Genomic DNA, 108981 nt, shown 5'->3' with positions numbered 1-108981 from the left:
AATAGTCCCTATATCAGAGTGGAAAAGGAAGGCTTAGGGAAAGGAAGGCTTCTGGCATTGTTTTCAGTTGGTTGAACCTAAAGCCAAAGAGGATTGATTTGGTGTTTCTTGTTGTCATTGTTGCTTTTAAGCTGTAAGAGACTAGAACACCTTTAGGTGCTAATGGGAAAGAACAATAGGAAGTGAGAAAATTAGCAATATTCAGCCCCAAAGTAAATTGCTTATTGGGTGTTGCTGTTATTTCCTACCAAATATTCTTGCTACAGAATTTTCTGGTCACCCTGATCCTTTCTCACCCTGATGCCTTTCCACACAGGTATAAGTCCTTCTTTGCCACCTCTTCAGCAGACATCCTTTGTTTTACAAAGACAAAATCCGTGTGTCACTTCCCAGCGTCTAGCATAGTTCATGTTTTCAGAACTAGAACGGAGAGCACATCCCTGGAAAGTAATGTTCATGCACCCTGAGCATAACAAAGTGCTCATTTCCAAAATCTGGTAAACAATTACGCGAATCATAGCAATAAAGAAAAAACAAGAAAATTATTTTATTTTCTTCTAAGAATTATGAAGTTAATTTGAAGTGAATGTTTGTCTTTTTTCAGTTTGTGACTTTCTCCTTAATTAGTCGTACTAGATATACAATTTTATATCTTTGTTTTTATGGGGAGAGCATGAAGTGAGACAAACTTGGGTTTGGATCCCCACCAGCTTTGTGACTTGAGCAAGTTACTTAATCTCTCTGAGACTATAGGAAGTTAATAACAACCTTGAGGAACTGTCATGAGACTTTGGATACTGCATGAAACACACCCAGTAGTTGTCAGATGCATTTGGTTTCTTGTATAATTTCCAAATATAATATAGGTATAGAATATATTAGTAAGAGTTTCCGGAAAAGCAGAAGCAGTACTAGAAGCACAGCTGTGGGTATAGCATAATAATAGTAAATTTTAGACCTATGTTTGATTATGAGTATTATAAACACTCAATGTTTAGCCCAGAGGGCTTATCTCAAGAAGTAAGTAGTAGCTGTGGTGAAACATGATTGCTATGAATATGCTATGCAGTGTAGCTAGAGGAAGGATTTAATGTCCAGATCTTCTATAGGTGCAATACAAAGATAGGTATCAATATAAATAGAAAGATCAACACTTTTTTATTAAGCGGCTGTAGGACTTAAGTAGGTCTGTCATGTAGATATAATTTTCATTAGAGTCTGTCTTCATCTTCAAGAAGAATATAATAATGGAAACAACCTAAGTGTCCATCAACAGAGGAATGGATAAAGAAGATGTGCTGTATATATATACAATGGAATACTACTCAGCTATAAAAAAGAATGAAATTTTGCCATTTGCAGCAACATGGATGGACTTGGAGGGCATTATGCTAAATGAAATAAGTCAGAGAACGACAAATACACTATGATATCACTTATATGTGGAATACAAAAAATACAACAAACTAGTGCATATAACAAAAAAGAAGCAGACTCACAGCTATAGAGAACAAACTACTGGTTACCAACAGTGGACGGGGGTGGAATATAGGGGTGGGGGAGTGGGAGGTACAAACTATTGGGTGTAAGAGAGGCTCAAGGATGTACTGTACAACATGGAGAATATAGCCAATATTTTGTAATAACTGTAACTAGAAAGTAACCTTTAAAATTGTATACAAATTAAAAAAATAATAACATAATAATGTTGTACTGAGCAGGCCAGCAATTGCATGAAAAGAGAGAGAGACAGATTCCACTGTAGCATATGAACAGTAATTTATGTCCAGCACAAATGGTGGTTGTTTTTTATTTGTTTCTAAATCTCTAAACTTTTGTTTTTCAGGTCATAGGTTATAAAATATGAAATATATATGGAAAGCATTGCAGATATTCTTTAAAATTTTTAGATATTTTCTACACAGAGTATTACCAAGTCCCTCTCTACAGGAAATTAATCATCCCATAAGCATCTCATTTGAGGATGACATTAGATAGTGCTGAGCCCTATTAGTTTATAAGTTAAAATCCAAATTAAAGGCCACATTCTAGGTGAGAAGAGGAACAGACTGTTTATAGGAAGTAATATTTAACTTGCAGTTGTTAGAATACATTTGAACCACTATTTAAGTTGAATATATTTGATGAAATGTATTAATTTTTACATACTAATTTAAAAACTGGACATTATTTTGACATTTATGAAAGAAATTTAACTGTTTAATTCGGTTATATACATATAAAATAATAATGAACCAAAGATGAGCATTATTTCAGCTTAAATATTTCCTTCAAACCTGCCTTCTGCTTGTTTTAATGAGCGCTTGTATTTTATTGTACACACATAGGATGAATGGATTGTTGGGTTGTTAGTTCTTTCATTCTGAATCTCTTAACAAGCATGGAAATGATCTTAATTCACTAAGATGTAAGGATTTTTATAACGCTAAAATGACCCGAACAAATGATTTAGTGTTATCTTGGACAGGGTTGCCCACCTGAGATTAATATCAATTCAGTACCACACCAAGGTTTCTACTACTAAATTTAGCCCTAAATTTGACCCAGATTTATAATTTAATGACTTGACTTTGCACAATTCATGCTAAATAACCTGTTGAGTTCAAAATTGCAGCTTAATATAACTTTCAAAGCATTTATTACATTTGACAAATAAATCCCAAATCTTTCTCTGAAACATTGATGTTTCTTGTGTTTAATTAGACTAAATATTTTTTTCTATTGAAAGCCACTAACTTCATGGGAAAAGATCAGTTAAGGTTCTCCAAATTTTGTAATAAACAACTTAGTTTAGCGTTTTATTTTTATCACTCATTTGTTTTGAGATAAAAGGCAGAACTCGAATAACTGCAAGAAACAAATAAAAATAATGTTTCATTCCATTTAAAATGGTGTCTTCCAAGCACGAGAGGAAAAAGAAGAGAAAATGAAGGTAAAAAGGGAATAGAAACTAAATGAAGAAAAAAATAGAAACAGAAGCAAAGAGGCTAAATAGACACCCACGTTAAAACATGTAGACAAAGAAATGAGAAAGTAAGAAGGAAACATGAATTTACTGAGGGATATGTATAGTTTTAATAAATGGCCAATTATTTCTTTATGTACTCATCAAATATTTTTTTAACATCTTTATTTCATCAAATATTTTTAAGTCCTGCTATTTGTAAGGTACTGTATTTTAGGCACAGAGAACAGTTAGTAAAATAAGGATCTTGCCCACAAGATCTTTTACCCAATAGTAAGGATCTTTTACTCCATAATGAGTAGAATAAGAATTTTGCTTTTAAGATTCACTTGTAGAGATTAGCCATGTTCATAAATATCAATAATATATGAAAGACAGTGATTCAGTGCCATAAAAGAAGGGAAAGAGAGGTTATTTCCAACAAGGATGGAAGATAGAAGATTGCATTGGATTGTGGAGTGTCCAGGAGATTTCTCAAAGTCCTTTTGGGGGTTATCCTATCTTGGGGAGTGTGTGTCGAGGATGGATAGTATAGCGACAAGAAAAAAGAACATGTAACAATTTAGAAAAGAGAATTTTACCAGCAAATATGGTTAGATAACCTCCCATTAGAAAAGGAAAAGTTGTTCTAACTATGTTTAGAATAAAATATTTTTGATTTAAAACGTATAATAACTTTCAGATAGTTTTGTAGATCACATAACATTTAATTTAAAAACATCGTTTTATCTACCTAAGTAATTATAAAATAGTATTAAAAAGATTCAACTCCTCTGTAACGGTTTGAAAAAGGACTAAACTGATGAAAGAAGATGCCAACTTTTGATGTAACAGTCATGGGGAGAGGTCAGGACTTCTCTGAATGAAGCTAGACACAGCAGGAAAATTGTAAGATGCCTGTGCTCTGATCATATCCATCCTGTTCAAAAGATGCCTTGAGACACAATCCTACTTTTCCAACATTCTCCAAGACAAAGGCCTTAGCAACTGGCCCAGCAGAGTCATCTTCTGGCCCAGGTAAGGTCATTACCTCATAAGCAGTGTGAGGAAAAGAATGCCTAGACAATCATAGTTTTCTCTGGAACCAAGGTGGTGGATGGAGGGATGGATAGTTGATGCCATGTACATCTTTAATCACCATATCCAATGATTAGGATACTTAAAAAATGTTCTTTAAAAAGCTTTGTAATGAGTGCTCAATTTGACTGCACTATGTGTTTGGGCTAAGGAAAATTGACCTATACCAAGTGAGCTTGGTAGATATTCTTCAACAAAGAGTGAATTTGGGGAGGTGAAGAAATGGATGTAAATAGATGATCTTTAAATGGGAATTGTAAAAAAATAAAAGAAGGAAAGAGATGAGGGAAAAATTTTGAAAGGGAATCCAAAGTTTCAAGTCTGTGTACAGGCAAAGGAGTTAGAGTCAAGAAAAAAGGAGAGGGCTTCGCTGGTGGCGCAGTGGTTGAGAGTCTGCCTGCCAATGCAGGGGACACGGGTTCGAGCCCTGGTCTGGGAAGATCCCACATGCCGCGGAGCAACTGGACCCGTGAGCCACAACTACTGAGCCTGCGCGTCTGGAGCCTGTGCTCCGCAACAAGAGAGGCCGCGATAGTGAGAGGCCCGCGCACCGCGATGAAGAGTGGCCCCCACTTGCCACAACTAGAGAAAGCCCTCGCACAGAAACGAAGACCCAACACAGCCATAAATAAATAAATAAATAAATTTAAAAGTAGTATTATAAAAAAAAAAAGAAAGAAGGAGAGAGTCAAGATTCAAGAGGGAGAGATGAGGGCATAATTGTTGAAACAAAATGTGTGGGAAGAAGGAATAGGATGAAACCATGAGCACAGAAAAGACTAAGTTTGGTGGAAGGATAGTTGCTGCTGCTTCTGAAGCAGGAGAAACATAAATATGAATAAAAGATACAGCTTAGAGTAAAGGTACAGAAGTAGGAGGCTGATGGAATTATTCTCCTGGCATCAATCACTAGGCTATCTGCTGAGTTGGGTTTGGGATTTGAGGATGGACATTGGGGACATAAAGAAAGTAGTGAAGATTTTTAAACATGCTTTGATGAAGGCAAACTGACTAATTAGAAACAGAAGAAGATTGCCACACAGTATCAGGACTAACCTAATGGGAAATAATAAATGTAGAAATAATAATTTAATAAATATTTATGTGCAGTATATTAGACTAAGTTTTGTTATGTTTATTCTTGGTGTGTAAAAGGAAAAACATCTGAATGTTTAAAAATCTGATGGACTCACAAAGCTTTAAAATGTTATGCTCAGTGTGACCCAAATATAGCTGGTTCTGTTTATAGCTTTTCTCAGCATGAAATTGTATTACAAGAAACCTAACATCAACAGCCAGACTAATGAAAAATTAATTTAAATATTTTTTCTGGCATGCAAAAAAGAAATCCAAATGGAAATTGCATATTATAAAAATATCTTCAAATCTTTTAAACTCTGTTTCCCAAAGAAACACATTATACATGAGAACATTCTACATTATATGTGAGAACAAAAACATTATACATGAGAACTACTTCACCAACTCTTTTTCTCTTTTCAAAACTCCTCAAAATTATCTGCCTATATCATCCTGTACTACTTTTTATCTTCCCTACTCCTTCTCCCAGTCTCTTCCTTTTAATGTAAATCAGTATTGTTTTACTGTGTTCATTTCTTTTTCTCCCTTCATTATGCTAGACTTGATGGATGCCTGAACCACAAATGGTTTTTCCACCTTGGAAGTGTGCATTGGGAGGTGGGGTATTTTTGTGAATATCCATACTAACATTTTTAGTCCCTGGAATATCAGAAAATAACAGTGACAATTATCAATTTATTGCCTTTTAGCTCCAAATTCAACCTTTTTATCTGCTCCCTAAAGATGCATCTGGGCCCTTTCAACATTTTTGCTTTGCCTGTTGGCATGACATTAAAGTTTGCCTGTAGAGGGTGCTAGAGAGGCAGTGCAGAAAGAAACGGTTTTGTTTCCTGGTCCAGGCTTTGGCAGCCTGAGTGGCTTCTCCAGCATCCAGTTCCTGCAGTACACGTGGCTTTCTCCAGCACCAGGGTCTTGCATGGCAGCCCACAGCACTCAGTGACCAGCAACCGCGTATTCCCAGGCAGTTTTGTGTAGAGCACCTCCAGTAAGATACCTCCCCTTGAACAGCTTTCCCTGGTCCCCAGAGAGCACATTTCCAGCATGCTCCAAAAGGTAGACAGACTTCTGGCAAGTTCTGGTGGCACCATGGCAACTTCCTTGCTTTCAGTAACCTGCAATTGCCCTATCCGATAAGGTCTGAATCAGCCTTGGGTGCCCTGTCTCAGCCCCAAGGGAAGTGGCTGCTTCATATGTCTGCTATTTCAATATTCTTTAGGGTTCTTTTTACTTCTTCTTAGCTAATGCTCTGTTACTCCAATCCCATCGTAGTTAATAATTATTTATATTAAAATTTGCCTGTTCAAATTACTCTGTGGTTTCTCCAACTAGATTGAACTCAGACTCATACTGTAATATCTAAAGGAATATGAGAATTAGTCATAAGAAGTTATAATTTTCAAATATCCAACTATGTTCTCTTATATAAAAGCATTGAGTTTCACATAGGAAATGATTCAAATGCATCTGACCAATTCTCTAACCAAAAAATTTAGAAACAGGACAGAATGTATTTTATCACTAAATAATTTCATTTTCGGAATCCAAACAGTCAGCTTTATAATACCAATAACTGAACCCCAAATTCCTATCTTACATGAAAGACCATGAAATGAGTTGTTGAGAGGATGAAACGAGAAAATGTGTGTATGATATATTTTTTTAAATAACTAAAACTCGCAGAATAACTCTGAGAGAACTACCTTGGTTTTAGAACGCCCCCGCTAATGTGTGTGCTTATTTTTGAAGATGAGACCTTCTTACAGCATTGGTAATGAGTCAAAGAAATAGCTTAAATGTTTTGCATAAAACAGAATCGTTTTGAAGGAGCTAAAGAGGAAGGGAGAAAATGTTGAAGAGAGAGGGAATCCCAGAAGCAAGGCAGGAGGCTGCAGCCCAAGTAGAAATTACCGGTGGAAATTCTACCGTCGTTGTCCCAGAACACCAGTAAATCTGCTTCTTACTTGAGTCGGTGTTATTTGGCGTCAGGCACTGGGGCAGTCTGGCAGGGAAATACGGAAACAGTGAAGGGAAAACACACATACAAGGAAAAGTGGATACAGAGAAATTGCAGATAACAAATCTTGAACACATTTTACAGTGACTGACACAAAGAAGGTGTTCAATAAATATTAATTTCCTTTCCTGATTTGAAGTGTAAGGAGTAATCTCTGACCTTGGGGAGTTAACAAATAGGTTGAGAGTTCAAAGATTATAGGCACAAAATTATCAGGAAAAATATGAGTATACAACAATTGTGTGGTATACAAATTATAGGTATTGTAGAGTTCTGAAAAGCCAGGGATTGAGAAAAGCTTCTGAATTAGAGCAAATAAGGAATTTGAATAATGCCTTGTGTATAATAGATGTTCATAGTTCTTTAAAATAATTTTAAAAGGGAAGGAGTAGGAAATACATTACAAATGGAGGTAATGAGGAAGAAGGAAGAAGAGAAATGAATGTGTTTTGCACATCTATTGGAATGCCAGACTGAGCTTGGGTTTGACTGGGTGACCAATACAAATGAAGTCATTCTAGTTTTTTGCGCAGTGGAGTGACGTGTTTTAGAAAAGATGGTCTACAAGGAGTTAACAGGCTAAATCATACTGAAGAGAGAAAATTTGGAAGGAGAAAGATTAAGGAAGGAGCTGGTTGCAGTCATTCGGGCTGAGGTGATGAAAATCTGGACTCGGTCTTTGGCAGTGAGAGGGAGAGAAATGAATGGTTCTGGATGATGTTGAAATAAAATCACGAGCTGGGGAAAACACGGCTGGCACAGAATTGATGGCAATCAACAAGATCAGTACAAAAGGGCTGCACAGTTGGTGACAGAAACAAATACAAGTCACTTCTTTACATTACCTTATTTTTGCTCCCGGTGTGACTCAGTTCTGTTTGGTCGTCATCTAGTGCCACATGTGGTCGTGTTCCTGGCATATGGAGTAATTGCTTCACTACATCCAGGAGCTTGCTCACTGGGCTCCAGCTGTTCCCTGGTCCACCCAAACTGGTCACTGAGCTGTGGTAGATACACTTCCTTTGTCCTGAGGAAAAGGTTTGAAATGAGTCAGAATCTGTTGGTTTGTGAATAAAGCAAAACCTTTTACTTGCCAGAGGCTCTGGTTCCGGCACAATGAATCTTGCTTACTTCCTCCATCCATTCCCACTCTACAAGTGAGGCCCAACGGGTGATATGACCCAGGTGCTATCTTGGTCTCTCAAGAGCTAAATAAGGCGCTTTGGGGTTCCCGTTTTAGTAAGGCCAGGGAAATGAATTTCTTTTATTTGTTTATTTATTTAATCTATTTATTTATTTACTTTTTAACATCTTTATCGGAGTATAATTGCTTTACAATGGTGTGTTAGTTTCTGCTGTATAACACAGTGAATCAGCTATACATATACATATATCCCCATATCCCCTCCCTCTTGCGTCTCCCTCCCACCCTCCCTATCCCACCCCTCTAGGTGGTCACGAAGCACCGAGCTCATCTCCCTGTGCTATGCGGCTGTGGGAAATGAATTTCTGATAACGGGGGAAGATGGTTTCTGCACTCCCCATTCTGTGGCCCTTTCCAGTGCTTCTCTGTCTTAGGCTGTGACTTTGAGATCATGACACTTTGTCAGGATTTCAGGTTATTCTGGACCAGCTCTGTCCAATACACAGATGATACACATAATTAATTTAAAATTTGCCAATAGCTGCATTGAAAAGTTAAACAGGTGAGATTAATTTTAATAACATTTTATTTAACTCACTACAGTAAAAATATTATATTGATGTTATCAATGTAAAAATTATTAATAAGATATTTCACATTATTTTTTTCCTACTAAGTCTCCAAAATGTTGTGTGTATTTTACACTTCTAGTACATCTCGATTTGGACTTGCCATATTTCAAGGGCTCAATCGACACATGTGGCTAGTTGTCACTATAGTGGATAGTGTCATTTTAGACATTTTATTTTTTAAGAAGGACATAGATAAAATTCAGTTTAAACGTGAAGTTCCGATCTTCTCCTTGCAAGTTACTATCCAACTTTGAATTCTCTTATTTTCTCTTAATTCTCCAAAGTCTTATCTTCCTGGTTTTGCATATTTTTATATCTGGTAAAACAATTACTTGTGAGAGAACATAATGGACACCATAGTTCTCTGCTCAGATCCCCTCTTCAGGGCAGGGATACCCCCAAGCCCAGCCCTGGGAATATGGCTCCCGAGAGCCCACGGCTGCCTCCCTCACTTGGTACTACCCTAGGCCCTGGGAACATTCTCCCCTAAGGTTATGCCCTTTTGGGGTGGCCTGAACCCAGTGACTGATGAATGAGGGAACACAAGTCTCTCCTCCCTTACTTCATTTGGGACCACTGTGAAGGGCCATCCAAGCTCCTGAGGTCCCCATATAATGAGGCTTCCTTTGCAATTGCACTTCTGGCCAGCCTCTCCCACTGCCCCATCCTGCCCTCTTCACTTGCCTACTGGTGGATCTGCTGAGAGATCTTTCTGCTCTCGATCTCACCCCTAAAACAAACCCTGCTTGCATCTCTCCATCTCAGAATCTGTTTCCAGGGAACACAGGTGAAGAGAGAAGATAAAGTAATCTTTATTCTACAAAAGCAAGATTATAGGCACTGTTTGAAGTGAAGGGAGGAAAAAGCAGGAGGCACGCTTTGATTGACATCCGTGTACTAAACTAGACTTACCTTCAGGTGAACAAGGCCAGAGCCCTCTCTGACCCTTCCTCTCTATATGTCTATTCACTTCCATTATCTTTATTTTTTTTTCCTGTATCTTTTGTCTCGCAAAGGCCAAAGTGACAACTGAGTAAAGGGTATGGTCAAAACTGGGATGAATCAGCACTGGGTCAAAGCATGAGAAAGGGGAAATCAATCCTGTTGAAGGGGGAAATCAAGATCCCCCTTGTCTTAAAACGTGGGCTTGTCTGCCACACGGAGATCTGTGACTCGCAAACATCTGATTTTATTCTCCTGGAGATTGTTGGCTGTTACTATTCCTCCTTTAGCCTTCTTGGATGACTTCATATCTCTGTCTTACACACACATGCACACACACACTCATCCAGGTTAATGACAGTTTGTTCTGCACAGCACTTCGGATGGCTTTCTTCCAGATCTCACCAAGTCATAATCAACAGATTATCGTTACAGCGAAGACCATTATGATCTAGGGAAGTGGAAGAAGGAAGGCATCATTCCCATCATTTTCCCCTCCTCGCCCCTCTACCTCAAGTCCTCTAAATAGGATGAGGTACTTAGTTCTTGATTCTCCATCTGATTTTTTTCTCTTACCAAAGTTTTTGTGACTGGTTTAATGTCTGGAGTATTCTATTACCTAATTGTTAAATAGAGTGTAGCAAAATAATGATTAAAAGTGTTTTGTGTCCTGCAAATCTTTTCTAGCCCCCAAATTCAAGATTGGATAAACTCTTACACAAGGTCGACAATGTGTCTTTTCCTCAAAAACCTTGCTGCCTCTTTGGTCCTGGAAACATTCAGAGGGGTAGTAGAAAAGAATTTTAGAGCAAGTGGATATTTTCCTGAAGTATTATGAAAAAATATTTTTTTCTGGGTATTTTTATCTTGTCTATAACTAAGATATGACCATGTTAGAAATACTGAAACCATAGAAGTCTCTGTGCTTCTATGAAATATTAGGCTTACCACTAGGCTGATACTGTAATGGCACCCAGAGGTCAGTGACTATGGATTTTTCAAAGGAGGGACCCTACATTTAGCGAGGGACAAATTGTGTGAATCATAGGGATAAGGAGATTCTGGCATAAATAGTACTTCGGGCTGTAAGAATACATTTGAAAATATCTAGTAACGCACATTGGATATTTTATTTGAATAAAAGCAAACTAGAGCAAGTCCTCATGCAGTCAAGCATGGCCCCTCCTGTTTTCAGCAAAGGGGATTTTCTTCTTTTACCTTCCATCAGGAAATGGGAGTTTATATGGGAGAAGGCAATGTTGTTGTTCCTTTTTCCTATTACAGTAGGAACAGGGTAACAACAGAATAAAAGGCCATGCCTCCGTATCACAACAAAAGTAATTTCTCTGACCTTCAGTGTTCGCCAAGAGAGAAACTGTGGCTTCGCGCTCATGCCTCAGTGTAACCAGTTGTGGCATCACATTATAGGACAGCAAATTCATGCCTGACCAGACTGAGTGTTTCCACAGAGTCCACCATCTGCTTTTCCTCTCTCCTGCCTGCTGTTTCCTTCATCCTTCTTCACAACTTCCTCCCCTGTGACAGTTCATCAGTATGAGCTCTGAGGAGGCAGCAAGAAAGGGAGAACTTGCTGCACCAGAGTTTGTGCCAATTAGAGGAAAAGCACAATCCCGTAGCCACCAGATGGTCCAGAGAGCCCACAGTCTTTTTGGATCCCACAGGCTCCCATACAACTCCTTGACCACATCAGCTAAGCCTTGCCATTCAAATTGATTGTTACACCAAATCATCCACCATGAGCATGGAACAGCACAGGGAATGTAGCCAATATTTTATGATAACTATAAGTGGAGCATAACCTTTAAAAATTGTGAATCACTGTGTTGTACACCTGAAACTTATATAATATTGTACATCAACTATACCTCAATAAAAAAAAGTTTTTAAAGTCCCACAAATGTGGCACATGAACCCCACAGACTTTTTTCTCTATCTCTAGAATTTGATCAAATGATTGCTCTTATAATTAATTATAATATTCTGATACTATTATATGTATATATTTTAAACTACAAGTTGCTGATGTAAAAAAAGTAATAAACAGAAACCTCAATTAAGTACAGTTGGGGAACCACAAGGGGGAGCTCTCATGCCCTGGAGGATAGCAGAGCCCAACTGGAAGAAGAAAGCCTTCTCTTCTTTCCTGACAAGGGCTCGGCCAATGAAAAGCCACGGACTCTTTGTTTACTAGAGCCCTCCCAACTTCCTTTTCCCCTCTGTAAAAGAGTTCTTCTTTTGCTGTGCGGGGACTTGCATGTGGCTTACATTGTTGCAGATCCTGAATTACAGTTGTCTACTGATCCTGAATGAACCTATCTTTGGTTCATTCAGGTAGCTGGAGATATTTTATTTGGTTCATTTGGTAGCTGGAAATATTTTATTTGGAGATAAATAGACTGCCAGATAGAAATATCTGGCAGTCTATTTATCTCCAAATAAAATATTTCCAGCTACCAAAATGTTGACCTGTACTGGGACAAGAGAAGACCTCCAATAGCTCTGGGGTTGGTTAGCAAACAGGTGCAGTACCCACAATAGAGGCCATTGTCACTCACTGCTGTCTTGCCAACCCTGGAGTTTGAAAGCACTTCTTTCTCCTGGATCAGAACTCACATCCTCTTTGCATTTGAAGCTCTCCAGGATTTATTTGAGATCTATTTTAAGGTCTTGTCTTTCTGGTTAAAGCCTTGTTCTGTATATGAGTACCTTTTTGGCACTTTGGTTTGATTTTGAGATCAGTCTGTTTCAACTGAAGCTGGCTAAAAAAGCCTTCGGCCAATTCCTTTGGGAACAGGGTCTGCTTCTCTGAAACTGCTGGTTTTCAGCCTTTGGCCTATTCATTTGGAAGGGGCTATTCTCTGGAAACTGGCTGAAAAAGCCTTTGGCCTCACTCTTCTGGGACCAAGCTGTTTCCTTAGAATTGGCTGGTACTGCTTGCAAGCTGTTTGAATTGAGCTGTTTGTACTATAAGCTGTTTAAGCTGTTTGAAAATTGTTCTCTACTCGAGAGAAAAACTTCTGAGAATAGGATCCCAGTTATCTAAATATTTTGAGGGTGTCCCCCTACCAGGTCTCTGGTCAATTTTATGTTTAAAAAGTGTGCTTTTTCCTCATGTTCATTTCTAAGAAAATAGACCAACCTGACCAAAGGGAATTTAGAATATCAATGGCCATTATGAAGAACTTTTGGAATCTCTAAATTTAATATCCTTAAAACTGAATTGGACTGCAATAGCTCAAAAATTTCCAGAGCTTAGTGGAATGCTTATTTCAATTGGTATTTTAAGGCTTCTCAACATTATCAGGAGTCTAAAATTGCTTCTCTGCAAAATAAGATTTTTAAGATTAACTGAGGCACCAGTCACCAGCACCATCTTCCTCCTTTCCTTCTACACCACCCACGTCTCCTCTATACCCTCAGTTCCCTTATACTCATTCTCTTGCCAGACTTCCCCTTTTCTGAAACTCTTCCCACTCCCTTTTCCTCTGAACTTGTCAGAAATTGTCCTTTTTAAATTAAGCCTTCTGTGGGTTCAGAGGCTAAACCTTTAATTTCTTATATCCCCTGAATCAAAGCTGAACTGCGAGCCATAGCCAGAGATTTTTCCAAAGTAACTGAAGATCCTCACAGATTTGCTGAGGAATTTAATATAGTCATTCAAACTTGTTGACCTGGTTTTTCTGACTTTATCAGCTAGTTCATAAGTTTGTCAGTGAAGGTCAAGCCCAGCATTGGATGAAAACCACTAATTGGGGAAATCCTGAAAGATCTCTAAAATTACAAATGGGAGACCAACCCCCTAACTTATTATTTGATCAGGCTCAAGCAATCAGCAGACAACTTCATGGAGTCATTCTTAGGGCTTTTCCAAAGCCTGTTGGTTGGAACAAATTTCAAGTTTGCACACAGAATCTGATGAATCTGTTCATGATTCTTACAATCGACTTCAGATTATTTTTAAAGAAAATTCTGGCTTTTTTTTCAGATGATGATTCTACCCAGGTAGCTTTTAACTTTATGCTTATTAATGAGCTGAACTGTGACCTTTCCCTTCTAGTGAAAAGGACCAGAATGGAATGGGAAACTACGCCTATTCCAGATTTAGTTAATCTGGCAAACCAGCTCTCTCAAACTCCAGATGAGTCACCTCAAAAAAATATGGCCAAAATTCTTCAACTGCAGCAAATGAAGGGTCCTAAACAAAACAAAACCTTCCTAGTTTCTTCTACTGTTATAAAGAGCCAGGACATTGAAAAAGAGATTATTACAAATTTAAGCACTTTAGGCACCTTCAGCCTTCTAACCAGCCTTTCCAATGTCCTCCTGATTCTCAATGACATGGCTCTGAGGAACTACAGGGGCTCTTCTCAATCTTCTTCACTGGCTTGGAGAAACATTTGTCTAGACTGAGGATGACTCTCTTCCAGTCCTAAATGACATCGGAACCACACTCTTGGTGCTCAGCCCCACTACAACAAAGCAGCCCCTGTCTTGGAGTACTAAAACAGTACAAATAGTGGGGATCTCTAATGAATCTTAAGAGGTTCCTGTCTCTGAACTTATTCCCTTTTGTTTAGACCCTTTGAGAGATACACCCCCTTTCCTCCTTATTCATTTATTAGGCTAAGACTTCTTAGAGAAGTATCATGCTGGAATTTCTTTCTCCCAAAAGTGGAAAATAATTCTGAGATTTGATAGTAGTCATCAAAATAATCAACCAGGTGAATTAAATCACCCTTTGACATTATTTATTTGTCCAGTCCCTGAAGGTACTAGAGCTGTTTCTGAAAACACTGATCTTTTGTCCCTATTGAATCAGCTACCACTTTCCTTATGAGCAAAATCTCCAACTGAAGTTGGCAAAATTCACAGTGCACCTCCCATCAAGTTTCAAATAGAATCCTCAAGACCTCTTCCCCAAATTATCAATACCCTATAAGTAAAGAAATCCTATAAGGCAGAAAGCCCATAACAAAAGATTACAAGGCTCAAGGCCTCATTAACCCTCATACTAGCCCCATTTTCTTACCTGTGAGAAAAATTAAGGGCCAAAGGTGGAGGTTTGTCCAGGACCTCCAAGCAATAAACAACAGTGCTATCCCTTGACACCCTGTTTTTCTAACTCTCATACATTACTAACATCCATTCCCACCAGAAGTAAATTCTTTACTGTAACTGATTATGCAGCGCATTCTCTAGTATTACAGTTGGTGAAGCTAACCAATACATTTTTGCCTTCACTTGAGAAGAAAAATTATTCACCTGCACAGTAATGCCTTGGGCTTTTACTGAGAGGCCTAATTCCTCACAAATCCTGAAGTCTGATCTGGAAATCTTTCCGTGCTTACTACCCCCAATCCTCTGGTTTAGCTGAATGCATTAACGACATTATTAAAAAAACTCAATTGGCAGAATTGGTCAAAGCCCTCCAAATACCTTGGCCAAAAGCATTGCCATTGGTCCTTCTAAATCTCAGTTCCACCCCTTTTGGAACTCACAAATTCTCACTCTTTGATACAGTCATGGGATGCCCAGTGAACTTGGCTCCTGCTTTTTTTGACACACGACTGTTAAAAGGAGATATATTCTAATATTGCAAAGGCCTAGTTGCTTTTAATAAAAATAATCATGCTTTGGTAGAGCAAAAATTTCACAGTGTGCCCTTGGGAGATGAAGACCTTAAGCATCATACCTTGCAACCTGGAGATTCATCTACTGGAAAAGGCACTTCCAGAATACCTCTCTTCAACCTTTCTCAAAAGGCCCCTATCAGGTACTACTAACCAACCCTTGTGCTGTCAAACTCCAAGGAATAGACTTTTGGATTCACAAGACACACCTAAAGAAAGAACCAAACACTGACTAGATCATCATCTGGTGACCTAAAAGTAAAGATTTCAGAGAATTGAAGTAGATGACATCTGATAAGACAGCTTTCCTAAAATATCCAGACTAGGCATGTTGGAAGTTTGTTGCCAAAACTTTGATGATGACATAATGCTTCAGATGATCTCCAGTGTCTATGATCTTGATAGCATATGGACTTGAGATAAAAAATGCCTGGGAATTCTCCTTCCTACTCCTCCTTGTTTCTCTAATGTGACCTTAATAGTTTTCTAATCTGGACACTAGGTATGATATATAAGATATTATACCTAGGAAATGTCCTTCCTGACAGTAAAAGATAAAAGGTCACTGAAACCAGAAAACCTAACTGTTGATAAGCAATGCATTCAGAGAAAGATTTTTTTTTGGCTGTGCCATGCGATATATCCCTGACTAGGAACAGAACCTGTGCCCCCTGCAGTGGAAGCTCGAAGTCCTAACCACTGGACTGCTAGGGGAGTCCCTCAGAGAAAGATCTTGATCAAAAGGGGGAGATGTAAAATATGAATAAACAGAAACCTCAATACAATTGGGAGACCAGAAGAGGGAGCTCTCACGCCCTTCAAGGATAGCAGAGCCCAACAGGAAGAAGAAAAAGTACTCTTCTTTCCTGGCGAGGACTCAGCCAATGAAAAGCTATGGACTCTTTGTTTACTACAGCCCTCTCAACTTCCTTTTCCTCCCTATAAAGCATTCTCCTTCGCTTGCTATGCAGGGGAACTTGCACTTGGCTCATCATGGTCACAGACCCCAAATAGCAATTCTCTGCTGATCCCGAATAAACCCCTCTTTGCTGGAGAAATATCTGGCAGTCTATTTATTTCAGGTCAACATTAGAAAAATTATCAGAGTGGAACACAGAATTGATTAGATTACGTATTAATTGAAATTTCACTAATTAGAATGTCAAAAGGAAGTAGACATGAAGTTCAACTAATTCTCACTTTACTAATCCATAAAACAGATACTTCTCATACATAGTTGGTAATCTTTCCTCAGTTCTCAGGAAAAAATAACTGAATACCTGCAGTAAAATCTCCTATTACTAATTCTCCATGTTATAATGAACTAAACTGCAATTCATGTTGAAAGGCACCCTGAAATAGTAACACAGGATTAAGCGATAATTGTTAAGATAACAGTTGTTAATATCTGATTGTTTAATAATCATGAGCTTGGCCCTTTACTGGTCACACCTGGAGGTGCTCTCTTTGAGCCATATCTAGCTTGGGCCCACAGTGAGCAGCCAGTGAGCACCAAATCCTCTATATTCTTCTTCATGCATTCATTCAGATAACAATATTTATTAAGCACTTACTTTACACCAAGAATTGTTCCTATGTCCTTGGGCTATATGAGTGAAACAAGCCAAAAATGGAGATAGTATGTGTGGTAAAGAGGAATAAGCAGTAAAAATAATACATACATACATATTCCAGGATATTGGGAAGTGGCAGAATCTATGGAAAAAAAGAAGAGTAAGCTAAGAAAAACTGGAGGTGGAGGGGGGTCAATTTTAAGGGAGTGATTCAGCCTCATTGAGAAGGTGACACAAGCAAAAACTTGAGCCCATGTTGGTAATGCCTTTCCTATTTTCTCATCCATAAATCTTACTTTGCTATCATAATCTTTCCCTACACCTTCTGCCAGACACATTTGCTCCATAGCACAATAGAAAAAAATAGGTAAATGGTAGAAACAGGCAGTTTACCCAGGCAAATCCACAAATGTCACCTACTGTATGAGACTACTTAGTGAAGAAGACCTGCTAATTCATCATATGAATTTTCAGATTTATCTTTTAAACTTTCTGAAACAATATGAAAAATCAGGTGGTTCTATATTTCTACTAAGGTAAATATTCCCTTCCTACACTGTGCCCTCAATACCATTTGGAGATGACATGGCAGGGACAGTTATGTGTACTTCCAATTCTTATTCTGTTCATCATGGATGAGATCTCTTGACTGCCTGCTTTGGGAGATGAGGGCATGTGTTTTCCTGTCCATCTATCCGTGTTTCTTTACCCCCCTTCCACTTTCCGACTTTGTTAGCTATACATTTAATTTTATTAACATATAAATAATAAATAAATCATTTTGATCAATAATTTCTGACTACAAAATAGTCTTTTGTGATTTGTCCACATGAATTGTAAAAATGTAAAACCAATAAACACTCAAACTATTGTGACTAGGTAAGTATTGCTTTTGAGCTAAGTAGTTTAGCAGGATTACGTTTCTTTCTCTGTGGGTCTAACAGAACTTCTCATGCTGCTTAGTTGAGAATGTTTCTAAGATCCTACTTTTACATACCATCAATTACTTCCATCAGTTGTGTGACTATTGGGACTCCTATTTACAAGTGGCATGAAAAACAATTCAAACTTAGAAAAAATTAGTTATGCAAAGGAATAGATCTGTCTTAAGAAAAGACTGGAGACAGGGGTTCACACAATGCTAGCATCGGGTTTTCAAAGACCAGATTCTTTCTTTCTTGGCTCAGCTTTTCTCTCCCCTGAATGATGACTTCAGTACTTTAATGCCTCATTTTGCTGAAATACACCCTCAAGTTCCTTCCTAAGAAAGGATATCTGGGGTGTAAGTTTTCTGAGTTTTCATACATCTGAAACTATCTTTATTTTGTCCTCATATTTGACTCCTATCTTGACTAAGTAGATTCTAGCATGACAAGCATTTTCTCTCAGAACTTTAAAAACATTATACCTTTGTTCTGCAGCATCTAGTTGGCAGATGGTAAATTTGTTGTCAGTCTGTATCTTGCTTCTTTTGCAGGCAATTTTTTCTCTCTGGAAGAATTTAGAATTTTCTTTTTGTAATTAATATTTTAGAAGTTCACAGTTATATGTCTTTGTATGAGTTTTTTCTCATATTTTGCCCTGGGCATTTTGTAGGCCCAGAAGATGTATTTTCTTCTTCATCTTTGGGAAATTCTCTTGCCTTCATTCTATAATAATACTTTTCCCTCTGCTTTCTTTGACATTTCTTTCTCAAACTCCTACTAATTGGATGTTGGACTTTCTGAGTTTATATTCTATGTGTCTTACCTTTTTCATCATATTATCCATCTTCGTCTTTCTGTTCTGAGAGATTTCTTCAATTTCATTTCCCAAAACCTATATCGATTTTTAAAAATTTGGCAGTCGTATTTTCAATATGTAAGAGTTTTTTTTAATATTACTTTATCATAACCTGTTGTCTAAATTGTGGCAATATCTTATTGAATCACAGTGAGGATACTAATTCAAGCTTTTTAATTTTTTTTAAATTTTACCTTTATCGGGGGTATAATTGACAAGTAAAATTGCAAGATATTTAAGGTATAAATCGTGGTGATATACATATACATTATGAAAGGAACCCCCCCTTGAGTTAATTAATACATTCATCACCTCACATTTTTTGTAAGAATATTTAAGTTCTTCTCTCTTAGCAACTTTTGTTTGTACAATACAGTGTTATCACCTGTAATCACCATGCTTTACATTAGATCCTCAGACCTTATTCAGCTTATAGCTGAAAGTTTGTACCCTTTACCAAGCTCCCCCTATTTCCCCCAGCAACCACTTTTCTACTCTGTGTTTATGAGTTTGACATTTTTTTTAAGATTTTGTATGTAAATGTTAACATGACATATTTGTCTTTCTTTGTCTAGTTTATTTCACCTCGCATAATGCCTCCCAGATCCATCCATGTTGTTACAAATGGCAGGATCCCTTCTTTCTCATGGTTGAATAATATTCCATTGTATATGTATACCAGAATTCCTTATCCACTCATCTATTGATGGACACTTAGGTTGTTTCCATATTTTGGCTATTGTGAATAATGCTGCAATGAACATGGGAGTGCAGATATCTCTTTGATATCTTGTCTTCACTTCCTTTGGATATGAGCCAGAAATGGGATCGCTGAATTCAAGCTTTTTTAAAGGTTGTCCTCTGTTCTCATAATTATCTTCCTGGTCATTTTTTTCTATTTTTCTTGAGTGTCTTTTTTTTTTTTTCCTACTTGTCCTTCTTAGTGTCTTTACTTTTCTTTCATGTTTTAAGGTTTGGATTCTTCTTTTTTTAAAAAAAAATATTATCCTTGTTTACTGATTCTTGGTTTTTGTAGCAGACATAAGAATGAGGGAAGAATGGAGAGACCCTGGTATGCAGGTGGGGCTTGTCAGCTGGTGGGTTTTGTTTAAGGATAAGAGGTCAGGAAGCCCTTGAGCTGGAGGACTGAATTTACTTTGTTGCACTGACTCCCAGCTGGCTCCTCTGGTACTCCACAACAGTAGTTTAATATCTCTTAAAATTTAATCTTTTGTTTTTTGCCTGGGGTAAATGCTCAGCTGCAGATTGTTTTGCATCCAGAGATGAAGAGTCCGTATATGGATATCTAACTAGCCTCCTTTTGTCCAGCACCATTTCTCTCTCCTACCCTCAGTGGTAAATGCCATTTCAATTCTGGAACTGTTCCATGCAAGTTTCTTTCTAGATGTGTCCCAGGGAGTTGCTATTTCTGCTCTGCTTTATCCACTGGTGATACTCTCTCCATCTCTCCATTGTTACATGCCTTATCCTTTTCTTCCTTTTGCAATCAGTTTAATGGTGTTTCAGAAGGCAAAGAAATTGATGTACATGTTCATTCTACCAGTTTGATCTGGGAATCTCTCCAACTCTTTTATAAAGAGTTTAGAATGTGAGTCAGTGTATTTCTTCCCCCTCCACAAGTATTGCCATAATTTGAGGTAAATTAAGTTCCCAGATATACATCTCAAATGACTCCCTTGCCTCTCACTGTTTTGACAACTATTTATATCTCTAGGTACCTTCACTTCTTTCCTCCTCCTCAGTCACTACTTCTGTATCCACACCCTAGACCTTGTCAGCACTTTGAACTGAAATCTTAAACTGAAACCTGCTCCTTTCTGGGAACAACTTCTTTACTTCCTATTCTATCACTGGCCTCATCAAGATATCCAGCTTATTAGCCCATCTAATATCTTCCTCCTGCTTTACCTCCTCCTAGATCCAGTCTCGATTACACATCCCATCACTATACCTATATATACCCTCCTGGCAGAAACTTAAACATGGACCAATCAAATCGTGTTATAGAATAAGATTGTTTGGGTTCATGTGCCATTGCTACTGCCCACATCGCTCATGAACACATAGTCGTAAGCTATATGACTGTGAGGGAGTTACTTAAATTTTCTGTGCGTCCATGTCCTTATGTTTCAAATGAAGATCATAGTGGTACTAATGTTCTGAAGATGAAATGAGAGAGTACAGGTACCGTGCTTAGAAAAAGGTCAGGATTAATAAAAGTGTTCAATAAACATTAGCTATTAGTAGTAATATTCTCTACTCTAAAATACTAGTGAAATAGCAGTGTCTTTAATAAGTTTTATCAAAGTATATAAAACGCTTACACATTCCATTTAAACTATTTAATATGATCAAGCCTATTGATTAACTACTTCTAAGGAAATGTAATATTTGCATTTTTATTTTTTATTTTTTTATATTTATTTATTTTATTTTATTTATTTTTGGCTGTGTTGGGTCTTCATTGCTGCGTGCAGGCTTTCTCTAGTTGCGGTGAAGGGGGGCTACTCTTCGTTGTGGTGCGCAGGCTTCTTATTGTGGTGGCTTCTCTTGTTGCAAAGCACAGGCTCTAGGCACGCAGGCTTCAGTAGTTGCAGCACACGGACTCAGTAGTTGCAGCTTGCGGGCTCTAGAGCGCAGGCTCAGTAGTTGTGGCACACGGGCTTAGTTGCTCCACTGCTTATGGGATCTTCCTGGACCAGGTCTCGAGCCCATGTCCCCTGCATTGGCAGGCGGATTCTTAACAAGTGTGCCACCAGGGAAGTCCACTATTTGCATTTTTAAACTGCATCAAAACACCCAAAGAAACAGGTTGTTTCCCTGCTATTTCTTTTCTAATCCAACTTGACTGTTAACTCTCTGGGCCACTAAGGAGAACTTGCGCTAATTATTAGAGGATAATAAACCACTGGCATCTAATTATAACATCTATTAAGAAAGTAGGTATCAATTACAAACTAGGAGGCATGTTGCTTCATATTCTCCCTCTTTTAACAACTGGGGTTTTAGAAAACAGATCAGATTCAAAAGTAATTTAAGCTGTATCGTTTTTCATTGATGCTGTTATGTCACGTCTTCCAGATCTACAACTATGCGATAGTTACTATGAGCTTTGACAATCTTAGCTCTTCTTTTTATTATTATTATTATTAGTTATTTTATTTATTTATTTAGGTTGTGCCAGGTCTTAGTTGCGGGTCGTGCGGTCCTCAGTTGTGGCATGCGAACTCTTAGTTGCAGCATGCATGTGGGATCTAGTTCCCTGACCAGGGATTGAACCAGCATCCCCTGCATTGGAAGGCAGATTCTTAACCACTGTGCCACCAGGGAAGTCCCAATCTTAGCTTTTCTTAGCTTAGGTCTCAAATATCTTTGATGTTGGGTATTCTGATGAATCCCTTAATTTAAACAAGTCCCTGAAGGAAGACCTTCTAACCCCAGGTACTATATAACTACTGCTCTGATTATTAGACCTCAATTCTAACAAAACTCTAACCAAGTTAACATTTTGGACACTGTCCCTGCAGAGTAAGACTGTGGTCTTTTGAGTCATGTGTAACAATGTCCTCTGAAGATGTGAGGATTATGCATATTTTAGCTGTAATTATTTTACCATCACCCCCTTAAGATGTCTTTCAAAAGAAAATCAATGAGATGTTAATTAAAATTTTTATTTATTTATTTTTAAAAACATATTTATTACTTTGGAATCAGCTTCAGGAATTATCACAAAGAAGCAATATAACATAGTAACATTGGTTCCTGTTGGAATCTTGGGCAAGTTACCTAATTTTTCAGGGCTCCATTTCGTAATCATTAAAATGAGTTTTGGTATGAGTTAAATGAAATGTATTAAAGCACTTTGTATAAAACAGTTGACAGGAAATTTTTACCAAATCTGAGGAATCAAATGGGCAGGCATGGCCTTCTTTGGAGCAAATTTTTATTTTAGAGTATCACTCAACCTTAAATAATCTATTTTAGCTTTTGGTTAATGAATGCATGTCTCTTTCTTTATCTCCCTACCCCCAATTAAAAACACAACATCCTTATTTATGCTTTCAGCATCATCTTAACCTTCACACTGTAGGAATATATAGCTGAACGTATTTTCTGGGAAAACATCTAAATCAAAATCATTTTTGGCAGACACACAGTGGCTATTACTAAATAGTTCTAGAAAGCTCTCTTAGCAAGCTAAGGAATTATGTTATAGTTAACTTATCCAGTGGGCTTACTAAAATGCAATCATATTCTAAATTAAGCCTTATAAGGTCCATCTCTGGAAAAAGCTCACTTGAGCCACTACTATCCTAATTCTTGCTCTTAATTGTTTACAGGCCAAAGTCATACTTTCTATTTTTGCAGCAATGAATAGATCCAGAGTTGCTTTCTGAGAAAAGTCCCAGTCTTGGCAAAAATAGGACTTGAATTAAGAATCACAAACATGAGCCATGTTTACTTTCTGTCTCTCCTCTGAGTCCGTGCAGCAGTCAACAAACCCAGAAAAGTAAGTTATTTTCTACTAAGCACAAACTTAGCTTCAGGCTCATTCTCAGCAAGAGCTCCAGAGAGGGAAAAGAATCAGATATGTAAGGACTTACTTGCCAAGCTTGTAGAAGAATGTAAGCTTCCTGAAGATGCAGACTGTGGCTTATTCATATTTGTTTTCCCAACAAAAATGTTGACTAGATATTAACTAACTGTATAAAATAAGAATAGTAGTCAGTTTCCTCAATGTTTAAAAAATGTTAGTATAAGCATTTTCATTTTGACTCTAAAGGGAGAAAAAGTCATCGAAGATGTTATAATATTAAAAGAATCTAAATTTTTTTGTGGGAGTACTTGTTTGGATGAAAATTAGAGCACTTACACATTATCTCAAAGGGATGGACATTTGCAGTTCTGTTATAAGCAATGTATCCCTAACTCATGGAATCAGATGGAAAAAATCTTGACATCTTTATTTCTGCAGTCAGTCTCATTTTTCTTGAAACCATTCAAACCAGTCAGAATTTTCCAGAAGTTGCAGTTTGAATCACCCAACCATCCAAGGAAAAAACAAACAAAACTAAAGAAATGTGTTTTAGACTATAATTTTCCTTCTCACTAACAGTTTCAATTTAAATTTCTCCCTCTTAAAGCACCCTGATTTCTCCTTAGATCCTGTCAAAATGATTTTCTTGTAGACACCTACACTTGACTGCAGTCCTAAGTGGTACTCAAACCAGTCGCACGTCAGTGCATTTTTAATTGCTAAAGCCAAGAGCAACCATTTTAATCACACCCTAATCATGTATTATAGTCAGTTTCTCTTCAGGATGTAAAGTCGTGGGAATAACTCACTAAAAAGTACTTGTGGACTTTGGGGCTTTGGCAGGCTGGGACAGAACTTCTGAGAACACGTTGTATGAATTTTCCAAAGAAGGCAATCAATCCCAGAGGACCCACATGGGAGCAGTTGACTTGGGACCTGGCTGGTGGCTTTTATCTTGGATTTGAGGATCTCACAATCACATGGAGATGCCTACAAGCATATAGCATAACTTGGATGTTTATCTTAATGATTGCTTCAGTTTGTAAAGAGCTGGCCCCATCAACTGGAAAGGACGGAGGGGCTCCTCTCCAACTCAGGGTGGTCACATCTCTCTGCCAGTAAGTGCTTAATGACTCATTTTCCTCAACAGAATTTTCATAAGGCTGGAATTCAGGGAGGGATGTCTGGAGAATGTCTAAGAGGAAGTTCATAAGCCACCTTCCTGCTCTGTGCTGGAGAAAGCCTCCCATGGTAATCAGACCAGTTGAATAAAGCAAACAGCAAAAGATTTCAGGAACATTTCCTCATTACTTTTCATGAAAAATCCATGAAAGCTCACCATGAAGTTTGTTTTAGTCAGGTTGAGACCATTACAAATGTCCAAAGAAGAAAACCGTTAGTGGAAGAACTAGAAGACAGTAGGTTAACAACTGTATTCATGTGGAACAACAGAATCTATCCAAATGAATTGCGTTGAACCAGCCAATATACTCCAAGAAACTGGTGTGTGTGTGTGTGTGTGTGTGTGTGTGTGTGTTTTAATTCAGACTACCATTTTACTGATGTCAAGTTGACCGATTGCTTTGGATTTATGTAAATTTAGCCAAAATGAAATTGTACATACAACTTACTTCTCTTTTCAAATGCTTTTTTATTTATTTTAAAGGCTTTATAATTACTAACTGTTCTCCTCTCTCAGAAGCTATTCTGAGAGGGAAGCAAAAATATCACTTTTGCAAAGCCATTTTCATTCTTTCAAAGGTCTGCTGGTAAATTATTCTTACTGATCTTTCCATCTTTCTGGCCTGTGCATACACACCTAACCCATCCTAAATTTCACCAGATGGCATTTTATTTCTTTAAAGTAAAGCAGTCGTGGGTTTAGACAGTTGAATTTTTAAACTTCTGTATTTACTGAAAGTGCATATGGTGCTATATGGACAAAGAAATTGTGCTGAAAGAAAAACATTTCTGTCTGCAGTACCTCATAATCTCCCAGAGGAAGAAAAGAAATTGCAATAATGTGGTGTCTTTCTCACAAAATCTTATGTGACTTTAATTTTCTTCCTCTGCTAAAAATGAGATATATGTGTACTGTGCACACCTGGAATTTATATTATTTTAAATTCTTCTTTTGGTTGCAAATAGAAAGGTTATCCAAAACCCAATGACTTGCCAATGTGATCTGTAAGTGATTTCTAGAAGAAAATGAAACAAAAACCTAAACTTGTAAAAAATAATTTTAAAAAAACACTTCCGTGTGGCAACGTAAGCAGATGTTGGTGTAGAATTTACAAGGATGAGAACGCTATAAAACCTCCCTTGAGCCACTCACAGTTCATTTCAAGGCCAAGAACGCCCCCAAAATCTGTTTCTGATTTTACAGAAATCTTTTGAAATTTGGCACGGTATTCAAAAGTCTGTGGAAAGAAAAAAAACCCTTGCCCTAGCTTCGGCTTCCAACTACGAAGACAGACTTACTTCTTTCAACGGTTTTCACAGATCCGGTGACCCACGCTCTGAAGTCAGAATTAGCTAACTTTCAAAAACATCTGGAAAAAATGAAGGTTAGTATATGCAGCCTCAGATACTTGCTAAAAGCACGGGGGCTGGCTGAATTGAGCGCGATCAGAGTTTTCTATCGTATAGAAGGTGAGGATTTGTACATAAGTATGTACTTCCTGGAGTGGGCTGGGATTGGGAAATTTGTTCTAAATATACTGTAGAAACATTTCTCCTTGCAGAGCTGGAAGAATTCCAGCAATTATAGCCAGATCAGTGGAAGACAATCAAAAGCTTTATGGGGAGGGAGAAAGAGGATTTAGGTGTAAACAAAAGCTTGCCAATTCTACTATTTAGCAGAAGCCATTTATATGTCTAATTTTCTTTATTTTATGTAGACATGGTTAAAAATTGTACTTGGAGTTGCCACTTCTGCTGTGCTTGCCTTATTGGTGATGTGCATTGTCTTACGTCCTTCAAGAGGTAAGAATTTTCTCTAATTTACTCTGTCTGCCTAGAATAGTTCGGAAAATGCACTAGTGCTTGGTCACAAGTGATCGAACATTTCCTAAGTGCTTATTTTCCAAAGTAAATCTGTTATTTCTAAGAAGACTTAGAAGCTCCCAGATATGTTGTTGAGCAACCAGAAATACTGAGGAATTTAAGTCTTGGGTAGGAAGAGGTTTCCAGTATTATTTCAGCAATAGAAAAACCTGAGGGCTCTTCTATATCACCCCTACATCTCTGCAAAGTATGTGCTAAATTCCAAGCTTTGACAGGCCTTTAGAGACAATATTTTTAACTAACATTGCTTTCGTTATTGGATTGCCTCATGGAAAGTAAAGATGAGTAAGAATGGAAAAGTTAAAACAGAACCTATGGAAATTTTTATTATGAGTCTTTCCAAAAATTTAGGGAGGCAGTCAAGAATAGAGATCTCGAGAATAGCTGCATAGAAAAAGTGAAATTGTTGTTCTAGATGCAGTAGCCAAGAAAATCAAGTTAGAAGACTAAATATTATTAAGCAAGTGTTATGTTTAGTTATAAATTTATCTTTTTTAGAAAAGCTTAGATTAAGATTGATCTCACTTTGCTAAAACTTGGGAGACTGATGTTGGGGGCTAGTTTGGATTTAAATTAAGACTGTCTATAAATATTTCAGTGATATTAGAGAAATAGATTTTTACAAAACTCTGAAAAGAAGCTCAAGTTCTAAAACAGGAAAAATGTACAATAATAACAGGTCTTCTGCCTTGGGGTCTAGGGAAAGGAAAAAAGTTTGTACCAGCAAATATTAAAATCTTATGATAGCTAAAGTGGAAAATATCTTTGGTTAAAAGCTAACTGACAGTAAAGGAAGATCAATGACCAGCCTTTAGCTAAAGAAAGTATGAGTCCTGAATGATTTGTTGCTTTAAAAAATGAAATATAGACAAATATTTTGAAAAATTCAAAATGCTCATGGGATTTTCACAGAATTACAAAATGAAGAGGTTAACCAATAAAATGAAGGCAATGTTTTCATATCTTCAGTGTTGATTTTCAGTCCTCATTCCTCTCTGCTAGCACAAGATTATTCTGAGGCTGTTGAGACAGACTGAGTTCATATTTTTTATATTTTTTCAAGTTAAATTTATTTTCAGACTGGTGTCTTTCCTCGTTTGGGGGCCATATTTTCCTCACACCAGCAATTGTCAGGTAGTGAATTAGTTCCTATTGACACTCTGGATGTTAATACATTCAAAATTAGTTCCTGAATTTTAAAGAAAACCCCCCAATACTTGAAATGGACACTTTGCTCCATCAGAAACAAATGTTCTGAGAACAAAAGTGTGTGGATTTTATGGTGAGCCTGCACCTTGTCTACAGGCAAGGATGGGTTGCATTTGCACTTTGGAGTTAGAGTCATAATTTCTAATAAGAAATATACTACAGTTATTGTATATAAGTATACACACTCATAGATATTTGTCTAATTATATATAATCCCAATGCTTACCCTCTCCCCAAGTTTAACATAGATATATGTTATAATCTACATATATTATAAAAGTCCTATGTTCTTTATAAGCTGGTTTTCTGTTTCAACCAACGGGAGATTCTCAGAGCAAAGTAATTTTCAGATAGAGTGAAATAATCAGTTTAAGCTTCAGATGAAATTTTATTTATTTATTTATTTATTATAAGTTTTTTTGAAGTAATTTAATATTTTATTTATTTATTTATTTTTGGCTGCATTGGGTTTTCTTCGCTGCGCGTGGGCTTTCTCTGGTTGCAGCGAGCGGGGGTTACTCTTCCTTGCGGTGCGAGGGATTCTCATTGCGGTGGCTTTCTCTTGTTGCGGAGCACGGGCTCTTGGCACGCGGGCTTCAGTAGTTGTGGCTCGCGGGCTCTAGCGTGCAGGCTCAGTAGTTGTGGCGCACGGGCTTAGTTGCTCCACGGCATGTGGGATCTTCCCGGACCAGGGATCGAACCCGTGTCCCCTGCATTGGCAGGCAGATTCTTAACCACTGCACCGCCAGGGAAGTCCCAGATGAAATTTTAGTACTCTTTCAGCAACAGAAAATCATAAAAAAGCTGAGAACTATTTTTTTCCATAATACCACTCTTTTTCTATTCTAAATTTGCTGAAGAACTTATCAGAATGTCACTTAAGTAAATTGTACAGGGGACTATTCATTTATCTACTTTCCTGAGCAGGACCAGGGTTGAAACTCTTCTTGCCTCGAGTCAGTGGTCCAGGCAGCCCTGATGTGAAGTGTGCCCTGATGACTTCCCTCTTTTCTCCTCACACCCTGCTCCTCAGCCATCCCCAGTGTGGAACTTCAGGTCCAGTTCTCAGTCTCACATCTGCCCAGTGGCTGGTGAGGGAGGATCTGAGGTGGCAAGGCAGGAGAAGGGAAGGAGAAAGGGGAAGGAAGAATGGAAAATTCAGAGCCAGATAAGCTTCTCTTTAGCCTTCTTTTCACACTTCATCAGAAATCCGATTACCTCACATTTGCCTTAAGTGCCCTCGTATTCCTAACCCAGGATTTATGTGCTAGCGTAAGAACAGACTTCCTTTGAGAAACTTAAAGACCCTCTTATGAAACACTCATTCATTTATTGATATATTAACAAATGAAGTCCCACTAGTTAGTCCCACTCAACTAATTGAGTTCCACCTGCCCATCATTGTGCTAGTTGGGGAAACAAAGGTACTGCAATTTAGACTTTCCTCTGAAAGCATGGTAAGAACCCAGTATGGATGCTCAGTCATCACCACCAATATGAGATCAGGAGTTCACTTAGACCACTGGCTCACTTAAACCACTGAGTCTAAGTGAAAGAAGAAGAGAGAAGGGCTTTTCCAAGGAGGGAGCAGGTCCCAGGAACACCAATCTCTGGATTAAAAGAGCTTTGGAGGCATTAGGCAGGATTTTAGGAACAAATAGGGCAATGGAATGGTGAAATGAGAACGATTCGTTTAGCTCACTCACATAATAATAAAAATAACAGACAACTTTGTTTGGAACTGCCAAGTTTTCCCATTTTTATTTTCACCAAATGGGAAACACATATGAGTTTCCACCCCTTAGACCCAGGCCGTCCTCCTTGGCCTCAGCCTACTCCTTCAACCGATTCCCTTTCTCTTCTCCTAGCTCTATTTTTTCTCTTGAGATTCTTCTTCCCAAGCATCACTCCTCTTCCTGTGTAAAGATGCAACCAAACCAAGAGTGGAAACTAAGCTCCTCACTTTTTCCTCATTTTCGCCAACCCCAAGGATAAACACAGGACTTTTTGTTTCAAGAGATATACAGAGGTGACAAAACAAAAACCAAACAAACAAAAAACTAGAATTGGAAGGTAACAGAAGCTACAGAATTTTGCAAGTAAATTCTATATGGCCTTGCTTCATGATTTATAGTTTCTGAATTCCTGGACCTTTGTGAAAGGAATTGTGGGAGCTATCTGCACTTTTCTTGATTTCTACTGAGTATAGAGTTCCCTACATGGTGATAAGCAAGCACTCAATAAAGCAAGCACTCAATAAACACTAACAATTTTTTTCTAAGATTTCTAACATTTTGTAGCAGCTTAATAAACGGTAGCTACCATTTTATTGTGCTCTCCATCCTAGCACACAAAGATGGCAACTAGGCCTTCTGTGTGATGTATTTTGATTTCAACAATGCTCTTGTTAAGTCTGAGAGTAGGGAGTACTTATCCCTGGGCAGCATCCCTGTTCCTATCCCCCACCTCCTTGGATCAAAAACAAATATTTTTTCAGAAATTTTGTGTGCAAGGCCCTCATAAAGGATACTGGCAGCTCTGAGGCAAAAGCAAGATTGAAGAAAGGAAGAGATATGATAAAAGAAGCTGAGGTGGGTGAGGGTGCAGAATAAGACTGAGTGAGAGAGAAAGAAGAGGGAGATTATGTAGTGTGGAGAAATCCAAGTTCTCCTGGGCAGAGCCTCTAGTACCTGCTGTGAAAGGAGAACCATCGTTAGCCTAGCCTCAAATCTCCCTGAAGTCCTCCTGTCTACCTTTGCACACTTTTTCTTTTATTGTTTTTTGTTGTTGTTGTTGGTGGTGGTGGTGGTTTTGGCCTGCAGTGTTTTACACAAATTTGTATTAGTTGTCAACTTTTTAAAATCAGAAGACTTCACATAAAAATGTACACTTTTGGCTTCTTTTTAAATATTAGATCTGGCAACATTGGGCCCAAGGTAATAGTCGGCTGAGAAGCAGTTGTCTTTAGATTGACAATGAATTCTCCAGTTTGCTACATACCCCACTAGAAAATAGAAAACAGACAATACTTTCTATTTTATTTACACAAGGTACCATATTCACTTACAACATCTGCTTGACTCCTATAAACACTTGGATTTTTAACCTTTGGACTGAAGAAGCTATAGTATTCTTCCTGAGATTAAAAATAGCTATCTACTAAATATGAAAAAACAGAGATTAGCATCCCTAGTTATCCATATCCACAATGCCCAGTCCACTGTACTCCTGGATACTTTGGTTATTTGTTCAACAAATTATTTATTGAGCACCTTCTAAATACCAGGCACAGGTATAAGGAATGAATGGCAAGGTCTCTGGCCTTAGGAAAGGACAATCTGATAATAAACAAGTAAATAAGTGAATTAATAGAGTATTTCAAATTCGTAACAGCGCTACAGAAAACAACTGGAGTGGAGGCTGTGTTAGACATCTAGGGCTGCCATGACAAAATATCACAGACTGGGTGGCTTAAACAACAGAAATTTATATTCTCACAGTTCTGGAGGCTGGAAGTCCAAGATCAAGGTATAGTCAGGCTTAGTTTTTCTGGAGGCTTCTCTCCTTGGCTTGTAGATGGCTGCCTTCTTGTTTTGTCCTCATATGGCTTTTCCTCTGTGCATGTGCACTCCTGGTGTCTCTTCCTCTTCCAATAAGGGCACCACCAGTTCTATCAGATTAGGGCTCCACCATTATGGTTTTATGTAATCTTAATTACCTTGTTAAAGGACCTATCTACAAATACAGTTCCATTGAGGGTTAGAGCTTCAATTTATGTATTTTGGGGGGGCACAATTCAGTTCATAACAGAAGTGGTCAAGGAAGGCTTCTCTGAGATGATATTTGAGCCAAGACCTTAAGGACGGAAGGACGCAAGCTGGGGGCTAGACCCTCAATGCAGAGGGAAAAGAAGATACAAAGGCTCTGAAGCAGGAAAGTATATTTGGGAAGTTCAAGGAATCAGAAGGAGATTGATAGCTGTGAGGCCAAAATTATGTAAACAAATGAACACAGGAAAATACATATATACATATGTACTTATGACTGTACACACATATATAAAATTTATAGTGATTGCTTACTTAGGTAAGTAATACCTTATATAATTTATTTCAGAAGATATCTGAAGTCACAGATGATTTAGACAGAATATAAATCAATATTTTATATGAATAAATATCATTTAGAGTGTCTATATTTTAGGCAGAAACCATTGTTATTATTATTATCATTATTGTTACCATTACTACTATTATAACCTCAACAATCACTTTTTATAAAATAAGATATTTGTGAGACCAAATTATCATCAAAGGAGATATGAATATGTTTTTAAGGCTTAAAATTTTCCCAGTATCAACATTCAGAACTGTGAAACAGATTCCCTCAAATATCTTAAGAGTTTTAAGCTTATTTATTCACTGTTCTTTTGGAGGAAATATGGGGAAGCCTAAAGTGCTGAGGAAAAGTTTCAGAAAGTTCATGGACATAACAGAGCTTTTGAGTTGAGTGTAAACAACTCAACCTTGCAGATTATACTTCTCTACTTTGCACTTGGATTTTAAAATCACAGATGATGAATCTTGGGAAATTCTTTGAGTTTTGTCAAATTCTAAATAATTTAGAAAATAATCCAAGTCTTTGGATGACTCCCATTATGCAGAGGAGTTTACCTGTCTCTGATTTCCAAAGCGAATTGTTACAACTTACACAAGAATATCTAGTCATATATAGACCTTGAGAAAAACATGTTCTAAAGCTCAAATAGGGGAGGTAGAATCAAGGCTAAAGGTTCTTAAGAACCAGAGACAGTCAAACTGAGCCTTAAAATCTAGCAACATGTTAGGCATAAATTAAAATAATATTTCCATGGGATAATCAATACTAATCCGTCTTTTACTTACTTATTGGTTATTATATAGAGAGCAAACAATTTATTTTTCATTTCAGTATCCTTGTGAATTAACAAAAATTATGTAGTAAAAACAAAATAATTTACAATCTTTATTAAACTTTATTCCTGTTAATAATAAAAAAAATAAGGTTGCTTAGTATCTAAATTAAAATTTTTTCAAACTGATTATGGTTTTTATACTTGGTAGAAAAACTGATATGATAGGACTCAAAGGAACAGGATAGAAAGACTGTCAAAAAATCAGATAACTTAGAAGAAAAGAACAAATTTCTAGAAAGATACAAACTACCACAATTCACTCAAGAATAAATAGAAAACCTGAATAGAACTATAACAACTGAAGAAATTGATTTAGTGATTTTTAACTTCCTGCAAAGAAAACCCCAATTCCAGCTGACTTCACTGGTAAACTCTACAAAACTTTTTAAGAATTATTACCAATCCTTCACAAACTCTTCCAAAAACTAAAGGAGAACACTTCTCAACTCATGCTGTAAGGCCAGTATTGCTGCGATACCAAAAATATTCAAAAACATTACAAGAAAAGAAGTTACAGACTAATAGTAGCTACAGACCAATATTTATTATGAATATAAATGGAAAAACCCTCAACATAATACTAGCAAGCCAAATCCAGCAATGTATAAAAAGGACTATTCACCAAGACCAAGTGAGATTTATCCCAAGAATGCAAGGTTTAATATCCAAAAATCAATTACTATAATAAGCTATATTAATAGAAAAAAGGACAAAAACTACATGGTCATTTCAATAGACACGAAAAAGTATTTAACAAAACACAGCACCCTCTCATTGTAAAAACACTCAGCAGACTAGAAATGGGAGGAATTTCCTCTATCTGATAAAGGGCATCCACAAAAACCTCACAGCTAACATCACACTGGTGAAAGATTCAGTGCTCTTCCCCTAAGATCAAGAACAAGACAGCATGCCTGCTCTTACTTCTGTTTAATATTTTATTGGTGGTTGTAACCAGGGCAATTAGATAAGGAAAAGAAATAAAAAGTATCCAGACTGGAAAGGAAAAAGTAAAACTATCTCTATTTGCAGATGACATTGTTTATAGAAAATCCTAAGGAACTCACTAAAAAATATTGGGACTAATAAACAAGTTGAGAAAATTTGCAAAACACAAGATCAATATATAAAAAATCAATTGGATTTCTATACATTACCAATAAACAATACAAAAAGATATAAATAAATGGAAAGAGATCCTATATTTATAGATCAGAAAACAGTATGTTTAAGATAGCAATACTCCCCAAATTTATCTGCAGATTAAATGCAATCCCTATCCAAATCCCAGATGACTTTTTTTTTTTGCAGAAATTGACAAGCTGATTCCAAAATTTGTATGGAAATGCAAGGGATCCATAATAGCTATATTGAAAATGAAGAACAAAGTTGGAGGAATCACACTTCCTTATTTCAAAACTTACTACAAAGCTTACATAATCAAAACCGTGTGATACTGGCATAAGGATAGACATATAGGGACTTCCCTGGTGGCGCAGTGGTTAAGAATCCACCTGCCAGCGCAGGGAACACAGGTTTGAGCCCTGGTCTGGGAAGATCCCACATGCCACGGAGCAGCTAAGCCTATGCACCACAACTACTGAGCCTGCGCTCCAGAACCCGCGAGCCACAACTACTGAGCTCGCGTATCACAACTACTGAAACCCATGCGCCTAGAGCCCGTGCTCTGCAACAAGAGAAGCCCCCACTCGCCGCAACTAGAGAAAGCCTGAGCGTAGCAACAAAAACCCAACATAGCCAAAAATAAATAAATTAATTAATTAATTAATTTTTAAAAAAGAATAGACATATAGATTAATCAAATATAACTGAGAGCCCAGAAATAAGTGTAAAAGCCTTACATTTATGGTTAACTGATTTTCAATAAGGATGCCATAGCAATTTAATGGAGAAAGTCTTTTCAACAAATGGGCAACTGGATATCAACATGCAAAAAACGATGTTGGACCCACTTCCTCACACCATACATAAAAGTTAACTCAAAATGGATCAAAGACCTAAATGTAAGAGCTAAAACTATAAAACACTTAAAAACAAAACCTAGGAATAAATCTTCTTGTCCTTGGGTTAGGCAGTGGTTTCTTAGATACGACCCAATGCACAAGCAACAAAGGAAAAAATACATAAATTGGACTTCTTTGAAATTTAACACTTCGGTTGCAAAGGCTATCATCAAGGAAGTGAAAAGACTACCCACAAAATGGGGGGAAAATGTTTGCACATACATACATCTAATATGTGACTTGCATCCAGAATACATTTTTAAAAAACTCTTACAAATCAATAATAAAAGGCAAATAAGCAAATTCAAAAAATAGACAAAGGATAGACATTTCCCCCAAAGAAGATATAAAAGTGACCAATAAGCTCATGAAAAGAGACTCAACATCATTAGTCATCAGGAAAATGTATTTCAAAACCACAATGAAATACTAGGAATGAAATTACAGGTGTAGCAAATAGGTATCCATTACAGCCTACCTAGCGAGAAATGGCTTGGCCTTGGAGGTTCTGTAGAAGTGCAGAGAGTTGAGAGAGATTTTGGAGATAGAATTATCAAACCTGGGTGCTGGACAAAGACAGTAGAAGAAGAGGGAGGTCAAGGAAAACTCCCAGGTATTTGAATTGAGGAACTACATGGACGATAGTTGCATTGACTTGGAGAAACCTGGAGGGACAGCATGGAATTCCTTTTTTCTTAGCTTTAGACATGCTGATTTTTTAAAATTAATTTTTATCGGAGTATAGTTGCTTTACAGTGTTGTGTTAGTTTTGCTGTACAGCAACGTGAATCAGTTATACATATACATCTATCCACTCTTTTTTAGATTTCCTTCCATTTAGGTCACCAGAGAGCACTGAGTAGAATTCCCTGTGCTATACAGTAGGTTCTCATTAGTTACCTATTAGACATACTGATTTTGAAGTGCCTGTGAGATATGCAGGTGGAGGTGTTAAAGAGGAAGTTTAATATATCGTCTGGATCTCAGAGAAGAAATCCAGTGAGGGGTGAGGGGTGGCAGTGGGGGTGGGTGTGAGCCAGCTAAGAATATGTGATAGAAACCCTGGGAGAATTAAATGGTACAGGAAGGTGACACTTTCTGAGGTCCCAAGTAAAACTAACATAAGCCACACCACAATTTAAAGCAGAGATTAGAGGAAGATGAGCTGGCAAAGGAGACTGAGTGGGCCTTCAGACATAGATGAGGTTTATTTTCATCTTCAGGGTCACCAAAATATTTGGCATTTACTACCATGTTCTTGTGCATTATGTTGACCATACCCTATGACCTTTACTGCTTCAGAGATCACGAAAAAAATAGCCCTAATTAACATAGCACAACAATAACATAATACACAAAATGAACTTAAACCTGACAATACCTTTGAATAACATATGTTGATCAGTGTTATCTGTAGAGAGAACCATGGGAAATTCTTTCAGAACTGAGAGCTACTACATTCTTCAGTGAGACATTGAAAGCTTATAGAGACCTCTTTGCTTTGACAAAACTCAAATTGTCTCATTTTCTCTTAATGTTCATTTTGAGGTATAATTATTCAACCCCCCTTGTGTGTTGCTTGGTTCTTGACCTTATTTTTGTGTTTGTTTTGTCTTGTTTTATTACACGTATGCTTTCACTTTAAATCAAAAGGTAGTGGTAAAGTGCCCAGTCTCTAAAATTAGATGGAGCTGGATTTAAACCCCAGCTCTGTTATGTATTAGGCAAGTTACTTTAACTCTCTAATTTCCATTTCCTAATCTGTAAAATGGTGTTAATAACAGTACTTAGAGAGTTGCTGTGAGTATTTCACGAGACCATGCATGCAGAGTGCTTGGTACTTATTAGAACTTAGTAAATTATAACACTATTACTGGTCTAAAGCTACCTCAGTTCCATTTTTTTCAAAGTTGTCAGTCTTTGCCCAAATATAATATTAGTTTTAAATAGTTTATTTCCCAACCAAGTATCTCCGACATTTGCCCCTGTGGTGCTCACTCCAAAAACAAACATGAGCTGATGCAATGGCTGGAGACATTGCCTATTTGAGGACAGCATCTTTGCAGAGCCAGCAGAGAGACAGGTGCAGTGTGCCTGGGAGCCCATGTCACTTTCATTGAGGTGGCCTCATAAGCATCAGTTCCAAAAGAAGTATGAAAGTGAGAACAAAAAGACCTACCAGCCGTTCGTGTGCGCACTTAATAAACCATATTTTCTCATTTAATTTATGATGAATATTAGAGCTGACATCAGATGTCTCTGTTCTGATACTTATTTGCAATTTTTTAGGACTAGAAAATTAAATGGCAGAAATAGAAATAGAACCCTAATAAAGAATAAATACAAAGTTTTAAGAAAGAATTAGGAGAATAGTGAATCATTATTTACTTGGGAATCATTTCTGTGAATTGTCATTTCTTGGATTCATAATTGAAATTATTTCCAGCTGTGCTTTAAAACGTTGAAAATGCAAATAATTAAACTATAGTAAATCGGAGTGTTTTGCAGTGTATAAATAACTGTGCTAAAGATGGGCCAAATTGACTATAGGGGCACTATCAAGAATTAAGTGTTAAGTGAGTGTCAGTTACGTATGGAAGAGAGAGATGCTCTCAGAATTCTTTTCTACTTCTGCTCAGCTACTTAGAGTTTAAAAATTATAGATGCCAAAACTAAACTTCCAAAATAATCAAAAGATTATAATTCAACATTAAAACATTATTTGGAAAAAGGCATGAAAATCCACGTATTCATTCAGTAATTATTAGTGGAATACTTTTCAGGTGACTAGAACTTGTTTAGTGTGATTGATGCCATAGAGATGCATTTTATACTGATTTACACAGAAACACACACACACATGCATACATACACACACACACATTCAAAACACTAGAAAACAATGACCCCTTCCCCTACCAGTGCTTTCCCTGTTATCTTGTTTAAATCTAATCTGGGGCAGAATCAGTCCCTTTGCCCTTTCTCCACTGCTTAAGGATCAGCGGAGGGAATGTACCTAAAGAAGAGTCCATCTAGACAATGAGCAAGAAGACTGAATAGGGACATAAACATTACAGGCGACCATTAACATTCCTTGAAAGCCATGATTAACATTAGCTGTGGGGAGTCTGTCCATGAAGCGTGAATTGCTATGCAAGCCTGACCCATCCACCTACCAGGGGTTTATAAGCAAGGAGCAATTCCACCGACAGGCACAGGAGAACACTGAACCAAGTACAATAGATTCAGTGAAATCTCTAAATTTGGATTCTTTGCAGAAGAATCACCTGTGGGGCTTGGTAAAAACTGAAACTCAGGGCCTTATCCCCAGAGATTCTGAATCAGTAGATTTGAGATAAGGACTAGGAATCTTGCTTTTCAAACAAGCACTCCAGCTAACTCCAAGGACAAAATTTTGATACATATTTAAATGATGGCATGTCCAGGTAGAATTATACGTGAAATTTACAACATGGATAGGAGGATAAAGAGTAAGGGCAGGTGTATCTTTGGGGGAGAATTAGTGACAACAAACTAAAATAAAATCTGTCCAGCTGATTTATTTTTTCATTCAACAAATATTTATCATGCTTCCACTGTATGCCGAGCACTGTCCTGGCTGGTACAAAGAACCAGAACTTGGATTGGAAATTCTAAGTACATGTCTTATAACCCTTAATATGTGACCTAAAGCCTCGTCTTAGAGCAGATACATTACTCTATTGCATTTATGAACATGTGGTCATTTTCAGCAGGAAGAAAAGAATGCCTAATTTAAATTCTCCCCATTAGATTTGGTATCACTGTGAGCCCAGCCTGACGCCAGGATAATCACACCTTCTGAGCCCATGTGAGGTTAGGAGTAATCACCTACCCCAAATCTGTGCCACAAGCCTATTTCCGCATAAACACAGCTGGCTCCTCTGGATGTGTTCTGTATATCCCTTTATCACTTCATTGGCGCTGGTGGGGCTTATTATCATTACAGTAATTAGTAGTACAATTAATATATATTTAAATTGCTTTATAGATATTGAGTTATAATATGACATATGTTAAGTTCTCTATATAGATCATTGGTATTTATAGCTACTATGCACCCATTTAAAATAAATGACTAACTGGGAAGTAATATAATCTCATGTAACTTTTGAAGATAATCTAAATTAGAGGTGAAAAAGAGTAAATAACTAACCCTTGAAATCTTTTTGGGAAATCTGATAAGGATCAGCATGATTATTAATGTTAAAAGAGGAAAATGAGTAGGAATTTTTAAAATAATTTGAAACTCTTGTTTTTTATAAATTTTATTTATCCGTATGTGGGATATTAGTACTAACCCTATTTATGATCATAATTGGACTATTTCACTTATGGAGCCCTAGGATGACCAAGATGTTCTAAGTATAACTGATGAATTCCATTATATTAGAATAAAAGTTAACCTTAATTATATATACTAATAGCTTAATCTGAAACTGCATTACCCATACCCATGATTTTAGTAGATATTAAAAATATCTACTAATGAGTCATAGATATTTTAAAAAAAAAGTCCCAGTGGTCAAATTAGTTTGAGAAACAATGATCAAAAATATTTATTTGGAGACTACTGATAAGCTATGACAATAACAAAAGCTAACATTTATTGACTGCCAAGCATAGAGCTAAGCGTTTCAGTTGAATTAGCTCACTTAATTTAACCTTCTATAAAAATGAAGATTAATTATAGCTAAGAATTTCTCAATTAAACATACTTGCAAGTAAGGAAAATTATATGCAAGGATACTTAAGTAGGAAAATCTGTTATATAAGTCATTAGCCATAATCAAACCATTATTTATGGTAGACAAAAAAAGATATCACCAAGATTATATTCATTTATTGAATTAATATTGAAAAAAGTTTAAAGAAAAACAATTACCTAGTTTCTTGGTATTCACAATAAAGGAATTCTGTAAATTAAAATTTTTTTCATCTATATGTTCAGGGTTGTGAGGATACAAATTAAATATATCTCAAAAGGAAAATAATTTCCATTGTAAATAGTATTAGAATTTCCCCTTGACTATATTAGAAACAGATAGCAATTTGCTCTTAAGAGAGTTAAATAAAATTGAATTAAAACACTTAGCAATTATACTAATGCTGTTGCAGTAAAATGGTAGTATTTTTTTCATAGAATGGGAATTATAAAATCAGTGGTATGAATTTTGCACAAGACCATTTAATTAAATAGAAGCACTTTCATTATGAATAATTGTATGGCATGTACAACCTTACTTAGGATGCAAAGAACCTGTACAAAGATGATTATTAGAATAATCTAATGTTATTAAGTATTTAGTGCCTCGTTGCATAGGGGTTCATCAGCCACTTATGTTCTTACAGCTACCAGGATAATTTTTAGTAAATTAAGAAAATAACTCATGGTCCTAATCAAAAGCATGGAGCATACATACATCAGTGTGAATCAGTTAAAACTGCAGAAGATGCTATTATCCAGTTAGTCAATTCGACCTTATCATATGGCAGTACATTTATGTGACTATAAGGTTAATAGAGCATGTTGTGTCTCAAATTTCAAAACCTAATATAGTAAAATTGGAAGGTATTATCAGCATTTTCTAGTCCAGTCCTTTATATTATAGATGAGCAAGCTGTGATGCCAGAGATTAACTTATAAAGTCATATAGGAAATTAGTAGTAGAACCATTCTGTAAAGAAGAGGGCACAAATCTCATCCATCCACCCATCAATCCTTCATTTCATGTATTCATTCATTCAACAAGTATTTATTAAATGCCTATTATGTGCTAGACACTAGGGATGTGGTGGTGAGCAAAACTTAGACATGGTCTCTGGTCTTATGGACTGTTTTGAGAATACAGTGGGAGGTGAAGAAATATGAATAAAATAATCACTCAAATACATACAAGGTTACAAACCAAGACAAATGTTCTTTAAAAAGGGAACCTGGCCTATGGTAATGTATAACAAGGGAACCAGACCTAAACCAGGGGATCAGGAAGGGCTTCCCAGAGAAAGTGGCACTTATATTAAGCACTAAAGGCTGAAGAGAAGTTATAAGGAGAAGGGAGAGGGTGGGAAGAGTTTCAGTAGCCCTGGAGAAAGAAATTAGTATTTGAGAAACAGAAAGCCCAGCATGTTTGGAGTCTACAAAGTAGTGAGAGTGGGGCAAGAAGGGGCTGGAGAGGTAGACCATTCCAGACCAGCTAGGGCCTATAGTCCAGACTAACATATTTGGTCTTTATCTTAAGAGTCATAGAAAGCTGTGGAAGTGTTTAGCAGGAAGATATAAATTTAAGCTCATCTTTGACAGTTTTATTTTTACATGAACAAATACCAGATTCATATATATGCTATTCAAGGTATAGGACACTTTTCTAAGTTTTGGTTCTGTAAGTGATGGCCTGGAGAAGGGGTAAGGTGGGAGGGATGGAGAACAGGAATATGGATTGAAGAAGGATTGGAAGTTGGTTGCCACAGTTTCTGGTATATCTGACTGTTTCAGGGCTCTATAATGAATTTGTTCTGATAATGGAAATCACGTTTGAAACATAAAATTGTTTTGGAGGGTTCAAATACAGGTGAAATTTGCTTGTGGTTTGTGAGCTACTTTAAGTTAGTTTTTATATGGAAAACCTCTACTCTTGGAATTTCCAGATCATTTGTATAGATGATGTGGTTTTCTTTTCTTCTGGTCCATTTTCTCTTTATAAAAACCCCTAGCCAGGATAAGAAATTATCTACTTTCATTAATGCCTCTCTTGAGATGTCTGAAGGTAAGGATTCTGGATGATGTCATCTGACCAATTGGGATGCTAAAATATATCACTGATAAATCAGTAGAAATCCAAGCCAAGCATATGTGAGGAACTACAATGAACTGCTTAAAAGGCTAAGTTTTTAGTCAAACCTGCATGGCCTGCAATCCCAGCTTTTCAAGACCTAGAGTTATTGGAACCTCATCTCATCTTCCTTCTTAAAAACCTCTGAAAATTCTTCACTGTCTGAAGAATAATGTCCCTGCTGCTCAGCATGGTCCCCTTCACACTCCTCGAGATTTTCCCGCCAGTGTTCCTTTCCAGGCAACCAAACTACTTCTCTAAGCCTCATTAGTTTGTCTATCAAAAAGGAAATAATACTCAGAGCTATTAAGACAAGAGTTAAACAAGGATTTAGCAATGGCAGATCTTTTCATTATATGAGGAATAACAGATGACAGACGTTTGAGTTATTCATCTTCTTTTAAGTAATAATATGTTTCCTCTTCCCCCAAAGTTCATAAATCTGAAGGAAGTACAACAAGAGCACTCACACTGAAGGATATTTTAAATGGGACATTTTCTTATAAAACATTTTTTCCAAACTGGATTTCAGGTAAGTGAATTATTTCTTTACCTTTCGGGGTTTTTTTAAATGTATGATTTTTGGGTTTTATTTGTATTGCCAACAATTCTCTATGGTAACATAAGCCATCTTAGTTGAAATGGATAAAATCAGCAATGATTTAGATAAGTCAAGTGGCCAACAAAACATTTTTTCACAGAACTATTTAGACAGGGTTTGCCCAATAGTAATGATGCCAAAACAGTAGTAGCTTTAGCAGAACAGTAAAATCTGAGAATGCATTGTTAGAATAAGCTGATTATATGATATAGCTTTTCAGAATGGGAAATAAGCACCTATTTAGAAGAAGTCATGAGAATTTTACCAAAAGAAAAATTGCATTGTTAATCTAGATAATCTGAGAAATGAACAAATCCTAACTTGAAGACAAATACTTTAAGGTTCATAAAATTGATATTTACATATAGTTTTTCAAAATAGTATGTTGTCAAATGAGTCTAATCAAACAAGTGGTAAGAGCAACTAAATTGTTTATATTATATATAATTTATATCTAAAGTGCCACTAAATAAAATGGAATATTTTCATTTTCTCTTTAGAAAATAAAAGCATATAAAATAGGTTTTAAACTAAGTCGAACACAGCCTAAATGGAATATATATTTTTTTATTGCAGAAGAAACATACAATTTTAAACTGGTTTATTCTCTTTGTAACACAGAGAAAATCCAAATTTACTCCTAAGCACGCTGAACTGGTTAGAATAAGGCTCCTACTAGCAAATATGGCATTTTTGTGTAATGTAGAAAAACAACCCTTTCCTCCCTTCCACCATCAACTTACTATCATATTTTAAATTTGACAAGGCAATATGTACCAGACAGAGAGGAAAAAGAAAGTCAGTATGTGAAATAAGAGAGGTTTCTCTTTGTTATAAATGTATTTCCTGTTAAGGGAGCTCATTTCAAGTTTTGTTTTCCTTCTTGTTTCAAGGACAAGAATATCTTCGTCAATCTACAGATAATAATATAGTATTTTATAATATTGAAACAGGAGAATCATACACTATTTTGAGTAATGCCACCATGGTATGTATCCTCCATCATCTTCCTCCTCAGAAACCTCTGCCCAAAGAACAGAGTCCGAACACTGAGCACCTGATCTGGACCCAACCTGCCTTCTCAGCTCCATCCCCCACCACAGTTATCTTCCCATTCTCTTTTCTAGTCACACTAGATTACTGTCCTTGCCTGCTCAAATCACCTAGCATTTTTCTTCCTCTGTGGAACAGGTATCCTATGAGATAAAATGTACAAACTCAGTTCTTAGAGTCAGGCAAACTGAGGTTCAAATCCTGGCTCTGTCATTTACTAGTTATGGAGCCTTGGCTAAGATTCCACATTATTCCATCCTCACCATGCCTCAGGTTCTTCCTCTGTAAAGTAGGAATAATAATACTTCTTTGGGTTAGTATAAGAATTAAATGAAGTAACATTTGAAAGTGCTTAGGACAGTACCTAATAAAGGCTCAGTGACTAGTCCTACGATACATAGGCACATGTTCTTCTGTCCTCCTGGACTCTCAGACCTCCTACTTTCTCTACCTTCAAGAGCCTGGTAATCGTTTAGAGTCAAGCTCAGCTGATATTTCTCCTTCTCTGTGCAACAAACCATCTTATCATTTGCATTCAGTCACTTGCTATTTAACGCTTTTGCAATGCTATATCTCTTTTATAAAATTTTCTGAATTGTAATGTTATTTGTTTAGAAGTTTACTATTATAAGCTTCTTGAAATCACAAAGTATATCCTATTTATCACATCCTCATCCCCTAATGTGTAGTAAATTTCTTTGTATACAGTAGGTACTAAAACTTTTAAAACATTGCTTTGAATGTATATGTGGGAGTACATCGATGATACAATATTCTTTTAGAACTACAAATTTATATGGCTCTGTTATTTTTTCTGTATTCTAATCAACTTCTTCATAATTTCAGAAAAGTGTGAATGCTTCAAATTATGGTTTATCACCTGATCGACAATTTGCATATCTAGAAAGTGATTATTCAAAGGTATTGACTATTTAATTTGGGTTTATCTGATTGTATCTCCTACTAGCCCACAGATTGGTTTATAAAAGTAAGAGGAAGCAAGGGTCTATCTTTATCTCTAAATATTCAAGAAATTGATGCAATTCTAGCTGAGCCCCCAAAGCATAGCAGAAACATATACAAATAATTCAGAATTTGACATTCTTGTCTGGTTATCATCAAGTAGTAGAAACTACTTTCATCTTAAGGGAAAAACTTATTTTGGGGGCACTGATATTCATCAGAAAAAAGTTATTTGGTATCATAAATCATTAGTCAATTCTCACATATTTTAACCTTGTTGATATTTATTATTATTGAAAATGGAAAAATCAAGATATACCTTATTTAATTCACTTGCTTTTTAAGGAACCTCTGTACTGTTCTCCATAGTGGCTGTATCAATTTACATTCCCACCAACAGTGCAAGAGGGTTCCCTTTTCTCCACAGTCAGTATATTAATATATATATATATATATATATATATATATAAATTAACCCTGGTAGCCTAGTGTAGGAGAATCCCACATAGCTGGACTATTTAGCCTTACTTAATTTCCCCCTCCTGAATGAAGTTGTGGATGGAAGATTATCACCTTATTTTTTCTACTTATGCTGGTAAAAGGGAAGAAGAATTTACTATCAAATTCAACTTCTAATAGTTACTCTTAGATCAAGAACCTTTTGTTTTAACTGCCATTTTTCATATTCTACTTGAGATGCAAAGCTCCCTTAATACACAGAATGAAAAGTCAAGCTTGCCCCTCCCCCATTGTTCAGACAGCTGATTATTTTCCAACGGACCAGGTCTTGGTCACCTGAAATCTTCAGAAAGATATGTTTCAATCCACTGGAGCTTCTTTGCCAAAAGTTTGAAAGCCCTTTAGGAAACAAAATCCAGAATAATACTTGCTTTATTCACTAACCACAGCACAAATAAACTTAATGAGAAACGAGCAGTTTTTTTCTGGAGGAATTATACGCTATATATCTCTTATTTATTTTTTCAGTCTCTACTATTTTAAAAAACTATGCTCAAAGAAAAGCAAGCATTTTGCAACAAAACTATATGTCGAATAACTTCTCTTCACCCAATTTTAAAGGGTTATTATCATAATAATTACCCAGGTGCAGGGTAATCTTTATGGGACTTGGAAATTATAGTGGTTTTACTTCAATCAAGGTAAAGCATAAAGGGAACATTTTTTAGGGTAGAGTGTGTCAGAGAAAAGCTTTTTATGTTAAGAAATGTCTTTGGATATGCTTTTTATGGAGTGAGGGTTGAATCACTGCTGAGATTAGTTCTGGAATTTGGACGAACAGCACAAAAGTCCCCAGTAAAACTCTTTAAATGAGGCTCATTTAGAATTGAAACATGTCTTTCCTAGTGCCTTGTGAAAGTAGTCCTTTTATAATTCTGAAGCTTGAATTGAGTGACCTATGATTATACATTATTGACCTGAGCTTTTTAAGAATCATGATTTGTCTTTGCCTCTTCTTCCTGACAGCTTTGGAGATACTCTTACACAGCAACGTATCACATCTACCATCTTACAAATGGGTAAAACTTCATGTCTTTTTATTAACACTACTTAAGTCTCATATAGAGACTTTTTCACTCCAGACTCTGATTTGAGATTAAGACTGCGTTCTCTTGTTTCTGGTCTTAATTTCTTACTTCTTTACAATATATGTATACCTATACAACTTAAGAAATTCAAAGAAATACTCCTTTGGACTATTCACCTCTTTTTATTTGACTAATATCTTACATTTTTATACACTCTATAGTTTTACTTTTCCTACTTTTGAACACCAAATTATAAATATATAATTTATAAAAGTACACATATTTATAAAAGTACCAAAAATGCATGGGAATGATACACAATGTTGGGGAGAGGGGGCTCCTTCATTGGAAGGAAGCAGAAGGGAGGGAGATGCAGCATTTAATTTAAATTTAATTAATTTTAAACAAATTGTTTTTTAAAATGTAAAATGATAATATCTTTTAAATTTAGATGCTAAATTGTCATCTATTATATTATTTTCTTTATCTTTATGTTTAATTATTTGAAATATTTACAGTTTAAAAGAAAAAAAATTAAATGAATGAGTAGGTAGGCAAAGAGCTGAGGGAGAGAATTCCTGGCAGAAAGAACAACATGTAAAGGCCCAAAGGGAAATGAAAGCACGAAGTGTTTGGGAAACTCAAAGTAGGTCAGTTGAGTTGAAATTGGAGGAGGGCATGCTTACTAGTAGGAGGTGGTGTAAGTTTGGGAAGGAGTTGAGGCCAGAAATCATGGGCCAAATAATAATGAGGAAACCATTAAGAAGAGTTTAGATCTCATTCTGATGACAATAGGGAATCACTGAATGGTTTTAAATGGGAAATGACATGATCAGATTTGCACTTTAGAAAAATCTTTCTGACTAAGTATGGACAATGAATTGGTTAAATTACTCATCTTAATGTGATATCCTATTTGCTGTTATATAAAAGTGAAAATAATTGTATGGCTTGAAGAGGTACTGAAAAATCTTATGGTCTATTTCCCCTTTTGTCTAGTAAGAACACAAAAATTTAAAAAAACTTTATCTTTCTACTTCTTTTAAATATTCAGAAAAGAATAACTCTGATCTTCTTAAACTGTCAAATTAAGAAATAGGAACTGCTATGTAACGTAGACTCTGAATCCATCTAATGCACTCTGAGTCTTTTTCTCTATATCCACATTGTTACCAAATTCAAGAAGTGTTTATTGAGCACCTACTATGTGAAAAGCATATGTGGGGAGACACAAATGAGCTTGAGGTGCCAACTCTATTCTCAAGAAACATTTAGACTAGTGAAGTGGAAACCTTACTCTTTCAGTAGAATTTCTTAAGGCTTTAATCATTTCTTTGTTTTTCTTTTAATCATTTTGAAATTCTCCACATCCTACCTATGTTGAGGTTCACCAAATTAAACAGCACTCCAAAAGGAGATGACAATACTAATATTTCAATCATGGTTTGTATAAGCTTTATGGCCTAGAATCATTTTAAATATTTAGCTTTTGTACAGTGAATTTAATCAAACCACTATTTTGTTTGTTTTTTTCTTGCACAACTATCTAATTTGCCAGATTGGTTTTTTATCAGGTAAATATACCATAATTTAAGGATTGAAGAATGACAAATTTGTTGAGATTCAAGGCAAGACTGAATATCACTCATTCCAAGTCTTCTATGTGCCTCCAAAAGGTTTATAAAAAATCTACCGTAGAGAAAATGAAGATAATTCTGATTTCAAGCAAGGGAAGGATTACTGAGGGGATGACAGCCTTTGTAAAGCACGCTCCTCCGCTTTCTCTCATACTGTAAAACACAGACAATGGCAGCTGTGGTGACCTGCCTGCCATGAAGAAACTGTGCACTGAGATTTTCAGCTTGGTGCTGTCTGCATGCTTGCATAGATGATTCCTTGGTATATGGAAACCTAAGGCAGTGTTACAATGTCAAAGGTAATGTGGACACTGGTTTGAGAGAGAATTGTAAACCAGGGATGAATGTCTTCTCTTCTGGGACATTCTTTTGCCTGTGCCCTCATATGTTGATCTGTTCCAGACTTCCCAGGGGCCTGGTGCTCATAAACTGCCCTCCAGCAATCAGGATTCCCACTGCAGCACCAATAGTCTCCTTCCTCCGGGGCCATCACTCTTTCTCCAATCAAAGCTGATCTGTCTAGTGCCATTTCCCTCATTGGTCGCTAGGCCTCATACTTCATGACCTAATAAGTTAAATCAAGGTAACGTGCGTTGCAAGTCTTCACAGGTGTCCAAAATTTAGAAGAATGGGAAAAGTAGAAATATCAAGCATATGTTAGGTCCAAGTTGGAGAGATTTTTTTTGGAGGGGGGAGACAAGGAGTCTTCCTTCAGGCTCCTCACATTATACTTTGGAGGCAGGTCTTGTTTTGCATCTCCACAAAAGCATTCTTGATGAAACTATTCAGACAGTCTTCAAGAAAATAATAGTCAAAACTTAAGCACGGCATCCTACAACTCTTTAACACTTATAAAAATCTGAACACATTCTTGCCGAAGAACTGTAGAAACTCCACAGTGCAAGTCAGTCGATTGAGTATTTGCAGGGCAACTCTAAGCATCAAAGTGAGATTTTTGGTCAATAATATATTTGAAATTTCCCCATGGGTGGAGTGGAGGACTTTCAAGCTTAAGGCATACTGCCCAGTATATGATCTGTTTTTTCAGTTTAGCTTGAGATCAGATGTTCCTTTCCTTTTCTGATTTCAAGTCAGATCCCTGGGGAGATTGTCAAATGGCATCTTATTTTCAAAAATTTGAAATGCATATGCATTCACAGAGATGGCGGTTGTGAATGAAAATGTGGAAGAGTACATATTAAACTTCAGCACAATTATAGAATTTCAGAGCTGGAAGGCACTTCAGCAACCATCTCAGCCTGGTGTGTACACATTTTACAGTCCTGAGGGTTAAAAGGCTTGAGTTTAATGAGGGGTCTTCCAAGAGCTAGCAATATGATGTTTAAAAAGTCATATCATTTCTCTAACCTCAAGTTTACTTTCTATAAGATGAGGGGGGTTCCATTAGGTAATTTCTGGAGGTATTCCCACTTTTTCAGTCTATAACCCTTTAATCCACTCACCTCAATATAAAAGGTCAGAAGTTAAATGACCTGTAAGTAACTAGTGAAGAATTCCAACTACTACCCCATGTCCTCTGTCCCATGTTGTCACATTTTTTCCATTAGGTTTGAAGAAGCAGAAACGATGATGCTTTATGTTTATTGTTTGTTTATTTTTTCTTTTTATGCCTGTTATTTGCATTGAACAGCAAAGTGTATTTATTTATTTTCTTTCTTTTCTTTTAGAGAGTTTATAAGAAGAAATGAGCTTCCTCGTCCAATTCAGTATTTATGCTGGTCGCCTGTTGGGAGTAAATTAGTAAATGTTTAAATTATAGAAGTGTTTAATCATTCAAATAAAAGAGGAGCCATTTGATTTTGGCCTTTGTTAAATTTCCATGCCTGAAAGAAAAAAAAAATACATTTATGACTATTTTAAGTGGTTAAAAACGGGAAGAGTTTTGATAAATTGAAACCCATCTGAGAATTCCGTAAAATCTCAAGCTCATGGATAGACTTCTTTAAATATCGCAGTCAAAAACTTTATCCTTATACTCAGCCAGAATGCGTTGTGCCAGAAAGCTCAGGAAAAATATGGTTTTCACAAGTTTCCCAGACTAGCTTCAGACAACATGAAATTTTGTCCAAGCTCTTATTTAAGGACTCTAAATAAAGATTAGATCTGGCTAGCTATTAATATTCAGAGATTTATTTGACTTTCTGTCAATATACACAATTATTTATTTAGGTAATAAAGGCAACGAATATAATAGTAGACTTTATTCTCTATTTAATATATAGACTTTAAAATCATAATTTTTATGTTATGTTAAAAATCATAATGTTAATGTAAGTTCGTTGGGGTTTCTTGACCTATTAAAATGATATCTTAGTTATGAAGCTTTTTGCATCTGGATTATCACTCTTTTTAAAAGTATTAGGTGAATAATTAACACAAATATGCAGGTTTTATTGTATTTCTTATGAAATTTCTCCTTGTTAACTAACTTACCACCACTTCTAGGCATATGTCTATCAAAACAATATCTATCTGAAACAAAGACCAGAAGACCCACCTTTTCAAATAACATATAATGGAAAAGAAAATAAAATATTTAATGGAATCCCAGACTGGGTTTATGAAGGTACGCTGTATTCTTTTTTAACTGCTGCCGTTAGGCTTTTAATTGAAAATAATCGCACACGTTTAGTAACGTTTAGATGAGTGGTATGTTACTGAGATGAATGGTGGCATTTCTGAAAGCTGTTATCAGGTTATGAACAGGACGTGCAAATTCTGAAAGAACAAAATCTTGTCATCTGACTTGTAGAATTTATTTTCATGAGCATTATAAAGTAGTAGTAATAATTTATATTCCAAGAAGTATATGGTCCTTAGATGCTGTGTTAGTACATTTTCTCGGGTTTGTTTTTTTCTTGCAAAATAAACCTTTTTTCCAAAACTAAACAACTGTCTGTATTATTTTGCAGGAAAATATTCTCGGTTCTTGATGCGTTCATGAATTTTGTCCTCTTTCTGGGTCATGTAGTATCTAGGAATTAACTGGACTTTAAAAGGTCTTCTAGTCCTTGCCTTTATTAAAAATGTATATAACTGAATTAACTGGTTTTTTAAAAAATATTCCCAGGAGAGAAAGTCAACTTTCAAATTTATGTCACTCTGTAGTATAAGTACAGTTCTCCTTGTTTTGGCTACTTTAGATGACTGTAAAAATCAGAAGCGGCCCCAAAAGGGAAAATTAATTATTGTTGAGATGTTTACTATTTATTTAAAAAATTACATTTCTGATTAATGTCAATTCCCCAGAAGACTAATTGATGTTTGATATGGGGTATTAAGTTAAACTATTCCTCTAAACCTAGATCATTTATCTTTTGATAACCAAAGCATGGCATATGTCACATCCACATTAAATAAATTATTTCAGTTAATAAATGGCTATATACAATGTATTTTGAAGTATTTATGATGATTTTAACAGTACACTGTCATAGTAATTAATATGGTAGTATTTATTTTTCAGAGGAAATGCTTGCTACAAAATATGCTCTCTGGTGGTCTCCTAATGGAAAATTTTTGGCATATGCAGAATTTAATGATACAGAGATACCAGTTATTGCCTATTCCTATTATGGCGATGAACAATATCCTAGAACAATAAATATTCCATACCCAAAGGTATGTGGAATACTTTTAGCAGATGCTTCCATTTCCCTGGTGTCAAAATGAGCAACCAATACCATGAATAGAGGTGGGATCAACAAGTTTGGAGAGCTTCTTATCCTTGTGCATTGTAAGGCAAACATTGTACTGTGCTCTATTATTTATGTGGACATCTGTTGCTTTGGACATCTGGTTGGGCTGGATGAAGTAGTCTTTGCAAAATCCATTGCAGAGTCTTTGAAAAACATATGGTCTAGATCATGGAGGAAAAACAAGCTTAACTTAATTTTAATTTTTTTCATATTTCATGCTCCAAATTCGGGTAAAGTTCTGTTTTGCAATTCCCTCTTGAATTCTCATGTAAATTCAAAGTAGAATGAGAAATTAAAATGTTGAATGTGGTGTTCCTGTCGGGTCGAAGTAAGCCTGAGTTATGGTCTTTTCTGGACATACATGGTAGGTTAAGTTTATGAGCCTAGGTCCTTCTTTGAGGGAATTAGACATGGTATAAGCCCTAAGTTTCTCATATAAATATACTAGAATCCTTAGCTTACATACTTCACATGCAGTCCCATGTCTCAAGAGAGTCAACCTGTATGCAAAAGAAGAATGGCCAGGTCACGGTGGAGAAACGTCGTATCCTAATTTAATTTAGACAGGAAACCTGAAAGGGCATCAAATCATAAATTCTCCTCTTGAACAAGGAGTGGAAGTGATTTTAGAATTTAGCTCTTTGTTCTTAAGTCACTATTGTTTTCCCTTGCCAAGGGGAACACTGTCATAGATGGAGCCAATGGGTCCCTATATGTGACAAAGACTGGATGGATATGCACACACACAAGTGGATCCCAAAGCAAGTCAAAGTGGCCATAGCGAGAGAAATAGAAATTCCAGATAGTCTAAAATTTATGTTAAAAGTCTTTTGAGAAAAGGCAATGGGTAGGAGATGAGTGCTTAGGTAAGAGACCCCTCAGGGGTTGTATATAAAGTCTGAAAGCTGAGATGTTTGGAAGTGAGAGGTATGATACTTGGAACCCAAAAGATGTAAAAGAACTTGGATCTTTAGAAGGTTGTAGGGTGCAGGAAGAGATGAAGAAATCCAGAACTGAGTAGTAACTCACACTGACAGAGAAGTCAGGACCCAAATTCTCATGTTTCTTTGAAGGCTGAAGTTGCTGAAACATCTGACATTGAACTGAGAAGTGAGACAACTCGAAAGAAGCAGAAAGCCCCACCTAAACCTCAGAGTGAAACAGGAAGGTGTGAGGAGAGCCTGGACAATTTCTTAGATAAAGTCAAACAGCATGGAGCCATTTATGGCTATATATCTAAATTTTGTGGATTTAAGTTGTTTGACAGTTATAAGATTCTCTTTTTCTGTGGTAAAATAACAGAACTCTAAGAAGATGTCTGGGCATGAACTATACTGTCATGTAAATCTAGGGCATATACTAGCACGTAAAGCACAAAGCAAGAACAGCGTAAATCCCATGACACTTTATTTTGAGGTGGAATTTTCCTGATTTGGGAGTATTGATAGCAGTAATAATGTAACCAGCTAGTAGACTGTCTGGTAATTGTCCTAGACCAAATTACAGGGTAAAAGCAAAAGGTATCTTTCATTATCTATTCTTTACCCTCCCTTCCCAAAATCAATCCCCCTCAGCACTCCCCTTGGCACATGAAGAAATATTATTATAATTATCCTAATAACAATAATAATGGGAAATATCTGTCTTAAAAGTCAGAAAAGAGAATATCACTTACGGAACTGCATTTTTATAGCCCAAATGTTTTTCCCTATGAATCAAAGCTCCCTCACTGATTACCTAGAATATGTGTTTTCACTCTGGTTGCACAATATTTGTAATTGCACTGCAGTGAAATTCGTGGTCATGTTCTAATTAGAATGCTTTCAACAGTAATATACCTAACATTGTTAGCTTATAAAAATATACCTAAATTCCTAAACTGTCTTTAAAATGTTGGTGATAGTTAGAATTTTATGAGCTTATATATCTCCATTTTCTTCACAGGCTGGAGCTAAGAACCCCATTGTTCGGATCTTTATTGTTGATGGCACTTATCCTGAGCATGTAGGTCCCAGAGAAGTGCCAGTTCCAGCAATGATAGCCTCAAGGTATATTAATCTCCGTTGCTTCCCACTTTTCAAACTGAATTTTAACACTGAAATTTCTTCATCAAGGTTTACATTTCTTTTCTAATGAGTTTATGATGTATATGCTACAGCAAAAATAAATACATACATAAAATTAGCATGCCCAGCTAAATATATAACAAAAACTGAAATTCACAAATAAGTTTCTTAAATTGCTTTGAAAATATTAGCCCTTTTCACACGTGTAAAGATGACCATGGTGGTCAGTCTAAGTGCTACTTCTGGATGTGTGAGTGTAAGCTAGAGACAAACAGAGAGATAGTAAAATTCATATATACCCTCACCCTGGCTTCTTTCAAGTCTGACCTACTTTCTCCCAGGGTTTGTAGATCATGCTTATCACACGTGTATGACGAACAGGAGAAGACACGCCAACCCTCTCCAACTATTAGCGTTTTTCACTAGGATGCAGTCTATTTGAAACGGTCTGGTTGTAGAATTATCTGTTTTGGGATTAACTGCAGGCAGACGGGGACAGAAGCATTCTCACTTCCCCAGCATGGTGCCCTATGTACATCTTGTCTGATTAGTCCTGGTCATTCAGGTTGAAGTGGGTAAAGGGGAGGGGTCCCCAAGCCCTGCCTGGTGGTCCTCTTTACCGCTTCCCACACCCTATCAGGCCAAGGCTTGACTCCTCTCCTCCTGCCTCAGGAAGGAAAGTCAGCCAGGGCCAGATGATTGATCACTAATAGGAAAAAAACTTCATCAGAGGCCTCTGCTGGGCTTTGCCAAGATGAATCCATTCTCAGATAATCAAAAATGGCTTTAATTTTTTAAATTATCCATTATTCCCCACCCTAATCTAGTTGATGAAAACTTGACTGAATACATCTGGTTTTTTATGTGTCATTCTCCTTAGGATGCAAGCAGAATGATAGGAAGAGCATCATGTAAGGAGTCATGAGGCTTGTTTAAGCATCTGTAAAATACTAACAATACAATAGCTAACTTTTTTTTTTTTTTTTTAGTACATTTATTTTTATTTATTTATTTATTTTTGGCTGTGTTGGGTCTTCGTTTCTGTGCGAGGGCTTTCTCCAGTTGTGGCAAGCGCGGGCCACTCTTCATCGCGGTGCGCGGGCCTCTCACTATCGCGGCCTCTCTTGTTGCGGAGCACAGGCTCCAGACGCGCAGGCTCAGTAGTTGTGGCGCACGGGCTTAGTTGCTCCGCGGCATGTGGGATCTTCCCAGACCAGGGCTCGAACCCGTGTTCCCTGCATTGGCAGGCAGATTCTCAACCACTGCGCCACCAGGGAAGCCCGCTAACGTTTTTTGAGCACTCTCTATGTAGTGAGCATAGTTTGTAAGCGCTTTAAGCGTTCTCAGTAGATCTTTACAGAAAGCTTTAAAATTGGTACTATTAATATTCCCATTTTATATAGAAACAGAGGCATGGATATGTTAAGTAATTAGCCTAAGGTAGTATAAATAGTAGGAGATAAAGCCAGAATCTGAGCCAGAGACCCCTTCTAGCTCTGTGATTCCTTTTATATTAATGTCCAACATTCTGTGGTTCATTTACATTGTTGTTCTCTTAACTACAAGTTCACCCTCAGAGCCAAGTAACCATTGCTGCCTTTCACTGACATCCACTTTGTGCCAAGCACTGTTTGAGTTACTTTGCATACATCATCTCCATTTTATTAACCCGAATTTCAACCCCTGACCGTGGTCACAGCTAAAACTCAGCTTCCAACACAAGCCTGCCTATCTTTTACCCACGTAGCTCTCTTTCAACCAGTTAAGAAGTGAAAAGTTGAGTTTAGCTATGGGAAAATAATGAGTTTAATGCTTTTTCTCCTCTAGATTGACCAGTAGCTTTGGCCTTCTGTCTTACATTTTTTCCTGAGATATAAAAATCCCAACTGGGAGAAAACTCAAGTGTAAAATAATTCTATTAGATGAATGAACTCTCTTATAGATATTCTTTAAAAGTCAGCAGGTATATTTAAACTTTCTCTGCAGAGAAAGGAATGTTTTGCCTTCCTTATCTATGGAATAAATATTTCAGAGTAATAAAATACATCCTTTAGAAAGCACAAATTAAGAAATTATTTGAATGTGATATTGATTTATGGTTGTGACTGTCTGTTTTGATTTGTTTGCAGTGATTATTATTTCAGTTGGCTTACATGGGTTACTGATGAGCGAATATGTTTGCAGTGGCTGAAAAGAATCCAGAATGTTTCAGTCTTATCTATATGTGATTTCAGGGAAGACTGGAAGACATGGAGCTGTCCAAAGGTAAGTTGTATTAAAACCACAGAGGTGTGTTTCTGAAGATGAATGTACAAGAGTGGTGACTTATTTATAGCTAACATTTTAAATTATAAAGCAGAATTATTGCATTCAACTCCTGATTGCAGAAAAACACTCTCTATTAAGAGGTTCATTATTTTTATTAAATAAATAAGGTACCTTTTGTTTTCTTGAAAGACTTTAGCATTGAAACTGAATAGAGAAAAAGACTAAATGAAACAACGTAATACTGGGAAAATCAGGTATCTGGTTTTGAATTAGGATGGAAATCCATCCTTTTAAGATTATAAGATTGGCAGTCAAAAAAAGCAAAATAATGAAGTTGAAAAGGTAAGATGGGTCCATTAAGGAAATAGATGTGTTCTATTCAAAAGAATTAGAGAAAAAATGCAAATGGTAACATGTTCTATTCAATGTCAAAACTGAAAAATAAAAACTCCAAAGTAAACAAATATGATCAAAGGAAAGCCAAATACTCCCATTTGAAAATCAAAAGTAGATAACTAAGAATGACATGAAACAGATCAAATTATCTTGCTATCCTGTTATCTTAGAAGAGTGCTCAATACTGTGCTAATTTTAGGGAGAAAAAAAAACTAGGCACAGATTTATTGTTGAGTTTTAATTGTTTTTATTGCTCAAATCCAAACATAATCTGTTGAATTAATGAGTCAGAAAACTACTTCACCAATCGAAAAGCTTCAAAATAAGCCTGTTCATAAGTACTCATATTAGAGACTAAGAAACACAAAATGTTTTCTTTAAATAGGAAATGTTATGGGTACATTTCATGAGACATCTAATTATGAAGAAATGTTTCATTAAACCAAATATAGAATAAACCTATTTTATAAAGGAAGAAAGAAAGCACAAAGCAATCAAAGTAAAACACTAAATTCCATCTAGAAATTAGGACATTATGTTTTGCAAGAAAAAAGTCATATGAATCTGTTTGGAAGTATATCAGGACTATAATAGTCAACATTACTCAGGCTAAAAATATTTTTAAATCACTACTGTGTCTATAAGAAGCTTGACTAATTTTGATGGAATATGCTAGAGCTGATTTTTATCTTATTTATAGTTTGATATACAAAGCAGAAAGATTTTTTGGCTTTAATGCAGTATCATAGGCAAAAAAACAAAAAACAAAACTTGATTGTTCTAGTTAATTAAAAGCCATTGGTCTGATTAGTCAGCTTTGGGTGAATATATCTTTAACGTTTTCATTGAATCTAGATACTAGGAATTATTGCTTTAATTTTACTAGTTTAAAACTATAAGATTGGTCATTTAGATACAATTTTTAGCTCTTAAAACTAGGCATTTAAAACTGTGATTGCTTTGGAATTTGAAATTCTAATTTATCAAGTCTGAGACAACTTAATCCAAACTGACAGAACATATAAGATGCTCATTCAATGAGATGTGGAATTCCCTGGAATATAAGCTTTAGTTTTATGGCCAAAATCAGTGATTAAGTTTAGAATACCAGGTTTGAATAACCTTAGAATTTCAAAACAACCTCTGTTTCAAAATAGTCTGGTAAGTTCCTGGAACATATTTTCAGATTTAAGAAAAACAGGGTTGAATTTTCCAGTAACCATACTCATGACCGGGGTGTGTGTGTGTGTGTGTGTGTGTGTGTGTGTGTGTGTGTGTGTGTTTTGTTTTGAAAACAAATAACATTTAAGGTTAAGTGACTTGGCAACACTTTATTCATGTTGGGAGTCATACCCAAAACAAAGAGGCAAAGGAAACTGGCAATAATTGCTTAATATAACTATATTAATAAGATTTATTAAGAAATTTGTAGTTTGGGGGAGAAACATCATAGTATTCTTTCTTCTCTGAAAAGGGAATTAAAATTAATTTTATCTTAATAGCTAGAAATAATGAATCAAAAAAGTTTTACTTTATTAAGTCTTGTCTTAACTTGTTCTCTCTGAGACACTGGCCTATCCTTGTAAGAGAAAATCCAAACTGTGTTTTTAAAATTTATTATTCCCTTGCTTTTTTTGACAGTACTCTCTCGTGGTTCTCTTTCTACTTTACTGACTGTTCTTTTCCTTTCCAGCTCTTCCTCTTCTGACTTCTCTAGAAATCTTATTATTTTCCAAGTTAATGTATTTGCAAGATAGGCTAACTGCTATAACAATAACAACAAAACCCCTCCAAAAATTCAGTGGGTTAATACAATAGAAATTTTTTGCACATTCATGTAACCATCTAATAGTGAGTCCAGGTAAGTGGGGAATGGTGAGGGTATGGGATGGGGTGCCCTGCTTCACAGAGTCATTCAGGAACACAGGTTGATGACATTTCTGCTATCTTCATCTAGTGGCTTCTAAGGGTATTCAAGGTTATTCAAACCTGGTCATCAACATCCCGTGGGGTGGGGGGGGGTGGCGGGAGAGGGCGGATGGAAAAAGAATGGAGGATCATGTATGAGAGGGTTTTATAGATTAAGTGTAGAAACAGCATGAGTCACTTCTGCTCACATACCCCGGGTTAGAACTTATCACATGACCACATCCAACTGGAAGGGGGCCTGGAAAATGTAGCCTACCTGAAGTCCTAGCAAAAACAGGAAATGGTTGCTAATTATCCTACAGTCTCTGTCACAACTCCCTATTATTCTCCTAGGTGATTTTTATCTAATACTAGAGGTTTTCAATTACCACTTGCCCTACAAATTCATTCTGAGGATTTGAACTTTTACGTATCTCTGGCTACATCTTCTCTGCTCCACCCTCACTGCCGCTACCTAGATTTGGGTCTTCAGCATCCTTTTTCCAACATTCCAGTAGCCTTCTAATGGGTCTTTGTGCTTCCCTCTATCTTACCCACTTAATCCATCCTCTGTATCATGTTCCCAATTATATTTTTCAAATTGTGATTCTGAAGTCTTTCAAAGGATTTACCTGCAGGAGAAATCCACATTTCCTAGGGTGGAATACAATTTTCTCTACGATCTTGCTGATCCCTCTACATTCTCTCATCTTCTCTTTCCCACAGTCACCCTCCATTCAGCCATACTGAGCCACCTGTGGTTTTCTAAGCTGGCCTTGTCTCTATGCTTTTCATTCTATCTAGAATGTTTTTCCTCTAATTGTCTAGAAAAGCCTATTCATTTTTTTAGGCTTATTAAATATTCGTTCAATGAATGATTGATTGTACTATGCTAAAATATATACCAAAATAAGATTCAGTGCAAATTTTAAGATTTCTAGCTGCTTCATAAGATTGAGAAAAGAAAAAAATTAACCTAAATTCCACTGTGAAATGCCTTTTTACCTACATGACATCAAGTGTTTGGCTTGTGCTAGGCCTCCATAGATATTGTCATAATTCCAATCACTGCCTTATGGAAAATTTAACCAGAATTATGAATGGTTTGAAATAAGATACAGCCCTTAGATCATCCTTGTGTATGCAATGGTGTTGTTGTATTAGATTTTGAATATAGTCATCTTAAACTCAAGTGTGAAGTTAGTTGACTAGGAATAATATACTCCAACCAGGCAGCTTAACTTGTTCAAATGTCCAGATTATATTTAGGGAAAACTCCTCCTAACACTATGCTTTATTTGATCTTTTTTTTCTTTTAGACCCAGGAACATATAGAAGAAAGCAGAACTGGATGGGATGGTGGAGTATGATTGCTATCTTTTCCTTATCTTTTAATGAAATTCTCAGCTATCAAAGGAGTATTTGAAATGTATCCAAACTGGCACTACTTGCTTTTATAGAAAAATATCAAGGTAAAAAACACAAAGGTAGTGATCCCTTCAGCAATTTTGTGCCAGACAATTTTTAATGTGTATATATTTAGAATTCTATTCAAATCAACAGATCTAACAAATCATATACCTCATGTTCCAAACTTAACTTTTTCAATCAACTCTCTGGTAACCATAATTAATATTACCTCTTTAAAAATACAATAAAGATCATTTTTCAAAAGAGAACACAATCCCTGATTTGCTTAAAATAATCTGAATAATTATTAGCCATTTGAATCCAAGGAAAATAATTACATTGGGTATCCTTGGTTTAGAGACAACCTACCGCTTATTAAATTTTATATAAATTAAAATGATTAGATGTATTTCATATATATGCATATTCATTCTAGTTTTTAAGTAAAGTGGTATCCAATAGGAAAGTGTGCGTTTTGTTATGGTTTGTGATCACATATATCTGGACTTTTTTGCATAGTTTTATTCAGTGATTTATAAGGATTTTTTGTGTAGAAATAAATCATGTTTTAGGAAAATATCACTTGTATCTTATATCCTATATGAAGAATACAAAATAGGACAGATAATAAGTGAATGCTGTGTGGATACTCCATTTACCACACACATGTGGTTGAATTCAACTAGCATTTGGGTGGGAAAAAAAGGCTACTTCTTCTGAGATTTGGACACATACATAGGAAAAAGAAATTCTTAAGAACTAGTTTAACACATTAACCCAAGAAAAGGGATGATAAAGAATTCAGAAGTCAATTCTAAGATGATGTCTTGTAAAACTTTAAATTAAGATGGGATGTGAAGTGAAGTAAAAATCTTCAGATAGTAAAAATTCTTTTCTGTATACTTTCCTGGATTCAGCAATTTTAGCTTACATATATTTACTTTCTGTCTTCAGTTAAAGATACTTCAGTTTTATTCATTAACTAGAGAATAGTTATTACTTTATTAATTGTATAAGTAAATGTACATTGCATTCTAAAATAACAAGGTAACAAGGATAAGTGTGTAATTCAGAAAAAAAGGAAGATCCTATTTTATTTTATTTTTAATACTTATTTATTTATTTGGCTGCACTGGGACTTAGTTGTGGCACACGGGATCTTTTTCACTGCAGTATGCGGGCTCTTAGTTGCAGCATGCAACCTGGGCCCCCTGCACTGAGAGCACGGAGTCTTAACCACTGGACCACCAGGGAAGTCCTGAAAATCCTATTTTAATTCACTCTTCAGCGCTGTACTAAATAACACAGGAAAAATGAGAAGTAGTCAGTGAAAGAACAGGATTTTCTAATTTTTTTGGATTCTTGGCCAATCAGAAGCTCACCTTCCAGAAAGATAATTCCTAGATCAGCATTTGAAAACTTGAGGAAAGGGAAAAAATTAATTTACGAGTTTACTGCCATTATAGAGATGTCCTGTAAAGAATGAGGGAAGAAAGAAAACTTGAATATGTCCTTTAGCTGTGTTCTCCATGAAGATAGTATAACTAGAGTTTCTATAAAGTAACATGAATGATGTGATTTTACAAATAGATAAACAATGATACCAACAACCTTATCAAAGACATGATCTAAGAATCCGTACACATTTATTCTGAAAATAGTGCCACCATTCAAAGCACACTGAAATATTTTACAATGCATCTTTTGAAATCTCCTATGTATAAGCATCTCGAGGAAAACAATTGTATCTTATCAATTTTTATAGTTTGTATAGCACCAGCCTTACAATCTTAGCAAACAATAGCTGGATGAATGGATGAATTAATTAATTAATTGCCTTCTAAAGCTTTAGAATATTGTTTTAAATACCCTCAGTGGAAGCACATATGTGTCCTTTGAGGGAAGATGATGTCTCTACATTAAATCAAAAGTCATGCCAAAATAAATCTAGTGAATAAGTGAAATATGTATCTGTAACATATGATTTTGCACTAGATCATTTTAATACCTATAGCTTTAGAATTCTATTGGGAAAATTATTTTTCTTGTGTACTAATCTCAGTCTCTTCAAATGTATCCAATAGTCAGTAAACTTTCTGAATATCAGAAGAGGAATTGTCAAATTTTTTTTGAAATGGTAGCTTTCAAGAGTAAGTTCACACTTCCCCAAGGCAACTGCTTTCAAGAGGTCAGTCATTAGATTTTATAAGTTCTGACACATCTTTTGAACTCATGACTTTATTTAGTCATAACTCATGTGTGGTAATATGCTGCATAGCTTCCTTTGACCTATAATGAAACCAGTGGTTTAATAAAATTGCCCAGAAATAACCTAGAAATGTTTGTCTTTCAGACATTTGTTTGAATAATATTTATGAGGGTTTTGGATAAAGTGTACAGTCTAGTCATATTAATATAAATTTAAAGAGCAATTTTAGAGGAGTTGTTCCTTTAGTATTTATCAAAGAGATTTAAACTGAAAAAGACCTTTGGAGATCACCTATGAATTAGAAATGTGAGATTAAATGACTTGCTAAAAGTAGTTAACATGTTAGTTTCAGGCACAGAACTAGCAAATAGTTTCTTGAGAACTTTACTTGTCACTTTCCTTTCCTCCTGCATGAGATATTGTGTCTTAATTTGGAGGAAGTACCCCAACTTCTTCTTTGGTATTTGATTAGAAAAATAACAACAACAAATTCACTTTGAATATGTATATATTTTTTAACCCTGTGGAGAACAGACAAAAAGGAAGATTTAATCAAAGAATCTAATATTTAATTACTAAAATGTGAAGAACAAACACTGAAAACATAATGCTTGGATTGCAAAGCCACATTTAAATTATTTTAAAGTAATTAAGCAACACGCCACACTTCCTTTAGGCGGTTGGCAAAATCCTTTGGCTCGGAAAAATGGATGTTCTACCTGATGCTTGAAAGTCCATGCTTTTGACTGCATGTGGACTCAGTTTAGGCACCAGCCTTAGATAAGTAGTTCCTCAGGTTATTTACCAACTGTGGCAAGAAATTAACTGGTGGTAAATAACCTTACCTTCCAAGAAAAATGTTTTAAGTGGCTTTGCACGTAGAGGTGAGGAATTTATCAGCACATCTAAACATGATAAAGGGACCTGTGAAGAGGCCTTGTTAAAACTGAGGCCCACCTAGTGACATGCGCTTATCTAGGGCCCAGGCGTGACCTGCCTCGAGAGGGACTTAACTCAGGATGCATTACGGACCTCACTCTGGCAAGGTGAAGGCGGAAATATTTCACACTCTCTTTACCTCACCCAAGTTACCTGCTCATCTAAAGCAGCTGTCTTGGATGTCTGCAATAAAAGGGGAGAAGATAACAGTCTTTGCCTAGCAAAAATATTCTTCCTGTTTGCCCAATTCTAATATCTTAAAACATAATAGTCTGCCCTCTTATTTTTTATTTTCAATGTAAATGAAGTTTTCAGTTTTAATCTAGAACTAAATCATTTTTTAAGAGTTCCCTAACTAACTGCAGATGTAAAGAGAGTATTTTTTTACTAGGGCACCTTATAATATTTTGTGACCCCAGTTCCATTGTAGTGGTTAAGACATTGGAGAGCCAGTTTTTGTCTTTCATCTTGAGGGGGGGTGGAGAGGGAGACCCTGTAAAGTGGTTACTAGAAAGTAATCATTTGGCTAAGAGGGTAAAGCCTCGTTCTAAAATGAAAGAATGATTTGTCAGACCTATGCCAATGAAATTCCATCGGCAAAATTGCAAATCAGAATTTCCTATTCCAGGGCCCCTTGGCTCTCAATTTCACTGAGTCTCAATACACAAAATCCTACCAGGGCTGGTCTTATTATTAATGAAACTAATAAAGGAATCACGTAAGGAGACAGCAGTTTCTCATTATTCCATTTTACATTTTGTTTAAAACATCAATTCTATGCCAAATAGATAAGACTTAGGACACTATATTAGTTCCCTAGAGTTGCTGTAACAAATTACCACAAATTTGGCTTAAAACAACAAAAATTCATCATTCTGGAGGCTAGAAGTCCAAAGTCAAGGGGTTAGCAGGGCCATACTTTGAAGTCTCCAGGGAAGAATCCTTCCTCACCTCTTTCAGCTTCTGGTGGCCCCTGGCAATCCTTGGACTTCCTTGGCTAGAGCTCCACCAGCTCCAATCCCTGCTTCCATCTTCATATGACTTTCTTCCCTGGGTCTCTCTGAGTCCACATCTCTTCTTATGAGGACACCAGTCATTGGATATAGGGCCCACTCTAATCCACTATGATTGCATCTCAGTTCTTACCTTGATTACATCTGCGAAGACCCTATTTTCAAATAGGGTCATTGTCTTTGTCCATTTGAGCTGTTATAACAACGTACTGTAGACTGAGTGGCTTATAAGCAACAGAAAATTATTTCTCACATTTCTGGAGGCTGGAAATCTGAGATGAGTACACCAGCATGGTCAGGTTCTGGTGAGAGCTCTCTTCTGGGTTGCAAACCGTCAACTTCTTGTTGTATCCTCAATGGTGGAGAGCAGACCGGAGGCAGCACTCTCTCTGGTGATTCTTGTAAGGGTACTAATCCCATTCGTGAGGGTTCTACCTTATGACTTCATCTAATCCTAATTACCTCCCAAAGGCCCCACCTCCTAATACCAAATACTATCCTACTGGGGGGTTGGGTTTCAACACATGAATTTTGGGGGCACGCAAACATTCAGTCCACAACAGTTATCTTCTGAGGCTGGGTTGAAAAGAATTTAGGGGAACACTATTTAGACCCCACCGACACCACATCAAATAAGTTGCATTTTACTATCATGAAATTCTAATCATGACTTTTCTCAAAAAGCATCAAGTATCAAATCACAGGTAGGACCATCATTAAAGAGGCCTACAGCTACTTCCTTTGCTTTCTTTTTGCTCAAAAGTGGGTCCCAGCAAGATGGTATCAGCAAAATAGGTGTTTGTAGCTAGAAGATACCAGTAGTCTTTTGGTTGTTGTTGCTTGGGCAGTTTTAAAGAATCTGAAAGTCTTGGTTTGCTGTCATGTGGAAGCACTCCAGCTAAGAGAGCTGGTTTGAGATAACTTGTAGGAATATCTACTCTGCTCTGCTCTGCTCTGCTCTGCGTGATGTGGAATAGCTCTTTCCTCATGGGACACTTTCATCACATTACCATCCTTCCCCAACCCAATGACCGGGAAAAAAAGGAAACCAACAGATGTAAAATGAGTCTCTTTTTTTAAGGGAGAAATTACTAGCTAAAATTTTGTGTGAGGACATTTGCAGGACTTTAGTTATCTGTACCTTTCAGGATGCTGAGGTGTAGCTTGCTCTGTTCAGGTCACACTAGACCTGTGGCAGGGACTCCTTAGGTCCTCCGAAATTCCCAGCAGGTGGAGAGCATGGGCCCTGGGAAGAGGTCAGAGATGAGCAATGAGGTCTGCTCTGCTCCCTGAGTTCAAGGAGTAATCCTCCTGTTGGCTTGTCGTGCGTTACATTTTTCTCTCAAGTCCAGAAGTCTCTTCTTGCCATTAAAAACTGTGGCTAGCAGTTCATGATATTTTAATCTTTAAGATGTCTTTATTGTAGCATTAGCATTAGGTGCTTGACATCAGACAAATCAAGAGTTAAAAGAGCTTCAGAAGAGTCACTTTGGTCAAAAGCCACATTTTGAAGATTGACTCGGTTAAACATCAACATTCATTAGTGATTCGTTTAACTCTATTTCAAATCACATAATCTCAGAACATAGAAATTCAATCAAACTAAACAGTATAAGCCCACGGGTATGTAGTAGCAATTAAGTAGTAGTTGGAATATGTAAGTGCTTGTTAGAAGCACCAGAAAAGCTGTCCATCTGAAAGAATGGAATTTCAGGTGTGAGTGACGGAAGGAGAGGAGGCAAGGCATTCTGGTCCCGATAATTATAACCACACATGGCTTTAAAGAATCTATAGTTTGGTTTGAATTCTGAACATAACCTCTGTTCATTTCTTTCAGTTCTTTGTTTCAACACCAGCTTTCAACTATGATGCCATTTCATACTACAAAATATTTAGCGACAAGAATGGCTACAAACATATTCACTATATCAAAGACACTGTGGTATGTTCCTTCCAAGATTTATCTCCTCAAAGATCATTCACTTGAGGTTGCTCAAATAACGCTCAGCTTCACACAACATAATGTTTGTCTTTTTATAGGAAAATGCTATTCAAATTACAAGTGGCAAGTGGGAGGCCATAAATATATTCAGAGTAACACAGGATTCACTGTAAGTATTGCATGAAGCTTGATGCACCATTCAGGTTTTAATTGGCACTGATGGACATACAAAGGATACGGCACCACTTCTTTCAGTTAAGAGCATTTTTGTTACTTATTCTATAGTTTAGTTCAGACAGTTGTGGTTTCATTAAGATTGCACATTCTTTAATAACTAGTCAACATGATTTCCCTTTGGAAAGAAGGTTTAGTAGGTGGTTATTTCTCTCCTGGTACTTGGTATATAATTACATTAAAAATATAAAAATTTTAAAATAGTAACTGGTTCTAAAGATAGATTTCCCCCCAGCACTTGAAGCAATAAGCGAGATTCAGAAGTCCATGATGACAGCCCCTTGATATAGAAATGTTCTTGTAGTGATTCACTGTTATATAAGTTTAAGATTATTATCTATAACAGCTATTATTTATTGAGTGATTGTTGTGTACAATGTACTGTAAAGTAGAAATGATGATCCCAGTTTTACAGATGAGAAAACTGATACTTGGAAATTTAATTAACTTGGCCACGGCTACATAGTGGCAGAACTAGGATTTAAACCTAAAACACATTAAATCTAAGGTTCTTATTGTTAACCTCAACATGGGGCTTCTTCCTTCCAGGTCTTTCCTTTTCAGTCCATCCTATGTACTGTCTAAATAAATCTTCTTAAAATCAGCATTTGTGATCAAACATCTCTAATCAAGAATGTGCAGTTCCTTTCCCTTATTTTTAATAAAGTCTAAATCCAGGGTACTCTCTTGTAACCTGCGTGCCATTAGCTGGAATTCTAAGAGCAAAAGAGGAGGATCATTAGTCCAGCCTCACTGGATAAAAACTCTTTAGAAACCTATTGCTAATCCATGGAATTCTTTGAACTGTCGGCAAAGGAGTTTGGACATTACATGGGGGAGCCATTAAAACCCCCCGTGTAAGAGGAGTGACAAGATAAAAACAAATGGGACAGTTCAGAAATAATATGTTTAGGAGGTAGGGGAAAACTGAAAGCAGGAAGACCCAGGTATGGTCATAATCTAGGCCTGAGGTGACAGAGGACTGAACTAGAAAAGTGGCCATGAAACGTGGACTCCAAGGGAAAACTATGCCTCCTTTTTTTGCATCTTTGGAACTTGGCATATAGTGCCTGGCACACTACTGTCAAATGAATGAAAGGAAGAGTAGACAGACAGTGAAGAGAGAGGCTGAACAGCACTGGTGGGTCAGTGGCTGTGAGGGAAAAGGAAAAGGAAAAAGGGAAAGTAGACTCTGTTCTAAGTGTTAGAGATAAAGACAACTGTGGAAACTTTGACATGACAAGAAAACTTCAGGAGGCTGTTTGGAAAAGCTACTGAATAGTTTATTCACAGGTAGTTTGAGGTGATGTGGGAAAGGCAAGTATAAGTGTTGTTTGGAGTCCTGTGAAGTCAGTAAAGACATTTAGAAGGATGCTGGTTTAAAAGGTAAAATTAATACTAGGAGTGGGGTGTATTCTGTTGTTTTTTCCTTTTACTGGGAATTACCAGGTTTTTTTTTTTTTTAAACATCTTTATTGGAGTATAATTGCTTTACAATGGTGAGTTAGTTTCTGCTTTATAACAAAGTGAATCAGTTATACATATACATATATCCCCATATCTCTTCCCTCTTGCATCTCCCTCCCTCCCACCCTCCCTATCCCACCCCTCTAGGTGGTCACAAAGCACCGAGCTGATCTCCCTGTGCTATGTGGCTGCTTCCCACTAGCTATCTATTTTACGTTTGGTAGTGTATATATGTCCATGCCACTCTTTCACTCTGTCACATCTCACCCCTCCCCCTCCCCATATCCTCAAGTCCATTCTCTAGTAGGTCTGTGTCTTTATTCCCGTCTTGCCACTAGGTTCTCCATGACCTGTTTTTTTTTTTTCCTTAGATTCCATATATATGTGTTAGCATACAAGGTTTTTATTTCAGTGAGGATATATAAGTACCTGGGTTAATAAAAAGTTCTGAGAATTAAAAATTAGTAACCAAGCCTAGGTTATTCCAAACTTTTAACACTCTAATAATAGAGCTCGTCCTAAAAATAAAAATAAAAAATTAAAAGTCAGTTACTTTGTGATATTCAGATGAACTCACAGAGGAGTGAAAATCATGCCACTAAATTGGATTTCCCACTTCGTGGCTATAGTAAAACAGGTTAAAACTAGGACCCAGATACTTAAGTAACAAGTGTGTTCTCTTGTGACTTGTTCTGCTTCTGGGTAAATTCACATGGCCGTTTGTGTGGTATCCCTGGGTGGACGAGTTTCCTGATTTATAGAAAAGTTATCTACTGTCAGTGCTTCTGTAAACTAAGTTTTAAAGATGTTCGGAATCGTAGACAAGATTAAATAGTATAGCATAAAAAAATCAGTAAGCTGTTAATTATGGAAATGAAAGGGCTGATATTAATCAAACATCCTAGTTTATTTTGTGTGACTCATAACTAATGCATCAGAGTATAATATACATACAAGAAAAAAGAGTACTCAACATAATTTAATATTTCTCCTATAATTTATAATTTATAAACATATTTATAAGTATATTTTATGTAGCTATAAATATATTTATATATGAATTATAATTTATAAAGTCAGAGTAAGAACACAAAATTCAGAGGTATGAACAGCAGGGATTTGTGTACATAAGTGCCAATTAATTGTTTCATAAATGAACATTGGACTATATTGTTTACTATATTAGTACTAGTATTAACAATTCTATCACCATTTAGTCATCAATGCTTATTTAATAACTTCTGAATATATTTTCAGGTTTTATTCTAGCAATGAATTTGAAGGCTACCCTGGAAGACGAAATATCTATAGGTAATTTATATCAATTTATTCTAGTATTTTTATATATTGAAATTTAAATAAAAATCTGTCAGAGTCCTCAGAATGTATAGAATATTTTAAAAAGCTGAAATGTAATAAAATTAATTTGTGAACTAAAATAAAATATTCAGACTGTTGTACACCACATCAGTATAAAAATATACACCCCCCAACATATTAGCTTACTCAAAATGTTTGTTTTCAAAAAGAAAAATCAAGAAATTTTAATGCTGATATAAACATGGTACTAAACATTTCAACTAAATTTAGAGGTAATTGAGGAAATTCATTTTCCTACTGTGTATCAGGCATTGTATTTATTCCCATAATGTGTGCTTTCTTTTAATGTGACTCGCTTTGTCATAAGCCTATTATGATTGGAAAGAATTCACCTCTGTCCCTAAATTAGTGTTTAAGTTAGTCCACTGGCCCCCTTGGTGACTGGAATGGTGCCCTTTAAAGCCCCTTCTGGATGTGGAAACAAAAACAATAGCTACCATGGGCTGGTGGTCTGCGATAGGCACATTTTTATCTGCTTTACATATGTAATTTCATTTAATCCCCACAACAACTCTATGACGTTGGTGATATTGTTGGAGCCAGGATTTATACCTGGGCATGCTGACCTTGACCCCTTACTGTTAACTGCCTACCTAATGTTTTCCAAGATCACACCAAAATATGAACATGAATACTACTAACTGTAGCTGAGAAAATAAGAAATTTTTCCCTCTGCTGCATTCCTCTGTTCCCTCCTGGATCATGGCTTCTCATCTGTTGAGAAGATTCCCTCTCTGATGATAGCAATAGCTCTGGCCACCCTCTAACATGCCCAAGACAAGGTCAGGGGCAGCAGCGGAAGGAACACTGCAGTGGCCACAGGTAACCTTACTACCACAGCAGGACTCCAACTGTGCCTCCATCCTGGCATAATTCCACCTGGTCATCCCCAAATGAGACTCTGAGTGTTTGGGGTAAAGTCTGGGAGGCAGTTTGTTAAAGCCAGTCACCCAGAGAGTGGGCCCAAACTTGGTAAGTACAGGTTGGCTTGTGTAGGAATGTGTGGAGGGAACATTTCCAGGAAGAGCTTCCATGAGCCCAAATTTCCTGCCAAATAAAATGAAAGCCACAGGAGCTACATAGAACCATGTTTCTTATTTGCAATTGGCTAATTACTAATTTCCCCTTCTAGATATATAAGGACAGGGACCCCTTTTTTTGGTGATACTGTCAGATCTTCATTGTATCTTTTGCCGTGGGAACACAGGAAGAAAGACGGGACGTGGAAGAACTATGCATTCTCAACCACTTTGTAAAGTGTAAGAAAGTGATGGTTAGGAGAAGTGACTACTTGGCTCCCATTCGAGGTGTTAGATATTTCTCCCACCGCAGGAAAACCACAGAGGGCTTCTCTCTCAAAGTCTGTGCCTATTCAGGCAATGATGGACTGAAAATCAGACAGATCAAAATCCTGTGATTCCCCCTTTACTTTAAACGATATTGGCAACAGAAAAATAGAGTGAGTTTGATGTCAATATGTAAATTAGTCATTTTACATGGAGTAGTACATTTTGATAAATACAATCTCAAAATTTCAGCTTAGTTTTATTTTCATTTTCCTCTAGAATTAGCATTGGAAGCTATCCTCCAAGCAAGAAGTGCATTACTTGCCATCTAAGGAGAAAAAGGTGCCAATATTACACAGCAAGTTTCAGCGACTATGCCAAGTACTATGTCCTCGTCTGTTACGGTAGGTAATGGACCTAACGCACTCTCTACCCTCCTCTGCCACTTTCTTTGTCCTCGTCATCACTATCTGATCAAACCTTAGCTACAGGTTACTGAGCACCTGTTATATGTGAGGAACTTATCTAGGTTATCTTATCTAATGCTTATGGGGAAAAATGTAAGGAGGATAGGAAGGAATTATTATCTCCATTTTTTGTAGTTGAGGAAACAGACCTTTTGTTAAAGGTCCACACTGCTGGTAAGCATGAGAGCCAGATGGGAGCAAGAGTCCCTTGGCTGTAAATCCCAGCCTCTTACCCACCAAGTGCCACAGCACCATGATGTTGTATTGCCAAAACAATATCATAAAAAGAAATGTCCTCTGATAAAATGGTTGCTGGACTTCAGCCCCATTTACCTGCAGAAATGTCAGTCTCCTATAGCCAGGGAAAGAAACCTGAGCTCTTTGCCTTGGAGGCCAGCAATTCTTTGACCTATAGCTTCAATGCAGATGGAAAATGAGCTTTTGTCACCTAGTATCTTCTTTCTAAATTTGGGAAACATGATAAGTAATTCATTCAAGTATAAAATAAACAAGTAATAAAATATACTAGACATTTCCTGGATGTTTAGGCTATATGTCCATTTAGCAAACAATTTCTATCCAGATAATTTCATTTTATGTGTAACCTTTCATCTATATCTTGGACACGTAGTAAAGTTGGGTTAGGCAATCAGTAGATCAATGAGATACATTAGGACCTTGGTAGTCATCATGGGGATTAGGAAAACTGATCTGTAAAATATCTACCCCTCCATTCTCTGTCCCGACACCGCCCCCCTACTCCCATTAATCCCTGAGTTTCCATGGGAGTTGAGGGGGGACAGAAAACAAAGGGGGTTATTACAAAACATATGCCACTCTCCTGTTTCTGGCATCAACTCCACATATTCCGGTGGGCAGCTCAGAGAATAAATAGAATCTTTGACTGATTGAGATCCCTGCTCAGTTGTAGAGGACCCTGAGGTCTCCTTTACTTCCCAGATGGAAGACCACCCTGACATGCCACTTCCTCAGTCCAATCACCTGGGCCCAAAACCTCAGCCCCAGCCATGGAAATGAGTAAGCATTTTAATCCAAATGCTCCCTTCAAGATGGCACAAGACGTCAGTTTAATACAACATTTTCACAAAAGGTTTGGTCAGTGGCATCTCTGAAAAGTCAAAAGATTGTTGTTCATGACCATATGTGCTGATTGTGGTTATGGCATTTCAAGGTATACATTAAATGTCCCTCTCAAGTTATATGCAACATTTTTCATCCCAAGCTATGTGTTTATGCAGCATATATTGAAAGCTTACATGCCAGGCACATAGTATCATTGAACTAACTGTCCTGAGTCATCTGGTTGTCTATTTTCTCTCTGAAGGTAGAATCTGCTTTCCTTTCATCTTTATATTCATAAGTCCAAAAAGAATGATTAGTGCATTATAGACATTGAAGGTTTGCAGAATGAACATAGGTTCTAGGGAAGATCAAAACATTGCTGCCTTTTGCAAAGTGTACCCAAAACATCATTTTTATGCTGATATATTTACTGATAAAGACATCAGTGACCCTACACATAGAAACATGCATTTATATTTATATGCATTCTGCATTTGTACAGTGCTTTAATGCTTTTTGAAAGCACTATACCACTTTTTATATCACTTTGTTTTCCTGAGATCTACTTGAGCCTAAGTGCCCCCTGAAGAGTAAGGAATCAAAGACTAAGCTCTCATCAAAAGTTGGTGAAAGACTCCTTTCTAGAACTTGAATCGCCTGACTTTTCCACACTCACTCTTCCTCGGCAGTATGGTAATTTCCCATTTAGCAAAAAATATACTGTGTGGGAAGCATCACATCGTCTGGTGTTTTTGAAGCTCCAGTAAAATGAGTCACTGCACCATCATAGGAAAAACCTTGAAATCTTTCCCTTTAGGACTAAGAGTAAAGCTTCATTATGTAACTTCAAACTCTCCAAAAGGGATGGTGAGTAAATCCCAGATAATAGGATTTTGAAATAGGTAAAATCATACTGATGATGCTGATGGAACAAAAGCAATGCAAAGGATGCTTATGCCACTTGGATCACACCCTCAGACCACTTGTGTCAAGGGCAGTTAGTCATTAGTTTGCCTCATAGTTTGGGCAAAAGAGATATATATGCCAGTTGTCTCTATTGGAACTGCACACCCATGAAAATTGCATAAGGTCAATGTTGATTGACTAAAGTCTAGAAATTCAGATTCATGTCTCATTGCCTTACATTCTAACAAAAAATATAATGTGTATTTGTCCCTTTTAATGTGTATTTGTCCCTTTTAATAACGTTGAAGAAAAGCTAACCAAAATGAAAACCTCTGAAATTAAATTCTGTAAAATTATGAGACTCCACACCGTAAAGAACTGCTGGTTTTTGAGGGAGCCTAATAAACAATATCGCTTCTCCTCGCTCTCAGGTTAGACTGAGGAGTCAGGCAGGAAATCAATATTAGCTTTATTACCTGTAAAGGTTAATTGGAAAATGTGGCTAAGGTGTGAAGCTTCCTAATACTGCGCCCCAGAATTACAATTACTCACACAAATATGGGTACAACTAGATAGCCACTGGCTTCGCCCATGGGGCCGGCCACTGTCACACTTACAGCACTGGAACAGATCAAAACAGTCCTGTTCTCTGCAGGCTGAAAGATGCCAGGAACAAGGTAGAAGAAGGAGCTACTCATACTCTGGTTTTCTCAGGACTTACCACATAGGTCATTCCCCCTCTCCTTGCTTGGGACCAAGGATGCTCTAATGGCACTCCCGCCACAGAGGAGGAAGCATCAGGAGTGCAAATGAACATCTCCCAACATCCATGTTTGTTGCTTTTAACTCCTTGGCTGCCTGAGCAAATTTACCCTTCAAAAATGTATTTCCAGGTATTATTTATTCTATAGTTCCAGTAAGTGATCGTGTTTAATATTTGTAGGTTTTGTTAAAAGGGCCAATTTCTGCACAGAGAACCTGAATTCCATGTTGGAATATATGGTGGACAGTGATTTGCCACCCGGACGTCCCATCTTCAGGTCTGAATCACTCATTTCTCCAGCTGCTGAGAGGGCTGCTGGCTGACACCTCACAGCTGGGCCCCCCACTCCCACCCCAGAGATTGCTCTCATCCCAGGCCACAGCCAATTACCACTTCATTCTGGGGTCTAAAAGCCAGCTCAGTTGGCCCCATTCAAGACAGCTCTGCAGGCCATACATCTCCAGAGCTCCCAGTGGGGTTGGCTGAGGTTAACACCGCACCCCAGATAAATTTTGGTGCACAAAACTCCTTCTGGGTCTGTTTCGTGGGGAATATGACCCGTCACAGCATATTTGAACAGGAAATATTTTCTATATAAATGTATTTCTGCATATAGTAATTAAATGAAAGAAAAAAAGATGCTGGGTTCTACTTACCAAAATAAACTGAACATCAAACCAAGAAGCCAGATTGAAAATACATTCTAGGTACTGGAGAAGGTTATTTGATAATAAAAACACAGCTAAAACTGGCCCATACAGCATATCTTCCCAGAAGGCCATTTATCACTGCAGCTTCTGGGACCCATTTGTGTAATTAGATCTTAATTATTTAGGATCACTCTTGGAAAAGTGCACAGGCAACTCTTCTCTTATGTCTGTCCTTTGATTGGGCTCTGGTCTCATGTGTTCTTTCAATGTAACTTAAAAGGTGATGTTTACTTCTCTATGGGAGAAAAAAAAATAGTTGCAGAATTAAAAGAGGTTATTGAGCTTGACAGTAATCACAAATACTACCAGAAGTTCTTGTTGAAAACTAAATGTTATTTTAAAACTAACCCATGTTTTTGTTTTCATCCTATGCACAGGCCCAGGCCTCCCAATTTCCACCCTTCATGACGGCCACACTGATCAAGGTACTCTCTCTCCCACGCTGTTGTCTTGTCTTAAGAAATCCTGCACTCTTATGACACTAGAGGAAGCAAGACAGTTTCCCCACACCAACAAGGGGAACAGTGATGGATTCTCTTATTGTATAGCTTATGATTATATAGATCAGCCTATTCTTTGAGTCAAACCTGATCATATGAAATTTAATAATTATTTGCAGTAAGAACCTGGCATAATGCAAATATATAAGAGGGATTAATCCTGTCTTCCCCAATCACCCTTATCAAAAACACAGAAGCTTAGAATTGGAAGGAAACTTAAGATTTTTAGTACAATCTCCCTCCCAAATAAGAAGACCTGGTTTTTTGGTAACATCCCAAACTGGAGAAGAGTTCCAGATATAACTCCAGTTCGAAGCAGAGGGTGACTATCACGCTAGCTTTTTTGTTTTAACAGCTACATCACACTGTTGCCACGTATGAGATCCCTGAAATTTGGAGACTCTTTCCATTTTCAATTTCTATCAAGACAGAACTCCTCCATCCCGCATTTGTGATATTGGTTCAAAATAGTTCACAGCTCAAAGATGACCGTTTTTGCTCTCAGCGGAGATATCAAAGTGTATAACTGCCCTGAGACTCTTCCTGCGGTTCTCTGTTATCTTTTGATTTACTATTAAACATTATAGGGTTGAAGTTGATGGAGTCGAGGGACTTCAGCACTCTGCTTTGGAATTAGTTTGGCTGCCAGCTCAATGGCCTAAGTATAGGTGAAAATAAGGCAATGAGGAAAAACAGAGTAGATTCAGGAGCTCAGGACAGAACAGGCATTGTAATAATGACACTGTGAATTTAGTTTCAGTTTGAAGTTTGGGAGTTTTTTTACCTTGTGTCTAATAATGAAATACTTTTAAGAATAATAGATTGTATTTCTCATTTCAACCTGCAGTGAGAGAAATTTTAAAGCAAGAATAGCTTGGAATTTGTAAGTTTTTTTTTAATGGAAGTCACCATAAATGTATAATTCGCATTTTATCATGACTGCAAAATAAAGGTCAGCTTCCTTTTTTTAATGAGTTTCTACTTTCTTACTATCCTTCTCATATTCAGGCCAGATACAAATTTCTGTACTGCTTACAAAGCCTTGTTACTTCACCCAATACTTACAAAATAGGGACAGTGTTCATGTCAGTCTCATATATGTCATATGCATTTATACGTTTTCTAACTCTCAAAACATAATGCAAATTCTTTTACAACACAGTTCTGCAAACTTGCCTCATGATGAAATTCTCCAGAGAGGTTTATTATAAATAAAGATTCTCAGGCCGCCCCCAGCAATTCCAGTTCAGTAGGTCTTATATTGGGCTAGGGAATCTGTGTTTTTAATAAATCCCCAAATAAGTTTTGGAGTTGCTTTTTAGAGCAGATGTTATTTCTTCTATTTAGTTCTAGTTTTCTCAGCCATTTTCCATTGCATTTGGTGCCCCAAATTTTCATTCAATAGATATTTATTAAGCACTATTACATTAAAACAGACACTGTACTAGATACTAGATCCTTAAAATGAACAGATACTGGGTTAGAAATGGTCCCTATCCTCAAGGAGATTATAGATCAGTGGGAAATGCAAACGTGTGAATGGGCAGTTACAACACAGTGGGGTAAGGTATTAAGATAGGGGAAATAGAGATAGCATAAAAACATATAAGCAGGGCACCTCATCTGGGGTAGGGGGCTTAGGAAATGTTTCCTAATGATAGCTACATCGACTCTAAGACTCATAAATATAAAGGAGGGATTGATGCTGTTTGGATGTCTAGCTTGCTCAAGTGGGTTGGTATTGATGCTTTTTACTGAAAGATGGGATTCACAGTGGAGAGAACATTTTGGAGAGATGATGAATTTTGTTTTCAATGTTGAGTTTGAGGTACTGATGGCATATAACTAAGAAGAGCTGTCCTGGAGTGACATAGTTTTGGATCTGGATGTTGGAGGATTGGTTTGAACTGAAGATGATGATCATGAAGTCATTCATTTATGGAATGAATGGTTACTAAGGTTACTAAGTCCATGGAAATGGATGATGCAGCAGAGTGGGGAAAATGAGGGTGGGCAAGGGTAGTGGAAAGTGAGCCTAGAGTAAAACTGTGCAGAAAACCAACACGAGAAATGGAAAGTGAAAAATGAACCTGTAAAGGAGACCCAGGGGGAACAGGAAGGAGGACAACCTTGAGAGTATGGAGTCACGAAAGGCAGGGGAAGAGAGGACCTCAAGAAAAAGAGAGTGCTTATCCGTGTCAAGTGCTTCAGAGAGTGAAGCAAGACCTGCTCTAAATCAAGAGCTTAGCGAAATAAGGATGAGCATTAGCTTGGTCAGAGCAGTTTCCTTGGAGCAGTGGAGGTAGAGGCCAGACTGAAGCAAATTTAGGTCTACATAGGAGGTAAATAAATAAAAAGCGACTATTTTCAGTAGGTCTGACTGATGAGCAAAGAGGTGGAATAATGACTGGAAGAGATTGATAGAGGTTTAAGTTAGTTTTTGAAAGCTGATAAACATTTGAGCATGGTTGAATGCTGATGGAAGAAACTTGGAGACCAAGAGGGGTTGAAGGCATAAAGGAGGGAGGTCGCTGAGAAGGTGGGCAAAGTGGAGTCCAGAGACAGGTGAGGAGATTAATCTCCAGCATTGTGATGAGAGAGAATGAGGAAATTACCGATGTAATTATATGAAAGTTTGTAGAAAACAGTGCAATGGCTTCATTTTCTCTGCAAAGTGGGGTAAAGTCATTGGAAAATAACAGATAGTACTTGAACCAGATGCTATAAAAACCCAGAAGAGTTGGCACTTGACATGGAGGGCCCAGCTGAGGCTTAGTTGCTTCGGGCAGAGCAGATCTTCATTAAAATTACCTAACTGATTGAATAACCTTATTTATCAGATTTTCTGCAGATTCTTCACATAATTTAATCAATGAACAATATGTCATAGTTAATATGATTTAAACAAAAATCTCATATATGATCCATCATTCTTACCACTTGATTTCATTGTAATGAAGAGTCTTCAAACATTTGGAGAGCACATACTACATATCATGCACTTGGTACTGAGCATGCTGAGTGCTGAGTATACAATGATGAGTGAAAGAAGATAAAAGGTACAGTCTGGACTGTAGCACTCCTTGCCACATTATACATTGCTAATGCAGAGCCACATAGAGAAGTCCAATTGCCACCCCTCCCTCTCCTCACAGCCCTGTGAAGTTCCATTTTGCCTCCAAGGGGTGGGAAAATTGCACATTTACTATCCATAAAAATGCAACCCTGGACTGTAGAAGCTTTAATAAGATTTTCCATTCAACTTGTCATTTCAGTAAGTCATGAATCAGAAAATTTCAGTAGCTAGGAACAGAATAGAAAAGGAATCAAGGTCAACCCAATGAGGCAACACCTGAGCGTTGTCTCTGACTTCCAGTATCTGTCTACATAAATAAATATTGCAGCCATTCTTTGTGCTTACTCCACATAGATTCCCTTTATCCTTGACAGTTCCACACTCAGAACCCACACAAGGAGAAGGAAGAGCTGGCTCCACTGTAGTTATAATTGAGTATTCATTTTATTTTCTTTTTTGTTTTAACTTTTTAAATTGAATCATAGTTAATTTACAATGTTGCGTTAGTTTCAGCATACAGCAAAGTGACTCAGTTATACATATATACATATTCTTTTTCAGATTCTTTTCCATTATAGGTTATTATAATATATTGAATATAGTTCTCTGTGCTATACAGTAGGGTCCTTGTTGTTTATCTATTTTATATACAGTTGTGTGTATATGTTAATCCCAAACTCCTAATTTATCTTTCTCCCTTCCCCCTGCTATCCCTTTTTCTAGTTTTAACTTTTAAGTTGCCACAAGTATCTCTTTCCTAATGGATTCTCCAAAGTTAAAATGAAATGTATTATGTATCTTATACAGCTCATACCAAAACATCTATACTTGTTCTAAGATTAAATATAACACTTTGGAGCAAAATGCCATGAGTATATGAAAACTGAGAGTTACAAGGGAAGTGGTTTGGCAAACTTAGTGTAGTTACAAGTACTCCCCCCAGCTCCCCATCTTCAAGGACCACTTTTTTAAAAAGGCACAAAAACAAGGAGACCACAGGACTGGCATATCTCAGAAGTCATCCAGACCCTCTTTTAAAAAATAAAGCCACAAACTCCACTTATTATACAAAAATCTAACTTCTCTCTAGACGATACCTAATATCTATCCAGGTCAAAACAAAGCTTACAAAAAGTCCTCTACTGCTAGAAACCCATTCAAATGTATCACTGATCTACAGCATCAGGAGATCAATATATTTGTTCAGTTACAAAAATTAAAGTGTGAAACATATCTAAGCTCAAAGATAAACAGCAGTTTTTTAGGAGATCTTTTAAGGTGAAAGACAGAAATCATAGTGTGTATATACTGTTGTTCTTTTAAGATATGTAACTACCTTGAAAGAAAGGATTTGAAGGAATAGGATGCACAGTAATTCAATTACAAAAAGAAAAAAAAAAGGAAGAATATCCTGTATTAAGCAAGTACAGCAGGAAAAGTTTAAGAAAGAAATAGATATTAAAAAATCACAGAATTAATATTTGACCTTACACATTGAAGATTTTAAAACAAACTTTGTAACTATAATACATACTTAATTATTTTAAATTTGAGGTTTCAGCAATATAGATTTTGCTTCTACCTCTTTTTCAGTAAAAATAATTTTTTTTAAATGTCACCTACTCAGGTCATGGCTTCATGTTATAAAAAAAAGTTAAAAACAGGAAAATGTGGCTGAATAAACATTGTTACTTCTGTGATTCTGCTCAAAATGTATTTTGATGCCATCAGGGTCCGTTTAAGAGACAATGACTGATGTCCTTCATAAGCTCATCCCTGCTTTAAAGGCTGGATTAAAACTATCCTTGTCAATATGAAACTCCTTAAGCAATCTTTATACAGTTTCAGTTTCATCCATAGTAAAGCCAAAGACATTTTAAGAAAGAATTTTCCTATGGAATTTCTATTAATTAAAAATGAACATTTTATGTTTTTTTCAGAACTTAAAATCCTGGAAGAAAATAAGGAATTGGAAAATGCTTTGAAAAATATCCAGCTGCCTAAAGAGGAAATTAAGAAACTTGAAGTGGATGATATTAGTAAGATCTTTTAAAACTTTCTCATGAATAGATATGAAGCTGAACACTTATCTTGCTTTTTAAAAACAAAATTGTAGGGTAAATATTATAATCCAAACTCTACAATATTACAGGATCTTAATTTTAAAAATCTTACTGTCACATTAAATTTTTATGAAATATCTTCCATATGTTTGTGTATAGGTTGATCTTATACTTTTCTATAGCTCCATTTCAACACTGACACTTTTTAAAAGAGTTTATCTAATTTTAATTTTAAAATGTGTGTTTCTAGAAAAATAATAGTTCAACATTTCTAGCAATTTGTAAATTGGACAAAAATATGTAATAAAAATCAAGTAAAACATAGTCTTTGTTCTTAACAATTTACTAGTTATAAATTGATTTTATGTTATATATTGTTACTAAAGAAAATAAATAATGCCATGAGTATAGTGGAACGAAGATTTTTCTCTGTTTTTGTTTTTCAAGCTTTATGGTACAAGATGATTCTTCCTCCTCAGTTTGACAGATCAAAGAAGTATCCCTTGTTAATTCAAGTGTATGTAATATTTTCTTTGGTTTAAAAACTATTTACTGAAAATATGTTGGATTAAATACACATTTGTGAGATAGAATGAACCATTCTCCTCTGTAACAGTTCCTATTGATGCTGTTTTTATATATTCCCCAACTAATCAGAGTAAATAAAATATGGCTATTTAAAAGAGCCTGAGAAAGTTTTGAGATTTTTAGATGGACCTGCTTGCATTTACTGTTTTGGATTTCCTTTGTATGGCAAATTGCCTAATGTGTCAGAATACCTTTGAGATAGAGAAATTGCAGCCAAAAAATATTGTAAATCATCTTAACATCTTATGTAATTGAGTTAGAAATGAAATAAGGGAATGGAATACATTTTGTGGAATCACACCCAAAATCAGTGCTGACCTACACACAATTTGCTTAAAACACCATGCATTTTTTTTAGTATATCTTATGCCTGCTTTTAGCAAGTGGCAGGTGGCAGAAATGACGAAAAACCCACACATATTCCTTGAAATGCCAACCCTAGATGTATCCGTTTTGGGGAATAGGAGAGGCTGTGTCCCAAAACAACTTCCTTGTAGCAAACCTCTGGGAAAAGCCTGGTCCTCTCTTGATTTTGAGCCAGTTCTAATGCCACTGTTATTGAAATTTTATCAGACAAATGTACTGGGAAATACTAAAGGCAATTCTTGGCCATGATGGGAAGTTGAGTTTCACAAAGGAATCAGAGATTCTATCTTTTTCTTTTTTCTTTAGGTATGGTGGTCCCTGCAGTCAGAGTGTAAGGTCTGTATTCGCTCTTAGTTGGATATCTTATCTTGCAAGTAAGGAAGGGATAGTCATTGCCTTGGTGGATGGTCGAGGAACAGCTTTCCAAGGTGACAAACTTCTGTATGCAGTGTATCGAAAGCTGGGTGTTTATGAAGTTGAGGACCAGATCACAGCTGTCAGGTGAGCGCCTTCTCATTCAAACAGAAACTGATGTCAGCAAAAGTCATGCAGTCATTCTCGGGTTTCTCCATCCTTAGTGTCTTAAATTTTTTTGTCTATTTTCCTGACTTCATCTAAAGCTATCATTAACCTTAAAGTGATATTTTTACCCAATATAAGAAAAAATTATTCACGGAAGAGAGAAGAAAAATGATTTATGGTGAAAGATGATGAACACTGTCTTTCCATGTTTCAGTCATTCTAACAGACTTTTATTACCATGGCTCACAATTAGCAGAAAAATTTGTATAACTCTAGGGATGGTCTGTAGGAAGCCAGACATCTGAATTTGCTCAAGCCTTGTGGATTCTACCTCATAAATTTAGAAATGGCTCAAGATTTCATCAGCACTATATACTTATAGATATTAGCATTCTTTTGTAATTAAACTAGCTATTTTAGCAAGAATGTGTTTTCCTATTTTCATTCGACAAAAAATTTCTTTTACATAATAGAAATTTACAAAAACATTTAGGGGAAAGAGGTTTATAATCTGAGTTCTTCTTCCCAACTACATTCTCAACCACAATTTATGGCTCAATCATCCCTTCCTGAAACAAAAAGAATAGAGTCACCAAAATTGTTCCTAATTTGGAAACACTGTGCAGGATTCTTCTGGATATTTCTGTACAGTTGTTGGGTTTCTGTTATTATGATGTGAGTAGGTGAAGTTGGAGAATAGTAGTTTGTAAATGTAAAAGCTAACACAGGCTGACTGTACTCTTAGTCATGGATATACGTGCCTGAGTGATGTCTAAAGCTCAGACACTGTTTCACAGCAAAGAGCAATTTAGAAAATTAATTAGTATGTTTCTTTTATCATCTTAATATCATTAGCAGTTATTGAGTTCAATGCAGCACACACAACACAGATTATATTTAACAACAAGGAGCCAGGCCCAGACAACACTTTTCTGTATTTTTTTGTCTCTAATCAAAGCAGAATTTAGACTCACAAGTAATTATTTTTTTTAAATAGAAAAGTAATCATAACCCATATGCTTTCAAATTTTTCTTTCATTCTGTGAACAGTAATAGACACACACTTACACCTAAAACATTCAGTTAAAAACAAAGTCTATTTGAGTAAAATCAGAAAAATTGATAAATAAATTATTAAATAACACTATACAATCTGTAGGCATCATTCACACCTAACTTCTCGGAGGCTCCGTCTTTCTTACTGATCCAGATTTTTGGCCTTTCCACTATTTTAACTTTTTTGAGGGAGTCTTCGGCCTGATGGAGAGTCATAGAAAAGATAGTTAAAAGAAAAACTCTGAGATTCAATCGTTCATGTAAAGACTGTGGTACCCTTAAGAATATTAACACAATTGTCAGCATTATAGACTTAATTCTTTATGGTATTGTTTTTGGCATTGTGGGTCGGGTCACATTTATTTGTATTTAAACCATGCAATAAACACCAAGGACATGTAATCCTGGGACAACATCAAAAGACAGAGATGTAAATTATGGTTTGTAATTCAACTTTCCAAAGTTGGTAGAGCTAAAAAGTGGTTTGCTTTGGCACTGGTTAAAAAACAATCATCATTAACATCATACATCATTATATTTTTGTGCATTTATTTACCACGAAAAATGCAGCATTCAAATTTAAGAGGAATACCTCAAGAAACAGAACAGATAGAACTGATAGCTTCTTAATGTTTTTCCTTGGATGAAATGAAAATTTAAACATGAAACCCATGTATAGACCTTTACAAAAATTGTTATTTCTGGTGTCTAACATATAGGACACGAAGCCACATATTCTATTGATTTTCACAATAATATAAATGCCTTTGGCATTTAGAATTGAAAAGAAGATGGACCAGAGGCGGTAATTGGCTACGTTTACCTTCTCTGAGCCATTTTTAGGATGGAACCTGAAGAATGTCTTCCTACTATAGATCAGGCATATGTTCACTCATTGACTCAGCCATTCAAGAACAGATGAAATATTAGTATATGCTATTACAATACTCTGTATAAAATTGTGCAATTTACAATCTCAACATTCAGTGCACTTACAGTTTTTGAAGAGTGAATAAACCACATGCACTCAAGGGAACATGGCTATTAGATGGAAATTTTTGTATTCACCTTAGTGAACACGGGCAGCTGTATGGCAAAGCACATATACAGCAGTGGAGGTGCCAGTGGGGACTGGCCTTGGCTTTGCTTGAAACCATTATTCTGCAAAAGGGAAAGGGAAGCCTTGAAACCCTATGCTTTGAGGAAACAAAAGCTAAAAGAATAGACTTATAGTGATAATTCTAGAAATAATTCAATCACATATCTTCCTGAGAAGTGTTTTAGGAATCAGACACTGAATGTCTGACTTGAGGAATTGGGATTGTAATTCCTCTATGGTAGTCCTCAAATTACCTCCCCTCAAAGAATGAAATTTTTCCCTGGGATCTCTTATGAAATGCAATCTGGCTCAATTTTTTATATACCAAAAAAAATCATAAGTACATATTTGGAAACCACAGTAAATACTAGTCAGGGTCAAGAAACAGACTCAAGCAAAGCAAAGCCGGAAAAAAAGAGAGGCCCTACAACCGCACAAATTTTGACTATACGTAAGAGAAAGCCCCAAAGGATATGCTTGTGAGGTCAAAGCTTAAGTAAAACTGAGACCTGCTTTCTTCAGGCTCCTCTGCAAGTGGTTCATATGTGAGACCTTTAAAATTTCAGTAGTTATAGGATCAAATCTGCTCATTTAGGGTAGGTTTGGCATTTTTGACGTTCCCACAATTTTGAAATTTTATATAACTTCAGGGTTAGTGGTAAAGAAGGATTATATGAGAAAAAAATATATCATACTGTTATACATGGTATCAATAAGAACATTTCCAAAATAGAATAATAGTAATTGATTACTAAGATTTCGAACTGACCTTAGATTTAGGGCATTTTTATGAGAGAAAAGTTGTAAAGTCCAGTCCAGCCTCCAAAATTAGAAAAAATGCTTTTTCACTTGCTATTAACATTTTGTTGATTTAACCACATTGTCAACAGTATCTCTGATAACCCTCCTGGAAGGTCTTCAGAATTTGGAGGTAAATTTTATAGAGGCTTGTTAGTCTCAGATTATCTAGCTAACCTTTAACCTAGTCCTTCCACAGTAAGTGTTAATGTTTCATTTCCATGTTAACTATTGCACTATCATTTCCTGTAAATGTCATCCTTTCGGAATAAACCTAGGAAGGGAGCTGTTAAGAATTTCCTGTTCCCATGTATCACCTGTTATTTGCTTTTACCCCAGATGCAAGGCAATATGATTGCTAGCTTCTGGGAGATCATAAAATCACGATTGATTTTATGGCTCAGAACTGGCTTCAAGCACTAGCAGCAAGATTACTTTTTTGACAAAGAAAGTGAACCTTCTTTTCTTTCACTTGGCTTTTGAAGTTTGTGGGAGAATTGCCGAAATGCCACAATTTGCTGCCCGTTTTCTCTACTTTACTGTGACCAAGCATCAACACAGGTAGCAACTTTCCGTTTGCTACTGCGTTTCTCCCCTGTAGACTCTTCAGTGTCCCTCAGAATCAGTGTCGAGTAAGCTGTGACTGACGGGGCTTCTTCCCATCTGTTTGTGCCGGGCATCTGCCCAACTCCTCTATGCATCAGAAACATGCATTTTGAATCCATGCAACGAGCAAAATGGTTGCTGTGAAATCCCTTTAAGAAATTCCATTATTTAACTAATGCAAATCACTCGGCCCTAGTTCCAGAGAAGAATGAGAAAGGGCATTAACGTCACTTAAGGCAACCAAAAAAATTAGTATTTTTCTGGGGTCATGAGTGTCACTTTTGTCTCTTCCCCTCTTTTCCTTCACTGTCCCATCCAGGCCTCTATAATGGCTCATCCACTTTGCTGTTTTCTTCCACTGCTTCTGCTTCTCTAAGAGTTTCTTGAGTTTTTATTAAAACGTTCCCCAAATAAATCACAATTGCTCTAGAACACCAGCCACCGAGGAAGCATGGAATAAATTAGCCTAAAACACTCTCTTTTTGTACCAATGACGTAGTTAGATTTCTGAGGGCTTCCCAGGATTTTTTGAAGGTTGTCCTTCAGCATGGCCCCTTGCTCCTAAGGATAGATATATTTTCAAACTCATTTTTAAATGGAGGCTCTTCTGTGAGGGAAATTGAATGAATAATGTTCATATCCTGAAAGATGCATACAATTGTCCAAACCATGATGAACTGAGGGTACCTAAGTGTGAAATGGGAGAGGGATGGATATTTTTCCATGGATGGATGTGACCAAAAATGAGACAGTGATTATAATGCATGTCAACCTACATAAAAGGTTAAAACAAGGCAAGCTCAAAATTGTCAAAAAATGAGTTTATTCAGGAATAGCAGAGGAATTGAAATTCTGGACTCACAAAATGTAGCAAGCTATAGGCCCATCCATTGAGGGTCTGGGGAAGGCTGTGTTTATAGGGAGGGAATGAAAGAGGGGAGAGTTCAGTGAGAGTCCATTAAAATCAAAACAACCAGAGACCAGCTTTGACTACTCCCTGGGCAGACAAAAGCAGTCCCGTCCTACAAACAAAGCTCAAGTCAGCATATTTTGAGAAACCAACCCAACTTGGGTCATTTCTTGTTCACGCCTCTGGAAACCATAAGCAAAACTTCCCAAGGTTGATATGAGGCAACCCCTGACCAACTCCCTATCATTTAAGAAAATTTCAAAATTACCAGTTTCCTGGAAATCAGGCATATATGGAAATCAGCCTCTCAGTCCTGAGGGCACATGTGTGCAATTTTTCATTTATATTCTTCAGTCCCATTTTAGGTTGAAATTCTTTTACATTAACATCTAAGCAAACAGAATCATAAGAAATTAATAAATTTTAAAACAGCAATAATGAAACCCTTTTTCCCAAAAGCTGGAGATTTGGAAATTTGTTACTATGAGCCAGTGTCTCTTTTTTTTTCTTTAAAATATCTTAAGTGCATTTAATAGTAAACTCAAAAACATGTGGCTGTAGTGTTAGAACCTGAGTTAACCATTTGCTTGTTCACTGCATTAAAAAACATTTTCCCCTTTCAGTCTATTCTCATTTGCTGAATATGAGCCTGTCTCTTAACCTGAGTCCCAAGGAACTCACCAGCACAGTTAGGGTAGGAGGCCTTACAGCCCTGAAAGTATTACTCAATAGATGTACCAGAGAGTCTAAAGGATCCTTTTATCCCTTGCAGTAAGTATGATAATATTCTTTTAACTATTTGTAAATGCAGCCTTATTATGCAAGTGTTTAAACAAAGAAAATGTAGCGTTTCTATTAAATCTTTGGATTAACTATGCTTGTGTAATGAAGTAAATGTCATGTGTACGCACTTAAAATTCTAAAAATTTGTTTCTTTTACTTTAGAAAATTCATAGAAATGGGTTTCATTGATGAAAAAAGAATAGCCATATGGGGCTGGGTGAGTTGTTTTATATGTTTTATGCCTGTTATTTGGTTCAGCAATCATCATTCTCTAAAGTGTTCGCTTATAAGGTTTCTCATGAAATGTTAATGTTGCAACATAATTTAATCTGTCAATGGAAACAGTCAATTTGGATAATCTGGGCTTCAAAGTGGTGGCTTTAAGTGTTTGTTCCTTTTTTTCAATCATTTAGTTTCCTACCTGTATAGCAAATTAACTTGTAATCGACACATTTTCACTTAATTTCTGGTATTAGAGTATACTGAACTGAGCCACATTCATCAGAACTTTAATTTCCTTTGTTATTTTAGGGTTAATATATTTCTTTTCTTTTATATGTCATCACTTCATTTTCATGAGAAGCTAAGATAAAGTTTGAAATTATAGAAACTTTCACAATATAAATTTCCTAGGACCTAGCCTATCCTAGTTATATCTTGGCTCTTTTGATTCTTTTTTTTTTTTTTTTTCTTGTAATCAAATTCTTTTACCAGACCTAATGTTAATTTGTGCTAATTGGAGAGAAATAATTATTTATTACTAGTTATAGATCATGGAGATAATTTCCCACGTTTGAAGAGCTGCACAGGTTTTTTAAACACACATTAAAAGGAAGTGGCAACATTTATCAGTCACGGGCAATGAAGTCACTGGAAAGTTTAGAGAAATATGGGAAAGAGTTTAGATTTGCCCATTATAAATTATGATAATTACCCTTCAAAGAAGATTTCCTGTTTCACTTTTTGGTCTGAATTTGTACATTTGCAAGTCAATTTGCAGCCATTTGTGCTTGGGTTGTTTTTCTTGGCTGTTTTCTCTGAGCGCGGCCTGCACAAGATGGAGGGAATGAAACCCAATATTGAAGGGAATCTGCAGGATTCCACTCATCTCTCAGCTCAGTGACCAGATGAAGAACTGTTATGAATTTGTGGAAAGTTGTTACTTCAAGCCATTTGGTCCTTCTTAAAACTATCAAATGTTAAGTATCTAAACAGAATGGAATTCAAATGGGTGGAAATAAAATGAAATCTTTTTATAGTGAAATATTTCAGATAAGACCTTTCTTACCATCCATTTTTATGAAATTTCCTAAAGTAAACCCTTGAGATTCACATTTCGAACTGAACACTTACATATAATATTAACATTTCTCTTAGAGTTTCACTTTGCTTTTACTTCAGGCTTTGAAATAACCGAAAGCCACCTTTTAACTTCACTTCTAGAACATTCTAGGTATAAGTGGTTTGGTAGAGAACCATGTGTGTGGGATGATTTAAGAAACCCACTCATCATGTGAAGGAGAGTGAGCTTTATCCATGTCTCTGTGACATGTTTCTCTTCTTATTTTTCTACGTTTCTGTGATCATTACACTCCATTCCTTAAATGTCAGTGTTTTTCTGGGTCTGGTCTTGATTCTTGTTGTTCTTCACTTTCTTGGGGAAACCCACGTGGTTTCAAAGATGATGATGCCTGCCACCAGCCCGCTCCTCTCTCTTCTGAGCTCCACGTTTCAAATGGCTACTGATCCTATTTCCCAAATGTCTTACAGAGGCCTCAAGCTTAACATGCACAAGTTAAACGTATTATAGTCTACTTTAAAACAAGCCTTCATCTTCAATAAGGACCTCACCACACACCTAGTCACCCAAATTAGTAAGTTCAGAGCTATTTTCAGCTTCCCCTGCTCCCTGACTCCAATACTCTGTTGATTAGTAAATTCTATCAATTCTGCCTTCAAACATTTGAGTCTATTCTCATCATCCCCACTGACATTGCTTTAGTTCAAGTTTCTTTATATGTAACCTAAATCAGAGCTTCTCAAACTTTAGCTTGCATAAGCATCACCTGGAGAACGTGTTAAAACAGTTTCCAGGCAACACCCCCCCGCCCCCCGACCAGTACTCCAGGGTGGAGTCTGAGGGTCCACTTACGTGGACCATAGGTTGGGTGGTACAGGTTTAACTATTCCAGTTGCTTCTTAACTCGCCTCCTTGCTTTGGTGTCACAAACTCCAATGTTGCTAATGAAGTTGTTGTTCCAAAACACAATTCTTACCATGTTGCCTTTTTGCTTACATATTTTCTAGGGCTACATGTTGACCTCAGCCTAGTGCCCAAACACATTTCCTTGCAAGCAAGGCCCTTGGCAATCTGGTTGCAACCTACTTTTCCAGTCTCTCTCCTTCCACTTCTCCCCACACTTTATGAATAATTTGTCTTATGTCTGTGCTTCCTTTTTCCCATGTGTTGATCAGTCCTGTTTCCCACACCTGCAATGCCTGTCCTCTTCTCCCATTCCCCATGTCTTCCTCTCTCCAAAACACAAAATTCCTACTTGTTCTTTAAGACCCAACTCAGATATGACTTTTTGTGCTCCAATAGCTCTTTATACTACTTTTATAGGAACTGCCATGCTTTATCTTGTTTGTGCATTGTTTGCTCTCACAAGAATCAAGGAATGGACTTTGTCTTTCTTCAACTTTGTTTCTCAAATGTTTAGCACAATATTGGCCATCTCACATATCTATGATGCTGTTTAAACTGAATTTAATCCTGTAAGTCAATGTTCCCCCAAATGTGTCATGTTAGTATCAGGAAATTTGGGGGAAATGTTCTCTGGTCTAATAATTTGGTAAACTATGAAGTCTATATAATAGTGTATATAGCCCCTATAGTAAAGAATCCTGTTAAACTTTGTTTAATACAGTATTACCAAAAAGTATTTGATTCCATGGGTACCTCTTTTAGTGGTGGTCTTGAAGTCAATAGGGAGTGGAATTGGAGCCTTAGAAAGATACTCTTGGCTGCAGAATGAAGAGTAGCCTGATGTTGGGGGAGAGAGTGGTCCAAAGGGCTAAGAGAGCAGTGATAATGGCAACAAATACCAGGGGCCTGAATTTAGGCAGTGAAGAAGGGGGCAGGAATAGGTCATAGCTCTGAGTGCTCTTTTATAGTATAATAAGCAGAGACCTATGGGAAATTGGAGAAGGGAAAGAGAAAGACGTTGAGAATGACCATGTGGGTTTGTTTAGCTATCACTGTGTTCCATAAGTACCTGTTTCTATGAAGTATTAGATACCTTAGTGGTCTGAGAAATACTCTAAAGCTAGCCACGCAATTTTTTTCTTTGGTCAATTGGTCAATGAGTTGCAAATCTTACATTTCCCTCCATTATCCAGATTAAGAAGGGGAGAGAAGGCATTTTTATCTTTTTATCTTACACTTTCATTTTTCTGGCACACAAATTAAAGTCCAGTAGCCTGTTTTTTAGCTTCCTCTTAGACGTCCACTATGCACACAGCACTATGCCTAGGAAGTGTCTGTTATGACAGGGGTTCTGACCTGGGCAATTTTGCCCCTTAGGGGACATTTGGCAATGTCTGGAGACGTCGCTGGTTGTCAGAACTAGGGGAATGCTACTAGCGTCTAGTGGGTAGAGGCCAGAGATGCTGTTAAATATCCCACAATGCACAGGACAGCACCCAACAAAAAAGAGTTATCCAGCCCAAAAAGTCAATAGTGCTGAGGTTAAACAACCTTAATTTATATGAAGAAAAATTGAAGCAATTATTCTGACAATTGAAGAGCAGCAGGGGTTTTGCCTAAATTATTAGAATAACAACCTCATTTATGGGCTTTGCTTTGTTAATATAGACCTAGCCAGGTGGTGTTGAATAAGCATTAGTTCGTGATTTAATCTTAGCTCCCTTCTCTTCCAGTGACTAATTATAAGCAATTTGAATTGCTATGTGTGATCAACGATGTAAAAGTAGGACAAATGCACCTCTAATGAAACTATATTAGACTCTGAACTTAAAACTTCCCAAAGAGGTTGCCCTAATGTAAGGATATAGAGGAAGTGGCTTGTCGTCAGGCATCCTGCAGTTGAGTCCCAGCTCCACCGCTTACTCTAAATTTATCCTGAGCCTCAGTTTCCTCATCACGAAATGCAACAATAATTTCCTCATCAAGTCAGTGTGAGAGTTAGATGAGTTAATAGGAAAGTCATATATTAAACAAATATTTATTCTATTCCCACTGTGTTTCAGATTGTATTGTCAGTGCTAGGGAGACATTCATTAACCAGACAGACAAAAATCTCTACCTTTATCGAGTTGGGAATGGCTGGGGAGAAAGGCAATAAGAAAGATAAATAAATAACATATATAGGATGTTAAACGATGATCAGTGCAATGGAGAAAAGCAAAACCAAGCAAGAAAGGAGCAAGGAGGGCTTCCCTGGTGGCGCAGTGGTTGAGAATCTGCCTGCCAATGCAGGGGACACGGGTTCGAGCCCTGGTCTGGGAAGATCCCACATGCCGCGGAGCAACTAGGCCCGTGAGCCACAATTACTGAGCCTGCGGGTCTGGAGCCTGTGCTCCGCAACAGGAGAGGCCGCAATAGTGAGAGGCCCGCGCACCGTTATGAAGAGTGGCCCCCACTTGCTGCAACTAGAGAAAGCCCTCGCACAGAAACGGAGACCTAACACAGCCATAAATAAATAAATAAAAATTAAAAAAAAAAAAAAAAAGAAATGAGCAAGGAGCATGATACAGGATTGGAGCAATTTTAGATTAGAAGGACAGGTGAGGTTTTTTTTTTTTTTTTTGAGTTAAGACTTCAGATGGGAGGGGGTGAGCCATGCCAATTTCTGGGGATAGAGAATTCCAGGCAGAGGGTGGCAGCATTTGCAGAAGTCCTGGGGCTAGATCATGCTTGGAGAGTTCAAAGAACGTCAAGAGAGCCAGTGAGCAAGGGGAGGGGGGAGGGGGGAGAGAAGGGACACAGAGCCTGTGGGACCACAAAGACTGTTGCAATGACCTTGGCCATACAAACATTAGCTAGTTATTATCATTGTCTGTAGGTGAAATGTTCCAATCTGCATTATAGCTCCCATCAGAGTACTATTCCATAAATCCCTCAAAATTCTGTGCCCTTCTAAGAATGTTTTTAAAGATATCCTTCATTTAAACAAAATGGCAAGGCATCTAAGTGCAAAGGACAAAATTCTAGAATTCTCATGGCCAATCTGCTCCGTGGGTTCTTTTCTTTCTGCAGCCACCCACTCTGCCTTGGAGCCCCACCCATGGGAGAGCAGAAAAAAGTCAGCTCGGGTGGTTTTTTTTCTCTTTATTTCTACAATAGAAACAGCTTTTCTAAGCTGCCTGAGAATTTCAAGTACACCTTCTTTTATTGTGCTGCTGCTACACAAGTTTGCTTTTACAAATTCCTAGAGGCAATTTGTATTCATGTTGAAAGCATGACAATTTTATTTACATACTGCCCTATTATCTAATCACTGAATAGATACAAATTAATATTTTTATAATTCCTAAGATTTTGGACGGAAGTGTTCAAAACCCTTTTTACTATATGCAAATGCTTTGATTTCGAATGTCACTCCATGCTATTTTCTGTTCTGGGACATAGGAGAGGAGAAGCAGAACCCAGTATTATAATTTGCAGTGATCACACTTTTCCAATAAAACCATAAACAGTAATCATATTTCTAAAGGACTCAAGCTTACTCTACTTTCATTTAAATCAAAAATTAAGAAGGAAGAAGAAATCTTTTGTTTCAGTAATAGTTGTTGCTAACCTGCTAATCAAAACAGATTATTTTTATGTTTTAAGTGAAAGTTTGATCCTGATAGAGAATTTGCACTTATCAAAATGATTTTTAAACCCACATGTTCCTTCTATTTTAAAATATATTTTTCCTCTATTAAAACACATTTTAGTTCTCCTCCAAGTATAATGAAAGGAGGCCATGGTATAATTGGAGCTGCCACTTTTAGTCTGTGTTTTGTAGCCAAGGGTCCTCAATAAGATTCCCCAGAGTTGGAAACATAAGACTGTATGTAAACTAGTTAGTTAGCATTCTTTCTCTAACAATTGAATTCAGCAAGATGGTTTAGCTTATTCCCTCAGGCCATGTATTTCACGGATTAAGACTAGACCCAGGCCACTGACCTGCTGCCTGATTTCACCACCTCTGTCTCCTGTCTCTCCCTTGCTCTGCAGAGCTCTCACTCCCACTCTCTCTTTCACCCTCTCTCAAGACTGACTTTTCTGTAACAAAGGATGATACGATCTCTCCTGACCGGAGGGCAAATGATTCCCAGAAGTTTGTGGCAATAAAGTCCTAAAAGCAAGGCACACCCTTAGAGAGTCACGCTGTCCTCTTTTGATTTGTAAGGACGTTCCTGTGTTGGGGCAAGAATAAGCACCGAGAGTCACTTCCTAATCTAGCACGCACACTTGGGGTGGCGGGGAGGGGGGAGGAGGGTCCATGTCCCAAAACACTGCTTAATCCATGTTCCTAGAGGAAGCATCTCTCTCCCAGCAGGTTAATACAGACCAAATCTGCCTTCCAGGGAGAGATGAGCTTTACTGTGACGCTCTGTTCATTTCTTCATTTTTAGGAAAAGGTTCAAATTTCCAAGTGACACAGGCACACATCTCCTTCTGTTATGAGGGTCACATTTCTGAATCACCTACCAGTTCCCTGGGGAAGAAAATTGATGAGTGCTAAACCTACTCCAGACTCTGCAATTTGTATCCCCTTTTGTATTACTTTATTTTTCCATTAAGTTGGGGAGGGGGGCATGTAAGATTTTTAAAGACACCAGTGGCTTTTCCTCCTTTGAGCTGCTATGCCAGAAATCCTCAAAACAGAATACGGAACACTACCTTATACACAAACTCTGGCCATGTCTTCAACTACTCAAAAGGTTCTTGTGTCCTTCCCTTGCTGTTCTGTTATGAAAATAAGTGAGTAAATATACAGACGTAAGTGTTGCCTCACAGGAGTTTTTTGCACGTTGTGGGAAGTATCTTGCTTTTACTTTTGGGGAATGATCTTCTTTTTTGTGCATTTTTTTAAAGTAAAAATCCTGTTTTTGCCATAGCAAGGTCCTGGTTGGAAAAACATAGAGGGGGGAAAAAAGAATTTTGCAGAAAAATTGCAGTTATAGTATCTCTTAAACTGCCCACACCGTGTTCAGATCAGCACACCAAGTATTTGTAACTGACTAAGCTGACATTGTTGTCATGTCTGGTGGAGTTTGCTACCAAGAGTGCAAGATAGACATTTAATCTACCCTATCCATATTCCCCAGCTCCCATCAGCACTTATTGTGAGTAGAATTGCTCTACAAATACCTTAGAGAGTTTATGAGAGTCAATCTGGGACTGACTTGTAACAATGTCTCTGTAGTCCTACGGAGGTTATGTTTCATCGCTGGCCCTTGCTTCAGGAAGTGGTCTTTTCAAATGTGGAATAGCGGTGGCTCCAGTCTCCAGCTGGGAATATTACGGTATGGAAACATTTCATAAATGTTGTTGCGAAAACATTTAACACATAATTACTCTATATTTAAGGTTGCTAGGAAAACAAATTATGCAGTAAAATTCACCCCAGCATCACTGGGAAAAATATAATCTATAAATGAGGTTGTTTATATGATTCATTATAATCATGTTGCAATAATCACAGCAATTTTAAGATGAGGAAGGACTCTTCCAAAACCCAATGTAAGTTATTCTCTTCCAGAAACCGTGTGCCCCCTGATGAACCAAATCTTGAAAATCAGAGTTAACTCTATGTTTTCACAGACACACAGGTGCAGCTGAACTAGCTTTTAAGCACATCTTAGGGAAAGTCAGGACGGGACCAAGCAAATCACCGCCACACCACAGTTTGCAGCTGCCTGTTACATTGCTCTAGAAATCAAAGAAAGAAAAATTTGTTCAAGAAGTCCACCTTCCGTGTGTGCCTATTTTTATGATGAACAATGCAGGATGATTATTTGGAAATAACTCTAATAAATGCACAAAAATTAGCTTTCATCAGATCCTCTTCCCTGTGTTGTGGTGGAAATGAGACAATTGTGACTTGTAGGGAATCTCCATTCAGAGAAAAACGTGTGTGTGTGTGTGTGTTTTCGAGGAGGACTTGGGGGACATAGTTCCATCCCAAATTAATTAAGACACAAATAAAGGTACTAGAGGTGGCTGCATTTGTGATTTCTTTTAAAATATAATGAGGTCATTCCTAGCTGAACATTCTCCCAACTGAAGAACTTTGGGTAGAAGTGAAAAAGCTTAAGAGCAGCCCTTTCTATTGTTAGCTGCTCCTGTTTCCACAGTCTTCTCCTGCATTGCTTCTCCAGCCCTACTGAGGCAACTTGCAGAGCGAATGACTTGGGTGGAGCGTTACAGTAAAGGGAAGCAAGAACCTTCCTCGGCAGCTCCACCTGGGAAATTGAGGAGCAGTTATCAAACTCGGGGGGGTGGGGTCTGGTTGGTTAATGAAATGACACATATCACATGCAAACAACATACTCATATGCTCATATATTTTACAGCATCTATCTACACAGAGCGATTCATGGGCCTCCCAACAAAGGATGATAATCTCGAGCATTATAAAGTAAGCATTTTCTGTTTGATTTAGGTCATTAATTTATTTCAAACGTGCTAAATAATTGTAAAGCAGTCATTCAGAGTTTACAGTTTTGCTGGGTCCCCAAAGCAAGTATGATGATCTTTTGTCAGCTGCAAAACACCTCACCAAAAAGGAATTGACTCCTTTTGGATTCTATTTTTTCTTTCCCCATCCTCCTTCCCTAACTTCCCTTTTCCTCATCCTCCTCCCCACCCCCTACTCCTACACAGCTTGAGCGGGCATCATTTATGCCTAAGGTCTCACTCATATGTAACATATGACACATAAACTTTCAGTTTTTCAAACTAAGAATCAGATGGAAGTAATGCAAATGACGATGAAAATGTGTTGCTCTGACTCTTAAATATTTATCAACCAAAGCAATACATAATTTCAGTATTGGTGCTAAGTCCATTGCACAATGATTTAGCTAGTCTTCTATTAGAACTTGCAGCAACTAAAATGTTAATTTTTCCCCTTTTCCAGAATTCAACTGTGATGGCAAGAGCAGAATATTTCAGAAATGTAGACTATCTTCTCATCCACGGAACAGCAGATGGTGAGGTTTAAGCAAGACTCTTACACATAAAAATACTGAGCCAGCATCACTTTGTTTAAGAAACATTAAGCATCCTCCTATGCCTGTGCTCAGGGTCAATACCTAAGAGTCAGGGACATTTCCATAAGCGAGTGTGATTACTCACTGCTGACAATGTCAACTGCATGACTAGATAATTGTTGGTGCTCATTTCCAGGCGGTACATTGTCACTCTGTGCTTTCTGGTATTTAACAGCACTTTAACTCTCTCTTTGTTGCAGATAATGTGCACTTTCAAAACTCAGCACAGATTGCTAAAGCTCTGGTTAATGCACAAGTGGATTTCCAGGCAATGGTACATAATTTTGTTTTACTCATGTTCATGGCCTTAGACCCCTAAGCCAAAAGGAGGACTCTTCTTTTTTTTTTAACACTAAAACCTGACAAGGAGGCTGTAAGGTAGACAGGACATTAGCAAATAACTCTTGGATTTTTCATGAACTCCCTGAAGGACACTAGGCAAACCATGTCACCTCTGCTGATCCCAGTTGAGTCATATATAAAATAAAGGCATCCACAAGATTAGAGGATCTTCTAGCTCAAACATCCAATAGTTCTGTGGTCCTACGTATTAAGTGTAGCTATGTGCGTAGAGTCCCTGTAAAATCTGAGAGGCTCAAAGAAGCTAGAAGATTCTGTTTATTTAGTAAGAAGCAATCGCAGAATGTTATGAGACCTCAGAGGCTCCCTGAAATCACACGGTTCCACAGTTAGAGAATCCTTCCATCTCTGTGTTCTCAGTGCCTGGCATGTGACCGGCCCATCACAGAAGGTCATATTTTTACTGAGTAAATGAATAAATGAGCTAGCTGTGAGATCCAGATGCATGAAGAATGGGAAATGGAAACAGAGAGGAAAATAAGGCAAAAGCCAAAGCAAGGGAGACAGTTCCTGGTGGTTCCTGTTCCCCCTCTTCAGGGAACATAAATTCTCCCTCACTTACTTATGTTGCCCAAGCACCTAGAAAAGGAAACCCCCATCTTTTGGAAATTTGGTTTCCTAAAATAATTTAAAGAGGGTGAGGCGAGATTTTTCTGATCTTTTTTTTACCCCTTTCACCCATTTTTGAAATTGTGACTCCCAAAGTAAATTCAACTCATAAGTATATAGCATTACATCAATAACCACTAGCCACCTTTATTCAGTGAAAACAATAATCTTACTGGCAACTGTCCAGCAATAAAGTTTAAATTTGTAATACCATCTCCCTGTTTTTTTTTTTTTAATGATACTATTTTTAACTCCTATGGAGGGTGTTTACAGTTTTATATATTGTGAATTTTCTGCCACAGATAGGAATTAGATTCATGGAATTTTTGAGCTAGAAGGAGCCTTAGAGAAAATCAAATCCAACCCCCTCATTTTTCAAATGAGGAAACCAAGCTCCAGAGAAACAAAGTAACTGACCTAACACCCCAGCTCTGGAACCCAGGATGCTGGCCTCTGTGGAAGTTCAGCCACTGAGATCTCAAATAGAAGTTTGAAAAATATGAAACAGTAGTGAAGGTTAATGAAAAGGCTTTAAATCTTCCTGTTCTAAATGTTTATCTGTAACCTATTTTATTTATGCAAGTGTTCTTAGGTAGAATTCCAGCCATAATATTAGAAAAATTATCAGGTCTTGAGAGCACAAAAAGCCAAAGCTGGTTGCATTGTGTGTCTGCAGGAATAAAATAGGTTTCTTCCCTTTGTGTTTCAGTGGTACTCAGACCAGAACCATGGCATATCCGGCCTGTCTACGAAGCACTTATACACCCACATGACCCACTTCCTAAAGCAATGTTTTTCTTCGTCAGAGTAAAAACGATGCAGATACAAGACTGTATCACAATCTGAACACTTCCTATAAATGCCTCAGACTGTTTGCTTGTTTTACTCTTTATGCTGTTAAATGTTGGTATAAACAAACAAACGAATGTTGTTCTGAAGGCTGACAGAAAATTCAGAGGACTCAGAAGTTCAACCTAAATATTGTTTACATTTTCTGGCACTCTGTGAAAGAAGAGAAAAGGAGGCCATACCTTTTGCTTTGGACACAGACAGTGTTTTATCACCTGTTCGTTTGAGGGAAAAAGAATAAAGTCAGAAGTTAAAATGCTATGATTTTCTCTGTGTGCATTAATTTCAGGTTCCAGTTTCTATCAGAGAAAGAAATGCTTATGTTAGGCAAGTGCTTGAATAATATTAGGGTGGTCATGGAGGAGAAGAATCTAGAAGCAGTTTTGGGTTTTTGTAATTAGAACTCCAAATGCTGGAAACCACAGCTCAGAGTGTGCAAAAGCATTGTTCAGAAATCAGGTTGGCAATGCATTGTGTAGAGGCACCCTGACGTTTGCACTCTGTGCTGTCCCTCCAAGAAATGTTTATTAAATTTCTCCCAGAAGATTTCTTCAACATTGCCAAAAGCATTTGATAAAGATAAAGTCAGAATTTTGGATCCAGGCTCCTTTTAAGAAATGCTTCAAATTTGGAAATGTTCCTATTTTGGATCCCTTTTTAGAATGAGTAATGGTTAACTGTTTTCTGATTGCTAAGCCACACCAAACTAAATAAAACAAAAAATTAGATAAAAATGGACATCAACAGCTGGAGAAGGAAAATGTTACATCTGTGAGATTATTCTGGGGTTTTAGTTCTATGTTATAGGGTTTATTTTGGAAAAGAAAAAAAAAAAAAAAAGAGCCATAATGCCAGCAATCCCAAAGGCAATGCTCTGTCAATAACTGTCCCCATCAATTAGAAACACAGGCAGTATGCCATCTCTGTGATGGCCACAGAATTAAAAAGATCCACACCAGGTCACCAGAAGATGTCTTAAATGAATGCTGAAAGTATCATGAAGTCACTGCCGAGGGGACTTTCCATTGACATGGTTCCCAGCATTCAATTGCCCTGGATGATTTTTCCCCATCCTTGGTTTGATTCTTCCCAGTGTCAGGTAGAAGACCCTCACACCTTCTGTCATGCTGTGTAACTAGAAGAACCAGTCCAGGCATGGAAACTTACAGCAGGCAGGGACCTCAAAGGCCATACACCACAGACTCTTCTAGAGTTTTCAGACCTTTCTCAGTCCAGCACTCTTTCTCCTATGACTTTTTGAAATCATGCTCCCATTCAGGCCACAGAGTCCCACCCACCTCACCTGTCAGGAAGGGTACTTGGTGGAGGTCAGGGAGCCCGGGCAACACCCTCACGGATTCAGGACTGGCCACAGCCCCTCCTCTGCACATCTATACAACTGCTGATGCCCTCAGGGTCAGAGGGAAGCACTACTCTCCTTTTCTGTTCCACGAGGAGCGGCCTGTGAAGCAAGCCCAGGAGATTTCTGCATAATTTTCTCCCCATTCGCTCTCTCCAGCTAGGAAGGGGAGACGAGCCAACAGTCCTTTTCTAACACTCTGTTAAGGGAGACAGCAGGGCAATTTTGTAATTATTATTTGTATAATAAGGAAGTCTTGTTACCCCGACTTATCTTCTGCCTTTGTGGAATATGCAAATCTGGTGTTTAATATCAATGTGCAAGAAGTGGTCTCCAGCCTCAGGCCTAGGTTCCCACTGCCACAGAGGCAACTCCTACAAGACAGATATAACTGCGTCATTTTCCCAAGTAGAAACTTCCAGGGATTCTCCATGGTCTGTAAAATAACATTGTAGATATTCTATGTAGAACATTTTCATCATCACAGAAAGTGCTATTCGTTGGTGCTATCCTAGAGGAATCTTCACAGACCATATCTTGGAACATAGCATATGGTAGAAGCTCGCCAACCAGTGAATGATTGAACGACTCTGTCTTCATGGAAGACTCGGGTTTTCTACAGCACCGTTGATGCAGCCTCGCCTGACCCCTCAGGCGCTCCTCAGGACTATCAGTGTGTGTTTATGTACTTATTCATCCGTTCAACGACCATTTACTGAGGCTGTCTGTATACCTGACAAGGCTTTGAGGATATAGTGCAGAGCGAGGCAGCAACTAGAGTGGCAGGGTTGTTTTTTAATTTTTTTTTTAACGTTCACATTTTGTACAGCTTTACTAGATTTTTCTTTTGGCTTGCAAAGTAAGAGGTACATAAAGTACAAAGATTTTAGTAGAAAATACGAAACTAAAAGGGATGATTAAACGTCTTACCTTTTCCGTTTGTAGGAAGTGAATTATAATAATAACTATCCTTTGCCACATTTTATTCTTTCATATGTGATTTGGGGAGGAGGTTGTCCCAACGTCCTAATTCATGCTGCAGGGTAGAATCATCCTTCACATATCGCAAACTAGGGATTTTCATGCATTCATTCAACAAATGCAATTGCAAACCACTGACTCAGGTACTATAGGTGACCCTCCCCCACAGAAGACATGTATGTTAAACAGTATGCATATCTATGGGCAGAGCTTAAGGCTTGTAAAGATGAGATATGAATGTGAGTAACTACAATGCAAGTTCAAATGACATCAGTACTCCGGGGGTGAGATTCTAGTAGGTGTAAGAGGAAAACCATAAAAAATGATGCCATTTCAAAATAACCTCAAATTTCAACCCTGCAATGCTGGCCTTAGAGCTATTTTTATTTTTATTTTTATTTATTTATTTATTTATTTATAGCTGTGTTGGGTCTTCGTTTCCGTGCAAGGGCTTTCTCTAGTTGTGGCAAGTGGGGGCCACTCTTCATCGCGGTAGAGCTATTTTTAAAGGTTTCAAAATTCTAAATGATCATCAAATATTTGCCAGAGTGAATGAGAAAAAAGCAGCAAAAAAATGGGTATCTTGTTAAATTTAACACAAATGAGGGAATTTTGATTGAGGTTTAAATTTAAAAAAAATCTTCTCCAAAGTATAAAATGTATGATTTATTTCCTTCAAGAAACATTTTTTGAGAACCTATACTGTGCATGGCAGTATTCTGGGTACTGCAGGGGTTACAAAGATGAATGTATGTGACAAGTTCCCCATTTCTAGACTGTTTCAATAAAGGCAACTTAACGAATCTGATTTTCCCAACATTTGAGCATTTTTCAGAAACTGACAGATCTTTATGCAAATGTTGTTGCCAAGCTGTTTGTAATGGTGAAATTATACTTTGACAGTAACTCTTTAAAATATATTAAACCCAGCTAAGGTTTTTTTTGAAATGTTGCCAATTAAGTGACTTTAATGAGCTTCTTGATGGTAATGTAATTAAAATTCAGATGTTCTAATTGTAAAAAAAAAATACAGTTCTGGGAAACAACAGTAAAATAAGCAAATGTGAAATGAAGTAGGGCTAATTTAAATGGTGATTATGTGGTCTTCTGAGAAGATTCCACCAAAACAACATTTTCAATTATCCTGTTTGTAAAGAAGAAAGAAGGCACCTAACAGATATTTTAAATGTATCCAGTAAAGTAGATATTTTGAGTTTATCTTATAAAACAGATTAAAAAATTCTGAACACAGTAAGTCATTCTCTGCTTGTGAAAGAACTGCTAAAAACACTTCCTTGGCTTTATGAACAGGTACCCTAGCAATCTGAAGTGAAATAATTTCTAATTCAGGGAGAAATGAGTGCCTGGACCTTACCAAGCTATTCATGGGGAAAAAGATCTGGCTCCTAGCAAAGGTCTCTACTGACCACCTGCTCAGATTATTGGCGTGCAATACTAACATGCTGGTCACAGACACTTCTTTTTGACACACAGGTATGTCGTTGGCAAGCTAGAGCAGTATGATTTCATTCTATTGGCCTCTAATTAATACCCCATTACTTACTGTACTCACTTTAAAAATGGCTTTGACCATACATGATTTAACAAATATTCGTTGGTGCAGCGGTACAGCCTTTGCTCTGTGGTTATACAGAGTCCATATCACATTCATAAGAGGGAGGCGTAATCAAGCCGAGGTCATGCTGCAGTAGTTTGACAACTCATGTTCCTACTTTCATAATTACTGGTCATTGACAAGCAAAGGCAGGAGCATCTTTGCTAGCCATGATTTATTGGGGGTAGGAATTTTTCTCATTGTTAAAGAGGGTGAATTTTTGAAATAAATGTCTTAACAAATCATTTAAAAGGATATAAATGTTATTTATTTGCTAAAAAGCTACTATTCATTCACTCATGATTCAGTTTGTTATTGAAACATCCTTTCAGATATTCATGGACATAATAGAAAATTTTAGGTAGGTCATAAAATTTGCTTGTATCACACTGACACTTCGCTAAATTTCCAGCTGTAAGAGATGATGCTTTACTACATGCAAGTACTTTTATACACCGACAGGAGACAATACTGCTCTCTCATTTTCTTTAGAAGATTAAAGCAATACTTTGCAATATTGCAAAGGCCTCCCTTTCAAATGAAATACAAGATCGCTCACGTGCCAGTTCTTTTAAATATAATATGTTCATTATAACTTATTTTAAAGGCAGTGGATTGTAACAGGTAAGGGCACAGATACTAAAGCTAGACTACGTGGTTTCAATCCCAGCTCAGCAACGTACTAGCTGTGTACTTTGGTGAGTGTTTCATACATTCTTTCTGCTTCGGTTTTCTTATATGTGAAATGGGGAATAATAATAGTTCCTATCCCATAGCATTATTTGGAGGTTGAAATTAGTTGTTATTCATAGAGCTCATAGTGTCTGGCATATAGTAAGTATTTTGTAGGGGTCTGCCTAGATACATAAAGTAAACCAACTTTTTAGTTGGTATTTTCAGTAAATTAATTCTCAAGAAATTAATAGTTTAATCTGAAGCCAATCATTTCTTTCCCATATCAGTGAGTTTAGTAGAAGTATCAGAATCATCCATCACTTAAAAATGAATCTCTGTCTTTTTCTGAAACAATGTGGCCTTTTAAGAACCAGTAGGATAAGGAAACTCATCGACCCTGAATGAATCATTTGACAATAGTAATATTGTCAATATTTGACAGTAGTAGTGGAAGCACCTTGGGGGAAGACAGGCCACCGAGGAAATGTGTGCTTGAAGGACACGGACAGTTCCCTCACCCAGCTTCACAAAACAACCTACAAAGCACCACACGGGTCCTTCTTCTCTGGCTCTACCTCCACCCGCTGCCCTCCAAACTCCAGCCCCACTGGTCTCCTTCCTGGTTTTCTGTGCAGACCACACTTATTTCTGTTTCAGGGCCTCGAATGTGGATTTCTCACATTTTCATTTGGCTGTGTCCTTGCCCATCGAGGTCTCAGCCCAGGTGTCACCACTTTAGAGAGAACTTCTCTAGCTTTAATGGTCACGGATTTAATGTTGCTTCTTCCACGGGCAGAGACTTCCAACCGCAATATCTAATTTTGTTTGCTTAATAGCACTTATAACCAACTTATAATTTGATAGCACTATAAAGCATGTTTATTTAGATATGTGTTTGGTACTTAGTTCTCCCACTCAAATATAAGCTCTCTATAAGGAGTGACCCTATCTGTCTTTTCACCTCTCTGCACCCAGGGCCTTGATAGACTTTGGAATAAGGTAGAAGGAGCTTGATAAACATTTGCTGAATGTATTCCCACATTTTGCCGATAGGAAGGCCTATGAAACTAGAATCCTTATGTGTGATCTCACAGTGGAAACAGATCTCACCCTTTCAGGAAATGAGTATAGAATTACTATACAACCCAGCAATTCACTTCTAGTTGTAACCCAAAAGAACTGAAAACAGGTTCTCAAACAAATACATGTATAGGATTACATGTTCATAGCAGCACTGATTCACAATAGTCAAAGGGTGGAAACAGCACGAACGTCCATCAATGGGTGAATGGATGAACAAATTGTGGTATATACATATAAAGAATATATTCAACCATAAAAAGAGGTACTGATAGATGCTACAATGTGACTAGATGCTCGAAAACAAGCTAAGTGAAAGAAGCCCAGACACAAAAGGCTACTGTATGATTCCATTTATTTGAAATATCCAGAATAAGTAAGTCACAAGACAGAATACAGATTGGTAGTTTCCTGAGGATGAGAAGGAACTGCTAATGGAGAAGGCATATTTTCTTTTGCAGTGATTGAAATGGTTTTGGTACTAGATGGAGTTGTGGTTACACAACATTGTGAATGTACTAAATACCACTGAATTGTTCACTTTAAACAGTTTGGTTTTGTTATGTGAATTTAATCTTAATAATTTTTAAAAAATCTAGTTTTTAAAAACTCTATTTGTAAAGATTTTCAGCATAAGTAATCTATGATAATTATGGCACCCTTCTAGAATCAGTAGACTCAAGTTTTTAATCTAAAAGAAGAGTATATTTTAGGAAATTAGGCTCTTGGGTGCTTTATAAATATTTATTTTGATCCATCCTCATTGCCAATAAAAGGAATATTTTTATTCTCAATTAAAAAAAAATTAAAATTTGTTATACTTATTTAACCACTTGTCATTCACACCATCACACCTCTGGTTGTGGAAGAGAGAAAACCCATAGAATTCACCCCCTGAGTCATACCTTACACCTCATGAGCATTCAAAACAGACTTTTGAAATACCAGATATTCTCTTGTCTGCCTCTTAAATTCTGTTCTTCCAACTTCCTGCTCAACCGCACTCAGTATAGCAGTTCTTACCAAATGACTCTTTCCATACCCAACCTCAGGCTGCCTCCTTCTTTGCTCCTCGCATTCTGTTTTCACATCAATCTAGAGACAACTATAAGAACAAACTCTTTTTGCCAAGACCTGTCTCATTCCCTTACTCTGCTCTCAATCCTATGTTCTTTCAATGTTCCAGCTTCTTCATCAGAAAGTGAAATCTGTAGCTGTTGGAAAGGGTGATGAAAGTCAATTGGGTGACATCTCCAAAACTCATGGATCTGATTCTTCAAAAAGGAATCTCCCACAGTCACTTTAGAAAACACTCTGGCAGTCTCTTGATAAGCTAAAACATAACCCATCAATTTACTTCTAGAATTCTTCTTTTAGAATTCTTCTAGAATTCTACTTTACCTAAGGGAATTAAAGCATGTCCAGACAATTATTTATATAGCAGCATATTTCAAGTAGCTCAAAAGTGGAACAAACCAAGTGTTCATCCATTGATGAATAAACAAAAATGTTTTTGTATACATATAATGGAATAGTATGCAATCATAAAACACAATGATGTACTGATTCATGCTACAATACTGATGAACTTTGAAAATATTATGCTAAGTAAAAGAAGTTACATGCATGTATTGAGCAATTCCATTTATATGATATGTGCACAGAATAGGCAAATATACAGAAAGAAAGTACTTCAGTGGTTGTCAAGGGCTGGGAAAGGGGCAGTGGGGAATAACTGCTAATGGTACAGGGTTTCTTTTGAGAGTAATGAGAAGGTTCTGGAAGTAGGCAGTGGTGATGGTTATACAACATTGTGAATAAACCAAAAATCATACACTTTTAAAATAAAAGCTAAACTATAAAATACCTGGAATTGCCAATTGTTTATTTTTTAGTCCTCTTGCTATCTTAGCCATCTGGCAGCTGTGAATGGATTCAGACAGAAGTCAAGGCAGATTCTGAGGAGGTTAGGAGATTCTGCCAGGATTCCCACCACTGCTTTGTAGAGCCTTCCTCTAGAAAGGTAGCATGATCTGGATTCAGATCCAGATGTGGCTTTAAGCAACTTGGTTGCCTGTTCTAAGCCCCTGCCTCATTATTTGTAAAATGGAGGAAAAAATATTTAACTCATTGTATATTATGAGGATGAAACAATAATATATTCAGAGAGTTTTGCTTTTAGTAGGCGTTAATAAATGGTGGCTATCTCAATTATCTTAGAGGACTTGCTCCTCAAATATTTTCTACATTGGTTGCCTATAACTAAGCCAATATATGAATCGCAGGTGAAAATGTTAAAAAGCAATCACCTCATCGGGTGGTTGGTATAACGTGCTACCCACTGAAATGAATGGCTTTACGCTTTCATCCATGTGCTGAGTCAAACGTTGCCCTGAAATTATAATTTATACTTGATTGTTTTCATTAATGTCAACTGTCCTAAATGATACATTTATGTAGGACAACTGTCCAGAAAAACATTAGATGCAAATTGCTGCTTAATAAATCAAAGCCAAATTTAAGATATTCAGTGAGTTGCCTTTTTGCTATGCATTATGCCTAGCGTTGAGAGGAAGCGGTGGAGAAAAAGGTCTAACATCCAGACTTGGACTTCTAGAGTTAGCTGATCAATGTTTATGGAGGAGGATACTTCTGACCATGCACTAGATTTATGAGAAAGAAAGGGAGAATCTACCTTTCTTCAGCATTCGACAGGGCTCACAGTTAATACTCTGGTGTGCTCTATGAGGATAAAAAGATTTTTATTCAAATGGCAGTGAAAACTCAGTCTTTACTTCCTCTGACAGCGTTCCAACAAAGAAACAATTTACTTTTCAGTCAGAAGGAGTCAGGATTAGAACACAGTACTGAGGCCATAGAACTGTTTCTGAGTTCAGAGATAAATTATTTGGGGTAATTTATTGCAAAATGAAATTGTAGAAATTAATTCTCTACGTTTGAAGAATAAAATAGTCAAACAATGGATTGTTTTAAATTAGATAAAATTCTACTTAAAAATATGATAATAGCCTAGAGGGCTTTATAAATTAGCCTTCAGTCTATGATTATATCATTTCAATATCACCAAAAACCTGGGCATATCTTTGCGGTACATCTGATAAAATATGATGTGGCAGCACCAGCCCTGAGCAAGTTTCAGGCAGGGGGCAAGCCTGACTATAAGACACCATGAATTAAAAAGAAGTGTTCATAACTCCATTTTGCATTTTCAGCATTTTTTAGGATACAGATTTCAAATTTTAAATATTCTAATGGCTGAGGTTACTTCTTTTTACAGAAGCCTTTGAGAAATTGCAATGTTTTAATTGGTTCACATTAAAGACTCTTAGAAGCTTGAGGGAAAAATGTCTTTCCAGATGAGCAAGAGGTTGGATAAATGTAATGACATATGGTTTGTTTTTTATAGTCACAATATGCAAAAAATAGAAGCATAACACATGTATTCAATGATATATATGTATTTGTACATATAAATATATATTCTGATTATAAATTATGAGATATGATTATTTTGTATCAATGTGATTTTGTTTTCTTTCTCTTTCTTGTTCCCTTTATGAATAAAAATAACAACTGAAACTTAGAACAATTTTAAACATCTCATTATACCAGGGATCTAGCAAGAGATAAAATCAACATATGCAAAGCCATGATGCCGCACGGTCCCCTCCTCAGGCTTGTGAGCTGGGCTGTCTACAGGGTCTCAGAGCCTCAGGGTGGGAAAACTGTCCGCTGATCTTATTATGGAATTTCCCCTCACCCAGCAGGCTTCTTTGGAATCATTCCAGATGAAAGGGTCATGACCTGTTTCTTAAATATCTCTCAGGAAAAATCTATCTCACATCCTCTGGCAAACTCAGAACTCGCCTTGGATGTTCTTCTTTTATTGCCTCTGTACCCCTGTGTTCATCAAGACACTCAGGAGATGTGAAACGCATCTGATCATTACGTTATATGTACTCAATTTTTAAAGTTTCAAAGGGTTTTGTTAAATGACTCGCTACTTTTTTCTTCCAAGTTAAAAAAAAAAACAAACCTGAGTTAATGTAAACTTTTCTCTCACATGCTATAGACAATTTTTTGGGGTGGGGAGGGTGATCTTTTGCAGGCTCGTGGGTTATTTTCAGAAGATCCTTGTTATGGAGAAGAGGAATAACATGCATATGGAGAGGATTACCTCCAAGAAACCAAAATGGACCTCAAACTCATCGGGAAAGTGTTAGTGTCACTATTAAGTCTTACATGAGGGCGGAGGCATACCCTAGGGACAGGCCTTCTGAAAATGATTGAGAAGGAGCTGTGATCACTATTCCACTACCTCTGAACGGTGGTTCTCACACCCTGCCTTCTTGAAGTTTTTTTTCCATTACCCAGGCCTGGCCCTGCGCTACCAATTTACCTCCAAGCTTTGTTGCCCCCACGTGTCTCTGAACTTCATTTACGTTACCTAACTCATCCTTGGTAACTGAAGGGTCAAACTCTTTAGCTTCCAGAGTAACTGATTAATTGGTGCTAATGGCCCACCCACACATTTATTTTATAATAGCTTTAATTTAACTTTTTAGTTTGGAAAATTTCAAACATGTCTAAAGTGAGTAGAATCACATAATAAACCTCATTGTAATAACTCATCAGTCAATTTCAACGATTATCAATATTCTACCATGCTTCTCCATACCACTTTAAATTTTACTATTTTTTTCTTTTAGTTAAAATTTACATAAATTGAAATCACAAATCTTAGCTGCACTATTTTGACAACTGGACATGCCTTGGTAAGACACACCCCTTTCACGATATGGAATATTTCCACCTCCCCAGAAAGTTACCCCCAGACTATCCTCCTCTTCCAAGAGACAACCACAGTTCTGCGTTTTATTTAACCTTAGCTTTGCTTCTGCAACGTCTATGAATGCATTCATACCGTATGCAGTGTTTTGTGTCCACCTTCTTTCACTCAGTATCGTATCTGTGAAATTCATCCATATTGCTGCCAATATCTGTTATTGTTCAGTAGGATTCCATTATATGAATTCCATACCACAATTTGTCTATTTTTTCTTTTGTTGATGGATAGTTTGGTTCTTCCCAGTTTTTAGCTGTTGTAAATAAAGCTGTTGTGAATATTTTTATACATGTCTTTTCGTGGATATACGTTTTCATTTCTTTTGGGTAAAACACCTAGAAGTGGAATTACTAGGTCAAAGTGTAGCTGTACAGTTAGCTTTAAAGTTTAAGCTTTCATCCCTTTTAAATTGCATTTTTAAGCGTTTTGAATAAATAATGAAATGGTAAAAAATTCCAGACGGCATAACAAATATATATTAAGAAGTATTCTTTGTACTCTGTTCCTGTCTAGCCCACAGCTCCACACTGCCTCCTACAGGTAAGTGCTTTTATTAATCTCTTGTGCATTCTTCCAATTTTTTTAAACACAGTGATGAGTAAATAAACATACATTTGTCCCCTTCCCTCTCCTAACACAGAAGGTAACCTACTATATATCCATAATACACCTTCCTATTTTCACCTAACAACATATCTTAGAGACTTTCCATATTGGCGAATAAATAGGTTCCTCATTCTTTTTATAAAAACTGCTCTATCCATGGCCCCTTGGATTGGTTCCAACCTGTTGCTACTATTCATAGGCTGCAATGAAGAAACTTTTACCTACATCATTACATATATAGGTAGGAATATAGATGGGATAAATTTCCAGAATGGTGCTTTAGCCTTACTAGGCCAAGGGTGATAGGTATTTGCAATTTTGTTAATGTTGCCAAATTGTGCCCCAAACGTGTTGTGATATGTTGTAATACCATCAGCAATGCATGAGCGTTCCCCTCGACCATAGTCTTGCTACCAGAGTGCACTGTGAACCTGGATCTTTGCCATTCTCAAGCATTTCAACTCAAGTTTCCTGAACAGCTGAGGAAAATAAACGTGCAAAACCCCTGCACCCTATGATCTTGTGAGGTGAGGTCCTAAGCAGAATCTGCTACTTAATTTGTGCGGCCAAGTAAAAAACAAAAATGTGGAGTCCTTGTTCAAAAATTATTAAGAATTTCAAGATGGTGAGAGTAGGACATTAAGCCAAGCACGCGGCCCTGTAAAGAAAGTAAGAGAGCTTTGAGTAGGAACTTATTTCACCTTAAAATTTGATGCACATTTTTGCACTCCACTCCATATAATAGTCATGTTTTAAATTACCTTTATCAAG

General features: G+C 36.9%; 1 protein-coding gene across 9 annotated transcripts; it reads left to right on the top strand.

Annotated features, from left to right (window-relative positions):
* Positions 1-24372: 24372 nt before the first annotated feature.
* On the top strand, positions 24373-97287 carry LOC118898204 (fibroblast activation protein alpha). 9 transcript variants are annotated; one of them, XM_036858259.1, is made up of 27 exons: positions 24373-24579; positions 25848-26028; positions 26362-26446; positions 42020-42118; positions 43081-43175; positions 44087-44161; positions 45689-45741; positions 49076-49148; positions 49854-49974; positions 50875-51029; positions 53051-53154; positions 55302-55437; positions 59064-59108; positions 65153-65257; positions 65356-65426; positions 68216-68269; positions 69904-70028; positions 73931-73978; positions 79070-79168; positions 79640-79709; positions 80453-80647; positions 86083-86137; positions 93360-93459; positions 94510-94574; positions 95076-95148; positions 95409-95482; positions 96887-97287. In XM_036858259.1, the coding sequence occupies exons 2-27, from the start codon at positions 26023-26025 to the stop codon at positions 96986-96988; spliced, it is 2283 nt and encodes a 760-aa protein (XP_036714154.1). In that variant the 5' UTR covers positions 24373-24579; positions 25848-26022; the 3' UTR covers positions 96989-97287. The 9 variants fall into 9 exon arrangements, 8 of the variants coding, with proteins under 8 accessions (XP_036714154.1, XP_036714155.1, XP_036714159.1 ...); XM_036858260.1 differs by lacking the exon at positions 24373-24579 and having other exon boundaries at positions 26023-26113; positions 96887-97280; XR_005020637.1 differs by lacking the exons at positions 24373-24579; positions 95409-95482; positions 96887-97287 and adding an exon at positions 92792-92874 and having other exon boundaries at positions 25788-26028.
* Positions 97288-108981: the final 11694 nt, after the last annotated feature.

The sequence above is a fragment of the Balaenoptera musculus genome, chromosome 7 (assembly GCF_009873245.2).
Source record: "Balaenoptera musculus isolate JJ_BM4_2016_0621 chromosome 7, mBalMus1.pri.v3, whole genome shotgun sequence".
Lineage (NCBI taxonomy): Eukaryota > Metazoa > Chordata > Mammalia > Artiodactyla > Balaenopteridae > Balaenoptera > Balaenoptera musculus.
Note: the sequence above shows the minus strand (reverse complement) of the source record. Positions and strands in the feature narration are given on the sequence as shown.

Bases quoted from the DNA above. Each gene is read 5' to 3' on its own strand.
- LOC118898204 (XM_036858259.1), top strand. The intron at 73,979-79,069 runs GTACTCTCTCTC...TGTTTTTTTCAG, and splicing joins TGACGGCCACACTGATCAAG to AACTTAAAATCCTGGAAGAA. The intron at 86,138-93,359 runs GTGAGTTGTTTT...ATGTCTCTGTAG, and splicing joins GAATAGCCATATGGGGCTGG to TCCTACGGAGGTTATGTTTC.